A 144,179-nucleotide genomic window follows, 5' to 3' on the forward strand; every position below is an offset into this window, starting at 1 on the left:
TCCTGTGTTGTTTGACCCATCCACCACCCCAACCAACCTCCCTATGCAGATTTTTGGGCTTTCATACTACTCGCTACTGTAGTCGCTCTCACCATCACAAAAAACAAGGAGATAAACGTGTCCGTGTACACAAATCAATAGATTAAATTACGTGAACGTTTCACGAACTGCCGTGAGACTGGGCTGACACTGAAGATGTTCTTTGAGTGAAAATTGCCACCCCCCGCCCACCCGTAGATGACCTATCCTGCCGAACAGGTTGTAACCAGATAAATTCAGCTCAGTGTAGGGAATAGAGTTAAGCAACCATGTCTCAGTGATCACTAAAACTTCAGGGTTATAACTCTCAACCCATACTTTAAGCTGGTCCAGTTTGGGTAATATGCTCCTTGCGGTTTTGCGGTTACAAAAATCAACAAAACATACAGTATGTTATTTGAGGCCGTGCCATCAGCAGGGAAAGCAGCACCAGAAGAGGGGCCAGGATGGACATAAACATTACCAGAAATCACAAGCAGTAATATAATCAAGGCACAACCGAAACAGCTGTGGCACTACAGTATTGTTGTTTTAACAAAACAGTTGTATGCACTTTCTTGCATTCTCATAATAAAACATGTCAGCAGTGCTGGAGTGACAGATAATCTATCAGGCATTATCCCAAAAGTCCTTAATACCATTAAAAAGGCAGAGTCTTATCATGTGAATGGACTTTGTCTGTTTTACTGCTGGGCAAACGAGCAAGGTCGTATTGTTTAATTGCACATGGAGTATCGCAAGGTACTGAGAAAGATGAGAGAAGTGCAGAGAAAATGCAAAATAGTTTGTGGTATCCATGGTTCAGCAGAGAACAGAGAAAGTCAAAAAGTCAGAGAAAGGACCTTTTCCAGATGTGGCTTGCACTTACCGATGCAATGTACTGTCAGGAAGTGGCAGAGCCACCCAGTTGGTGGTTAGCGGGTGACAAGAAAGTGACAAGCGGCAACGTTAGGCCTACTCAGGCAGAGCCACCCAGCTAGCCAGCTAGGCATCCATTTCGGCCCGCGGCTAGCTCCCGTTAGCCTGGGTCCAGGTCGCCAAGCCCGAACCTCGTCGTTCTGTTGATTGCAAGACTGATACATGTACGCTAATGAAAGCGTAGTGCGTGTTCCGCATGCAGTGGGAAAAGTTATCTTACTTTTGTTGTGGCTGCTGGCAGCGCTCCTGGAGAGTTTATCTTGTGGCCTTCTTATTAATAGGTCTCTTAACATTTGTTATGTTTTGTAGGATTCTCGTAGGGTACAGATTTGATCATTGGCAAATTATCAAAGAGGTTTTATCAATATTGCAAGTCAGGGACCAATAATCAAACTGTGGAACAGTCTCATTTCTGTGGTAATCCTTTAAAAAGGAATTAAAGGAAGGGGTGAATCCAAGCATGGACCTGATCGACCAGCAATTATTACAACAAGTACACAAATAATCACAAGCAACTGCTAATTAAGTAGAATAAGATTTATTAACGTCACAATTATCAGTAGCTAATCAATAACCAAAACAAAGCAAAAACAAAGCAGCATGGACACGTCTGTGTCTGTGTGTGTGTGAGTGTGTGTGTGAGAGAAAAAGAGTGAGTGAAAAAGGAGGGGCGGTGTCGAAATGTAGTTCTAACACAAAAACAACTCCAAAAATGGCTACTCCTGTGAGCTGCACAAAACTATTTAGCCTCAAGAGGGCGGTAGTGGTGCTGGGTGCACGGAGAAGGGCCGAAGAAGCCGGGGGGTTGCTAGGCAACGCGCACGCTTAGCTGGTATGGTAGCTAGTTCCAAGGGGGTAAGCTTCGCTTCAGAACGCGCACCTCCGATGCCGCCATTTTGTTGCTACGAAGCCATCACCTCTTGTTAGCATTACACTGACTGCCATTTTTTTTTACGTCCCTTGACTGCGAATAACTTTACATCTGAAGCGTTAAAAGTCTCTATTTGTCCATTGTTTATTTCTAAAGAAACACGACAATGTATAAAAGGCTCCATTACCTTGTACTTCACGTTATAGCTCCGTAGCAGACGTTTTTGTAAAAATAAGCTAACGATTGTGTCATAACCAAGTGACTTACTGTCGCACAGTAGAGGAATTACCGTATAGTACAGGAGAAGCTCGCAGGCAGTTTCGACTTACATTAGCAGTTTAGGTTTAATTACAAATGTTAACTAGTATGTTAGTTAGCAATAATTAGCCTGTGCTTATGTTATCTCCTTACATATACCTACGCTCTCCGTCTGTAAGATTGGTAATTATTGAGATTTCTCTTGACACAGCTACCAGAAGACTTACAACTTTCAGACACGTTGCTCACGTCACATTTACGTTGTCTCTGTCCGTTGGAGGCTGCGCAGTAAAGCAAGAGCTCACGGAAAAGTGCTTCTAATAGCCTTCACTGGTCTCCGTCCAGAGCAACGGGGTCTATTGGTCCATTATATACTGTCTATGGCTAGTTCCTGTGTTAGCTCTGTACGAACGTAAGCCGATTCCACGTGGCTAAACTACAGCGTTAGCTCGGGAGCTACGCGGCTAGCCTGTGTCGTGTGTGTGTGTGTGTGTGTGTGTTAGTAAAAGAAGAAAGAGAAGAAGAGTAAAGAAAAGAGGCACTCTGATCTTAGTTATCGATAATGACCCGCCCCCCTCAGCTACTCAGGTCTGGACCACACGTGTAGTTAGGACAGACTGAGACTTTTGACTTACTGAGGGAAACTTTGGTCATTATAACCACTCCAGTGGCTAACAGCTGATTTTGCGATTCTATCGCAGACAGTAATTAAAACTCTGTGAAAGGAGTGATTAACAGGTAGCGATTACGGTTTACCAAGCTACTTAACACAACAAAAATCGAACAGTATAGTGAACAGTTATACATTCACAGAACAGATTAATAATCACATATGGACCAGTACATGATTAAATCAGATCACATTAATGGCAACAATGGCAGCGAACCCTTTGCTCATTAACAAACACACTACTTATCTCTGCCCAGACGTAAGCCTTCTTACGGTGTGTTCAGTCCGTTTGTTTCTGTCCAGAAATGAAACGGAACGGGTCCCTGGTGCTCGTCAGCAGCCACGGAGAAACTTCCCTCCAAAAGCAGCAAGGGGCAAGTTTAGTCGACTTTGAGAAGAAAACGTTGTTTCCTTCTCACTGCAGATATGAAAACACTGGTGCGTTTTCAAGGATCCACCGAAAATAAAATCCACTTTCTCCAGAAAATGGAAGTTCAGCACTTCAACATAAAGATTGGCATGGGGTACTTTCCATAAAATCATCTCTCAATGCAAATCAAACCAGCTAGGTTAACTGAAATAAAACCATGGCAATCTCTAGGTATGGTGGGTATGCGATGATGTGGGGCTATTTTAATTCCAAAGGCCAAGGGAACTTTATCAGGATGCATAGTATCCTAGTTCCATGAAATAACTGGCCTTTAAAAATAAAAATCTGCCTGCCTCTATGGGAATTTAACATAGGGGTGTACTCACTTTTGTTGCCAGCAGTTTAGACATTAATGGCTGTGTGTTGAGTTATTTTGAGGGGACAGCACATTTACACTGTTATACAAGCTGTACACTTAATACTTTACATTGTAGCAAAGTGTAATTTCTTCAGTGTTGTCCCATTAAAAGATATAATGAAATAGTTCTAAAATGTGAGGGGTGTACTCACTTTAGTGAGATACTGTAAATGTTTTTAGTTTGGGTTGTGGTGGTCAGTTTTAAAATGTAATCCAACATCAGAATAGCATCAGGGTGAAAAAAATTAAAAAAAAAAAATTTGTGAGTGTGTTTCGCATACCAGTGTTTTAGTGTGTCTCTTAAGATCCATGGTGTCACATTGGCTAGCAGAGTTTTACAGTGTTAGTGGATGGATGTACAGTGTCCACATGCTTTTGGCCATTAAAGGGGTCCATGCACAAACCTCTCTCTCTCTCTCTCTCTCTCTCTCTCTCTCTCTCTCTCTCTCTCTCTCTCTCTCTCTCTCTCTCTCTCTCTCTCTCTCTCTCAATGTACCCGTCAGTCCATTGGTTATCATGTCTTGTGACGCATTTCTTTCTAGCCAATCAGGTTTGATTTGTCACCCGGGTGGTGTTGCGGGAACTGCCAGACACTCAAATCAACAAGGAGGAGGATGTTTCAACAAGTGTTCAGTTGAGAGAGCTACCAAAGTCGAGTCTTTCATGTGAGTTCTGTCGATGCAAGAATGATACATGTACGCTAATTAAAGCTTAGTGCGTGTTCCGCATGCAGTGGGATAAGTTAGCTTACTTTTCCAGCCAGCTAACGTTACTAGCTAGCTATTAAGGAGATAAACTACTTAGCTACTGTTAGCTGGGTCAAATTTCGTGAGAAAACTCCGGAAGTAAGGCAATACGTTGTTCAAAATAAAATGGGGCGCTCACGTTACTACCATTAGCCGGTAAAAAAACAAACAAACAAAAAAACAAATAAGACACAGTCTTTTGTGCTGAGTTACCCCATGTAACATGGTCAACTTAATGTGCATTGAGTTTATGTCGAGCCAACTATTGGACGAGCTTGGTTACGATTTTATTTTGACAGTTGTGACCGGAAATTATTATTATTATTACTGTTTCATTCCATCTCGATGATGGCCACTTTACAACGTTTTTCTCTCTTAAATGTATTTGAAAAATCCAATCCCTATGGGTAGATCTGGGAATTGTCTTTCGCTATTAATCGTTAGGTTATTGTAAAAGATTCGGCATAATCTGTTTTAGCAAGCGTCATTTTATTACCGTACAATGTCACCTTTTTTATGGTTTTACGTTACAGTAATCGCTAGCGGCAGAGCATTTTGATTCCAGAACACAGTGGGATGCGATTACTGGAAAACAACTATAGACCTGTAATCAAAGTGCTCCTTGGTGTATTGCCTGTTTGTTAAATAAGGAAATTATAACCTGAAAGATTTCATAACATTGCTTAGCCTGCTCTTTACAACTCAAAAATTCCGTTCACAAGACATAGGTGTCTCTTATCCAATTAAAGCCAATTACATCACTGGTAAACGTCTGTTTTTTTAGAACGTGTTTTTAAGAGATTTGTAAATGTCTTTATTCCTTAAATACACATTCTGATTGATCTGTTTTCCACAACACAAAACCGAAGGGTTGTTTGTTTTCTGTTGACTGGCTTAGAACTGGCAGATATGAACTACATCAAGTCTAAATCTTTTAACAGAGTCCCGCTATACTAGAATTGTGTTGGCAATATTTTGGGGATTGATTTTGGTGTCCTTATACACTAGTAGTGCAGTGCCCATTCAAAACATGCCTGCTTGAACAGGTCGATTGCTTTGCCTGTGGTATTGGGTCCTAAACAGCTAGACATTATTACGTTTAGATATGAAAAATACTGACTTGTGTTACTATTCTAACTACCCCGGAATAACTTAGAATGAATAAGCTCTAAAAAAAATGTTCATGGTTAATATTTTCTGTTTTTAAACTGTGTGTGATAATATGTTTTCATATTTACATGAACATTTATTTATTATTATAATAAAATTGTATTATTTTGCATTTCAGAACAGTTTTTAATATTGACAATGGAAAGCAATTCTTACCAGTGTATCTTGATTGGGAATGAAATGAATGCAAAGAAAGTTACTTTATGAACTTGACTTTAAGATTTGTAATTGTTTAGTATTTACTGTAAACAAAAGAAAAATGTGTGAATCTGTCATTATTGCACAATTCTTCCAAGTAGGCCTACCTAACCTAACTAAGATGTAACACTAACACTCTGCTTGTACAGTACAAACAAAACGGTCCAAAACCAGATGCCACAGCAGTACATTTGTAACCTTTACATTTTTCTAATAAGGGATGTAACGATTCTCCTGGACAGAAAAGGGGGTGGACAATGTCCCAAATGACAAAAAAAGTAAAAAAAAACCCGATACAAACACAGTCCTAAAACCGTATGCTGATATACATAATCAATATAGTGTGTAGTAACTCCTATGTAAATAATTTTGATTACTCACTGACGTCCAGTGATCACCAGTTAATGAGACAGCGTTTGCACTTTGCAGCAGTTCCAGTGTGGCTGCTGTCTCCGTGGAGTACAGGCTGTGTGTGCGTGAAACTACTGTCCCCCTCGACAACTTTTTAAAAGTAAACTTTCCATTCAGAATCTTATTGGCATCCATTTCGGTGTCTTGCGCTCGCCATCCACTCAAAGCGTAACGTTAGCCTGCTACTCTTTAGCCAGCTCACGAGCCCAAACAAGTGTGTGCAGTGTGCCTGTTGTTTTGTTTCCGGTCTAGCTAGATCCGGTGTGGTGTTGTAGTTTTTCTAACGTCACTAGTTGTTGCAACAGCATGTGAAAAAAACTACAAAGTTTGCTAGGCCAAAAAGAACGTTAATCTTGCGATAACATTTTTTTTAATGTGCAAAAGAATGCACATTATATTATTTCATTTGTAAAGAAAAACATAACATGGATTTTCTGCATTTGGCCTGTATTGCTGGAAACGGATATGATGTAGTCGCCATCAGCGGTACCGTATGAACTGACAATAGTTAGTAGTCTGGCTATCACCAGACCAAGCTCAATCTTTTAAGATTGAACATTAGTCTGGGGAGCCTGCTCTGTATTTTCTATTGCACAAGAGGCGTGATCAACGGGCATAGTTCAAATGACTCTGTACGCAATTGGATAGTCCTTCAACCAATCAGTGACGTAGCAGCGACAGCGGCATCAACGGGCTGCTGCGCTTCGGTGGCCGCCATGTTGAATGTAAACAAGAAAATGCTTGGTCGCTTCTCTATTGTCATCATGTTAAACCCGCCAATAGCGTGCCAGTTTGTGATTGGTTCCTGCAAATTTGTAAGGTTACCAGCCTGAGCTGCAAGGCGAAATCAAATCGCCGGCAGATCGGGCTGGGTTTAGCTAGGTGAATCGTTGGTAAAATAAAAAATGAACGCGATGCATATGATTATTTTTTTTCCACCATTAAATGTCACCTATTGCATTTAGGCATCTAATGTTTTAAAATATGCTAGACGTATGCTGTGTAATTTCTTTCCCCAAAATGTTTGTCTTTGTGTCAGTTGTCTGGGTCTCCATTGGCTGATGGAGTGGATGGTATCGCGATGTCTCACAGACTGACCAAGGAGGAGCTGGATGAACAGTTTGAGCAGTTCTTGAAGGAGGTAATGTAACGTTACGTACAGGCTACTCCGGTACTGTTCACAGATTATCATGTTAATTTGGGTCGCATGAATCGCACAGTATGGAAAGAGCGATCTATCTGTAAACATGCTTCATAAGCTCTTTGCAGACATGGAATAAGCCAACCTTGCAGGATTCATCTGTAAGATATGCTTTTGTCCCGATGCGATTATTTCACGATACATTGGTGTGGATTCAATTTGTATTACGATTCGATAGTATTGAGTATTGCGATTTTCTTCTCCTTTTTTAAACAGAAAACAAAAGTTGAATAATACACTTCTAGAGACAATATATCATGAGACATTTCTAAAAACAATTCTTTTTGAAGAAGAATCTATTAAAGAAGAACATAACATGGATTTTCGTCGGTTTTGCTGTAAACGGATATGATGTAGTCGCGGTCAGTGGTACTGTTATAAATAGAAACAATTTGGGTGAATCATTAGTTTAAAAAAAAAAATCACGTTACATACAATTTTCGATGTTTTAATATACAGTCTTATCCTGAAGGAATCTCTCTTGACTAAATCCTTTATTTTCCTGTCAGTCTGTTTCAGACGACTCTGATAACCACCCTGGCTCTAAAAGCAGTCAGAAATCAGCCCAGAAACCCACGGCGTCTTGGTGGCAAGATGGCGAAGACAGCGGTGGAGGAACAGGGGGAGGTAATAATGAGGAGAGGATTCTCCACGATATGACCACCCATCATACTGGACGAGTTAGCCTTTGTTAGCCTGGAGCTTTGGAGCAGAATAAGCTGCTGCAGTTGTGTTTAGGCTCTCCAGTCCAGGGAGGAATTAAGAGAGGATTTGGGTATATGCTGTCGGATTTTGCAACTGCTGGTAGAGGTCACTGGCTCACTGGGGAATATTTTAAGAGCCACGGGCGAGACGATCTGCTGAAGTTCAAACCAAGCATTGGAATGATATCGTGATATGAGACTAGATATCATCTTAGATTTTGGATATCGTAATATCGTGATATGACATAAGTGTTGTCTTTTCCTGGTTTTAAAGGCTGCATTACAGTAAAGGGATGTACTTTTCTGAACTTACCAGACTGTTCTAGCTGTTCTATTATTTGCCTTTTCCCCACTTAGACATTATGTCCACACTACTGATGATTATTTATCTAAAATCTAAGTGTGAAGATATTTTGTTAAAGCAGTGATTGTCAACACTAGAATATCGCCGCAATATCGATATCGAGGTATTTGGTCAAGAATATCGTTATATCTGATTTTCTCCATATCGCCCAGCCCTACACTTTAGGGCCAAATGATCTCTTTATACATTGCTCTGGAACAATTTTGGGCATCACTAAACAAAAAGCTGAGTTTGTTGGGAACATTTTGATATGAAACACGTAGGGATCAGTTCTATGCAAATAGCTTAAAAAGGTAAATTTAAGAAGATATGTAAAAATGCCCTTAGACCTCAGAGGGTTAAGTGACTTTGACTTTCAGAGGGTTAAGTGACTTTGACTTTCAGAGGGTTAAGTGACTTTGAGCGTGGCGTGGTTGTTGGTGCCAGACGGTTCGGTTTGAGCATTTGAGAAACTGCTGATCTACTCGGATGTTCACGTGCAACCAGGGCTACGTGGAAAATATGCAATATGTGATAACGTTGCGGAATATCGTGATGAGGATATTACCTGTGATAAATAAAGTGTACTCAGTTCTGCATTTCTGCTGCTTTCAGTATTCTGCTGAAATACAAGAAATTGCTTGTTGAATCTAAAATAAATGAAAATAAGTAATTTCCAACATTCTTTTATTAAACAAATTGAGTATAAAAGGCAGCACTAAAAAAAGTGACATTTTAAAGTGCAGTTTTCTTTCGCCATATGTTTATTGCGGCGGTTAATATTGCGTTAACGATAAAAAACACAGATATATTGTACAGCCCTATGCACAACCATCTCTCGGGTTTACAGAGAATGGGTCGAAAAAAGAGAAACCATTTATTGAGCGGCAGTTCTCTGGGTGAAAAGGCCTTGCTGATGGCCGAGATCAGAGGACAATGCCCCGACTGGTGTGAGCCGACAGTCACTAAATAACAACACAACTGCATTTAGATTCAAAATAAGTCTTAGGGAAGTGTTGCCATTTGTGCGATATTGTATATAGTCAATATGTATTTACATCCGGTCAACAAATCTCTCTTGCTGCAACTCACTGCAAAAATGTGCAATTCTGCAGGAAACTGGGTGTACATTTCACAGCTTTGTATTTGTCCTTCAATCATTCTCCTGTAAGGCTGTCCCTTTCTGTTTTTTCTTCTTTCCCTAGCAGGGACGACCAAAAGCAGATTTATCAAATCTAAAAAGTCTCAGCCTGAGAACAACAATGGTGAGAGCAAGTTGAGAAAAGTTCCCACTACGTAGATCTTAGAGTTCTTTTAGACTATGTCCACATTAGGCTAGTTGTGAAAACGTCAAGGATCCCCTGTAGCCAGGTTGTTTCTGTAACCCCTGTTTTCCACTGGGGGCGTCTGCGCTGTATCCCAGAAGCGTGCGTGAAGCGGCTCTCTGCTCCACTAAAGATACACGCCAGGTCTATTTTCATGCGAGCAGCGGCGCGTTTGAGCAGCCAGGCAGGAATAGGGTTGGGCATCGTTTGGATATTAGCAATTCTGATTCCAATTCCGATTCATCCTTTCGATTCCGGTTGTTATCGACTCTATTCCGATTCTTTGAGTGGTGGAGTTGAAAAGGGTCACATGCTTATTTCACAAATAACAGGAAAGTTTTATTTTGATTCAAAGGTGGGTTGCAGTTTGACGGGGCTTTTTCAACGTAAAATAAAGCCACACTAGAGCACCGCTTACTGTGCTCCATGGCTGCAACACAACAAGCGCCTGGCCGCTACGGAAACCAAAACTTGCGCATGTTAAATTTGGAACCCATGATCAGATTTGAAACCAAATCCTCCAAACGATTCAGTGTCTATGATATCTGCATCAAATAGTTTTTACATGGGCAACAAGTGAGCTGGCAACAGTAACCTCTTGCTGTTTAGAGGGAAACTGGCACTGAGACTGATTGTTTGTTTGTTTTGGCTAGACTCTCTGTGACACTGCTAAATAATGACTCTTTTTAAAGGTCGACACTCCAACACTCCAAGGGAAGCTAAATCGAGATGTTCCCTTACAAGGTTTTGCTTCCCGATACCTGAGCTTGCGTATCGGCCGATACCGAGTACCTATCCAATACTAATGTGTTATATACAGTATTTTATTATGTTTTAAAGGTCCAATGACATGGTGCTCTTTGGATGCTTTTATACAGGCCTTAGTGGTTCTCTAATACTGTATCTGAAGTCTCTTTTATATAGACCTTAGTGGTCCCCTAATACTGTATCTGAAGTCTCTTTCCCAAAATTCAGCCTTGGTGCAGAATTACAGCCACCAGAGCCAGTCCCATAATGAGCTTTTCCTTAGTATGTGGGGGGCAAGGTGGAGGGGGGGGGGGTGTGGCCTTGACCAACTGCAACTTTGCTCGTTTGAAAGCCATGATGTCTCTCTCTCTCTCATGGGTGGGCCAAATTCTCTGGGCGGGCAAAGCAGAGAAAGGGGAGGTAACCTTGCTCCTTATGACCTCATAAGGAGAAGATTCCAGATCGGCCCATCTGAGCTTTCATTTTCTCAAAGGCAGAGCAGGATACCCAGGGCTCGGTTTACACCTATCACCATTTCTAGCCACTGGGGGACCATAGGCAGGCTGGGGGAACTCTTAATGTTAAAAAACCTCATAAAGTGAAATATTCATGCCATGGGACCTTTAACAGCTGTATACTACTATCCCTTTATGGATGTGATATGATTTCTATCTTTCTTGTACGGCCTGGCTCGGGTTAAACTCTTTGTATAACGTTAACAAACACAAACTATGAACGTCAAAGAACTTTCTTTTATTATCCAGTTTGACAGTCATACCTAACTACTTTGAAGTAGATTTTCCTCAGGGCAAAATTACGTGGTATCGGATCAGTGCAGAAACTCCAGTAATAGGCGGTATCGGAGGCTTTTCCAGTATCGGAAAACATCTGTAATGAACAACAATTGTTATGAATGATGGCCAGTGTGTGAAGATGAATGAAAACCAAAGCCTTTTGTAGTTTATATGTCACGTTCAAATAGCTATTTTCAGATTTACTGTAATTCGATAGTGCACCAAATTATTTACCAAATTTTTCTTCTCACCGTCTGAAGTTGTCAGTGCGGAGCCCCTTTATAAGCCGGTCCCCAAACCGCGCTGCAAAGCTCCTGATAAACCGGTTCAATTGGACACGACCCACAAAGACACCGTTTCGGAGGTTTCCCAAACCGCGGAAAGACACAGAACTCCGTCTGATGACAGTCTGAGCAGTCCCGCTCAGGAAAACCTCCAGTGTGTGTCCGGAGAGCGGAGCCCTGAGGAGACCTACTCTGATGATACTCTACCTGCCAGCACTGAGAGTCATTCCCAGGGGGACAGTGAAGATGGTAACTTCAACTCCAAGCCCTCAAACCCTGTTGGTAGTATTGCATTAGTCCCTCAGCAGTAGAGTGAGAGACATCACTAGCAGCACTCGTTCCCTCACGTTTGTTTGTTGTCTTTATTTTGTATGTTGTGTTATTGTTGTGTCGTTGTTGTAAGTTCTAGTTTTTTTCTGCCTGCCACATAGACCAGAAGACTAATTCAGGGTTTCCGCAGGGCCTTTAGTAGCCTGACAAGCCAGACCCACATCAAGATGTCGGGTCTGGGAACTCACCATTGGCAGGGCTCAATCCGAGGCGCGGGATAAACGGTTGTCTTTCAAATTCTCTCTGCACGCAATAGGATAGTGCTACAACCAGGCAGAGCAACGCTAGTTGATAGACTAAACTTTTGCCGTATCCGGTCGGCAAAACTCCGAACACATCTTCCTTTTTTAAGAATGACTTCAGTGCTTAAATCTAAGTCTTCCAGAGTCGCGGCCAAAGCAGATTCGAATGACCGCTGTTCGCCAGCAGCAGCAGCAGCCATCTTCTTTGACTCTATGCACGACGTGATTGGCCTGACCAGAGTTTGGTTTTTCCAGCTCGCAAGCAAATGTAGAATTACTACACTGACCCTGGCTGCAAATTACATTTGCTGCCGCTAGGGTGCATCTAGATTTCTAGGCTAGGTCTTTAAAAAGTCTAAAATTTCCAAATTTTAAATTTTAGGCTTTAAAAAGTCTTGAATTCGCTGAAGTATTGTGTTCTAGGTCTTAAATAATTTGAAACCAGTCTTAATTTTCCTACGTCCATGAAACGCTGCCTCTAATGCTCTTTGAAATGTTTTTTTTCCTTGGTGTGGGATTGTGTGGTGTTGTAGTTCTTCCTTTCACTCGTACAAATATAATTTGCTGTATGTGTACAGTTTATTATTAATCTGTGTCGCTTTTATTCAATTTGAATACATTTATTTACTTTGCAGGTACGTTGTGACTCTGCATTTCGTTGTACAATTTCATTCATAAAGGTCTTAAAAAGTTTTGAATTTGACTTGGTAAAACCTGTAGAAAGCCTGCTAATACACCTTATCACGGCAGACATATTGACATGTCACAGTAGGAAAAGCACAGGTGTATTCAAAACCATTCATGATTGCTGCATTCCACTTAGGAGAGGCCCTGGTATTGTGACTCACTGAAATAGCTTACTGGGACACTTGATGGAATTAAGCCATTGTTCAATTTCAGCTGTGCTTTTCCTACTATGACAAGTCAAAATGTCTGCTGTGAAATAGGTCTTGTATGTTTGCTTACAGATGTGTTAGATATATCGATTACATAGGAGACACTTGGGTCTGTCATTGTTATCCACTGCCTGATGGAGGGTTTTCCTTAATCATGCTTGCATGAAAACATTCAGATAAACTGGTAATTCCATTTAATTTCCTTTTTAAACTATATTTGTCCGATGTTCCTTCGGAAATCGGTTATTAATGGGATGGCAGCTATGTAACCCAAAACTTCAACAGGTAGCAAATTGTATATTTGTGGGTGAGACATTTTTCAGAAAAGCACTTTAACCTGACATTTAAAGCAAAGCTTTCATTTTAAATATGTTAGCCTGTGTAAACAGGTGTACAAGTTCACTTCTTCAAAAACACAGTAGAAGACTGCATGTATAGCAAACAGACAGTGGGTGGCAGTATTGGGCCAAGAATAGCAGTTCACTGTGTGTCCTGTAAGAGTTTAATTTCTTATTCATCCTAACATAAATATAGACACATACAGAAATTGTGACATTATTGCCATTTAGCCTTTTCTTTTATGAATGAATAGTCTCAAGCCAGAAAGGTGGAGACAAAAGTCAAGTAAGTTATGCCTTAACTGACAGATGTAAAGAAGTGAATACAGAAAGGAGAGGAAAGAGATCCATTCTGGCCCTAACCCTGAGACATGTCCTAATTATTCACACACTGTGTTGGGTTATATAGACCTTTGTCAGGAATCAAGGCTTGAATCAAACCGACTCATCCAGCTTCTGTCAACCAATAATCACAGTTAGTACCCACCAGTGTTTGGTGCCGGTCATGTGTCCTGTAAGGATTAAATTTACTGGTCAAATGTGAAAAGTTGCGGTCAAATATTTTGTAGCTGGTGCCGACCATCTACGGGGGCAGAATTCTTTGCATAGACACAAACGTGAGCACACCTGTAAAATCTAACATTCCAATACAGCCGCTATGAAATACATGCTGCCTTTTTTGGGGTAATGATGATGTGAATATTTAGTTGTGATTGTATCAGATGTTGAATACACTGCACGGTAGTCTTTGTTATGTATTTGTCCTCACTCACATAAGAGTGTAGTACTAGTAGTGTGAATACAAAAAAATGTAATACAAAAAAATGTAAGCTTAATAAATAGATGATCTATTTACAGTTATTATTCATAATCTCAGATCAGTGACTGATGTGGCGTGACCCGCATTCATTAAACTGAGGTCCCCTTGTGCTTTTCTCTGCCATTTTTTCCTCCAGGACTGCTGGGATCTGGGAAGACTTTCAGGAAGTCTTTGAGGAAGTCTATTCGAGAGGAGGATGAAGATCTAGGAGACGCTGGTTTGAAGGAAGACGGGCTGGAAGCAGCTGTTCTCAGCAGAGACAGTATTGAGCTACAGGGTGAGTTTAGGACAAAAGAGAATGATGAGGATAAGACTTATGGGGACAGAATACTTTTATTAAAAGCATACAGTTGCTAGTAATTTGTTGGAATACATTTAGTCTCACAGTGCCAGACCTTTCTCCACAGCACCGCGGAGGAGGGTCTGACTAGTCCACACAGCATTCTGGGATGGGAGAAAAACGTGCTCTGGTTTTTTTTGGAATTTCTTTAAACCAATCACAGTCGTCATGGGCGGAGCCGTGCGCCGGACGGAGCAACGGTGCCTCTGCAAAATTAGCCTCGGCAAGGAACTAGACTATCTGTCCAATCAGAGTGTTCTGTTGCACAAGTAAAACAACCGTTGAACGTACACATGTTCCACCAAAACAAGTTCCTTTCCGAGGCTATTTAGCAAAGGCACCGTGGCTCCGCTCGGCACTTAGCACCTCCAAAGACAATTGTGATTGGTTTAAAGGTGCTGTAGGTAAGATTGTGAAGATCCAGGACTGGCCCTGATTGGTGCATCTAAACAGGGAGCTATGGATTTTTGCAAATCGCACTACAGGCTGTAGGTGGTACCAGAGGAGCTGCTTCATGTAGTCCTGCTGGAACATAGGGTCAGTTTCAGCAAATATGACAGAAAGTTAGTTTTATAAGGCTTACCTACTGCACCTTTAAAGCTATAGTGCGTAGTTTCTGTCGCTCACATTAGGATTTCTAAAGGCCATTTTACAGTTGTGCGGAGGCTCCACGCAGAGCACTCGCTGTAGCCTATGTAAGTGGCCTGATGTTTATACTTGTGCGCTGGTGTGTGCGTCGAGCCGCGTGTGTGTGTGTGGGGAGTGCGTGGTAGAGGGAGAAGTGAGAGAGTGCCGGCGATTAGCTTCGGAGCGAGTAGCGACTCTAGAGTCATAGTGAGAGAAACAAGTCTCTCCCCTGTGTTTTCTGATCATGGTGGGTAATCTGCAGCAGGAAAAGTTAACCCTTTCCTTGATTTCATGTTGTTTATGGAGAAGGAGAACCAGGAAATGAGTCGGGGGAAATGCAACGCTACCAAGCCACGGCCGAGCGACGTGCAGAGGGGTCTGCGTCTACGCCGGACCCTGCGCCGTCGATTCGACGCACAACTATAAAAAGGCCTTAAGTAGTGACAACACCGTCGGCAAATCAACACCACGTCCCCTTTGTGTACTTTTGATAGCTGCAAAAAGATAAATAAAAGATGGAAGTTATTGTTGCATAAACCCCAGGAACAGGGCGGTGCGGTGAATGTCGCGTCATAAACTACATTTAGTTACCTCCAACAAGGACACGCACAAAAGTCCGCCGTTGATGTGGTTTTCAGTGCTGCTTGTTTATCTCTTTGTTGTTTTTTTTTTGTAAGCAGAATAACAGAGGAAATTAGTGGGCCAACTTTTATGGAACTTTGTGGAGGAGTGTAGCATGAGCAAAGTAAGCATTTTGAGTTGTTTTACTAGCTTGTCAGAGAGAGAAAGCAGTTACCTGGGTCGCTAACAGTGCAAGTGCAACAGTGCAACACTCAGCCCCGGAAAGTCAACAGCCCTATTCACAATAAATAACACAGAAAAATATCCCTGTTCCAACACAATAGCATATTATTTAGCTAGCTTGAGTAAGTCAAATAGAAATAAAAACCATTACTAACCTATTCAAGAGCCCTAAGGTCTGACCTTACTCCCTTTTTCTTTTTTCAGATTCTTTTTTTCATATTTTAATGAAAAACAAATAATTCTTTAAAATAAACAGGACTATATAAGGAAATATAAGGTGGGGATTTTAAAATAAAGGTGCATCTTAAAGATGATCGCTATTTTCACTTTGCATTAATGATATTGGATTTTTGATGATTGAATCGAATTTATTCATTCAGATGGATTTATTGTTAACCCACTATGGGTTTCCCATGAGGGTTTGTTCATATAGGGGCCTCTTGTGTTTATGGGCAAGAGCTACATGTCTTGTATTTTGCTACACAGAAATAGTTACAGCTTGGCAGAAGGCTTCTGCATGCTTAATGTCAACTAGTTTGTGCCTCGTGTTCAACCACAATGGAACCACAATGGAAATAAGTCTTTGGGCTTTATTGTGTCCTCCCTGACTATTTATGTATTTTTAATGTATGACGCAGAGTGCTGTTTCATATATGTTTTTATATTTAAGTGGTCAAATAAAATCAATCAATCAATCAACACAACATGGGACAGGGAAGCTGTTTAAACTTTTTTCCATGATTTCCAAGAAAAAAAAACTTGGAAATAAGAATCACTTGGAATGGTTCTTTACCTGTCTAGTTGCTTTGGAACATGGGAAGGGCTGAACTTTTGATGGTTTTTTAATCAAAAATCGCGATTTGTAAGAATGCTATTAGTTAATTGTGAAGACCGCGATTAATCAAATGTGCAATATTTAGTTAAAGCTATAGTATGTAGTTTCTGTCTCCCCCTATGAGGAATTCTAAGTAATGTCAGCGCGTCCACATGATACAAGCCTTCCATGATCGCGCACCACCCCAGCCCCTCCTCCATGCTAGTAGCCAAGGAGGACATTCTTCAGAAGAGGTCATTATCTTCACTCGAGCTTCTGTGCGGGGAACGTCACCGGACGCCACAATCTTCTGAACCTAGTCATACTGAGAAATCCAGAGAGAGTTGTGTGGAGCTGATAGTCTTAATTAGCTTTGTAGCAACTCATTTGGCAATGGTTAGAATGTAACGGACGTTCATTAATATCAAAAAGTTACGCACTAAAGCTTTAAATGTTTGGTGTAACCTTTGGTTAAACATTTTTTATTCCTTTTTTTATAATTATATTTACTGTTTTTTCATAAGATACATGCTGAAATAATGTGACATCTCACAGATAATTTCCAGAAATGTCCTATTTTCAGTGGATTTTTTATTAGTTTATTCAACATGATGGTAGAAGGTGCAGTATGTAGATGCTGCTGTTGAACAGAACATTTACAGCAAAAGTACTGATATTTTTTTATTGGAATTGTTTTTTATTATTACAATTTTAGCTTTTGTGATAAATGTTCTGTTCAGTGTTCCATGCTTATTAAAAGACACGTGTTGTTTGGCAATTCATATTGTTTGTTCTCCTCCCTGCATAAGAATATAGAGCAGTTTTCTTTTTTTGGGGGGGGCATTTTCAGGCTTTATTTTTGACAGGACAGCTGAAGACATGAAAGGGGGGAGAGAGGGGGAATGACATGCAGCAAAGGGCCGCAGAGTCGAACCCTGGCCCGCTGTGTCGAGGAGTAAACCTCTACACAGAGCAGTTTTGATGGTGTCTCGTGTTATAATGCTCCATGACATGTTTTATCTGTTCCACAGTGAATATTGAACTTTAGCTATACTTTAGAAAATAAAAACTAATCACACATTGAATAGTAATCGCAATATCTGGCAGAAAAATCGCAATTAGGTTTTTTCCCCCAAATCGGTCAGCCCCAAGCATGGGTATGCACATTTTTGATTGCTTGTTGTGGGAAGTTATAAAAACGTTCAGATGTGTTACACCATTGTAAAGCAGCTTTTCAGTGTTATCAGGTATTCCAAATAGCATGTCATTTTAAGAACCGCCTTTAGCATTTCAGTCCTATCTGGTGTTCCACATCCAGTCGGAACAAGCGATAAACCGAATACAGGACGTTGCACCTTAGAATTTCACCTTACAAAACTCCTTTATCTTCACACACCTTTTCTTGTTTTTCAGTTTGAAAGTATCACAGTTGTGCTTTCCGTGTGTGCTCTCTTTATGTATGTGTGTGTGCAGACTCAGCGAGGGTACTGGCTGCAAACGCGACCAGTATAGGCTTGGACACGATAGAGGAAGAAGAGGAGAAAGCCAGGTTCTTTGCCCAGCTAGAGGCGGGGGCTTTATCAACTATAGATTACTCAAGGCTGAACAGAGAGCTGGACTCAACTAGTTCTACCATGGGTACTAACCTCAGGTAAACACACATGGTGTAGTATTACACCCACGAAAATGTTGAGGCAAAAGTAGTATTACACCCACGAAAATGTTGAGGCAAAAGTAGTCTGAACAAATCAATCATGAAGGTGTCCCATCATACTCGCTTCTTTTTTAGACAATCAAACCCAATGGAAAATGTTTTGTAAATGTAAACGGACTGAATTTATATAGCGCTTTCCGAGTTTTAACCAGTGGCGGAATGTAACTTAACTACATTTACTCCAGTACTGTACTTAAGTACAAATGTTGTACTTGAGATTGTTCTTTGCATGCCACTTTCTACTCCTACTCCGCTACATTTCAGAGAGAAATATTGTACTTTTTACTCCACTACATTCATCTGACAGCTTTAGTTACTTTACACATCAAGATTTCTGCACACAAAACACATGTAGTTTATCAAATCTGATGTTTTATTATAAATTAAACTAGCCAACAATATAACAGCCTACAAGTCCAGCTGAGATGATTAGACCATTAAACACACAACTGTTTGGATCCGCAAGTAAAGTAAAAATAGTCTTCTATTTCTATTTTTTACGTGAGGTGTGTGGGTCCCTGTTACACAGAAATGGATCGTAACCTGTCTATATTTCTTTTAAATTAAACTACCGATATACAGGAAACAACTTAATGACTTAATGAGCGTATTGGCAGTTTCATTTTAATTTTTTTTATTCCCTGTTTCCCTCACCTGCGTGCTCCGATAACAGCTGGCAGTAGGTTGATGTTTTCACAGCGCTCTGCCGGCTCCAAAAAAATGAAGAAACAACAACAATCCCAAAGCAAAAGCTCTCCGTCTCGCCTGCGACTCACACAATCCTACACTGTGTGTGCGCAGCAGGTGTAGCCGGTTAAAAGATACATACAGGCACATACGCTCCGCTAACGGTCTGCATACATTAAGCGTTCAATGTAGCCAAAGTCACGCAGCGTTGCCCCTATTTTCAACTGTTACTAACTGTTGCTAAATAGTTGTGTGATGTGTAAATCAATGTTTTTTTTTTTATTATTTATTTAAGAAAATGATGTGCACTGAAGCACAATTGTGCTAGTGGTGGTCTTTGGACACCCTCATAAATAGTTGTGTGATGTGTAGATCAAACATCAAATATTGTCTCTCCAGGAAAGCTGAGGAAGCCACGGAGCAGAGTGATGATGATCAAAGGGAGGCCAGAGTCACAGAGGCCGTCGCAGAGTCTCCAGGTAGAGTAATGGACATTTGTTTCTCTGTTTTCTTTCTCTCTCTTGTTTCTGTGTCTCAATCAGGTCTTTTTCTCTCTCAGCCTTTACAGGTTCCCCACATTACAGTGAGGATTTTGAGGAAGAGGAGAATGAAAAAGAGCCGCTGAAAGAGGTTTGTACTGTAGTTGGAATGTACAGTGATTATGCTCAGGAAGTGTTCTTTGAGAAGTTAGGACCTTGATGCATCTGCTTATCTGCAACTGCGCAGATACCAGGTTTAAACAGAATTAATAGACATGCAAAAATAAACCTGCTGTGTAGCATTCAAATGTTGGTTTAGAATTGAAATGTCAATGTTACAATTAAAGCTTTCAAATGGTCGGTACAGCCCTACTGGATGGTTTTGTAATGACATTATCTGTAAGATTTATCTTTGTTCATACTGAAATATCGCAAACGTCAGTTTCAGTAATCCATGCTATTATCTGCTATTATCTTTTCAGAAGTCTAAAATGTCTCCAATTCTTGCAAAAGGTAAGCGATAAAAGACATGATATTTCACTGAGGTCATGGGTGGGTGTTTTGGAGGAATACAATCTTTCAGTCAAAGAGAATGTGGCATGGGGTTTGACAGTCTCGGAAGCCTGAGACGGTCAAAATACTTTGAATGCGTTAACCTATGCTCCACGTTGAATGCATAACATATGTGGATCGTTCTTGGAGCGGATTCTGCAACACTGTGTTGCCACTATAAGAAATGAAACTGGCTACAACGGCCGTGACAGCAGTGCGTACAGGTAAGTGGTGCTATGCGCATACGGAGATCCGCTCTACAAGTGTGAAAATAGGCCAGTCTTCTATTCATATTTTTTACGCAAGGTGTGTGTGTGGCCCTTTTACACAGAACTGGGTCGTATGGTGTCTATATTTTTTTAATTAAACTACAGATATACAGAGAATGACATACTGACTGCTAATGAGCGAATTGTTTTGGGTTTTCTATTATTCATTTATTTAAGTAACCCATATTACACAAACTCTGAAGTTTAACAGCACTGTGCTGGGCCCAAAACTGAAGAAACAGCCCCCACAATCCCTAAACAAATCCTCATTGTCTTGTTTTGTCTGTGACTCCCACGACCCCACGCCGTGTGTGCCCTGCAGGTGTAGCCATGACCAAAGATACGGTCCAAGGCACATTCTTAGATAGAGTTAGACCGGCCACACGCTGCCTGCGTGGCGTTTCTGTTGCGTGTCCGCTGCGTGGATTTTTCTATGTCTTTACACACCAGAAATGTGTCTGACGCGGCACTGCTGCTAGCCTTGTCTGGACACATGTATGTTTCCCACTGAGTTACTGCACTCCAGCAGTAGTATCCTTCATGTTAAACATAAATATATACTGATTTGATTACAGCAAAGACAATGTCGGCACTATTGACGGCAAAATAGGCTACAGAATATTTCGTTCTGTATTGACAGGTGCAATATTAGAAAATCAATAATTATTTATTATTTTTTTAAATTACATTTATATCTGCATTTATATCAAAACCTAGAGACTTGTCATTTATTAATTTAATTAAGTATGACATATTAACATCTTTTCCTATTCTATTTTGCCTGGAAACGCTTCCAACACGCGTTTTCGGCGCGGCTTGAGCCGCACCTGAGACGTGCGTGTCACGCAGGCAGTGTGTAAGCTCTAACCTGTTAACATGGGAGTCCAAATAAAAAACGGACACGCCACGCAGCTGACACACTCACGTGACACAGCCAGTGTGTGGACGGCCTTAGAATGAATCTGTTGGTGATCAGCATTGCAAGAGGCCTCCTTTATACTTGACCAAAGATGTGGGCAGTCACGTCTCTATATTCTGTTCAGCGGTAGGTTATCATAGTGTTGATGCACATTTGTTCTTTGGTCTTTAATTTACGCGTGGGTCTGGCTAATGCTGTGCTTTAAAAACAAACAATTTTCACTTAAATAACTGTCCAAAATCTGAAACTTCAAGTTGGATATGTCAATTTGTTTATTTCAAATACCAACAGAACTAATCAAACAAAATAACAGTTGAAAAACTGTGACCTTGCTGTGCGCAACACCACTGTTGCAATTAGGCCGCATTTGAAGAAACATTTTGCTACCCACAGCATCACATGCTGGTTGTCAATGAAAGGGCTCCAACACATGTTTTTTTTCCCTGTGTAGTAAACAATTTAGAAAGTGGGTGAATGTGCAAAGACACCATATGCTTTGAGAGCTGATCAGAGCTGCAAATAAAGGAAACATAACTAACTAACTAACTAACTAACTCAACTTTTGTCTCAGTTTCTCTCCATGATTCCCTGGATGACACCGGTGGAGAAGACAGAAGGAAGGACACAGCACTGGACAGAGGTAACACAACACACACACAGGGTCATATAAGTGAGACAAGAGTGTTATCCAGTAGCATAAAACAAAACAGCCAAAGTACCAGGCAATATAATGCAATCTTGAAGTAAAAAAAAAAAAAAGATCATTTTGTTACATGAAAGGTTGCGCTCCATTCAGAACAACCCATATTTCAAATGTACAGAGGTCAAGTGAGGAACGTTCTTTCAAGTACTCTTGAAAGACGAGCAACCTCTCAAGAGCATAGAGTGCACTGAGGAATACAAAGTAGGAGAAGAGGTTGTCATAGCAGTATGGCAGCGGGTAGCATACTATTGTAACATTTCCCCATTTTTCTTTAGCTCACAACTAGTTGTGAACCTAAATATTTTATATTCAGGCTGGAAGGGCCGGATTTGACCCGCAGGCCTTGAGTTTGACACGTCTTCTAGATCAATCCAAGATCAATCCTTCGAGGTCATTTACGTTTCATCTTACATTGTTTTTGACACCGATTACGCTAAATATGTTTTCCGTGCAGGCCATTTGTATGTGCAGAGCGGAGGCTCAGACATGGAGGCTCTTCACGAGGCCTACAGACAGATCCATGTTGTGGAAGATTCAGATGAACATAATCCCCATTATTCATCTCTGGAAGGGAGGGGGTTGGTAAACAGACCTGTGTCTCCATCCTCCCCTCTTCAACATGCCAGCCGGTCTCTTCAGCCTGCTTCTACCAATGAGTCAGGTCAGACACCAGCATGTTGTAAACATTATTTATTTTTTTATGTATTACTTTTTTAAACAAATTAATGTTTTGAGTGAATTCCAGGGTAAGGTCTTTTGGTTGTGTAACTGTTCTGTGACCCAGATAATGTAGTAACAAAGTTTATGAAGTAAACCACCCCCCTTTATTATCATACACATTTTTTTTTTTAACTGTATCCCCCCTTGTCAATGTGCCAACAACTAACAATTGACATAATAATAAAAAGATATAGTCCATTTGTGTTTTTAGAGCTGCCCACTGCAGAAGAGTTGATGAGGCTCATCCGGCCAGAGAAGGACCAAATGAGGGGCTTCACCCTCCAGCCTGTCAGGTAAGAACGGCAAAATCCTACTTGGAATCATCAAAAATGAAGAAACGCGTCACAAAACATACACACAACAGACTGTTCATTGTTTGTTAATTATTTTGATTTGTCACCGGTTGGTCTTACGTTCGCATGTACATGTAATGTCTCCGACTAATATGCCTACCTGTGAACAAGAGAAACCGCTTTATGTCTCCTACAGCAAACCTGTGTATTTGTGAGTTACTCAAAATGCAATTAACAAGAATATTCATCTACACGCAGTCCAAAATATTTATTGGATGACACCTGATGACACAGATCTGATTAGTGCTTTTTTTTTTTTACAGCAGTAAAGGCTGATTTATGCCTCTGCGTTAAATCTACGCCGTGGCTACGTACGTAGGTACGTAGAGACATGGACCCTACGCCGTAGCCTGACGTGCAGATCTCAAAACAATTAAACTACACGTCGCTCGGCCGTGGCCTTGGTAGCGTTGCATCTCCCTCTACTCATTTCCTGGTTCTCCTTCTCCATAAACAAGATGAAATCAAGGAGAGGGTTAACTTTTCTTGCTACAGATTTCCCACCGAAAGAACAGGGGAGACACTTTGTTTCTCCCACTATGCCTCTCTAGAGTCCTCACTCTGAAGATAATCACTGTCACTCTCTCACTCGCTCTATCACACACTCCCCCTGACCACACACACACAGACACGCATGCCGGCCCTGCTATTCTCTTAAAGAGATCGACGCACACACCAACCCACAAGTACAAACTTCAGGCCACTTACGTAGGCTGCGGCGTGAGCTCTGCGTGGAGCCTCCGCAGGACCATAAATCAGCCTTAACACTGAATATTTTCTAAAAGGTTTTAGTGGGGTTTTCTCTCTTCATTTTCTGATTACAGTGCTGTAGGACTTAACCAAGAAAAGCCATCCCGCTTCTTGGAAAGGACTTTCCCAGATGTGACTTCTCCAGAGTCACGACTGAAGCCACCAGAAAAGGCTGACACTGTTGAAGGTGTAAAGGGTGCCATGGGATTGTCCAGCTCCCCCGACCCTCCCCACCTGACATGGAGCATCAGACAGGAAGTAGAGAGGCTAATGCAGGACCAGAACAAATCTTCTACGTACGCGTCCTCTCAGGCTGGCAAAGCTAAAAAACAACAGGTGGGAAAAACTTCACATTGTTCTCCATTTCAGCTGTGTTAGGCTTTGTAGTTGTATCAGGCAGAACACCTAGTCTTGCATTGCCAGACCTTCCTCCAAAGCACTGCGGAGGAGGGTCTGTCTAGACCGCACAACATTCCAGGATAGTAGAAAAACGTGATCTGGTTTATTGGCATTTCTTTAAACCAATCACAATCGTCTTGGGCGGTCCTAAGCACCGGACGGAGCCATGCTGCCTTGGCTAAATAGTCTTGGGAATGAACTTGTTTTGGTGGAACATGTGTACGTTCAAAAGTTGTTTTAGTCGTGCAACAGAAAACTCAGATTGGACAGATAGTCTAGCTAGCTGTCTGGATTTAACCTGCAGAGATCTGAGGAGCAGTTAACCATAGTCCTCCACCAGAATTTAGAATTCCAACACAAAGAAAGAGGAAGATGAGGGACATCTGGCGGATCTTCCGGCAGCACCTGAACAATCCCCTAAGTGAATCGTCGTCGATATATAGACTACAGAACACCTAACGCAGCAGTAAGAGGTGGGATCAGATCCAATACAGCACAAGCTAACCTGAACTCATCTGTTGTTACTGAAACAAAGTGTGATGTTTTCTCCTTACTTAAGTGTCAGGACACCCTAATCAAACTTTTGAAACAGTATTGTGATTAGGGCTGTAGTCAAGTCCACCTTTGTCGAGTCCAAGACAAGTCCAAGACAAGGACTAGTAGAGATTGAGTCAAGACCAAGTCCAAAGAGGTTCAAGTCCAAGTCAAGACCAAGTCCAAAAAATGGGATTGTCAAGCAGACAAACTGACCAACACATATATAATAATAGATTGATACTTGCCGTCTGTGTATCCATACAGTATTCCCACGGAAAATATCGCGATACTATGCTGTATTGATTTTTTTCAACCACCCCTAATATATATTTTGTTTTTTTGTTTTTTTTTAATCGCTCAAAATAAAGATTTATTTATTCTTTCATTCATTCATTAAGAGCATAATGTTGTTCCATGTTCTTTTAACACACTATTGTGTAACCATGAGCAATTTTCCCCAGGCCTCCCATGGCTCCACTATTTCTCACTCCTATACATCTTCAGTGAGGAAACCCACTGTGGCTCCCGTGCGAGGCCGGAGAGTGGAGGGGAGAACAGCAGTGACTTCCAGGTCATCAGGGCTGAGTAGAGCTGCTGCTACAGCCAGAACCCAGTCTTCTGTTTCCCGTCCTCTGCAGCATCCACGAGAAACAGCCAAATTCACAAAGAGCCAAGCAAATGACGACAACACAGGTTATATGTTGCACTCGCGTGCAAAATATCAAATAATTAAACTGCTGATCTAAACATTTTAGATAAGGGGGTGTGTCTCTCTGCTGATACTGCTGTAAATTGTACCATGATACAGATGCTACAAAAGGTATATGCATTATTATTCTTTTCTTTTGAATATACACAAAGTTTTCTATCCTCTTCATGTTATCACTTATCTTTTTTAAACTTAAAAGGGTAATTTCGTTGTTTTTTTTCTCAACCTGGACCCCTATTTTCCTATGTTTTTGTGTGTAAGTGACTGATAGGAACAACAATCTCTGAAATTGTTCCAGTATTACGCGTGAACGCTGTAACCAGCAGCCACAGACCGGCCTGCAATGTAACCCTATGGGGCAAATGTGCATCGTACATTTTTTTTGTATTTTTTTTCCACTGACAGGCTCAGATTATTAGTGTGTCTGACAACATTATGGAAAGGATTTCTACATAGCTAGGCCATTCATTTAAACCTCTTTAAGACCTTTCTGTTTAACCAGAAACAGCTCTGAAGTCGCTAGCGCTAAACCTACCAGACTACATTTAAAAAAAAACAATAATTTTAGCGTGTATAGAGCCAACATATTTTCACATGCTAATCTGTAAACTTTGTGTTTATTTCAACCAAAACTAGGGTTGTGATGGTTGGAAAAGTGAAAAAATTACCCATAACGGCTGCTCGTAGTTCTATTTTGTTTCTGTCGACTTTGAATGAAGTTTATTTTACGTTGCTAAAATGTTTTTACATGGAGTCTGGTGGCTTTAGTGAACACAATTTCGCAGATGTTTTTATGTTTAAAAAAGGATCTTACTCTTTAACAGAAAGATCGACCTCCTCATAATTCCTTTCCATAATGTTGTCAGACACTGAGAATATTAATCTGAGCCTGCCGACTGCAGTGATCTCGCTTAATACTGGTTGAAAAAAATGGTAGTTACCCTTTAAGTTTGCCCAATTTCTGAATTCCTTGCAGGAGAATTACTGTATCATGTTTGTAGCTGTGCGTTTGATATAAAGGTACTAAACACCTTGTATGTTTGTTTGAGAAGCAGAGCCGGGTCTGAATGCAAGCAGTGAGCTGGTGGCATCTGTTCAGTCCTTAGTGGCTGTCCTCCAACAGCAGATAGACACCAGCGGTCACCGGGATGCTACAGACACACAGGAAGTCAGAGGTCCTCAAGAAACCAGACAGACACAACATCTTCCATACAACAATGTAGGAAAACACTTAATATCCAGCTGACTTTTTGGTGTTTCGAGTTACAAGTGGTAGACACATGTCCTTAGTACAGGACCAGGGATGTTACCAGGCCCAGCAGATTTACTCATAATAACTCTCATCAGAGTTATCTGCTGTGGATAATGATAATGTCCGGTCCTCTGGAGGCGGGGCCAACTTGATGGGACAGATTGTGGCGTCCGGTGACTTTCCTGCGCAGAAGCTCGAGTGAAGATAACGCACTATAGCTTTAAGACCTTAGCCAACGTTAGCAATTAATTGCGGTTAAACATAGCAACCGTGATTATGTAAAGAAATTGACAATTACACAATTATGTAATAATAGTTACAGGCTGAGTGTCAAGGATTTGTTTCTAAGGGAATGGACAAGTAGCTGTTTGGAGGAGCATTTTAGAAAGGATCAGTTGTCAGTGTTTTCAGATGGGATTCCAGTAAGGGATCATGTCAGTGTTGCAGTGCTAGTTAATGCTACTGGATAAAATATGAGGGAGAAAGTGTAACCTCTGTCCGTGTTAACAGTGTACACTGCTCTTCTTCTATGTCCATTTGTCCTTACAAACTCTATTCTGTTAGGATTGATTCTCCACAGGACATAAAGCATCTGATGTCAGTGTTGATGTGTGATTTGCAGAGGGAGGGGGACCGCTCTGTGGTGGAGGAGCTGAGAGTCCAGCTGGCTCAGAAAGAGAGGGAGCTGCAGGTGATGAAGGAAAGCGCAGAGGAGCTCAACTCCCTCAGACAGCAGAACTACCTACTGCAAAGCAAGGTGCATTTTATGCCATTTTTGTTGCATACATTTACTACTCACATTCACATGGGTGATTGAGGGTGGATCCTTAATCAGATCTGCTAGAATGGTCGACGTAGTTAGGTTTAGGCATGGGGAGTAGGGGTTAGTTATGGTTAGGGTGGGCATACCAGGGTAAGCCAATCAGAGGCAGAATAAGGCGGGCGATGAGGCTCGTCCTTTGACGTCTAGCGGATCCAATCTAGCATCTACCGTGATTGAGAGCTGAGGGGGCTTCATGATGACGTCATCATCACTTTCATGTCCGGCGTGAAGTCTCCACAAGTTGTCACGGAGCGTGGTCGTGCACCTCGAAACTTTTGTACCTCGGCGGGCGCTGTGCTTTTCATTTCCACAACTTCACCACAGGGGAGTCAAATGGCCTTAAATATGTGGTCAGAGAGAGCCACTCTGGGAAAAGAAAAAGGCATCTGGCTTGAGGGTGTGAGAAAACACTAAACCGCGTTGTCAAAGCTTAAAAACAGCCTCACGGAAAGAGTGTTCTTTACATCGAGAGGCAGACGGTAATTTAGACCTGGAGATAAGTGACTTCAATAGTTATAATTAGTGCTGTCAGTTAAACGCGTTATTAACGCCGTTAACGCAAACCCATTTTAACAGCGTACATTTTTTTATCGCAAGATTAGCGTTCTTTTTGGCCTAGCAAACTTTGTAGTTTTTTTCACATGCTGTTGCAACAACTAGTAACGTTAGAAAAACTACAACACCACACCGGATCTAGCTAGACCGGAAACAAAACAACAGGAACGCCGCACACGCTTGTTTGGGCTTGTGAGCCGGCCAAAGAGTAGTAGGCTAACGTTATGTTTTGAGTGGATGGCGAGCGCGAGACGCCGAAATGGATGCCAATAAGATTCTGAATGGAAAGTTTACTTTTAAAAAGTTGCCAAATGGTTCCATTGACGAGACCAAAGTGACCTGTGTGTTTGGTCATTGTGAACTGAGCGATCATCGCAGCACGTCCAATCTGAAATACCACTTGATGGCCAAGCACACAGCTGATGCTAATTCTCCACCCCCTCGTCAAAGCCAGGCGACAAAAACACAAAGCAAGCCGATCCACTTTTCCATGATGATAAGAGCATTAAAATGAGAACAAAATAATGGGACAAAAAGAAATCAAGGGACATTTAGAATAGATAAAAATGTGTGATTAATTGCGAGTTAACTATGACATTAATGCGATTAATCGCGATTAAATATTTTAATCGTTTGACAGCACTAGTTATAATACACAAAGTCAATATTTGGCAGTATGTCGGTGTTTACCATGGATGTGTTTACTACTTTTGCCAGGCGGCCTGCTTTCCTTTACCTCCGCTCTCTACTTCTTCTCTACTACTTCGTGCTTATTCACAGGTTATTTTGTTTGTACGCCCCCTGGCGTTTCGGAGAATACTGCAACAAAACAATTATGGGCCATAAACGTCTCAACAAACAAACACATAGGGGGAAAGCATTTCACCTCCTCCTTCAGTACTTAATAAACTTTTGCAGGTGTTATTAAATTCTAAGAACAGCTCACTCTATTGACTAATACACACAGGTCAGTGTAAGCAGGCATACTAACCAACCAGTAGTAACCCACATTTGAGCAAAGCAGGCACTAAACCTTTTATAAAAAGTAGTAATGTTTCATTACAGGTCTTGTAAACATAAAAAGCCTTTCATTTTCTGCCATTTATTACAAAGGTGAAAGACACCAGCGATATACAGCATACAAATGCTGTGGTCCCAAAACAAATATAATAGTGGAAACTAAAATGCCACTCCTCCGTTTTAGACATTAATTAAATTTGACAAATGATAGCCACATATCAAAGAGAGGGAAAAAATATGAAGACTAGGATACTGCATGACACATGGGCGGTCCTTGGCAGAAACATCAGTAAGTAGAAAAGAAGCGTGTGTTTTTTTTTCTCTCCTCAGCTGCGAACAGCAGAAGAGGCCTGTCAGAAGAAGAGATGGGCCGAGGCCACGGACTCTGCTGCAGACGAAAAGCTCCGACAAATTGATAAAGAAATAAAAGAGCAGGAGACGCTCATAAAAGGTTACCAGCAGGTTTGTTTCCCTGAACACTTATCTCCTAATGTTAAAAGTCATTCTAAAAAATTCTTCTTCTTTTATCAAAACAAAGCTTAAAGTGCCCATATCTTTTTCTGGGATTTGGGGTGTTATTTTGAGTCTCTGGTGCTTCCACATACATACAAACTTGGAAAAAAACAAAACATCCATACTGTTTTGAGTGAGATACGGGTTTCTGAAAGTCTTCTGCCTTCAGTCTCTGGGTGAGCTGGTCAAAATCGGCATGGCTTTCTAAGTCATTGGCCGAAACATTTGGTGTGTGCTAACTACTTTAGCTAATACCACATCAGCTAGCTATTTTTCCAACTTCGGTAAGTACATGGCAGGATTAGCCGGGAGGCTTCTTCTAAACTAGGGCGCACTTCCAACTTTGCGTGGAATACCTGCAGACGAGGGACATGTAAGTAGTTCTATAGTGTTGTAGCAGTGTTTTGCCATTGAGAACGAGGTGGCTAACCGCTAGCAGCGCTAGCTTCTAGCTAGTAGTCCTTACCTAGCTACTGCACATGTGCGACTCCCAACAAAGATGGAATAGAAGTGCGATGTCTCACTCTGTAGCTAAAACAGAGAGCTCAACACACAGGGTGAAAAGAGGAGCTGCAGAAATGTGCAGCACAACAAAAATATGGTGTTTTTTGAAAATTAAACCATGTAAACTTATCAAAATACAATTATGAACCTGAAAATTAGCATAATATGGGCACTTTAATGTCATTAACTTATGACAAGGACTCATTTTAATTCAGGTTCAATTACATTTTATTTATTGTATCAAATCATAACAAGGTATTTCTAGACACTTTACAGATAGAGTAAGTCTAGACCACACTCTATAATTTACAAAGACCCAACAATTTCAGTAATTCCCCCAAGAGCAAGCATTTAGTGGCGAGGAAAAACTTATTTTAGGCAGAAACCTCAGACAGACCCGGGCTCTTGTTGGGCGGGTGTCTGCCGGTGCTGGTTAGGACACAGAGACACAGAGACACTGATACAGATATACAGCTATAGAGAAATATGATTCATGATAATATAGCAGTTGACATGATGAACAATGGCAATTATAAAAACAAAAGATAATGGAACTATGACTAGAAATAATAGTTGTAGTAGTTCAGGGCGTAGCAGGGCTTAGCTTAGCAAGCAGGACATTTCCTACTCTGAGACGCTTAAATCATCTACGATAATTTACCATAAATAAGGGCCCAGACTGAAACAGCACTGCATTGGTGTCAGTGTGATGCTGCATGTTTCGTGGGATGATGAAATAGCAAGTCTGGTTGAAATAATCACAATGACAGCTATTTTCTCCTCCGTCGCAAAGATTGTGAGCTAAACAGTAGGGCTGTGTCCAAAAATCACTAAAAATGGTTTGTACCCTACTGAATCCCATAATGCACTACTCCACATTTTTATAGATGCAAATACTTCAGCAAGGCTGACACAGCAGCTGTCAGTGACAACACAAAATTATGGTTGTATGTACATTTTCTGCTCTCTATAGAGTCATGTATTAAGTGTCTGTTATACTTATAGGAATGTGTGAACGAAGGAGGGATTTCAATCACAGCCTAGAATTACTTTGTGCGCCTGGAGTGTGCACATGCACACAGTCTGCTGGCCAAAGCAGTGAGTTGGCAGACAATGTCACATTCCATTGGGGGTAGAACCTTTTGGCTACCTTTTTTTTTCTTTTCCTGCAGCCCTCTACATCTGCACCGCCATTGTGTCGGCTCAGCAGTCTTAATTAAATACATTTTAATCAGAATCAGAAAAGATTTATTGCCAGGTAAGTAGCACTTATTAGGACTTTGCATTGGTTTGTTGCATACATATAAACATATTTAAACATTCATATGAAATAAACAATAAATACAGAAACAAATAACACAAACCTATAACTAAATAACATTAGGAAATAAAAAAGCGGCTGCATGGATGAATAAAATAAAAATAAATGAGGGGGCTGCCATCACAAAAATCATCACTCGTATCCATTGCATGATGTGTAGTTTTCTTTTTTATTTCCTTCTCCCCTTTTTTTCTTTGTTTTCTTCTTTCTCCTCTTGTGTTTTGAATATATGCGCTATTGAACTGCACTAAAACTAAGGCTATTTTACAGGAGAATGAGAAGCTGTATGTACAGATGAAGGCTCAGCAGGTTAAGAGTAAAGCCAATGAGGAGGCCATGTTCAATGAAAACCAGAGGCTGCTGAGTGAGCTGGCTTTCACAAGGTGGGTTCAGGAAAGGTTTGTCTTAAGACTCTGATACACCAACCCGGTTATCGGCCGTCGGACAGCCTGGCGAGGTCGGTGACCCGAGCCTGTTCGGTGTGTTCCGTGCCGTCATCAGTTGGAGGAGTTATCAGCGTCCATTTTGGCCGATTTGACTTGTTGAATCGGCCAGTGGGCAGTCAGACTCAATGACCAATCTGATTGGTTGAGTGCTAGCCCTGGACTACCGAATCAGTGCACAAGAAAACCGGAGCTGACGACGCCAGTATCTTCTTATTACTAGCCATCGTATTTTCTTCCTTTCAGCGAGTAATGACAACAACGATCCTTCTTGACTACTGTCAACACTCTCTGATGAAAACAATGACTGACGACAGCATGCTCTGTATTTACTAGGTCTTTCGTTTGTGGGGCGACAATACAGATTAGCGCCGCCTGCTGTTATGGAGAACTATTACGTCTTGAGCACGCGCAGAACGCAAGCTCAAGCCTGCATCGCTTCAGTGTGTTCTGAGCCACTTTTTTGACCTCGGGGAGCCGACTGATCAGGCCTTTTCTGCCGGTGGTCGGGTTGGTGTGTCAGAGCCTTTAGGGCGTTTTCTCACCTATAGTTCGTTTGCTTTGGTCCGAATCAGTTGATGAGTTTGTAAACTTGTAGCGATTTCCTCTTACCTGGAAAAATCCAAGCGTACCAAAATACGTCCTTACAAATCACGCAGGAACATTCACTCCTCTTATTGGTCAGATGTGTCTGGGACGGGAGCAAGAAAGTAAATACAGGAAGAAGGTCCTGTGTTCTGGTCTAGTGTATACTTCTTGCATCTCCATGGTCAAACCAGCTCATTTCATTTAAGTAATACAAAACATTGTTTTGCGAGCGACGTTAATACGTCTGCTCTGGTCACCGAGACTTTGCTCTGCTCTGCCCGTGTCTGGTTTGACCACGGAAATGCAAGTGACGGACGCCGAGCTTGACTGCTGTCTATTTCTGTGAGAGAAACACTGCCAGCTGCTACAGTTTGCTGCTCTGCTGCATCACAGATTGCTAAACACACCTGACTACAGGAGACATTAGCGCAGACTTGCAGAGTACACATAGTTGGTGCGGTTCGAGTACGGATCACGTTCTCACCACACACGAACCGCTCCAGAGTTGGATTGAAAGCGTACCGAGACCAGCTCATCAAGCAGGTCTCGGTACGCTCGTTTGGTTCGCTTTTGGTGCTCACACAAGTTTGATTGCTGCGTTCTCACCTGCCCAAACAAAAGAAAGCTGTGACCAATTTGTGAATCCATTTGTGCTTGTTCGTGTCTTCCAAATGTGAATGTCCGTTTAAAATTAATGTTTGCCTACTTATGGAACCTCACATCATTATAGGGCCGCACAATATATTGTTTTTGTGTCCGTATCGCAATATCAACTGGCGCAATAAACACATTGCGATAGGCTGCAAGAATATCGCGAAAGACAGATTTTTTAGTTAGTTATTTAACTGCACTTTAAAATGTAAATGTTCTTTTTTTAGTGTTGCCTTTTATATTCAATTCAGTGCTCAATTTGTTCAATAAAAGAATGTTGGAAATTCATTTCCTTAATTTGTTTTAAATTCATCAAGCATTAGTTGTATTTTAGCTGAATACTGAAATCAGCAGAAATGCAGGACTGAGTACAGTTTAATATCTGTTTTATCGCAAGTAATATCATTATGGCGATATTCAACATCTTTATCGCATATTGCATGTTTTCCTCATATGGTGCAGCCCTACATCATTACCTTTTTGAAAATAATTTTTTTCAGTAATTGTGTTGTTAAATGTTTGTATTCCCTATGGCATTTTTCCATCTTCACCAGGGAGCAGCTGAATAAAAGCTCAAGGACTGTGGGAAATGTCTGCTTAATGGATCACACTCAACGCATTACAGACTTGTTAGCCCAAATAAATACACTTCAGGTAAGTCCCACAATCACTAAAACACTGTTTTCTTAAGTTCGGACTTGAGTTCTGTTTCAGCCCCCTCAGTTATCAAAGATATGTTTCTGTGTGCAGAGGAATGAGGCCAAGCTGTCTGAGGACATTCACACACTGAAGCAAGAAAAGCAGGCTCTTACAGTAGACATGCAGCTAATGAAAAAAGAGAGGGAGCTAGCCAAAGCTCGGGCCATGTCTGCCTCAGGTAAAACGGAATTCAGAACAGTGCTAGTGGGGGAATTTAAATAATTTCTTTTGCAACTCTTTTATACTATATATGCATAATACGTGTGTGTGTGTGTGTGTGTGTGTGTGTGTGTGTGTGTGTGTGTGTGTGTGTGTGTTCGAAAATTCCATTCCACTCCTTTGTAGACATAATACCAGCTGAGATCAGTTGCATTGTTTCTTTTAACCAGGACAGCAGATTACATTATGTGCTTACATAATTGTAATAATACTCCAATGTTTTCTCAGTTAGCCTTTTAAAATGATATCAGATCAGTAAACAGAATGTGCCTTTGGAACATTGGATGAATGGTTGCTGATAATGGGCAATGTAGATGTTGCATTAAAGATCAGCCACCCACTCAGACCAGCTTGTATTCTGTCTGTCCACAACAGTCAAGAACCCTTTTACAATTATGTAAGCACTTAAAGTCATCTGAAAACTGCTGCCCTGGTTAAAAAATCAATGCAGCTGATCTCAGCTGGTATTCTGTCTATAATGGAGTGGAATGGAAATTTCTAAGTGATCCCAACCTTTTGACCGGTAGTGTATACTGTATATATACAATATATATATATATTTATATATACGTTTATTTATTTAATAGTGGACTACAAAGCTGTTCACATTCTCAGGGATCATGTAGCCCACTGCACTGCACTGTGTGTGTGTGTGTGTGTGTGTGTGTGTGTGTGTGTGTGTGTGTGTGTGTGTGTGTGTGTGTGTGTGTGTGTGTGTGTGTGTGTGTGTGTGTGTAAGTGCTCTGTGTGTGTGTGCGCACAAATGTGTATCTGTGGGAGTGTATAGTAGTGTATAGTGAGGGTGTTTAAAAATGCTCCTCGTGTGTGTGTGCGCACATATGGAGTATTAATAGTTTTTCATATTTACATCAGTATTTATGATTGTATCTTTATGACTGTTTTGTGTATCTGTACCTTGATCACCCGGATTTCCCTGTTTTGGGATAATAATGTTCACCTTGACCTTGATAAGTGATCTTGGGTTTCTCTGATAATGTGTATCCACTCTGAATGTGTCAGGTGACAAGACTTTTGAGATGCGTGTATTGGAGGACAAGCACAGAGAAGAAGTGGACGCCCTGAAGAAGAAGCTGCAGTGGTTTGCTGAGAACCAGGAGCTGCTGGACAGAGATGCTGGCAGACTGAAGGCTGCTACAGCTGAGATACACCAACTCAAAGAGCAGGTAAGGCTCATTTCCCTTCAGTATCTACATATAGTAATCTACACAAAGTCCTCCTCGCCTTGTGTTTTTTTTCCTTGCAGTAACACATTCATTATAGCATTTGTATACTTCATAACACCACTTCATTTAGGAGACATACCGTATGTGTAAATGTAGGCTGGACTTCTTTGGCTCTAAGAAGGGAGCAACACTGCATTTAATATATTTACAAAACCTTGCTTAAAAACGTGCCCGTATATTTAACAAGCTTGCTGAATTTTAAATTCTATTACTATGGCACTTGCACTAGTGATTCCTTGGTCCTTAATATTCCATTTATTAGGACAGAATATGGTAAAACTGCATTTGAGTATTATGCTCCATATGGAATAATCTGCCGATTCTACTAAAATTGAACAGCCTGATTCCATTTAATCACTTTAAATGTCTTCTTTATGAGTCCATGTATTCTGAATGAATATGTGCAATTTGAGTTGTTTAACATTCTGTTATTGGTTTATGTGTGTACTGTGTATTGCACCGGTATATTATATATTAATTACAATGTAATCTTTTTATATGTATTGTAATTTTATATGGCACGTTATCAGGGCGTTATTGGAAATGGGAGCTTGCTCTCAATTGGCCCTCCCTGAATAAATAAAGGTGATATATAATGCTGGATAGTTTAAGGGGCCTAAGTTGACCCCCACCAGGCCTAAGCCACTGGGAATTATTTTTTAATGTACTTTTAAGATGTTTTCTAAACTACATGTAACGTTACAGTGGGGCGGTTCGGTTGGAAATACAGACGTAGTCATGTTTTCAAATCTCCAGTTAGCTTTTAGCATTGACCTAATTTAGGATAATGTATGTGGAATCTGTCTTATAGTTTTTTTTAAATTCTCAATTACACGATTCCGTCCATTATTCTGTTATCACAGAAACTTTTGGGCTCTACATTAATGATGCCATCATGTGGGACTGGCTCCTGCGTGAAAAAAGACACTTGCCACTGGGCTAAACAACTTTTCGTGGGGAAACACCGTCTCCTGGATATATAAGAAGGCTTTTTGTGAAATTTGAACACTAATACAATTTAGTGTGCCTGTCGTGTGTGTGAACTGAGTTCTTGCTGTATCAGCTGTGACGAGGGACGGAAAATGTGCTGAAAGCCAGTTACAGTTGAACAGTTGTGTGTTGCTTACGGTGTTGGAAATGACCGCTTGTCTCCATTTCAGGTAGAAAAACTGAAAGTGGATGTGGGCAAAAGAAGCACTGAGCAGCAGAGAAAGACCAAGGAGAAAACAGTGGACACTAAGAGGATGCAGGACCTTCAACGACAGGTTTCTCACACAACTCAAAAAGCCAACTAATCAAAATTGTTACACTACTTCCCACATCTCTTCATTGTTCATTAAGAGTCTTTCTCTCTTTACCAGGTGAAGGAGCTGGAGCAGATACTGAGACGTAGAAACCCAAACTCCCTGCCGGCTCTGATCTACGCTGCAGCCGCGACTGGCGATCAGGGTGATGTGGCCGCCAATACGCCCCCCCCCAGCAGGATCAACATCCTGCTGGAGCGCAGGATTCAGCGTCTGGAGGCGGAGCTGGAGAGTCACGATGAGGAGGCCAAGCGGAGCCTGCGGGCCATGGAACAACAGTTCCACAGGATCAAGGTACAAGTCAAAACATACTGTAATAACTCCTGTGTGGTGTCGTAGCCTCTCAGTGTCAACAATTAAAATTACAGTCAAATATATTGTTATTATTTTTCTACTAAAACTGCCCAAGTAACATGTAGCAACACAGAGTTATAATTTAATAACCAGGCCTGTATTTGTTAAACTGATACTTAAGAATGCCCCAAAGAGCCAACTTAGGAGTAACAAAAGTCTTCACTTAGCATGAGCGATGTGATACATTTACTAAGAAATTTACTCCTATAGACCTTTTTCACGGCAGACATGTTGACATGTTATAGTAGGAAAAGCACAGGTGTATTCAAAACCATTAATGATGGCTGCATTCCACTTAGGAGAGGTCCTGGTATTGAGCATGCTGACTCACTGAAATACCTTACTGGGACACTTGATGGAATTGAGCCAATTTATCAGATCTCTATTTCAGCTGTGCTTTTCCTACTATGACAAGTCAAAATATCTGCCATATCTGCTATATCTGGGCCATTGAGAGTAGGGAAGTCCTGATCCCGATCGCAAGTGTCAGATCAATCAATGAGATCAAAATCAAAGATTGACTGTTAAGTGCAAGAGGCGTCACTAAGTATAGTTTTCGTCCAGCGGGGAACTTGAGACTATTCTTTGGTTGGAGTGGGGGGGGAGGTTTGCTGGGATCATAAAGAGAACTGTTTTGGTGTTGAGAGAAAAGACTTATTTTCTGCACGGGATCGGGATTCTGTATCGGCAGATATTCAGTATTGGTGAAATGTGGAAGAAACAGTATGGAACAGCACATGATTAACCATGTCTGCTCAGAGGCGTAATATCCAAGTGATGTCATAGTGGTGTGATATGTCTGTGTTGTTTCCGCTGCCCCAAGAGGATAGAAAAATCAGTTATGCAGATTGAAATATAACCAGTTTCACATGTGAAATTAATATGTATAATATATACTGTACATTACATACCCAGGGTTTTTACTGGCTCAGAATGGGCCTTTTGGGGGGGTGCAGTAAGCATTACCTGTCTGCGTACAGTAAAGGCAATGAGTCTGTGTTACCTTATTTGACAGAAATCTATCAATTTTCCTTTTATTTCTGACAATTTGATCAACAAAAATGTTACTATGCTTGAGTTAATAAAACCCCAGTTAACAAAACTGGGTTAAAGAAATGATAATATTTAAATAAATCACCGGGAGAGTCCGGTAGAGCCTGACTCTGGAGATAAAACTGAGATGAGCTCTCATATTCAAGTTTATGTTCTGCTTGATCAACGGCTGTTTGGTTAATTGCTCTTAAACAGAGAGGATTTGAATTGCTATTTTATTATTCTTACCAGTTTGGTGCTGGTGATTTTCCTTTGGGGCTGGCTAAAACCTCTTTGGGGGGTGCCAAAAGATTCTTCTATGCAGGAAAAACCCTGATACCTACCAGCCCCACTGTCTTTCAAACCATCTGGCATGTCAGGTTAGAAAAGGGTTCCGTTAAAGGTGCAATATGTAATATTGTATGTAATACTGGCAGCTAGCGGTTAAAATAGTTACTGCACTACCAATTCAAAATACTGGACAGTCGTTTCCCCCGCCCCCTCCTGCCCAGACTCGGAGTTCACAGCAGGCACGGCGCCAGGATTCCAGTTTTGGATGGGCCAGACGAATTGTGGGTGGGCCTTAAATTAAAAACGTTATCAAATCCCTGTTTAACCTAATACAAATTACTGGCTAATATACTGTTATATTATATGTGCTTACATAATACAGATTGTAATAGCCTGATGCTATTTATATGTTGTTGCATTGTAAAAAGTTTCGGTGCAAAGAACGGACCTATCCGCGATCGCTCTCCTTGGTTCTGCCCAAAAGAAGAGCGCTTTGGAATCTCCATTACGCACCATACCTGGCTGTGCTATAGCGCATCTCTCCTAACCTAAGGCCTATAGACTGTAAAAGTGGTCAGGAATCTAATATTTCCCCAAAACAGTTTAGTTCTGCTCGTGTAACATTAGGCCGAATATTTCACAATTCTTTTCAATTGTTTTAAGTTTTCAACAATATACAAATCACAAACACTGCTCGACAGTTTCAATCAATACTCGGCCACAGAACTTGTTCATTGACGTCATCTGTCATGTAAAACAAGACTCAAGTTATTTCCTTACTTTAGTGTGATGATTCATGTTATAAACATGTTTAACAAAAATAAATAAATTGCATTAACAAGCCCTAAAGCATCATTGACCATAACAAGAAAAAACCATGAGGCTGTGGCTTGTTACTGACAACAGTAACAAGCTGTTATAGAAATAGAACTGCGCCTGCAGCTCTGTAGCGGGTTATGAATTGATTATTTTAATCCATATATCTCATAACGACATAATACAATACAGGCAGAGTAGCCTTCACATACCTTACTGTTATCCTCTGGCGGTCCTACACAATTAAACTCCCTAAAGCAGAAGAAGTGACTTTAGCACTGGTTGAGTTGCGGGCTATATACATAGGGGCTATATCATCCACTCGCGATGCAAAGGCACTAGCACCGGTGCTGGCCGCGCTGGTCGCGCTAGCATCCTGTGGTGGCCGAGACAAAGATGTGCTCGGCGTTGTGGATCTCAGCTCTCCTTCATCTTCTGGTTGCAGCGATGACTCTGAGACCGCTCGTGCACGTTTAAGGTACCTAAACAACGACTGTTGCAACCTTGTCCTTTACTGGAAATGATTTTCACACTCTCAGATCACTGGGAGCTAGCCTAGCATACCTACAAGCTACATCCGATCCGAACCACTGTCTGCTGAACTTGTGCAGAAACATAAAAATAGACATGACCCGTTTTTATAATTTTCTTCACCAAATTATAATATATTAATTAATTAATGTTTTTTGAGGAAATGTTTTGGGTGGGCCTTTTGAAAAGTGGGTGGGCCTAGGCCCGTCAGGCCCACCCATAACGCTGTGCCTGGTTCACGGGGGTTGCCAGGCTGAGACCGCAGCATTCATAACAATGTTGCTAGATGCTTTTCTCACATAGCCAGACATTACTTCACAAAACAGCAGAGTAGCTAACGTTAGATGCTAGTCTCACATAGCCAGACATTACTCCACAGCACAGCAGAGTAGCTAACGTTAGATGCTAGTCTCATATAGCCAGACATTACTCCACAGCACAGCGGAGTAGCTAACGTTAGATGCTAGTCTCACATAGCCAGACATTACTCCACAGCACAGCGGAGTAGCTAACGTTAGATGCTAGTCTCACATAGCCCGACATTACTTCACAGCACAGCAGAGTAGCTAACGTTAGATGCTAGTCAGACATTACTCCAAAGCACAGCGGAGTAGCTAACGTTAGATGCTGGCTATATTGACAGTCATAAAAGCCCGTGCTCACGCGGAACTCTGTAACCAACTGACAGACACACTTTTTCGGCTTAAAATTACAGTATGAACCGCTAAAAACACCACAACCTCACCATCCTCTCCACACGCCAGTCAGGCACACTTCCTCGGCTTAGAATTACAATACAAAATGCTAAAAATAACACTAGCTTGCCGACGGAACACACTTCATTGGCTTAGAATTACGGCAACAATCGCTAAACACACTGCAAACTCACAGACCTCTCTTTCCGATTTACAGCCCCCCTCTTGTGGCTTAACTACACGTTGTAAACAGCCATGGGCTGCTAGCCTGGTCCTCCCGGTAACGTTAGCAGTTAACAGGGTTAGCATGGCGGCGTTAGCCAGGACCAGTCGGGATCACTTTACTGGCTATGTCTCAATTGTTTTTGCTAGTCATCAAAAGTGTTATCTGTCAACAATAACTAATACTTTCCAAACTATTAAAAAAATTAAACAAAGACCTAAAATTCACAGTGTTGTTTGCTGCTTTGCGTCCAAGCTTACCAACCTATGCATTGCATTCTGTCTCATTGAATTACTTGATTTGATCTTTTTAGCTCTGTTATAGTAATAAGGACCTGGATAAGAAAACAACAACAAATTGAAAATGATTTTTACACCTTGATTTGCTGAAGAAGTGTAAATGAACACAAGCAGTGTTCACATAAATGTATGGAAAAAAATGTTTTCTCCTGACTTGAGTGAAACTGTTAAAAGAGATGAGAGTAAATTCAGACTGTACGCTAGTGTGTCAAAAATGCATTTGTCTTTGGCTTTAACAAACAATTGTTAAAGTTGTTCACAAGTGCCTGAATATATATTTGGTTGTAGAAGAAGATTTGATTAAAAGATTTTGTTATCAGATTAAAGTACAGCAAGAACAAACACACATTGTGATTAACTGGATCGAAATGTTAATGCAAAAATACCAATTATTTTATGAAATGAACAAGCAGAAATGCTTGAAAAAAAAAAAAAAAAAAAAATGTGAAATTTCAACATGTGTGTCTGTGTGCACCGTTTAGCTCCGCTATGAGCAGCAGATCTCCGAGCTGGAGACGCAACTGGAACAGAAACAGCAGCTGGAAGCGGCACACTTAGCAGCTGGGACCGAGCGGCCACGGGTGTCACAGGGTCCAACCCTGGAGGAAGAGCTGCAGCGTATGAAGGAAAGCCATCAGGAGAAAGAAAAGTCCCTCCAGGACCAGATTGAGTCCTTCCAGAACCAGGTTGAGTCCCTCCAGGAGCAGCTCAAACACAAGGCTAGCACCGGAGCTACCCAGGTCATTAACATGCAAAAACACCTGTCTTAAACATGCGGTATAGTCGCTGCAGCCGACCTCTTGCACGCAAATGTGATGTCATGGGAGCGCCGTAACTTTGCTACTCGCGCGTGGTGGTCGCAGCGCTAGTTGTAGTCTTCTCCTGAACAGAGGTGTCGCTACGGACTAGAAGAAGAAGAAAAAGGTAAACAATGGCAGAACTGGCAGCAGCATTGAGGTCAATGCTTCGATTTGATTCTATGACCTACTTTGTTGGATCAAGCCTTTCATTAACCATAAAAGAACTCATCTTAACCCAGCAAGGTTACAAAAAATACGCACAATGCGCACTTAAAATCCTGGCGCGCCAGTGAGATCTATGTCATTTTGACGTCACGTTGGCGCACTACAGGCCGGCTGCGGCGACTGTAAAAAAGGCCCTTAGCTTTAGCCTCACTAGCTATGTTTCCATCCGCTTGTCAATCAAATTATCCGAAGTTCGCTAAAAACATTTATGCAAACAAAGCCGGTGAAAGTATGTTTCCATCCAATGGCTTTAAATCGAATAAAAACCTGTTCGTAAAGACGTCACATGCTGTTTTGTGGTCAAATTGGCATATTGAATAGATTTGAGACATTTTAGGGTCTTTCCATTCATTTTCTTACTGAATCGCCCAACATTCAAGCAAACATTTGCGAACAAAGTTTTGCTTGCCAAAATGGATGGCCCATTTATAACGCTACAAAATAAAACAGGAAACTAAGGCATCAAATACATAAACAAGGATAGAACCGGGAAACCAAAACAGAACACGGAATAAAAGAACCCTGAACAAGGAATGAGAATACAGCAGGAAACCGTTAACAAACAGGGAATGAATTAAACAAAATAAAACAGGAAAAACCTGAAAATCACAGCCCTAACACGTACCCCTTCATCAATTCCCAATGTATGTTCTAAATCTATAACACTATTCATCATATACGAGTGGATATTATGTTAATTATTTCATACAATTGAACTGTCAATATTAAGGTTGGTTTGGTCAGCAATCATGAGTGAAGCTGAATGTGTCAACCCTATATCCATTAAGGTTACTTTAAGCCAGGGATGTCAAACTCAATTTCACTAGGGGCCACATTGGTAAATGAGAATCGCATCAAGTGCCAGACATGTAAAGTTTACTGACATGCTTTTATTTTATCGCAAAAAAGTAAAATATCTTAGACTGTGTTATTGCATGTCTCACAGAGTTTTTTCACTTACAGTTTGGTCGACATCAAGCCCCAAAAAGTCAGCAAAACGTTCCTTAGCCGTTGTAGAGTTTAGTAAATCAATTAAAACAAAGATTACATTTTTACAACAACCTGTTTCACAGCCTGAATATTAAAACTCTCGGGTTTTGTGGGAATTTCTCAAAGAGTCTCAAAGTCGGCAAATCTGCCAAATTCTCCTCTGAGTTTCACTTAATTACAGTTTGATAAACAGTTTCCAGTCTTTCTGGTTTCAGTGCTCTGGTTTATTGCCATTTCTTTAAACCAATCACAATCATCAACGGCGCCTCTGCAAAATAGCCTCGGGAAGGAATTTGTTTTGTTGGAACGCGTGCACGTTGTTTTAGTCGTGCAACAGAAAACTCAGATTGGACAGATAGTCTAGCTAGCGGTCTGGATTTACCCTGCGGAGATCTGAGGAGCAGTTAACCATAGTCCTCAGAAATCCACCGCAGTTTAGCAGCACCTGAACAATCCCGGAAAGGAAACGTCGTCGATATAGACTAGCGGAAATGTGCCACACAACTTACAGAAATGTGAGAGCCTTTGCTCTGGACATTGGAAAACCCTGATTTAAGATATTGGTCTATATGTGATTAGGCAAAAACAATGATCTTACTTGCTTTTACAGGCCCAGCCAAGTCCAGGTCGACACCAGCGTCAGGCCGAGGCAGCGTTTGGCGCCCGGATAGAGCGGCTGAACAAAGACCTTGCCTCCAAGACAAAGACTATTCAGGAGCTGTGCAGCACTGTGGAGAGACTGAAGAAGGAGAGGAAGAGCACGCTGTCTGTCCCCAACCCACGCACAGAAACCCGTTTTGCAGAGACGAAGCGACAACCAGGCTCAGCCAAAGCACTCAATCCCGCTGCTGCCGGAGAGACACATGGAGGGGAAGAAACCTTTCCCGCTGCTCATTATGAGAAGACCTACCAGCCCACTGTCTTTACAGGTATGGAGGTGGATGTTCTGTTCTGGGTGACTTTCCTCTGTGTGCGTAGATGAATATTGGAGTATGTTGAATACGCCATAACAGCTTTTATTGCTCTCAACAGCTGGGTCTTTTCTGATCTTAAAACTCTATGCTCTATGCGGTTTTACCTTGTAACATGTTCTGCTTTGTACTTTCTTCTTAAAGTGCCCATATTATGCTCATTTTCAGGTTCATAATTGTATTTTGAGGTTGTACCAGAATAGGTTTACATGGTTTAATTTAAAAAAAAAAAAACACCATATTTTTGTTGTACTGCACATTGCTGCAGCTCCTCTTTTCACCCTGTGTGTTAAGCTCTCTGTTTTAGCTACAGAGTGAGGCATCACACTTCTATCCCATCTTTGTTGGGAGGCGCACATGCGCAGTAGCTAGGTAAGGACTACTAGCTAGAAGCTAGCACTGCCAGCGGTTAGCCACCTCATTCTCAATGGCAAAACACTCCTACAACACTATAGAACTACTTACATGTCCCTCGTCTGCAGGTATTCCACGCAAAGTTCGAAGTGCGCCCTCGTTTAGAAGAAGTCTCACGGCTAATCCTGCCTAGTACTTACCGAAGTTGGAGAAACAGCTAGCTGATGTGGTATTAGCTAAAGTAGTTAGCACGCACCAAATGTTTCGGCCAATGACTTAGAAAGCCCTGCCGATTTTGAACACCTCACCCGGAGACTGAAGGCAGAAGACTTTCAGAAACCCGTATCTACCTTAAAACAGCATGGATGTTTTGTTTTTTTCCAAGTTTTTATGTATGTGGAAGCACCAGAGACACCAAATAACACCCCAAATCCCTGAAAAAGTGATTTTATTTTTTTCATAATATGGGCACTTTAAATGAAATGTCTGTTCAAAATCTAGAAATGTTTGGTGCTGTCGACCGGTGTGGCAGTTTACGGAGGCGTCGCGTCGCTCGCTGTGGTCGAGCCAACCCCTTTTATTGCCTTCCCCTCAGCAAACCCCCGGCCCTTATGCCCTCTTCTGCCGTACGGACGAACGCTAGTTGCCCGTCAGCGGGGCGGATGTTTTGACCTATACTAAAAAGGAGTTGCTTTTGATGCTTCCCTGATTAATTAGTTTATAGAGACACACACGCCCTCCGTTTAAGGAGAAACCCTCGCCCGGATCAGGGAACCCGAAGGCGAGGCAAGAGGTTAGATACACACTACACCTGATGTCCCCAAAAACACGGGCTGTTATCCCCCTGTATATGACAAGCACTGCCCGAGGGGATCTTTAAAACCAATGATTTTTCTTTAGTACCCACAGTCTCTGCTGTCCTCCCAGGGTCACCGGAGGTCCCTTCCTTCTCAAGGACGCCCGCCTTGCCCTCCTTGGTCGCCGGACTGAGAGAGGGGGATGCTCAGAGGCTCTGACCAGGCCGTGCGGATAGGGAAATGCACTCCCACTGGGAGATAACAGGAGGTCTGCGTGTCCAAGTTGATCCCCGCGGGCCGCAACTGGCCACCGGCGGTTAAAGAGGAGTCTCTAACCCCCATAAGGGTGAACCCTCCCCACTTGGCAGTGGGTAAAACGATCCCAGAGAAAATAAAGAACTGGCAAAAGTTGGGTCCCCTAGTCCAAAGTTGGACTCAGGTGGTTTTTATTATTTTGTGACAAAAGCAGAAATTAAAAGCAAGTGGTCCTTTACAAAATAGAAATAAAAATGAAGATAAAGCCTCCGCTCTAACCTCTCTGAGGTATTTAGGGCCGCTTCTCTTTTCCTCCTATCTCTCCCACACTCATATGAGTGCAGGTAATCTCCTCTCCGGTGTCAAAGAGGCAAATAAATCTTTCCCCAGCAACAAAAGGCGTCTGGGCAAAATAAGAGAGAAGAGCATTTTTTGGCCTCTGTTTAACAAGGTATTCAAAGCCGCTTCTCAGAGATAGTATTTTTTTGGGTTTTTGTTTTTTCCTCCCTTACACTCAGCGAGTACAAGGGAACCCCTCTACAGCTGAGAGGGGCCTAATAAAGCTTTCCCAATTCAACACAGTGCAAGGGTAGATGGAGAAGGCTTCATGGCATCCCGATGCCACGTAAAGCGCTCGGGTAAAAGAGCCCGAAGGGAGCCCGCTACTTGGCAAAAACACTCGAAAAACATTTTACTCCTCCCAAAGTTATCCAAAGGGACATACTTTTATGTACTTCCTTGTCCTTGTAAGGTAATGTAGGAAACACATCACAAACAAAGTACAGTAGTAATGAACTTCATGAACTCTACAGCTCGTGTGCTGTGTATGGCCACACATGCGCCTTCAAGATGCACACACACACAGTTGCATGCACCCGTCAAGGCCGCAGCTTCTGCCTGTGCTCTTCTTATCTGTCCAGGTGCTTTCCTACACTCTTCACAGTTTCTCAATAAAAGCTCTTTCTGTCATAAAATGCAAAAACAGATCAGTATAAGCAAAAAACTGATTAATATATAAGCAAAAACAGATTAATATGTAAGCAAGATATGTTATTTTTTGGGGTTTTCAACACACACACTCTATGCAATGATATAGTTTGCTTTTCAAAACACATCTATCTAATATTGATTGATTACATAGTTATCCTGTTAATACTGACAATGCTATCTATGTTGTAAAGCATGGAATAAGGAAATTATTCTGCTATTTCTTTGTTTTGGGGTTTTCATCTGACCCAGCGGTCAACAGTGTGCTGATTATGACACAATGGAGTGGTTGTTTCAATTGAATGTAAATACAGTAAGCTGCCGACCTTTGTCTCTAAAGCGTGGGAAAAACGACAAAAAGGTTTATTTGTTTAATATATGTAATTTTTGTTGCTATTCTTGTAACTGGTCCCTTGCTGTAAATAATGGTGTCTTCTAAGCCTATGTGGGCTGGGCATATTTTCTTCCATGCATGACACAATGATAAAATATGAATTCGTATCCATTCGCTAGATTTTATAATTGTTGCGTGTTTTTGACAGGCAGCCATATCTCCGAGGTTCTGCAGGAGAACGAGGCTCTGAAGCAGCGTCTGGAGCTGCTGGAGCTGCGGAGTGAGCAGCAGAGGGAGGCGCTGAAAGTTGATGCTGAACGTGCCACGGAGGAGCTGTGCAGGTCTGTGTAGCTGTGCGAACACATTAACTAGAGCTGTTACAATTCCAACATTTTGCTGTACAATTAATTGCCTCAGAAATGATTGCAATTAACAATATAACTGTCTCTCTCTGTCAAATAAAAAAAAAATACTTTTTTAAACAAAATTAAAATTACCGTAAAAGAAATTGTCACTGTGATGTGACCCAGAGAATGCGCTAGTAACACAGGTACACAGCCTATGAAGTAAACCACACCTCTTATTATAATAAAAAAAAATGTAACTATTTTTTTTATTGGTTTATTTGATAGGGACCATGCATATTTATGAACATTGTTGTATAAAAACACCATGTAAATATGCCAGAATTAGTAAAAATAACTACTTTTCATCTGCACTCCCTACGCAGGTAACCTAGGACTAACATAGAGACAGCAGTCATACAGCACTCATTCACTATACATTAAAAATGTACACATAATGGTGACATATACATTGACAAAACAAACAAACAAGACAAAACTAAAATACATGATGACGAAGAAATTATTCATCCACCTCTATACTGCACTCAGTTTAACAGTTAGTTAGTTTATCGTTATGAACGTGTATAGGGTCAAGTGCCACCAACTAGCATAGCTTTAGCTCAACAGTCCGACCAATAATCACTTATGTAAAAGAAATTGACAATTATGTAATCATTGTTACAGGCCTATCATTAGCTGACATTTTCTGCAGATCATCGATGTGCTGAATTTCATGTGATGTGTTATTAGGCTAAGGGAGCACTCTGCAGAGCAGCTGTCCTCCATGAAAGCAGAGCACCTCAGGGTGTTAGACCAGCTGCGGGCCACCCATGCCCTGGAACACTCGTCCTCAAAGGTTGCTGAGCTGGCCAATAAGCTCAACACTCAGGAGGTATTGGCTCACTAAACCAGTTTTTTCCCTAGGTTTGTGGAAGACTTAGGTGCACATATTTAGTGGGGGGGTTTAGGGGTGCTCCCTCCAGAAAATGTGAAATGTTTCAATGCAAAACATATGCAATTTCACATTATTTTGGACATTTATTATGACCATATCTGTGTGTAAAATGTTGGAAAACGTTGATCATAAATAAATAAACACCACTCCAAGAGCTTGGAGACAAAACTTGTAAAAGAAGACTACTGGGGACCAACTACAATTATTAGATCTGACAAGAGTTGTTAAGTTATTTTTGATGCTAAATTGATTTTACATTCAAGTGGCTTAGTTGGTGCCCAAAACGGCTTGGGTGCTGCGCCTAAGCCTTATAAAGGTAGGGAAAACCCTGCTAACCAAACAGTGTCATGTCAACAGGAAGTCCTGAAGTGATCGTGTTGCTTTAACCTTCACATTTGCCTGCAGATAATGACGAAACATTTACAAGACCAGCTGAAAGATTTCAAGCGAGCTAAAGATGCACTGGCAATATCCAGGACCCGAGAGGACGCTCTGCAGAAGCAGGTGGGGATTCATGGGGGGGGGCATTTTTTGCCTTTTTTATTTGACGGACAAAAGCGGTCCCACAGCCATTCAGCTACCGAGGCGCTCCCGAAACTTTTATCCAAAGAGTTTAAGGGTAACTACCGCTTTTTTCAACCTGGAACTTTTTTTCCTATGTTTTTTTTTTTTTTTTTTTTGACAATCTGATAAACAAAAATGTATATTAAGCTTGAGTAAGTTAAACCCCATTCAACAAAACTGCCTAAATAAAAAACACCGGGAGAGGCCGACTTCTAGACGGTAAATCTGAGATGAGTGCTCCTATTCAAGTTTATGTTCTGCTTGTTCAACCGTTGTTTGGTAAATTGCTCTTAACACATTCATAGAAGATTTGAAGTGCTATTTTTTTCCTCTCAGTTCTTCATCATTTTGGCACTGGGGATTTTCCTTTTGTGCTGGCTAAAACCTCTTTGGGGGGGCGCCAAAAACTCCTCTATGCAGGAAAAACCCTGTTATACTGTATGATTTCAGGCATGATAACTTTTAGATCCATAAGCTGTTCTGAGCATACATTGCTGATCGTCTGTGTGACATCATCTGTCTCTCTCTCCTCTCTCTCCTTCACTCGCTGTCTGTCAGCTGCTCATATTGTTCGCCTTCTTCTCAAATATTAGAAACACTAAAGCAGAACCAGAAAACCCAAGACGTTATAAATATGGCGCTGCTCCATTATTTCTGAGACCAGAAATATTGTTGATTTTCAGTCAGATATTCTGTCCAATAAACAAGCAACCGTCTCAATCGCGTGACGTGTGTTTACAGTGTTTGGTGCGTTTGACAAAGTGCAGTGTGAAAGCAAATCCAACCAAATGAAAAAATGCAACAATGTTACAACTTCACACCCCGAATCGCACCAAGTCCACCAAACTGTAGGTCATTTAAATCATTTTTGATCATTAGATGAAAAATGACACACGTTTCAGAAACATTACAAAGTTACATACAGTAACTGCTTTCACTGCTTTTGTGTTTAGCTGACCAGACTGCTGACGGAGCTGAAGGAAGCCAAAGAAGCTCAGAGCCCAGAGGTGAAACTCCTGTGTGGCTTGGAGAGGAAGATCCTCAACATGGAGCTCAGACACCAGCAAAGAGAGAGAGAGCTGCAGCAGGTACAAATCATGGCACAATATAGTGTTTATTAGGGCTGTTGAAATGAATCACTGCATCGATGCATCCCGATGCAGACAAGGAGGATTCTGCATCGATGCAGAGACAGACCATAACCGATTATTGCCTCCTGATGTTACTTGTTGATTTTTACAGTTGCTGCTTTTTTTGGTTTTTGCCTTTTGTCTGCTGTGTTCAGACTCCGCTACATTCAGGAAGTGTCTTTTTTAAGAGCAGATACAATAAAAAGGGGAGTTTATATACACTACCGGTCAAAAGTTTGGGGTCATTTTAGAAATTTCCATTATAGAGAGAATACCAGCTGAGATCAGTTGCATTGTTTTTTTAACCAGGGCAGCAGTTTTCAGATTACATTATGTGCTTACATAATTTCAAAAGGGTTCTCGACTGTAGAAAGAAGTGGCTGATCTTTAATGCTATATCTACATTGCCCATTATCAGCAACCATTCATCCAATGTTCCAAAGGCACATTCTGTTTACTAATCTGATATCACATAAACTGCTGCCCTGGTTAAAAAAACTATGCAACTGATCTCAGCTGGTATTTTCTCTGGAATGGAGTGGAATGGAAATTTCTAAATGACCCCAAACTTTTGACCGGTAGTGTATATACTGCTTGAATTTGTTGATGAAAACCATGTGTAGCAATATATAATAACATTTATATGGAATCGATTCAAATTGTTGACCGGGTAATCCTAATCGAATTGAATCGTGAGACTAGTGAAGATTCACCCCCCACTGTTTATATAATGTTTTAATGACCCCGAGCCCCCAACCGTTAATGTTTAACCCTGTGATTTGTGGCTGCTTTATGGAAAATGGGGTCGTTTTGAGACGCTTAACCTGGAGCTGTGGTGACACTTATACGCCAGTATCATTAAAGGTTTAATTTCACTTTGAGGTTTTTTAACATTAATGTGCGTTCCCCTAGCCTGCCTATGATCCCCCTGTGGCTAGAAATGGTGATAGGTGTAAACCGAGCCCTGGGTATCCTGCTCTGCCTTTGAGAAAATGAAAGCTCAGATGGACCAATCAGGAATCTTCTCCGTATGAGGTCATAAGGAGCAAGGTTACCTCCCCTTTCTCTGCTTTGCCCGCCCAGAGAATTTGGCCCACCCATGAAAGAGAGACATCATGGCTTTCAAACGAGCAAAGTGGCAGTTGGTCAAGGCCACACCCCTACCCTCCACCTTGTCCCCCCCCCTCTCTCCTCCTCAATAGCTACAGACACAGAAATGGCACATCCTAAGGAAAGTTCATTGTGGGACTGGCTCTAGTGGCTGTAATTCTGCATCAACGCGGATTTTTGGGAAAGAGACTTCAGATACAGTATTAGGGGACCACTAAGGCCTATATAAAAGGATCCAAAGAGCACCATGTCCTGGGACCTTTAAAGTAAAAGAAGCTCCACCCATTGTAGGTTTTCGACATAATGGAGTTAAACAAGGGTTCACAAGACCGTTTCCAGAAACTGGGAAAATGCAGAAAATCATTTTTGAGGGTTTTTTTCCCCCTCAAGAGAATATAAAATCTAGCGATGCAGAGTGTGGTTGCACTACAGGCTACTGTCCTAGACTTGGATTCAGTACCACCTCCTGAGCAGAACTACATTTTAGGTTTCAGGAACTCTGTTCAGAAGGGGAAGCGCAGTGAAAACAAAAGTTCCTGTAGTGGAACGGCCTAGCAGCTATTTTAATGCATCACTGGTGACATAGGATCTAGATAGTGTATTTATAGTGTCAAATCACAACAGGAATGATCTCAGGACACTTTACAGATAGAGTAGGTCTAGACCACACTCTATACAAAGACCCAACAATTTCCCTACCCCCCCAAGAGCAAACATTTGGTGCGACAGTGGCGAGGAAGAACTTCCTTTTTACAGGCAGGAACCTCAGACAGACCCATGCTCTTGGTGGGCGGCCATCTGCCGGTGCCTGTTAGGACACAGAGACACTGATACAGATGTACAGATATGGAGAAATATGATTCATAACAATTAAAGCAGTTGCTATGATGACAGTAGCAATTATACAGTAGATGACAGTTGCAGTATTTATCAGACATGTCCGATGTATCGTGAGGTGGCTTATGATTTACACCCCAACTAGACAACACATTTGAAGAGAATATACTAAACATAGATAGTAGTCTATATCGACAGCTATTCACTTCTGAGATTTTTAAGGTGTCGCTGGAAAGTCCACCAGATGTCACCGTGGCTCTGTGCGGAGCTTAGGACGATTGTGATTGGTTTAAAGAAATGCCAATAAACCAGAGCACGTTTTTCTCCCATCCCAGAATGCTGTGTGGACTAGCCAGACCCTCCTCTGCAGCTCTATGGAGGAAGGTCTGGCAATTCGAGACTACATAGATAGTAACTCCCCGTCCTCCCGTCCCTCCCCCTGCAGGTGATTGGTGGGTCGTGGCAGACGTTAGAGGCTGATCAGCAGTCAGAGGCGGAGAGCTGGAAACGTCTGGCTCAGGACAAGAGCAGAGAGTTGGAGGCTTTCCGTCTGGAGCTGGACTCCATCCTGGACATCCTAAGACATCTCCAGAGACAGGGAGTGGTCCTCCCTGCTCCGGACCCCCTCACCCAGAGGAGTTAAAGCACATGCACAGTTTGACTGATGCCTGTTAGTGAAAGCTAATGCTTTGGCTTTGGCTACATTGAACGCGTAACGTATGCGGAGCGTTCGCTGAGCGGATGTGCAGCGTTATGTATCTTTTAAGCGGCTACACCTGCAGCGCACACAGGGAGTAGGATTTTGTGAGTCACAGGAGATAAGGTGAGCTTTCCCTCTGGGATTGTTGTTGTTTCTTCAGTTTTTGGAGCCGGCACAGCGCTGTGAAATGTCCAGAATGTCAGCTGCTAACAAAGGACACAGCCCGGACCCTATTTTCCTATGTTTTTGTGTCTAAGTGACTGATGGGAACAACAATCTTTGACATTGGTCCAGTATTAAGCGAGATCGCTGCAGTCGGCAGTCAGCGAAACAAGCTACAATGGAAGTTAACAGGGCAATTGTGCAGTTTGTATTAACCTTCACAAAAGTGGTCGTTTTGCCATTGACAGGCTCAGATTAATATTCTAAGTGTCTGACAACATTAGGGAAAGGATTTCTAAGGAGGTCGAACTTTCTGTTAAACCTAAAAACATCTGTGAAATTGCATTTGCTAAACCAACCAGACTCCATGTAAATGAACAGTAATTTTTGCATCTTAATACACTTCATTCAAAGTCGACGGAAACCAAATAAAACTATGAAAAGCCATTTTGGGTCGTCTTTCCACTTTTCCAACCATCACAACTCTAGTTTGGGTTGAAATAAACACATAGTTTACTGATTTACATGTGAAAATATGTTGAAAATATGTTGGCTCTATACACGCTAAAACGTCTGGTGGGTTTAGCGCTAGTGACCTCAGAGCTGTTTCTGGTTAAACAGAAAGGTCTCAAAGAGGTTTTAAAGGTCTATCTCTGTAGGGATAATTTCCATAATGTTGTCAGACACTTAAAATATTAATCTGAGCCTGTCAGTGGAAAAATAAAGCACTTTTAGTTGACCAAACTGACGATGCACATTTGCCACATAGGGTTACATTGCAGCCCAGTTGAGAGAAAAAAATAAAAAATAATTCCCCTTTTAAGTTGGTTCCTGTATATAGGTAGATTAATTTAATAGAAGTATAGACACTTTATGATCCTTTTCTGTGTGAAAGGGCCACACCCGCCCTTGCGTAAAAAATATAAATAGAAGACACAACACACAACACTTACACGCTGCTCTTGTGTCCAGTGTAGACAGTTTACAGATTATAGTGGTAGCGTAGTGTTGGAACATCCGCTCCGCATACGGTACGCGTGCAATGTAGCCAGCCCGTAATGCTTTGTAACGAAGCCAGAGATAAGAGATAATCAGTGCCTCAACGTTAGAAAGAGTTCAGGTGATGGGCATCCCATTGACAACCAGTATAATATGAGTTAATACCCCACATCTCAGAGATAGACCATGCTTCCTGGTCCACATCAGCCGCTACCTTAATATCAGCAATACTTCATGTCAGCACAGAAACAAAGCTTCAAATACTCAAAGAGGTTTTGTTGGGATTCAGAGACAGAAACCTTTATGTTAAAAAAAAGTCTTCATACATGTTTCTTATTTGTGTATGTATATTTTGTAGCTAGTTTCTATGTTTAATTAAATATTTTGTAACTTATTTCAGATGTAGTAAAAATAAATGTTTGTTTTTTTTGTCTTAACTGTGATCAATTGTATTCAGTTATTCCTTTCATGCACTCTACACTGGAACCCCAGACCTGGCAGTGTCAACTTTTAAAGTAACCCAATCCACCTCATCCTAATCTTCTCGGCCGATGTCCGTCGTCTGGTGGATTTCTGAGGACTATGGTTAGCTGCTCCTCAGATCTCTGCAGGGTAAATCCAGACAGCTAGCTAGACTATCTGTCCAATCTGAGTTTTCTGTTGCACGACTAAAACAGCCTTTGAACGTACACGTTCCACCAAAAAAGTTCCTTCCCGAGGCTATTTTGCAGAGGCACCGTGGCTCCGGGACGATTGTGATTGGTTTAAAGAAATGCCAATAAACCAGAGCAGGTTTTTCTCCCAGCCCGGAATGCTGTGTGGACTAGCCAGACCTTCCTCCGCAGCGCTGTGGAGGAAGGTCTGGCAATGCAGGACTACATAAAGACATAGATAAGTGGCCAAATCAGTCTCCAATCTCTCTGAAAATTTCTAATATCAGATGCTTATTTAGACTAATTAGGAGATAATTCTGTGATGTTTCTTCATTCAATACAGGTGTACGGGAGGTTCACTTCTTCACTTTGTCCTGAGCAAGAGCATCTGTGGTTGAAAGAACATATCAGTTATGTCCCCATGACATGAAAATGGTTCACTGATTCTTGGTGAGTCCAAGTCCTTCTCTGCTCAGTAGCTGCTGCTTAAAAGACACCAGTGTTCCATCGTAAGTGCAGAATTTATTTTGGGCACATATAACTAGAGCTGTCCTCGACTAAAGAAATTCTTAGTCGACTAACACTTATACGATTTTGTCAACTAATTGATTAGTTGATTTAATTGACAGAGCTGTGCGCTTTGAGAGGTGGTTAAGACTAAAAAAGCACAATATAAATGTAGTTAACCATCTGTAAAACTGAGTTTCTCCACAATTAATCCTGTAAAAGCACCACTTTAAAAAATGACTAATCGACTAAAGAAATCTTAGTCGACTAAGACCAAAACGACCGATTAGTCGACTAATCGACTAAGAGGTGGCAGCCCTACATATAACTAGGGTTGGGTACCGAAACTCGGTGCCAATAGGGAACCGGTGCCGACGTAAACGGTAGTAACGAGACCGAATAAGAACGAAAGTTTCGGTGCCTCATTTCGGTGCTCAACTTTACACTACACCTGACAGCATGTAATGTTAGCCTACCTTTAGCTAGCAGCTGGATTAATCACGGTTAAAATGCTGACAGCTAACGTTAAACAGTGTAAAGTGTGACTGTATTTCACTGTGGAGGACTTCAACAGCGGGATGTAACAGTCTGCTCTGCAGCGCAGCAGCTGCCGTTGTCGCAGTTCATAGATATACAGTATGTTTATATGGTCGGAATTAAACAACACAGACGGTGTGTTCACTTGCAGCTGCCGTTGTCGGAATTAAACAACACAAACGGTGCGTTCACTCGCAGCAGCCGTTGTCGGAATTAAACAACACAGACGGTGCGTTCGCTCGCAGCAGCCGTTGTCGGAATTAAACAACACAGACGGTGCGTTCACTCGCAGCTGCCGTTGTCGAAATTAAACAACACAGACGGTGCGTTCACTTGCAGCTGCCATTGTCGGAATTAAACAACACAGATTCACTTAAAACAGGTAGCCTCGTGGTGCATTCACAGTAATTGTAAAATACCCTTTTCCCATCTGGGGTTCAACAGCAATTTACTGGTGAAATAAGTTATTGTTATAGTTATTACATTATTATTAAATCTTCACTGTCACTGACTGTTGTTTACTACCCTTATTTTTTTTCTTCTTCTTTTTTAACTTTATTGAAAAGTACCGGTTCAGGCACCGGCACTGTTTTAAAAGTATCGATTTAGCACCGGAATCGAAAAAAAACCAAACGATACCCAACCCTACATATAACCCTGTGCTGGGTTTAGTATTTTCTCCAGTGACTTTTGCACAGTCCTTGAGGGAGAATTACTCATAGGTTTAACACAGCCACACGTGGGTCCACGGCAGCAGCAGCAGCAACAGCATATTCAAGAGGAGCTTGAATGATATAACTGGTCTCCATTGAGAAGTTGAGCACTTACAGCAAAACCAAATACAAGCAGCAAACTAAATCAATCCTACAGTAACTGTAGGATTCTGTCAACACAATTTCTCTCAAGGGGAAACATGCAATTACAATAAATACATTGCAGTTGACTTTTTTGGGTCATTTGTTGTAGAAACTAAAAGCAGCCTTAAAGTGAAAAATAAAAGTAAAAATTCTCCAATTATACTTAAGAATAACAGCTTTGTGCCCCCCCACGACTCGACCACCGATGACGATGAATGGGTGGAGTGAGTGAATGAGGAAACTGGTAATTCTCATTCCTGCTGCTCTGATCCCTCCCCAGTGATTGGAAGCTCTGGCTCCCCCAGGAGCATGTCGTCCTCCCCTACAGCTGAGCTCTGCTCAGAGTCCACACAGTTAGGAAGGTTGAAGTGGGCCAGCACTGCCAACTCCTGCAGGACTGTACCGTCCCCCAGCTCCAGACTGCTGCTGGGCCTCCTGAGGCAGCCACCCACACTACCTGCTCTGGAGTTCAGCTGACCCTCGTTGGACACAAAGCACTGAAAGAGAGAGCCGGACGAGTCCAGAGCACTAGGGCGAGGAGAAAGGGCTCCAGTGTCGAGGTTGGTGTCCATGTAGCCAATCACATGGGGCCGCTTCTCACATGGCTGTCGACTGTTGCTTACATCAGGAGAGAGAGAGATAACCAGGATTTTAGCAATACAGGTTATTTCCCTGATCTAAATATCTGCATTTTCACAAGTTTGGAGAGCTACTATTGCATTACAGTAGCTTCAAATGTGAGACTTAACCACAAACAAAATAAAAAAAGTCACATACACACAGTACATTGTATTTCTGCATTCTTAACCCATCCCAGTATTAGAAGCAGTGGACAGCTTCCGGGGAGCAACTTGAGGTTCAGTGTCTTGCTCAGGGACACTTTAGGTACATCTCAGTTTCCTAATTTGATAGCGTCCCACTGGAACCGGAAGTTGTTCTGTCCCTCCTTCGTGAAGACCGTCTCAAAACCCTTACTGTATTTGTGCCCCGAGGAGCGATCGCAGAGGAGCTGTGAGCGAGGGTACACCAGAGCTGCCTTCCCGGAAGCCGTGCAGCTAACCGGGTTGCTAACTCCGCCCAAACAGCTGACAAATTCATGTGACGCTTGAGACAAAAGGACGTCTCATCTTTAAAACACATTTGCTTGTTTCCTCTCTCCTCCCATGATTTCCTCTGTCTCTCCCATGCTTCCTTAGTGGGACGGACTAAGACACGAGACTAGACGCGAGGAAGGGAGGCAAGTGGAGCAGCCGGGGATGCAATTTAAGGAGTGCCATTAAACCGGGTGACTATTTTTCTGTGTGCATCATGCACAAGTTGAAGGAGCTGAGGGGATTACATATTCCTGGAATCGTAACTCGTACGATTCCCTGATACGTTGCCAGGGATTCAATTTAAGGACCTGGGCCAGAGGAGCATGGGGTTGAACTGCCAACCTGTCCCTCCGAGCCACAAGGCACCACAAGTCGACACTATACCCCAAAACCACTGCGTTGACCAAAGATCATATTAGTCATGACAAGACAATCCACTTCACCCCCCTACTCGCTCACCCACCACCCACAAGCAATGACGGTGATGATGCACAGACAGACAAACAAGTCATATCTTGACTTTGTTTACTTTAGGCAGTTAAATTGCTTCTTTTTTGGGGGGAGGGGGTCCGGACCTCTGTGTCCTCAATGGTTTATACGGCCATGGAGAGAGGATACAGTTTACACTCACTTAAGAATTCATTGTGCCAATGTTTTACATTTACATTAACAATGTAACATTGTGAAAGGGTTCGCTCGTAGTGACGAGTCGACAGAGAAGTTTGAGCTCATTGTTTAGCTGTCCGGCCCACAACTTTACTTTTGGTTCCCTCTCACCACTGCTCTCATAGTACTATTTTCAGTCACAGCAGGCAGCTGTTTTCAGAGAAAATACTTACTGCACACTACCGGCTCAGCAGCAAACAACAGATATAACGTACTGTACATAACCCTAATACATAGTTAGCATACATAGTTAGCATACATAGTTAGCATACATAGTTAGCGACTAGCTGGTTAACATTTTTTTTTCTCAGGAACAGGGTTTTTCCTGGCTCAGTTATGACAATTGTTCCTCACTGTAGAATTTTACTGAGCCCCTAAGGGTACATGAGCAAAAAAAATCTAAAGTTTGGTTTCATGTGCTCACACGAAACTTTCATGTGCTCACGCAAAACCTTTTTATGTGCACACATGAAAGTTTCACGTGAGCACATGAAAGTTTTGTGTGAGCACGCAAAACTAGTGTGGGCACATGAAAGCGTTAGCCTGGGCCATACTGGAGACAACTAGAGAATGACCACAGTACAGTTAATTAGCTGCACTATATTTTAATCTAGGTCTTCATTATTATAAGGACATTGCTGCTTTGCTTGCAAGTCGTCACCATTATATTGTTTTGATACGACATTTAAAACAGATTTTAAAGTCTTGTAATCTGTTCTGGGGATACAACGATTTGGATCGGGCAATTACTTTAATTTATGAACAGTTAAAAACATCTGGCAAACTCACAGATATAGGTGGATGTATACAAAATGCAAGGAGAATGGATTTAACAAAGGAAAGAGAATGTTTGATTAATTATACGAGAACTGAACGGGATCATTCTAAAACGCTTAACGTGAAAACGCTTAACGTGAAAAAGCTTAACGTTTCTCTCTTATATTGCTCCTCATAACCACTCAAAACTGTCAAAAAAATCTAACCCAAAGTCCTATTATTATGGACATTATCTGACATTAAGCGTTTCTGCTTCACATTTTCAGCAGCAGCGGAGCGGCTGTGGGTTGACTCCCAACGGTTCTCATTATAAGTCCTAAGGTGAAAAAGCTCAACGTGGTTTAATGTACTTAAACAAACTTAACAGTGTTCTTAAATCCATTGCACACTGAACAATTGCTTGTTTCTGCTGCATTCAATCAGTCCAATTCATAAAGTCTGAGGAAATCGGGCCAAAAAAGAAACGTATGTTGATGCTAGTCTGCACTTGAATTCTTTGATAGTTTTTGCCTGAGGTTCCATGTCTTTGTGAAGACATTCTTTTAGTTTAAATTTTTGTTCACTATTTTTGGACTTTACTGTATTTAGATGTTACAGTATCTCTTTAATCTTAACAGTGGTGATAGTTGCAGTGACTCACTCAGGATGTGGAGCTCCGGTCTTGGTCAGAAGCGTGAGAAGGAAAAACATAAAGACGACAAAGACAGCCAGGCCGACCCAGAAGCCGATCACTATAGAGTCTACAAAATTGTAAGAAAAAGAAATGAGATACAGGATAGGATAAGTGGTGATATATCCACTCAGTATTCTGACAACACAACCTCTTTACAAAACTTACAGTCCTGGTAATCATAATACTATGGTTTGAGAGGGATGATAAACATATTAAATGAAATTGCGTTATCAGCAGGATTACAGTCATATATTGAAAGGTTAGGGTTAGGGTTACCACACAGTTGCACCACAGGCGCAAATAATCACAAACTCACTATTAAATTATAATTATTACTTAGGCAGGTAATACATGGGAAGGTACTTTCTCGTCACATACATGTAGCAAAATTCATTCTCTGCATTTGACCCCATCCCTCAAGGGAGCAGTGGGCAGCCATTTACAGCGCCCAGGGTCCAACTGCAGAACGGATCCAGTGCCTTGATCAAGGGCACTGACTATTATTTTTTCTATTATATATTTGAAGTAAAAAAAAGAAATTCTACAAAGGGAGGGAGAAAGATTGATAAAGAAGTCTGGCTTGGTTCTGTTACGAAGGACTGGATGCTTAGGGCCAGGCCAGCGCTGCTGCACATAAGGAGAGAGCGGAGGGGGGGGCACAGAACAGAAGAGAGAGGGGATTGTTTTGGCGGCCACAAGAAGAAAAAAATCTAGACTGAGAAGATTAGGTGGAAGGAGAGAGAAAAGAGATGGAAGGAGAGATAGAAGACGAGGTGGAGAAGGGCCACAGAAACGTAACCAGGCGACCAGGGACAGGAGGAGGTGGGAGAACACCATAGTGGTGAAAATATGGAGGGAGAGCATCACTAAGATGAGGAGGGAGAAAGCGAGAGACAAGATAACGTGCAGGGATCAAACAGTGAAAGGGAAAGGAGAGTGCCTGGGCCATCACCAATGATCTCCAGTCGAGCTGGTCCACATGGTATGGAAACTGTTGCTGCGTAGTATACTAACTTACATATGAATAAGAACAACAAATGACAAAGACAGACATTTTGCTATAAAATTTAAGAGACCTTGCTTAGACTTCAAATAAATTAATGTTTGCTTAAGTATGAATAATTAGGGAAAGTTGTCAGTGTGATGAGATGGGGAGATGAGTTTTTATATTTTGTGTAGAATGTATTTTAGATCTATTGTTCAGATTAAATACAAAAATTAAACAAATTAACCTAAAAAATACTCTCCCAGGCTAAAATGTTAGTGTGTGTTAACGCAGTCTGATGGTTATAACTAATCAATGACCGTTCCTAATTGATTATGTTTTTACTAGTTGTAATTTTCTGGTTTCTAGACGTATCCAAGTCCAGGTGTGAGGTGCCAGTGCAGCCAGTGGGCGAGAGTTTCCCTAAGACCCTCCAGGGAGGAGCCAGGAGAAGCTTCCGCAGCGACTGGTACAAATCTCATCCCTGGTTAGAGTACTCCCAATCGAAAGATGCAGCTTACTGTTTTGCTTGTAGGCATTTTTCCCTCCCCGATGCTCCAAGGACTTGTTTTCACCTCATTCGAGGGTTATCGTAACTGGAAAAAGGCTACAGTGAAAGACAGTGGTTTCTGTTCTAATGCCAGATCTGAAGGCCACGTAAATGCAATGTTCGCATGGACAGAGAACATGAAAATTATGGATAAAAATACCTCAATGTTTGGACTAATGGATGAGCAAGTAAAAGAAGCAGGTGGCTGAAAATCAATACCACATTAAAACATTAGCTAAAATTTTAGTTCTAACAGCCACAGAAAACATAGCTCAGCGGGGTCACAGGGAGTCTCTCGACTCAGGAAAAAAAAGGTGTTTTTCTGTCTATGTTAGACCTGCTGGGTAACCATAACCCCATCATAAAAAAAAACTTGAACAACAAGCTAAAAATGCAAGTAAAACGATACAGAATGAAATACTTGAGTGCTTTGCTGCAATGGTCAAAGAAGAAATCTTCCAGGAAGTTAAAACAAGCAAGCAGTTTTCAGTTAATGTTGATGGAACTAAATAGAGATATTCCCTAAGACCCTCCGGGGAAGAGCCAGGAGAGCACGGTGGCTCAGTGGTTAGCACTTCTACCTCACTGCAAGAAGGTTCTGGGTTCAAACCCAGGTCGTTTCAGGACTTTCTGTGTGGATTTTGCATGTTCTCCCTGTGCTTGCGTGGGTTTCCTTAGGGTGCTCCGGTTTCTTTCCACCATAAAGACATGCATGCTAGGCAACTAGGACTACAGTTGAAAATTAGCCGACTAGCTAACACTGGCGCATTTACAGAAATATAAAATAAATAAATAAATAAAAATGTAACAAGCTTTCTGGAGTTTGAAGTGGCAGAACACCTGGATGCTGCCACCTTAAGTGACAAGATTATATTGTTCCTTGAGAAAAACCTTGTAGGGCTACGATGGCGCAGCAGTGATGCGCGCAGGTGTTCAAGCAAAAATAAAAGTAGCCAAACATGCCTTCTATGTTGACTGTAGTGCACACTGCTTGAACTTAGTTATCGTAGACGCTGTAAAAAGTGTGGCAGATGCAGGAAACTTCTTCTCATTATTGGAACGACTGTATGTATTCATGTCTGGGTCTTATGTACATAACAAATGGCTCAAAGTGCAGCGGGAGATGTTTGATGGTGCACCAAGGGAACTCCAACAGCTAAGTGATACACGTTGGGCCTGTAGGCACATAGCATGTCGCAATGTTATGGACAGGTTGCCTGCAACAGTACAGATGCTTGAAGAGATCGCATCTGAGAACAATCGCCAAAGAGCTGTAGAAGCAAGAGGGATATTGGCTCAAATTGATCTGAATTTTGCTGGATCTCTTGTTCTGTTCAGAAAGGTCCTGAGTGACTCCAATTTTTTATCAGACGTGTTCCAGTCTAAAACAGTGGACTATACTAAGGCTGTTGAACTTATTGAAGCACTTAAAGAGACACTGGTCCAGTACCGTAGTCAAGCCTCTTTTGAGGAAATGTGGAGTCAAACGCTTGATTTATGTCAACGAAGTATCATTGGTTTTCGCTGAGTTGTAGCAAAGGTGCTTCAGGATACTGTCATCCACTCCACCTTGGGACAGCATGTAGTTCCAGATAACAGACACACTTTTCTTGTCTCTGTGTACTATCCAGTTCTGGATAACATGATTGGAGAAATAGGAAGAAGATTTTCTAACACAAATTGTAACATTATGCAGGGTGTCCAGGCACTAAATCCATCAAGTCCAACTTTTTTGAGAGAGGAGGCTGTTCAGTTATTGGCTGGAGCTTATGATTGATTGATGATGATGAGGATCTCAAAAATGAGTTACATCAGACGAGGCGAGCACTAGACAGACAAAAGGGGGAAAAGGAGAGTCCTACCACTCTAATGGAGTTCACTCAGTTTTTGGACCCATACCAGGATGTGTTTAATGAGTTGTTCAGGTTGTGTAAAATAGCCTAGCGGTTGTTTTACCTGTGAGCAGTGCATCCTGTGAACAAAGTTTTTCATCTCTCAGGCTCATAAAGACTTATTTGCGGTCAACTATGACAGAAAAGACACTATCGAGTTTGGCTGTACTCAAATCTCAATCAAAACGCACAAGGGCATTAGATCTAGATACATTTGTGAAGCGTTTTGCTGAGCAACATGGAAATCGCCGCATTCAGCTGTTCTAGGCATGACAACTTCATGTTATGCTCACTGATGAGCCTTTACAAAGCTGTTAAAATGATGACCTTAACAGAATCTGTACTTTAAATTTCTGTTTATATCTTTGTTTTGGCAACTGAGAACCTTTACTAAAACCAAAAGTGTGAGAAACAAAGTTTAAAATGTGACACTGGTGTAAATGTAAATCCTGCTGAACATGAAGCAGCGTTGTTATTGTTGTTGTTTAATCTTTCTTCTCTTGTATATACAGTATAAAATTGTCCAGAAACGGCATGTATGAACCTACTCACAAAAATGTTTTGTACTTATTCAGACTGGGAGCAAAATGTATTTTGATGTGACTTTTATTCAGGTTTGTGGAGATTTTGATGTAACATACCCTTTGTAACTCTGTGAGCCTTTTTGTTGATTTTTTTGATACAGCAGCTCATATTTACATGCATGAAATGTCCCTTTCATGTCTAATTAACTGCAGTGAATATTTTATATACTTTACTGTATTCCTCATCACTTAAACAAAAAATTGTTCACGTTACTGATGAGGGACAAATGGGGAGAATGTGTGTTCTGAGTAAACAATATAAGTGATGTCCAGTACCTTGTTTGAGTGCCGTGACCCATTTATTTCCACAGTGTATTAATGCTCACTCAGTACAGCTCAGTCCATAAAGATCTTCATAGGTACGTTTTTCTTTGTATAGTTTCTTCTTATACTGCAACGCAGTCAAAAACTGTTTGCTTCCCCTCTCACACATCTGCCACTCAGCACCTGTGTCTTACCTTAATGCCTTTCCTGTGATAATGCCCCATACTTCTATCTCCTATTAAGTGAGATCACATTGTACGGTCACTTATTCTTAATATGAACTGCTTCACACAAAACCTTAAATGCAGGACACTGATCGCATGAGATGAAGTTTGTCTGTATGAGTTTGTAAATGGCAGCCTGTGCCCTTTTGTAGTGTGTACATACTATTTCTCATCAAACTGTGATTAAATCCAGTATATATACACGTTTGACATAATTTGCCACCCCTCAAAAATTCCTGCCCCCCTCTCGCCACCCCATAAATATTTTTCTAGAGCCGCCCCTGGTTAGCAGGTATAAAGCATAGACTGTATATTAACAGTCTACGGTATAAAGTAACTTATTGTAGCTTGTTGGTTAGCTAGCTTGCTAATTCCACCCACCGTGCTTTCATGCTACACACCGGTTTTAGAAAATGAGCCAAACAAAGTCCCACTCCTCTGGCAAAAGCGTTGTGCTTTTCTAAGCTGTGACAAGAGTGTGTGAATAAAAACATTTAGCTGTTACATTTGACTAATTAAGTGGCCGCAGGCTGGCTAGTTAGTTAGTTAGTTAGTTAGCTTGCTTGTTAGGAGGCTCAGTTCTCAGTTCAGTAGCATCTGTTTGAAAACCAAAAAAAAGTCACTTTATCCGATGTTTAAAGTGAATAAAACAGCTCTGGCATTACCCCCCCACACACACACACACACACACACACACACACACGCACACACACAATCTACACCCGACCCTGTTTATTTCTTATAATAAACATATATATTATTTTTTTAAGTGAGGAAACATACAGCTGAAATCCCAGAGAAGATGTAGCAGCCTATCAGATGACTCGGATCATTTCACAGTGAGGTACATTTAAACAGACGGCGATATACTCACAGTGGTGCGCCTTGAGTCCTTCAAAAGACACCGGCTCCTCGTCGTCATAGTATTCATATCTCCATTCATAGTCCGGGGCTGGAGACGCCCCGGTGCCGTTTGGACCGTCAGCACCGCCCATCTCAAAAAGCTCCGAACCAGCCTGAGCTACAGTACCGGACAGTCTCCTCCGAGGCTCTGGTACTCCTCATCTGGCACGAGCTCAGTGCGTAATGGCACACATTCGCCTGGAGCCTGGAGTCTCTCTCTCCCTCTCTCTGACTCAAATTCAAAGAGGCTTTATTGGCATGTTTTATTAGCATCTCTCACTCTCTCTCCCTCCCTCTCTCTCTCCCTCCCTCCCTCCCTCTCTCTCTCTCTCTCCTTCCCTCTCTCTCCCTCCCTCTGTCTCTCTCTCTCCCTCCCTCTCTCTCCCTCCCTCTCTCTCTCTCTCTCCCTCCCTCTTTCTCTCACTCTGTCTCCCTCCCTCTCTCTCTCTCCCTCCCTCTCTCCCCCTCCCTCTCTCTCTCTCTTCCCTCCCTCCCTTCCTCCCTCTTTCTCTCTCTCCCTCCCTCCCTCCCTCTCTCTCTCTCAATTCAATTCAATTTGCTTTATTGGCATGAATGTCAGAAATAACAATATTGCCAAAGCATCACGGATAATAATGAAGAAATACATAATAAAGAAAAGAAAGAATAAAGAAATACAGGGGAGGGGGGCTTGTCTTATGTATATAAACTGTTACAGGTTAATAGGGCTGCTTGATGATTAATTGCTATGTCATCTTTTACTTATTAGTTGTGTTATGGTCCATAATTGTTGTGTGTGTGTATGAATGAATGAATGAATGAATGAATGTGTGTGCAAAAGCAGTGATTGACACGCAGTTAGACACCCCCCCCCTGGCCCTGATTGGTGCATCTGAACAGGGAGCGGTGGACTTTTGCAAATCCCACTCCAGGCTGTAGGTGGTGCCAGAGGAGCTGGATTTATTTTATTTATTTTAATTACCTGCTTCATGTAGTTCTACTCCAACATAGGGTCAGTTTCAGAAAATATAACAGAAAGTTAGTTTTATAAGGCACCTTTAACGACTACTCAAAGCACTTTTACATATTCAAGGAACCATTCACACACTGTGGCCTTCACCGAGGAGGGACATAACGACTTCCGTGTCAGCCGAGGAGCTATCAAATAAGAGATGTTGTGTTTTGAGTAGCGATGCTGTGGTGATGTGTAAACTTATAGGGCCAGATACCACAGAGACATGATATATACCAATAGAGGGGGCCGGAGTTGTGACCTTTTGATTTTGATCTGGCCCTCATATCAATTAACCCTTTGACAGGTTTTTTTGTGCTTTTTTTTTATGTTTTTGCCACTTTTTCCTGACTTTTTGGGGACTTTATGTGGACCAAACTGTAAGTGAGAAGACTTCATAAGACACAATAATATAGTCTAAGATACAGGGTTCGTACGGGTGCTTGAAATCCTTGAAAATGCTTGAATTTTGATGTTGTGTTTTCAAGGTTTGAAAAGGGCTTGAATTTTGGATAAAATGCTTGAAAATGCTAACTGTATTTCTTTCACAACCAATGCCTAACTTACTGAATAGTTCGTATATTAAATGGAGAAATAAAATGTTGGAGAGCCTACAATTAAACCTGCTCGCATGTGTGACTGCGATCTGCCACCACGCCAAGACCCGCCCTAGGAAGCAGCTCGATTGGTTGAGGCAAGACATTTCACCTCGAGTGGTTAAGGTTAGGATAGCCGATTGGTCACGGTTACGCTACCTTGCGTAACCATCATGGACACCTGGCCAATAAATGGTATTGAAGGGCGGGTCTTGGCACGGCCATAGTGGGATTCGTAATATCGCTGCCGGCAGGTTGTCGTTTCAATGAACGTTGGCTGGAAGATGAAAGATACAAATTATGGATTAAACGAGGACAAACCCTACGAGTTGCCTCTTGTAAAGTCTGCAAAAAAGATGTGCAGCTTTCCAAAATGGGCGAGTCTGAGCTCTCGAGTCACATGAAGTAAGTTTCAAGTAAGCCAACTGAAATAGTTGGCTACACGTTAGCGCCAGTTAGCGCCTATTTGTTTATGCTAGTAACTTCTAGCTAGGAATTCGCAGGCTAAGTGACTGACAGTACTTGGTGTGATAATGTAATGTTAGTATTGCATGTCCGTTATGGCACGTTCATTTGGGGAATATGCAGTGAACATAGCCAAAGTTACATCACAGTCACTGTAACGTTACTACCCGCAAATTAAAACCTGCAAACGTTATCCCGGTGCTTAACAACAATCGTTGTTGCTCAACAGAAATGGTGTCAGATGGAGTGTCATACAAGCAGCCTACTGTAAGGTTGAGGATGGCCTTATGCAATATTTACACTGCTCTATTCCAGTAGATAAATGTATATGTCTTGGCAATGAAGTAAACATTTTTTTTTCAATTAATATAGGCTATTTATCAGGCAGGTGCCTGTGCACTGTCAGTCTTCTGTGTTAAAATGGAATTACAGGTTGTTGTTGCACTGTCTCAGATTTTGTTCAAACATTGTCTATATCAAGAATGTGTCCCAAAACCAAGGCCTGTAAAATATTTCTGTTCAAATCCTATGTTTTCATATTTTTAACCCTTGAAATTACTTCAGTTTTACAGCCTGAAAATCTGGGAAGCAATATTTGGACATTAATTCATAGGCAGCCCAAACTTTGTAGGTTGGAAGAAAAACCTGTCAATATGACTGAACCATTACAAGTTTGTACGGCATGCCCTAGATTTGGAAAAAAATTGTGAAAGGGCATTAAGGGTAGCTTAAACTTTGAGCAAAATCTAAGCGGGTGCACCACTTTTTTTCCTTGATTTTGACACTATGACCCAGCTGAATGTCATTTGGCTCAGATCTTCCCACTCAGTGCTCCTCTCCATACAGGGCTCCACACTAACTTTTTGCCTTGGTTGCACTGGTCCACCTAACTTTTTTTATTTAGGTGCACCAGCACAAAATTTAGGTGCACCCAACTTTTTCCTTGCGTCGCCATTAGCGCTGAATGGCGATACACGATATATAGCCCTGTATTTTTTTACAAAGTGGGCTAAATGTTCAGTTTTAAGTCAAAGCCACTTTTCACAAGCTAGGGCTAGACACCCTTTGCTTTTTTTATTAATAAGGGAAAAAAATTCCACTAATGAACCCTGACAAGGCACACCTGTGAAGTGAAAACCATTTCAGGTGACTACCTCATGAAGCTCATTGAGAGAACACCAAGGGTTTGCAGAGTTATCAAAAAAGCAAAGGGTGGCTACTTTGAGGAATCTAAAATATAAGACATGTTTTCAGTTATTTCACACTTTTTTGTTAAGTACATAATTCCATATGTGTTCATTTATAGTTGTGATGCCTTCAGTGAGAATCTACAATGTAAATAGTCATGAAAAGAAAGAAACATTGAATGAGAAGGTGTGTCCAAACTTTTGGCCTGTACTATATATATCTCTGAGAAAGCTCCTTCACTTGTTTAACAACAATAACAGACTGATTAAAAGAGAAAGAGGACGCCCGGATAGCTCAGTTGGTAAATACAGAGGTTTGATTCCGACCTGCGGCCCTTTCCTGCATGTCATTCCCCCCGCCCTCTCTCTCCCCTTTCATGTCTTCAGCTTTCCTATCAAAATAAAGGCTGAAATCTTAAAAAAAAAAAACAGACCGAAAGACATATGGAAACAGAGGAAGAGAGGGGGAGTGCGATGGACTGAAGCGTATTCTACTCATAGAGTGACCGGCGTTGACTCGTTATGAATGGGTCCAGCACGGGTCGAATGCGCTTTGGCGGGTCAGCGGTGTTACACCCGTCTTGTGTAGGCTACGAAACGTCTGTATTGTCACTGCGCTGCATTTTTATGAACTATGATCCAGCAGGCTCCGTCTTAAACGCTATTACTCAACGAACTGAAGTTAGTTGGATTTAATAACTTCTAATGTGTTTTTCGCCGTGGCGGCCGCAATAACAGAGTTACCAGCGGAAACACTGGTAGGCTACTGTTGACCGCTGGGTCAGATGAAAACCCCAAAACATAGAAATAGCTGAATAATTTCCTTATTCCATGCTTTACAACATATATAGCGTTGTCAGTATTAACAGGATAACTATGTAATCACTTAGATGTGTTTTTGAAAAGCAAACTATATCATTGCTAAGTGTGTGTGTGTGTGTGTGTGTGTTTGAAAGCCCCCCAAAAATAACAATATCTTGCTTGCATATTAATCTGTTTTTGCTTATATATTAATCTGTTTTTTGCTTATACTGATCTGTTTTTGCATTTTATGATAGAAAGAGCTTTTATTGAGAAACTCTGAAGAGTGTAGGAAAGCACCTGGACAGATAAGAAGAGCACAGGCAGAAGGTGTGTGTGTGTGTGTGTGTGTGTGTGTGTGTGTGTGTGTGTGTGTGTGTGTGTGTGTGTGTGTGTGTGTGTGTGTGTGTGTGTGTGTGTGTGTGTGTGTGTGTGTGTGTGTGTGTGTGTGTGTGTGTGTGTGTGTGTGTGTGTGTGTGTGTGTGTGTGTCTTGAAGGCGCATGCGTGGCCATACACAGCACACGAGCTGTAGAGTTCATGAAGTTCATTACTGTACGTTGTTTGTGAAGTGTTTCCTACATTACGTTACAAGGTACAAGTGTTTTTGCCAAGTAGCGGGCTCCCTTCGGGCTCTTTTACCCGAGCGCTTTACGTGGCATCGGGATGCCATGAAGCCTTCTCCATCTACCCTTGCACTTTCTGTTGCATTGGGAAAGCTTTATTAGGCCCCTCTCAGCTGTAGAGGGGTTCCCTTGTACTCGCTGAGTGTAAGGGAGGAAAAGAAGAAAAAAAAAAAAAAAAAAAAAAAAATACTATCTCTGAGAAGCGGCTTCGAATACCTCTGTTAAACAGGGGCCAAAAAATGCTCTTCTCTCATAATTTTGCCCAGACGCCTTTTGTTGCTGGGGAAAGATTTATTTGCCTTTTTGACACCGGAGAGGAGATTACCTGCGCTCATATGAGTGTGGGAGAGATAGGAGGAAAAGAGAAGTGGCCCTAAATACCTCAGAGAGGTTAGAGCGGAGGCTTTATCTTCATTTTTATTTCTATTTTGTAAAGGATCAATTGCTTTTAATTTCTGCTTTTGTCACAAAATAATAAAAACCACCTGAGTCCGACTTTGGACTAGGGGACCCAACTTTTGCCAGTTCTTTATTTTCTCTGGGATCGTTTTACCCGCTGCCAAGCGGGGAGGGTTCACCCTTATGGGGGTTAGAGACTCCTCTTTAACCGCCGGTGGCCAGTTGCGGCCCGCGGGGATTGACTTGGAAACGCAGACCTCCTGTTATCTCCCAGTGGGAGTGCATTTCCCTATCCGCACGGCCTGGTCAGAGCCTCTGAGCATCCCCCTCTCTCAGTCCGGCGACCAAGGAGGGCAAGGAGGACGTCCTTGAGAAGGAAGGGACCTCCGGTGACCCTGGGAGGACGGCAGAGACCGTAGGTAGGCCTACTAAAGAAAAATCATTGGTTTTAAAGATCCCCTTGGGCAGTGCTTGTCATACAGGGGGATAACAGCCCGTGTTTTTGGGGACATCTGGTGTAGTGTGTATCTAACCTCTTGCCTCGCCTTCGGGTTCCCTGATCCAGGTGAGGGTCTCTCCTTAAACGGAGGGCGTGTGTGTCTCTATAAACTAATAAATCAGGGAAGCGTCAAAAGCAACTCCTTTTTAGTATAGGTCAAAACATCCGCCCCGCTGACGGGCAACTGACGTTTGTCCGTACGGCAGAAGAGGGCATAAGGGCCGGGGGTTTGCTGAGGGGAAGGCAATAAAAGGGGTTGGCTCGACCACAGCGAGCGACGCCTCAGTAAACTGCCACACCGGTCTACAGTACCAATACAGGTTTCCCTCTCATACTTAACAATATACAGCTGTGTTAATAACAATTAAAACTGTAGACAAATGTCAGCAGTCTGGACCAGCGGCGCTGTGTCTCTCCATGTTGCAGGGGAGCCGTGAGTGAATGGAGGAGAGATCCAAACGCAGGCACGGCTTTACAGAAGGGTCACGTAACGCAACATTAAACCATATCCATATAAACAACATTAGCTAAGTTTCCATCCACTTGTCAATCGAATTATCTGAAGTTTTGCTAGAGAAAAGTAGTTGTTGTTAATATTAGAAGCTGAGGACGCTGCGATGGGACTTTGGCCGAGGATCTGATCCAGCTCATCAAAAAGGTGGAACTTGCCTTTTATTTTCCCTCCGGCGCCGCTGCGAGACAACTCTCTTTTTTTGAGACATGTATCGCTATTTGAGCGCCATCCATTTACTCCGAAGGACGTCCCACGGCTTGTCGTAACCTTTGTTGGTCATTTCCTTCGCGAGTTCCTGATAAATTATGGCATTTCTTAGATTTTGGCTATCTAAAATAGCAGTTATATTTTGCTCGTAAATTAAATTCAAAAAGTCTCTCGTCTCCTCGCTCGTCTGCTTACATCGGTCATTGTTGACACCTGTCATGTGTGCAACAGAGCAGAAATACTGGGGGGAAATGAACTAAAACTTCTGCTTCTTCGTTTTGTGGCGGGTTGCAACCATAAAATGACCTAAAACTTAATCGCAATTCATTAATTTATTCGGCAAATAACGTTTCCATCAGCGTTTATCGCATAAGCCATATCTATCTATCTATCTATCTATCTATCGATCGATCAAGAGAAAATCCGATGAGACTGAACGTATTTCATTTGAGTCGATATTCATGAAATTCTATCGAATTTTACTGTTTCCATAAGGCATTTTTCATTCGATATCACGTAATTTGGATAAAAACGTGTGGATGGAAACATAGCTTTTGCTTCGTTCGTGGAGAGGCAGTGAATGCGAGGATGTTAGGTACACCGGTGCAACCTAGGAAAAATGGTAGTCGCACCCTTACAAATTTTGGTCACATTTGCGACCAAATTGGTCGCACTTAATAGAGCCCTGCCATAGCTGTCTTACTGTATGTTATGTTATGAACCATGAAGAGCTTAAACATTTTAAAGGTGATAATTCAGGGTTAGTGAAGTGAACCTGTCGAGTGATTTTGTTTGGGGGTAATTGTTTTTACATTGACTCAGGCAGGTTAGATAGCACAGTCTACTTGGACAGTGATACATTTTGAAAAATAAAACTTGTGTTTTGCTTAAATATCTGATCCTTCTGCTATTACGAGACACAATGTTGGCTGTTTATAGTATTATGTCTTTTAATGTGACAAAAACACTGAGTAATAATTTTGTATGTATTGGCATATATTTTACGGTGGTGTAAGGTGCTGGAAAAAGCTTTAAAATGGACCTTGAAGGTGCTTAAAAAGTGCTTGAAAGTGAAGGTGCTTAAAAAGTGTGGGCGGGGATGTTGGTTTTTGCAGACGGAATCTGCGGCGAAGTGGGACACTGGAAACTTTAGTAGACCACCGGCTCTCGGTGGTCGGGGGAGAGATGAATGTTTGGAAATAAGAGGTTGCTGTTCGGTTGCTGCGGCCCGCCGTACAGCTTAGTTTGACCAGCAGGCAGCAGCGGCGGCCGGAGCGGGCAGCAGCCGCGACGGGCAGCAGCCGCGATCATGGGGGGACATTCTCAGCGGTGAAACGCAAACGGGGGCTGGAGTATAGCTAACCTAGCTAGGTGGAAAGCTAACGCTAGCCAGCCACCTGTTCCATCAATCCTGGTTGCAAGTGTCTGCTCATTAGACAACAAACTGGAGTACATCAAACTTAAACGAAAATCCCATCACGAGTTCAGAGACTGCTGTGTTTTTCTTGTTGTGGAAACATGTCGCCGGGTAAGAGTGGAGATTTTGTTAACACGGACTTGTGCAGAAATTAGCTGCTTGTATCCAACTAAATGCTAACTGCTGGGGAAGTTTGTGACTAGTAAATGCCGACCGTTCTACATTTCACGCAAATTTACAACTGTGTTTTATAATCTGCTACATTTAGCTATTACACACACACACGTAAAGTTCAGCTAATGCATACTAGCATTAGCGCTTGGTTGACTGTAAACACCTGTTTCGTATGTCGTTTTTATATATTTTAAATGTGTAACCATTACAGCCACGGTGAAATGTTGTTTCGTGTATATGGTTGAAATGACAATAAAACACATTTGGGTTGAGTTGAATGCTGCGTCACTGTCGGTCTGTAAGTGGATGTGGCTTGGGAGTAGAGTCTAAGCAGCGAAGCAAGTGCATTCTGGGATTTGGTGTCTTTCATCCATATGAGCAAAAAACACATTTTCTGGCTTATCTCGGCCTAGAAGGCACCAATTTCTATAATTTCAAGGGTTAGGCCTAACCTTTAAGTACTTGGCAGTTACTGTACTTCCAGTTCAGACTGCAAAAGCCAGTGTCTGTTCAGTCCAGTTTGTTCTGGCTCCATTTTCACATTTTACCTCTTTCAATACTTTTGGCTTTGGCCATTTAAGGCCTACTACTGTACTTTAAAGTTTTGAACTGTTGTACAATGTTCACAGAATACGTGAAAAAGTGAGTTAGATGTTTATTGTGAATACTCAGGGTTGGCTTATTCATAGTGTGAATTCAGGACATTCAGTGATTTCTGAAAATAAATCACAAAAGTAAAAAAAATGCCTTTTGGAAAATAGTTCCTTATTTGATTATCATAAAAAAATGTGTTCTTTGCAGAGATATCGGTTATCGGTATCGGCCACAATTTTCACATCGGTGCATCACTAGGAAGGGGCAAAAATCCTGGTTAGCTGATTGGATAAACCATCTGTCTATCACCACCTATGTTGGTGATAGACGGGCCAAATCAACCAATCCGATCAAACTCTTGCCGAAACCAGTCGGGAGAAGAGCAAAAACATATTTTCCTCCGAGAAAAGCCTCCAGTGCCGTTTTTTGCTCTTCTTTCAATGTAGGAATACTTTGTAATTCGGATAAAGCTAGCGCGATAGCTACGCTCATCTCATCCGTGGAAGCAGCCATGTTGTTTAGACTGAACAGTCGCTTCTTGTTGCGTCACACCTAAACCCGCCTCAAAACTAACGCTGATTGGTCGGTCATTTAGCGAACGGCTCCAAATTTTCTCTATCTGAAGACGTCAGACTGATCTGAGAAAACTGGAGCTCGCGAGATCAGGACGGTCTCACGAGGCTAATGTAACATTGGTTGGGCTGAAAATGGTCCGGTTGCTGTTCTATGCGCCCTAATACAACCCTGTGAAATAGCCCTAGAATGAAGCGAGTTTTTATATATATATATATATATATATATATATATATATATATATATATATATATATATATATATATATATATATATATATATATATATATATATATATATATATATATATACACACACACACACACACACACACACACACACACACACACACACACACGAGGAAAAGTGATCCGTTTCATCCTGAAAAGTCAGCTTTTTCAAAAACCAACATGGCTCAGTTCAAAATTTTGTTTCAAAACAAAACTCATCTCTCGTCATGATTCGACATGGGATGATTTACGACCACTATACTGCAGCCTAGTGGTGAATCTGCAGACAGATGCTTAACAGTGTGCTCCTCAGCAGTAAGCTCCCCCTGCTGCTCATAAGGTGCCTCTGCACCCCTTTGGTTTCAGACCCTCCCACCAGCCTTTGGGCCACGCCTCCTCATTTACATTGACATGTGTCAAGTCCAAATGAAAAGGCAATGTTAAATGGAAATTCAAAAGCCAAATATTAAATGAAAATTAAAATCCAATGTTAAATTGAAATTCAAAAGCCAAATGAAAATTAAAATCCAATGTTAAATTGAAATTCAAAAGCCAAATATTAAATGAAAATTAAAAGCCAATGATAAATTGAAATTCATAAGCCAAATATTAAATTCAAAAACCAAAGCCAAATGGAAAATTTAAAAAATATTTTTAATTTGATCTCGCTTTGTTTTCCCTTTGGACTTTCAATTTCTCTTTGGACCTTCAATTTGAATTATGAATAAATATTTCCTCCATAGCTGCATACTACAATAATGTTTCCATAATCACGGACTTTAACCATCACTCCTCAGTGAACTGCCTCCTAGTCTGAGATCTTTTTCTAGTTAAAGAGCCAGTTATCATTAGGGAGTTTCCATGTTTTTTAGGAGTTTGCTCAAACTAATACATGTAAAAAAAAAATAAAAAAAATAGCATTAATTCAGTAAGAAAGTGAAAAAGAATAGGCGTATTAGGTATAAATTAATTTTCTTTTATTTGAAAGTCCGGCCGCCAGAGTGCTTAGAAAAATTCTGAAAAAATGTAGTTGATGATCCCAGCTGTAGACTCTCTGTCCAGTCAGAGACATATATTGTGTAATTGATGTTTTCAGTTCAATTAATTAAATCCAAGTAAATGGAACCCTCACAAGATGTCACCAAAATCACTCGGTCCCCTTTAAATCTTTCAAAAAATTATTTAAGTGTATTGAATTATACCGAATCGTATCGTTGGCTGAATATCGTGATATATATATCGTATCGTGAGCTGAATATCGTGTATCGTATCGTGAGATTGGTGTATCGCTACAGCCCTAAACGCGGAGTAAAAAGTGAGAACGCAACGCCACTTTTGCGTTTTCTCTTCAGATCGTTTCCGTCTAAACAGAACGGAGCTTAACTGCTGCACTTCGAATTCACCTCAAATGGAACAAATAGCGACGTGGAAGACTCAACAGGGTTTTCCATAGTAACAAGGGTCTCATTTATCTACATGAATACGTTTGTCTGTTACATTAAGGCATCGCGGAAATTGTTTAATGCGTCCTTTATTATTGTGGATTAATCGACAGTGTTTTCCAGAGTTCCATATTGACATGCACCTTATAGCTACATAGGCCGACTGATTGGCCTGACTATGTGAGTCATGCAGGTTTATGAAAAAAAATTTTTGCTAACCCGTCCCTCCCTGCCCTCTGACGTGATTTCTGTTTTAATTTAATTTAGTTTAACGTGGCTTTTCGGTTAACCGCTTTGTTCACCTGTCTACCATATGAGTTACAGTGTATCCCCCTCCCCTAACATGCAAAGGGTCTGTCCTGTCCTCATGCGTGTTATTTTCAGTGTTTACCAGGTCACATTGAACAACCTGAGATAACATGGAGATGTCTGCTGATACACATTATATCAGGCATTTCACCTGCTATAATGTGTATCCCTGTATTAAACTGTATTAAGGCATGTCTTGCACATATAGAAAAGGAATGAACTCTAGAAAGAGCTACAGTATGTCCCATATCTCAATCCGACAGCGAGACCTCTGGATCATTTTTCCCATTGTTTCACGAAGGCAATATAATTGGGGGCATAGTTAGAAAATTAGAGAACCTTTTGCGCACAAAGTCTCTGATTTGTGAATAACTGCACAGGAGCAACATGGACTGTCCTGAGGTGTGTCTTGTAGGCATTCAGAATTATTGCATTTTAGTTTGATATTTTTTGCATTCACTCAAAGATTTAAAAAAAAAAAAAAAAGAGCGTTGCGTTCTCTCCAGGTTACATGCTCAGAGTCAGTCTTGGTTTGCCTGGTCCTACCAGACTCTGGTACATTAGCCTGGTCCTACCAGACTCTGGTACATTAGCCTGGTCCTACCAGACTCAACTTCCTGTTGAAGTTTAAAACTATTTGATCTGTCCAGAGCCACTCTGGATCTGCCATAACCAATCGCTAACGTTTGGTCGTGACGTATGTCATGCGCATGTGCAACAAGAGGGGAGACCGACAACAACTATCGGCTTATATTTAGCATTAGCATCGCTAGCATTAGCCTTAGCCAACTCATTCACCACTAACTGAGCGAGCTGGAAAATCTAACTTTTCCCGAACCGCGTGGGGAGGAGGGCCACAACGTCACGGCCACCAACACAACTCAGCAAAGACTGTTCTTGCTCGGGCTTTAACTTCTGGATATTCGGACCATATCTTTCTCCGCCGCCATTGCGGTACTACAACTCAAACTACCGCACATCATAACCTCAACGTCATCATTCTCAGCAAATCCCTCCGTTCGCTGATTGGACCGCCGCATATTTAATATATACCGGAAACCCAGACGGAGTACTGAAAGAAAATGAAAATTGAGCAGAAATATGTAGGAAGGCGGAGCCAGGCTAAGTCTTGGTCTCTTTTAAAAAGGCAAAATAAATCAACTCTCTTTATAAAGGTCAACTTGACGACTCAAGATGAAATGTGGGTGAGTCAAGCCTCCAATCAGAAGTAATAGTGAAAATTGCCCCAGTCTTAATGAATAGGAGACTAACCTTTACAAACGTTACCATAATGCATTTTATTTCACTGGTTTCAATGGTTATAACTCTCCTGCAAAATCATCCATCCATGTAACTGGAACATTAAGATCCATAAATATCTCCAGAAGATCCTCTGCTTCACACTCCAAAGCTCATGTTAATTCTGTTTTTATATTGCATATAATCCATCAGTTTACATCATCTCATGATTTTCTCTGTGTCTCAGTATATTTTACTGCTTTTATTTTACACACCTTTTCAATGTTTCAACTTATAGTTTCATGAACATTATTAACTTTATTCCAGACACGGACCCAAACGAGCCAGAATCATACGAATCTTACTGAATTGATTTTTGGGATTGTCTTTACAGCCCATCAAAGCCTGGGTCGTGTTGCCTGCTGTCGGCATCTTCAGCGTCCTTGGTGCATAGAAATACAACGTTCCATTCATCTCCCAAAAACACAGGTTTATAAATTAAAATGGACTCTCTGTGTCGCTCACAGGCACACAGTCTTTGCAGGGTGGGGTTGGGGTCGAGGAAGAGCTCATCAGCCCTGGAAGGTGTGGAGCTCCTCTTCACTGAAGCCCTGCTGCTTTAGCAACCTGAAAGACAGACAAACCGGATAAGGAGGACGAGGAAAGAAACTGCTGCGTTCAAAGAAAAAGTGAGTGCAAGAGTGAGTACAAGACAAAGTTGATACATTCTAGGCAAGATCTGAGTGTCACTGCACTCTGAGGTCTGCAGTAGGGCTGCACAATTAATCGCAATATTTGTTAAAGGTCCCATGGCATGGAAATTTCACTTTGAGGTTTTTTAACATTAATGTGAGTTCCCCCAGCCTGCCTATGGTCCCCCAGTGGCTAGAAATGGTGATAGGTGTAAACCGAGCCCTGGGTATCCTGCTCTGCCTTTGAGAAAATGAAAGCTCAGATGGGCCGATCTGGAATCTTCTCCTTATGAGGTCATAAGGAGCAAGGTTACCTCCCCTTTCTCTGCTTTGCCCACCCAGAGAATTTGGCCCACCCATGAGAGAAAGAGAGACATCATGGCTTTCAAAGGAGCAAAGTGGCAGTTGGTCAAGGCTACACCCCCACCCTCCACCTCGCCCCCCCCCCTCTCTCCTTCTCAACAGCTACAGACACAGAAATGGCACATCCTAAGGAAAGCTCATTGTGGGACTGTCTCTAGTGGCTGTAATTTAGCACAAAGGCTGAATTTCGGGAAAGAGACTTCAGATACAGTATTAGGGGACCACTAAGGTCTATATAAAAGAGACTTCAGATACAGTATTAGGGGACCACTGAGGCCTATATAAAAGGATCCAAAAAGTCATAGGTCATATAAAAATGTCATGGGACCTTTTTAAAGGCAAAATATGTGTCAAACCATTCTAAATTAAGTATTGTGGTGCTGCAGAGACGTCGAAATTAGGGGTAATTTGGACAATTAAAAAAAAAAAAAACCAATAATTCACCTAAATATTTTCTGCTGATACGGTACCGCTGATGGCGACTACATCATATCGGTTTCCAGCAAAAGAGAACGACAGCAGAAAATCCATGTTATGTTCTTCTTTACAAATGAAATGTGCACTAGGACAGTAAGTTGAAGTTTATATAACAACGGTTATATTACATACCCTATTGTTAGCTCTGTAAAGGCATCGGGGCCGCACACACACACATAGCGTTTGGACCCGTCGGGCCTTTTGAGGAAATCCTTGAGCATGGACTCATCCACCCGCCCCGTCCTGCCAGTCCAGCTTTCACAGGGATCGGAGACAACGTACTCCACCTGAAACCTGACACACACAGACATGTGTTCTGAAGATGTAGAAAGACGCAGAGGTCCAGATGTAGCAGAAGAATTTGTAAAGCTGAAAATCATCTTCATTTCACAGTTCTGCCTCAATACAAATGTGGCTATGTCGAGCCTTAAAGCCCAGTGTGAATTCACACTTCAACTCAGTGTGTCCCTCAGTTGCTCACATTTCACCCCTTTACCCCAAACGCTGAAAAATTTAGCCAGCGTGGACGTGCCAAAAACGGCAGTTCCTCGAATGACCACTTGAGGCTGGCTCCAAAAGGGAGTCAATGCACTTTTCTTTTTTTTTTTTTTTTTTTCCCTCTTCTCCTTTTTAGCTTAACTTAACATCCTTCAACATTGCCTATTCTGGTGGACTGCATACTAAACAGAAGTTGTGTAATGAAGCTTTGCAGAAGTTCCACAGTCAATGGAGTGAACTTCTGCTATTTCTTCCCATTGTTAGCTCATACATCACAAGTCTGTTTTTTCCACGCTGTCAAAGTCTCCACATTCACAATTCTGAAGTCACCATATCTGACCAATGATCCTACTGCCCACTTTCCTTGAGCTCATCAGTCCCGGCATGCTGTTCTTTAATTATTTGCAATTGTGTCGCTCTGGTTTTAATACTGTGCAACCCACCTCCTCCCCATCACCCTGAGCTCTATGAAGTTAAGGAAGATTCGACTAAGGTTATACTCCTCTACTACCAGCATCTAGGTAATGGATCTTCATATGGGCATACGCTTCACATGGAACAAAAAATCTTATTTTCTCAGCCATTTGTTTAATTACTACATTCTCACTTGTAGGTCTTCCTCGTTTTCTATTCATAAAGTAAAATACTTTGGGTTAACGTGTCATTAAAGGTGCTATACAAATTAAATTGACACTGAGATCGATGGAATCTTTCTCTGCTGCTCACCTCCATAACTGTTTTACACTTCCAACGTATCTCTCCTTATTGAGGTAATGTTGTACCATGTACCACTCAGCATGTGTTTCTGAACCAGGAAGCACATCCTTGATTGTAAAGCGCCAACCAAATTTGCCAAAGACTGCAGCTGCGAAATCTGACCTTCTTAATATGATGCTGCAATTGTGGCAAGTTAACACAAAGAGCTTTGCGAGATGTAAAACAAATGGACTTAAGTTATCGTTTATTCCAACGTCTATCAAGCAGCTGAACTCAAACCGTAAATCTTAGCACAACAGAGCAAAGGCGCAATAAATATGCCAGCCCTTTTTGCACTTTAAATATTACAGTTACTATTTAAGATGTCATATTGTCAGTAATATGTGTCCTTCGTTTATGTCCTAAGATGCTTTGCTGATCTTATGTTTGTTTTTATGATGATTTAGAATGGTTTTCCTGTTACATGTGGATGACTTTTGTAGGGCTGCAACTAACGATTATTTTAATAATCAATTAATCTGTCGATTATTTTTTCGATGAATCGGATAAAAAAAAGTAGGGCTGTCAATTGATTAAAAATAATTAACTAATTAATTGCACAATTTGCTGTAATTAATCGCGATTAATCACTTTTTTTAAATTGAGACTAAGCTTATAATAATGGATATTTAAATGCTAAATCACTTAACTTTGCAAATATGAAGAAAAAAACAAACAAGGAAAGGTTCTGCTTAGTTCAGAATGTTTAATATCTTTCAGAACAACAGCAGCAACAATTTGGCTTATTTAGTCCTGCTGAAGGCTGCTGGAAACTGCTACAAACTGGGACTCACCCGGAAATGGCGAGCAGGATGAGGTGACTAGAGTCTCTCAAAATCTGACAAATCTTCTAAACTGACCTTTGTTGAGCTGAAATGAAGACAGATTCCGCAACTGCACGGCCTATTTCTCGCTTAAAATGTTTTCAGAAACATGTATCGGTGAACTATTTTAGTACAATATGAGATCGTATTCTGAACGGCCGCAATGACAGTCTGGCTTTGGATTTCCGGAGAAAACAAACCATGTGACGCGTTCGTCCAATCAGCTGCCGGTTTTCATTACTTGGGCAACAATACCGAGTAGCGCCGCCTGCTGTTATGAAGGCGTATTACGTTTCTCAGCCGCCACATGAAGTAAACAAACACAGCTGCGTTAATTTCGTTAATTTTTTTTAACGAGTTAAATATTAAAAAATTAACGCAAAAATTAACGCGTTACTTTTGACAGCCCTAAAAAAAAGCATTAATTTACATCAACTAAATACATACATACTTGTTGTTTTAGTTAATAGTTGTGTAAAGGTAAGTAACCCAAATAGCAGATACAGACAGACAGACACACACACACACACACACACACACACACACACACACACACACACACACACACTTATTCATTAAATTATTACCATCATTGTAGTAAGTGCAAGTTAAGTTCATTTGTACATCACACACTAATATATTTGTAAACGATAACTGATATGGGACAAAGCACATAATATATACATGACAACAGATTGAAAAATGAATGGGCCAAAAAAGGCGAGTGAATAAAAGTGTCTTTATTCTTGCAAATTATACCACCCCTGCTTTATTACTGTTAACGAGCTAACGCTAGCTTGTCATGCTAGTCAGCTGGATAACGAGTAAACAGCAGCACCAGAAGAGCTACTGGAGGGACGGTACGTTCCTCACTTCAGAACAGAACAGAAGTAGGATAGTGTAGTGACTTTACCCTGCTGTTGAACTCCCTTCCTCCTCATCAAGGACTCCAACATGTTTACGTTTTAGGTGCTGACTCATCACCGTGGTGCGCCCGTGCCATGCCGTGTCGCTTTTGCTTATCTTACAATTAACACGTTTTTGATTTATTTAGTGTGAAATGCTCCCACACCTTGGATGACTTGGGTCGTACTAATTTCTCTGCCTCCGCCGAGTGTTTCAGAACAACGTTACGGGTCTCTCTCCGTATTTCCTCTAACCCCGCTCTGCTCTTTTTTTTTCTTTCGCTCCGCTCCGTGCAGCTCCGCCCCGTGCTGTTCCTCTCTGCGCTCAACTCAATTTTTTTTTTATCTCCGGGGCTAGGTGGCGTAATAGTTGCGCGACACAACGAATCGATAATTAGTTGCCAACTTTTTTAGTAATCAAATTTTATCGATTCGTTGTTGCAGCCCTAGACTTTTGTTTTATCTGTTATACTCTTATTTTAAATCGATTGAATAAAGATTTTATTATAAAGAAAAACTAAAACACAAGCAACAGACTGTAGCACTATGCCCAAGACAAATTTCCCCTAGGGGACAATAAAGTGTATTCTATTCTATAGTGGATGTACACTACTGGTCAAAGGTTTGGGGTCCACTTTCCATTCCACTCCATTACAGACATAATACCAGCTGAGATGAGTTGCATTGTTTTTTTTTTTAACCAGGGCAGCAGTTTTCAGATTACATTATGTGCTTACATAATTGCAAAAGGGTTCTCGACTGTTGTAGACAGAAGTGGCTGATCTTTAATGCAATATCTACATTGCCCATTATCAGCAACCATTTATCCAATGTTCCAAAGGCACATTCTGTTTACTAATCTGATATCATTTTAAAAGGCTAACTGAGAAAACAGAATGCTGAGACACACTTTTGCAATTGTGTAAGCACATAATGTAATCTGAAAACTGCTGCCCTGGTTAAAAAAAACAATGCAACTGATCTCAGCTGGTATTCGGTCTGGAATGGAGTGGAATGGAAATGTCTAAGTGACCCCAAACGTGTGTGTGTGTGTGTGTGTGTGTGTGTGTGTGTGTGTGTGTGTGTGTGTGTGTGTGTGTGTGTGTGTGTGTGTGTGTGTGTGTGTGTGTGTGTGTGTGTGTGTGTGTGTGTGTGTGTGTGTGTGTGTGTGTGTGTGTGTGTGTGTGTGTGAATATATGTGTAAATATAACTGAAAAAGGATACAGGTCCAGATCCTATCTCTTTCTGGTTTTATTTTTCTACAATTCAAAACGGAACCACAGTGCGCTATCCTCACAGCACTCCCTTACACACTCCAGTTTATTTTTATTTATATTATATATATATATATATATATATATATATATATATATATATATATATATATATATATATATATATATATATATATATATATATATATATATAATTAATAACATTTGCATGCCGGGTTGTGACAGGGACACAGTATGAGGCTTGGTACACACAGCAGCAGTACCTGTCCGTATTAGCAGCCAGTTCATCCAGTTCACAGCGCCACAGAATGTCCTCCTCTCGTCGGTTCAAAAAGAGCAGCTTGGTTTTTCTGAGGACGCACAAACATGTTGTGGATTATCAGGCAAGGCCTTGGGTTCATAATGAAGTGATACAAACAGTAAAATAGAACACACTGTGTCTGTTTCCTCAGCGCAGTACTGTGGATTAGAGGTCGACCGATTAATCGGCCGATTCTTTTTTGGCATTTTTTACATCATCGGCCAATATCAAGCCGATTAATAGGCAGGCGCATCTGCGGGCAGCCTGGTGTTGTTGTTGTTGTGGAACACCTGTTCGACGCACGCTGCCCCTAGAGTCAATTACCAGCAGAGTGAGCAGACCTCACCCAGTGCCTAAGGAAGGAGCTGTTCCTCGGAGAAAACGGTAAGGATTAAATTCTTAAAGTCCTATATATTTAATGGAAAAACATATCACGTTATTGCCAACTTCGAGAAAAAAACATGAATAGGCGACATGATATTCGGCTACTTTGGATATTAATAGCTGTCATGTCATGCTGTCATCTCACAGTAATTAAGCTAGAATTTTGCAATCACAGACAGTGGATCTGAGACTTCTTTATTATTTGTTCTGTTTGTGTGTCTATATTTGAGAGGGTTGTCAACTCAATGCAGAGAAAGAAGTTGTAGTTAAAAGAGACCACCGCACCATAGGCTAGTGAAGGACTGGCTTTGCTTTGCTAGCGTTGTTGCTAGGGTTGGTACAGAGTAGACCTGCTGCTAATACGGCACCTGTGCCTTAACGACCCGTACCTACCGGACCGAATAGCAACGCAGATTTCTGAGTCATTTCGGCGCCACTGATATGCCTGCGTTGCTCTCTGATGCTCGAAAACGAATGTTAGAATAACAGAAACATCGCAGCATGTGAAGCTAGTTAACATTACACTCGTCAGCAGCTAATGTTAGCCTACCGTTAGCTAGCAGATGGATTAAACACAATTAAAATGCTGACAGCTAAACGGTGTAAAGTGTGATTTATTTCACTGTATATGCTCCAACAGCAGCATGTTAAGCAGTGTGCAGCTGGCGTTGTCTACTTGTCTGAAGAACAACACAGACGGTGCGTCGCGGTTCATTCAAAGTTGTTGTAAAATACCCTTTTGCCATGGTGGTTGTTTTTGTCGTTCAACAGCAATTTACTAGTGAAATACATTATTGTTATAAGTTATAGTTATTACATTATTATTAAATCATTTAATTTTGACCATATGGCCTAAAGTTGTTTTCAGCCCTTTTGCGATAATTAGGTTTTGTCCATTTGGCTTTGTCTGTCAACAAACAAAACAAAACAAAAATACATGTTTCAGGACAGTTTTTGGGAAGATGATAGAAACGTTTTTAGCCTTGTATCACTTACAATGCACTGAATTATTAGCTGATTTTATAAAACAAATGTTAGATTTTATATCTATACCTATCTATAAAATGACTTTAAGAAGATACTATACAAAAATACTAACTTAACCTTGTATTTTCCCCCTTTTTTAGTCATTAAGTCTGATGGCTGAAAAGAAAAATTAGAAATTCTGTGTATCTTAAGTACTTATTAGTGTTAAAATTTTATCTTTCAAATAAAGGTTAAAAACAAGCAACAAAATATCGGCCAAAAATAATCTGCAGCATACTGTATATCGGCCATCGGCCGACCCTGATTTCAAAAGATTGGCATCGGCCTGAGAAAACCCATATCGGTCGACCTCTACTGTGGATGGGAAAGGTTGATGATGTCGAGGAGGACAAGGAGTCTCTCTTTTTATGTGTCGGAGGTACGGCCGTCACTACACGCTGTCAACCATCTTTAAATGTCACTATTTCAACAGAAATGCTTCATCTCACGGTCCTACAACACTTAATTCTAAAACATCTAAGTTATACCTAGAGTTAGGGCTGAACGATTTTTGAAAATAATCTAATTGCGATTTTCTTCCCCAAATATTGAGATTTCGATTGGATATTCGATTTTTTTAAGCTCTTTGTCTTCTGTATTATTCAACAAAGACAAACAATAAATCATTGTGTGTATATATATATATATATATATATATATATATATATATATATATATATATATATATATATATATATATATATATACACACACACACACACACACATTTTTTTTTTACAGTGCACAGAGAGGAGCTGCCTCCAGCCCCTCCCCCTCGTGAAGTTGCATGCCGACACCGTCAACGCTGCACTAGCTCAGAGCGGCTATTGTTACGTTAGCTGCTGCTGGTCTTGCCGTGGGATTAACTGTACTAATAAAACCGTTGAAACACCACGGCCACGCTGCTGTGAAAGCTCCCCGAACCGTCATTTATCAGTCTGATTGTTACCCCTCTCAGTGGCAGCTCCTCCACCCATATCTTTATAACGTAGCTAACCGCTAACTGGAGCTAACCGCTAATCAGAGCTAGCTCGTTGTCAACCGAGCCTTCAGTTCTGCGTGCCTGTATCCATTAACTGCATGTATGGACTCGAGCCCGAACAAAACCCTTCATTTTATTAAAATGGCTGTAAAAGTTTTAAACTTCAACTCAGAATTGTTTGAATGACAGAGATCAGCTCAAGGTACAGTGTAGCGTGATGCTTTCTCTGCGTAGTGCAGACTGATTTGCTCTTGCGAGTCATCAAATCGAGACCAAATCGCAGCCTTTGCGATTAGGAAATCGCGTTTTAACATATCGCGATATTATCGCAAATGCAATTAATCGTTCAGCCCTACCTAGAGTCATAATACTAACATTTTAAATAATTAAATAATAATAATTGTCTGCAAAACGTGAACGCCGTCGGCATCATGTTGTGGTGACACAAGTTCGCTCTCAAACCTCTGAACGTCACAGATACAGAGAAGATGCAGTTGAAAAAAGATGCCTGTGGAAACCCAGCGTAAGATGACCGAGAGCTGGTTTGAAATCAGCAAAGTCTCCCTTTAACCCTCCTGTTGCCCTGGGCTCAAATTTTACCCATTTTCAAAAACTTTCTATATCAGAAATTTGGGTTTCTTTCAAACAATTTGTCAAAAAAAAAAAAACAGGATGGCTCCATACAACGCTGTTCACAAGTAAAATAAATTATCAATTCACTACTTTCACTGAATTTGGGTATTTTTATTAAATTTTCTAGCATTTGAAACAAAAAAAAGATTAAAGAATGTTAAAGAAACGTGACAAATGTTGGAAAAAGCTTCAAAAAACAACAAAAAAGTGTTGGAAAAAAAATGGTCAAAAACATTTGAAAAAAGTTACAATTTTAAATTCTGACCCAGAAAAAAACAAAGTTGCATGGTCGACAGGAAGACAACCCAAGGGTTAGTAGTAAGGATAGAGTAGACATAATGAAAGAATAATAAACAATGAATACACAACATTTTAAAAGTCCCACCTGATGGTGTCAATGTCCTGTAGGGCCAGTTGGATGAGGCGAGCCATGGGCGTGAACCCTGTGCCTGCTGCTATTAAGTAGAGGTATGTGACATCACGAAGGGGGCGGAGACTGAAGGTACCCTCTGGACCACTAATGGATATACAGTCACCTAGAAGAGTAACAACAAAAAAGTGAACAAAAAACACATAATTCATACAATGGATCACACCGTTCTGCCACAGTAAAAACTCCTAAGTAACAGTGCAAACATCAAATAACGTTCAAGGGACAATGTAGAGTTTGGGACAGGCAACATTTTGTTGATGATATTCAGTTTTTACTTTTTTTTTATTGATCAATGTCAAACATTGTTACAAAGCGTGATTCAATGATGTTAATATGAATAAATAAACGCAAGCATTAGAACATCCAAAAGAGCGTGAACACTTGTATAGGCCCATACAGGGTCAATCATTGTTATTACAGCAGATCAGAAATGAACCCATAACCACACAGAGAAAAGTGTGTTTCCACTTGACCCCAAAAACTAGTCCACAATAGCTCCTGGTGGAGAGCGTATGAAGGTACAGCAGGAGATTAGTATTGGTAACCTCTGCAGGAGAGCGGTAATGGAAAATGAATGTAATTATTAGAGCTCATACAATGCTGTTATTTGAAAAACTCAAGGGCAGCAGAGCAGTAGGTATGTTTATGACTCTTTGAATAGAAACTCAGGCATATTTTAGAGTAATTGGTAAGTGATTGATCCAAGAGTGCGGTTTCTTTTTGCTGCCCTTCTGCATGAAGGAAGAAGTAAAGAAAACAAAGACGAGGGTGGACCCAGGGACAATTAAGCCAGCTGGATGAACGTCTTGGAAGATAAAGAAAAGGTAAAAAAAAAATAATAATTGTATTATTAAAATTGGTGGATTGTTGTTTATTAATGTATGTGCAATACACTCTGCACTTGATCGATTTTTATTCTTTCATTTTGTCGTTCTTTATCGTACTTCATCTCAAATATTTTTCTTGTTGTATACTTTTAGATCTCACACTTTCCATCGTGCTCCCTCTGTCACTGATGACTATGAATGTATTTCGGTGGACAGGAGAAACTGAATTGCCCTTCGGGGATAAATAAAGATATCTGTATACAGCACTGCTGCAGTATAGTATCAAATGATCAAATAGTTTCTCATTTTGAAGTAGACATTTGAAGCTAACAAGCTGAATTTAGTAGTTATAGATTTAACATCTAACAATAAATCGAGGACCGAGGATTTTTTGTTTTGGGAAGTTACAATAGTTTTTATTTTATTTATTTATTTATTTAACGAGGAAGAACTCTTGAGATGTATCATCTCATTTTTGAGAGGGTCCTCGATAGGACTGGACAGTACAAAGGACAAGACATTACAGTACAACATACACATTCACTCACATACTAACCTCCCCAACCCCACACCTCTGCCCCGACATCACCAAAATAATCATTACAAAATGTATGAATTGTAATTAAAGACAAGAATATAGAAAATTAAAAATCTGATAACCAAAAAACAATTACACCAAAAAGCAATCAAGTTTTAAGTAAAGCATTTACAACAATTGCTTGTTTGCAAATAAATGAACAAAGATGTCTTGAAATATCTCAAAGATGTGATTAATCTTAGTGACACAGCATATTAGTTCGACACCGCATACCCTAATACGATGGCAGAAAGGTATGGTGGTGGGGGGGATGGGGATTTCTCAAACTATTCAACTATCCGATCACAAGAAGCATACTGGCAGCTTCACACTACTGCCCTTAGTGTGTAGTTATATGTGACAATGTTAACACCGCAGTGGCTTTAAAAAAAAATAAAAAATCTGGAGCAGATGACCAATCATAGCAGGCCGGCTTAGAGTTGCGTAACACCTAGCCGAAAGTAGAAAAAACTGTTGAAAACGGAGTGTTCAGAACAGTTGGAAATGTGAACGTTTTAGCTCACAGGGATTTGTCTAAAATACGTTTACCTAATTTTTGAAAGTTTTGGCCACGTTCAACATGAAAATCCAACATTATAACAATGTAGATATGACAGAAAATACGGAAAAGCATAGCCTAATATGTCCACTTACAGCTGGATGTCCCTCCCTTCCTGCTATTTATGCTATCTATTTGCAACGGAATAATTGCTGCATCCGGGACTTAGTGCTGCCCAAGATGGTTGTGATTGGTTTTAAGAAATCCAAACAAGCTAGAGTTTTTTTTTTTTCTCCTATCCCAGAATAGATAAGCGGTATAGCCAGACCATACTCCAGCTCTGGCACAACACCGTGGAGCATTATGCTGCATTACTAATTACAGATTGTGCTAACCTGCGCTTTTATGTACAAACGTCTGACTGTAGTTTAGTTTATTTGAACATGTTAAAAATAAAAAGATAAAAAAATAAGAAAGAAGAACATTTCACCACAAGCAAGAAAAAACTAACAAAATACTATCTTTGAAAATTATTGTAAATGATTCAAATAAGGATTCAAAAAAAGAGTAGGAAGAAGTTAAAAAAACGTTTCTGGTACTACCCCCTTTTTCTACTTTTGCACTTGTATACAAACAATTTAATTCATCACTTGTTTTATATGTATACATGCATGTATAAATATATCTTACACGCACATATAGACACACATACCCATCCACACATGCACAATATATTGCTTTTTTTAACCTCATTGCAATATCAACTGGCATCACTGGCTGATTTTTTTTTTGTTAGTTGAAAGAAAATGAGTAGAAAACTACACATTAAAATGTAACTGTCATTTTTATGTGATGCATTTTATATTCAATTCAATGTTCAATTTGTTCAATAAAAGAATGGTGTAAATGATTTCCCTTCATTTGTTTTAAACTCAACAATACATTGTGAATACATATTTCTAAAATCTTTAGTACGTTTTTATTAGACAATACTTTTTCTGACCTTTTTGAATCTTGCCCCTGACAAATAACCCATATTACAAAAAAGACTAAAACTAATAAACTAAACTAAAACTAAGCATTTTCAAAAAATAAACTAAACTAGCAAACCTGCTTTAAAAACTAAGTAAAACTAAACTAAATTTGCAAAACAAACAAAGTCAAAACGTAATAAAAACTAGTGAAAATTGCAAAACTATAGTAACCTTGATCCAAACTAGACATAATATATAGCCCCAAGCAATACAGTCAGAACACTATACAATCACCTCGAGTCCTTCTCGTACCCGCTCAATACATTCTTTTTTAAAAAGTCTCTTGAAATTGCTCATTATTGTACTTGATTTCATCCCCTCACGTGACTCACACACTGTGACACATGGGCTGTGGCTTACCGATGCACAGGCTGTTGAGATGTGGGGTGAACACTCCATCAGGGTAAACTTTGATCATGAGGTAGAGGTCGGATTCCTGCGAGGAGCGGAGAGAGGCTGCTTCCAGGTTCTGATCTACTGGGGTGTACGGCCTCACTACCTCTGTGTCTGGATATGGACAAAAATAACAATTTACTAAGACTTGTTCTAATCATATGAAGTATCTAGTTAAGTTCACTCTGTTTCTTCAGAGCAGCTGCCGTCCTCCTCTGTCAATGCAAAAATAAGGCTTTGAGGGTGCCTTAATAAAGAGATCCCCCTATGCATCTGTACTGATGTGGTATACCTACAGTACTCTCTCTTCATGACATTAAAGGCTTGGGTTGCGTCTGAAATCGCATGCTCTGCACTACATACTCAATATAAAACCTGTTTGGCAATGGCAGAGAAGATTTGGCAAAGTTTTCATGGGCGCAACCCACATACTCAGCGCTGCTGCTCATCCCACTAATGCATGTAATGCTAAACAGGCTTTCCAACGGTATAAGATTTATTGCCAAAAAGCATTGTTACCACAGAGAAATCTACAAAACACAAATATTTTTACTTTTTGTGCTAAGTTTATAAACTTTCGATTAGTGTCCATTCTAATATTATATTAGTGTCCACTGCTAACTATAGTAGCTACATGCTAACGGCAGTAAAAGATGTCACCTTGGCTGCCAATGTTGTTAAATTCTCCCTAATTTTGGGTCGCATTACTGCTGAAACATGTCCGATGGGGTAGTATTTGGTTCAAAATTTAAATACTTTCTACCGATTTTTGACTGTAGAAAGTGCTGCTTCCTTCCATTACAATCTAACGTTAGCATAATGCTAACTATTAAGTAGCTGCATGCTAACGCCAGATAGCTATAAACTTGTCAGCCAATGCTGGTCATTTCTCCCTACATTTTGGGTCACTTTACTGCTGGGACACGTCCGGTTGTGTAGTATTTAGTTTAGACACCTTTTATTTGTGATATTTAGTTGCAGTAACTCCAGCTTCAACTAGTGAAACAAAACTGGAGCACAGCGGAGATTCCAGAAAACGCACTGACCAATCAGAGCAGACTGGGCTTTTTCGGGAGGGAGGCTTAAAAGAGACAGGCGCTCCTACAGAGCTAGAGTCTCATAGAGGGTGAATACCGGTGCAGCAGCCATGGGCAGTATGAGGAAGTATGTTTTTTTTTTTTACATTAAAGCATGTAAACATCTTCTAGTACGAACACAAAATATAAGTAGGTTCAAAGTATGAACGCGAAAATGTTATGTAATAGTTCCCCTTTAATAAAAAAAGCAGACTGTGGACAGAAGCAGCCTTGGGAACTACTGTACTTCAGTGGTTTTGGATGATGAGTAAACATGCTCACTGACGCACAATATAGCCTTGGTAGAGCCTAACAATTCCCATTTTTTACAGACACAGTGTACCACACTGACGCTCTGGCTCTAAGTACTGCTCCCTCACCACTAATGGCAGCAGCATACATGTTTTCCTTACTTGTCTATATGGATACATTTATTTCAATGGGTTAAGTGAACAATGTTTGGACATTCACTGTATTCAGCACAGTGTAATCCATCTGCTCGGCTCCCTACCTTGAATGAGGGCTTTGAGGTAGACGTGTTTTCCAACAGGCACATGCATGACAGTCCCACGTGGGAATTGCAATCTGAACACGTGGGTGTTATGGTTCACCTGAGTCTTAGACACCAACACACAATCCCGATAATAGAGAGCTGCAAAAAAGGAAATTAATGAATGTAGACTTATTATTAACATAGACATCGTTAACATTTTCATGGGTTCCTAATAAGAAAGCAAATATCCAATGTTATCTGATGAAAGATTTTTAAATAAGATGTGGAGGAAGAAGTGGCTCTGGTTGACGCACTGGTGGTTCTTAAAACATTGCATTCCTGGTGTAGTTGCGTTTGTTAAGACCAGAGTAGGGGTGCACAATATATCGACTCAATATCGTTATCGCGATATCACGTTGTGCGATATTATACCGGAAGTCTCGCAATAATTACGCGATATTTTGTTTACGTTGCATCCCGCCCGACATGTAACCAAAGAGTATAGAAGCAACAAGAGGAGAAACTCAATAGAACATTGTGTTGCATTCAGTCCAAGATGGCGGAGCTGCACTCAAACTCTTCCTTTGCAAGCTGCAGCACAACGTTCTTTTGAGTTTAGCCTCTTGTTACGTCTACACTCTTTGATGCACCTCTCGAAAAATACACGTAGCTTGGTAGCGTTGCAATTCCCTGACTCATTTCCTGGTTCTCCTTCTCCATAAACAACATGAAATAAAGGAGAGGGTTAACTTCTCTTGCTCCAGATTTCCCACCGTGTTCAGAAAGAACAGGGGAGACGCGTTGGTTCTCTCACTATAACGTTAGAGTCGCTACTCACTCCGAAGAAAAACGCCTTCAAAAATTAGGTTAAAATGCTGACAGCTAAACGGTGAAGAGTAGCTGCCGTTGTCTGAAAAACAGCACAGACTGAGCCTCGCCAGCCTCGTGCTGCATTCAAAGAAATTGTAAAATACGCTTTCCCATACAGTGTTTGGCCCATTGACATATATTTATAAATGGACCAATAGACCCCGTTGCTCTGGACGGAGACCAGTGAAGGCTATTAGAAGCACTTTTCCGGTGATCTCTTGCTTTACTGCGCAGCCTCCAACTGACAGAGACAACGTAAATGTGACGTGAGCAACATGTCTGAAAGTTGTAAGTCTTCTGGTAGCTGTGTCAAGAGAAATCTCAATCATTCCCAATCTTATAGAGACGGAGAGCGTAGGTATATGTAAGGAGATAACATAAGCACAGGCTAATTATTGCTAACTAACATGCTAGTTAACATTAGTAATTAAACCTAAACAGCTAATGTAAGTCTAAACTGCCTGTGAGCTTCTCCTGTACTATACGGTAATTCCTCTACTGTGCGACAGTAAGTCACTTGGTTATGACACAATCGTTAGCCTATTTTTACAAAATCGTCTGCTACGGAGCCATAACATGAGGTACAAGGTAATGGAGCCTTTTATACATTGTTGTGTTTCTTTAGAAATAAACAACGGACAAATAGAGTCTTTAAACGCTTCAGATGTAAAGTTATTCACAGTCAAGTGACGTAAAAAAAAAATGGCGGTCAGTGGAATGCTATCAAGAGGTGATCGCTTTGTAGCAACAAAATGGCGCCATCGTAGGTTCGCGTTCTGAAGCGAAGCTTACCCCCTTGATATATATAAGGTTTGGCCTCGCCAGCCTTGTGCTGCATTCAAAGTAATTGTAAAATACCCTTTTCCCAGCTAGTGTTTTTTTTTTTTTTTTGTGTCGTTAACAGGAATTTACTGGTGAAATAAAATATTGTTATATGTTATTAGGGCCCGAGCGCCGACATCGGCGAAGGCCCTATTGAAACTGAAGGAATTATTATTTTTCTTTCTTTCTTTCTATTATTTTCCCGTCAAATGAATTGGCTTTTTGAGGGGCTTAACATATTCAAAAACTCACCAAATTTGGCGGCCGCATCAAGTCTGGTGAAAATTTACGTATTTTAAGGGTTTCGAGAGTAGGCGCACAAAAATGGCTTGCTAGCGCCCCCTAGAAAGTTAAGAAAATTGAGCCCCTGCAGTGGGTTTAACGTAGACTCACGAAACTTGGTACACATATGTAACATGTCAAGATGTACAAAAAACTTCATTAGAGCCATACTCTAAACCCAACAGGAAGTCCGCCATTTTGAATTAAATGTTCAAAATTAGTGCGATTTTGGCCATTTCCACATGTCGTACTTTAACAAACTCCTCCTAGAGATTTCATCCGATCAACTTCAAACTCGGTCTGTGCCATCTTAAGATGTTAAAGATGAAAAGTTGTTAAAAGAAAAACTTTTCGTCATAGGGCGTGGCCATGGCAGGCGGCCATTTTGTGCGTTTCGGCGCCGAAACAGGAAGTGGGTGTAACTCGAGTGTACGTTGTCCGATTACCTCGAAACTTTTCAGTTCCATAACATTTGAACTGTTTAAGGTAGAGTCTTGTGTGAGGGGTCATTGAACTCAGCAGAGAGTTCCTTCTTTATTGGTGATGGTTTGGCCCGCCCCCTATGTTTAAGCCACGCCCCCTTTCATACATGCTGACCCATCTAAGGTAGAGTCTTGTGTGAGGTATCATTCATCTCAGCAGAGGCTTCATTTTTAATTGGTGATGGTTGGACCCGCCCCCTATGCTTTAGCCACGCCCCCTTTCACAGCTAATGAACGTATGACGTAGAGTTTTGTGTGACGTATCGTTGAACTCGGCGGGGAGTTCCCTTTTCATTGGTGACGGTTTGTGGCGTCTGAGTGCCGCACAAATGCACGGTCGCAAGGAGCGGCGTCCGCTGGTAACCCGACGCGCGCAGAGGCGCGAGGACCCGTCCATCACTGCTCGCAGCTTTAATTGTTATTACATTTTTAATAAATCATTACATTTTAAATATATATATAATTCTTTCAGTTCAGGCAACATTTTAAATGTATCGTTTTAGCACTGGGAAATATGAAATCTATTTTTTATGCGTTTGTTAATTTTACATATGTTTAAAAATATCTAAATTAATATCGATATCGAAATATTAATTATCGATATCGCAATATCACATTTTTTTCAATATCGTGCACCCCTAGACCAGAGGTGTCAAAAGTATTCACATTCATTACTCAAGTAGAAGTACAGATACTAGGGTTTGAAAAGACTTCTGTAGAAGTTGAAGTATCAACTCAAGCTTTTTACTCAAGTAAAAGTGTAAAAGTACTGGTTTCAAAACTACTTAAAGTATAAAAGTATTGTAAGGGGGGAAAAATGCAATTAAGGACAAAAGCTTAGCCCGCCCCACAGGGGCCTAATAGTGTACTACCCCACTTCCACAAAAAACATTTTTCTAAAGGCCATAAGGACTATAATAATGTTATATTAAAACCATACCTGCTATCTCAGAAGGGCTGAAAAAGGTGACACATCTCTTCTGTGTTTTTCAGACAACGGTAGCTACAGTCTGGTGTTAGAATCCTCGCCAGTGAAATACAGACACACTTTTACACCGTTTAGCTGTCAGCATTTTAACCGTTTACTCCAGCTGCTAGCTAACGGTAGGTTAACGTTAGCTGCTGCCAACTGTAGTGTTAACTAGCGTCCCGTGCGGCGATGTTTCAGTTCTCTAACGTCCGTTTTCGGAGCATCAGAGAGAAGCGCAGTCATTTAAGTGGCACCTAAATAAAGCACCGAAATCCACGTTGCTATTCAGTCCAGTAGATAACTGTCGTTAAGGCACCGGTGGCGTGTTAGCACCGGGTCTGTGCAGGTGCGATGGATCGCGTACAAACCAACAGGATGTCGGAATGGTATATGTTTATACTTCTCATCCAACCACAATCAAATTCACTCTCCCCGGATGGCGCGATTTATCTGGATAGGTTGTTTTTTTTGTGTGTTTTTTTTTAACAATGACAAGCCGGAATGAAAACAAGCCGAACTGAAATAGGAGTAACGAGGCTATTTTTTAAATGTAAGGAGTAGAAAGCACAGATAATTGCGTGAAAATGTAAGGAGTAGAAGTAAAAAGTATGCTGTAAAATAATTACTGCAGTAAAGTATAGATACCCAAAATTTCTACTTAAGTAAGGTAACAAAGTATTTGCTAAACTCAACTGCCTCCCTCTATTCCAAGCAGGACCCCTGGAAGGTCTGAGCATGATATAAGTCTAAGTGTGTCAAACTCAAGGCACTCGGGAAGTACCCGGCCCCTTGCAGATTTTGTTTCGGCCTCATTTCAATTTAGTTTCACAATACATTTTGGCAATCCTAGTTTTGCGCCAAACCAAAAGAAGGGGAACTTGTTTTAAACTGCAATTATGCGACACTAAAAGCAGAATTTGGCAGATTTGCCAACTTTGAGACTCAAAAATTCACCCACAGCACGACAGTTTGCATATTCAGGCTGTGAAACCGGTTGTTGTAAAAAATGTTATCATTGTTTTGCTTGATTTGCTAAATTCTATGATTGCTATGGAAAAAAGGGGAACCACTGCTCACGGCCTTTGTGCCCATGTTGTATGCGTACCGGTATGTTGCAATGTGTGTAGTTAAACACAGGTTAAGAGGCTTAGTCTTTTATGAGTAGCAGTGATTGTGTAGCATCCAGCTCTGGTGAAATCTTGCTAGGTTTGGCATGCATCCCCCTCCTTTGTTGCGTCCTACGAGCCAGTTGTAACAGATGAGCCTACAGAATCTCTTGCAAACTTTCCAACAAAATTTTATTCACTTTAAATGCAGATTAAAACCACTGTATGTTTTTTAATTAAATTTTGACGTTTAATTTCCTGCACCTCTAGGTGACTAATTGATGTGTCACAAGGTATGTCAGTAACATTCAAATTATAGGCAAAGAATTTGTGTAAAGGAGTAAAAGATCCAAAGTCGAATGATTTCGTTGATCTTGGATCTTACCTCTGTCTTTTTTTCGTAGAAATGTATTGTGAAATTCCAGTGGTTGACCAAGTCTTGTCCATTTTTCTTTAGCCTGTTTGCGTATGCTGATCTGGATCTTTCCCACTGAAAAGGCAGTGTGGACTGTTGAAGAAATGACAGTTAAGAATAAGAACGCATGACAGTAACACAGACTTTGTAGATATTATCTACTTTTTTTTTTAATCTAATCAAGATGTATTCTTACCAGCAACAGTTCCTTCAACTTCATCAGCAAGACCTGAAAAGCATGAAAATGAGACTAATTTGACATCCAAAATCACGTGTAAGTCAGCATGGCATTGTGAACAGTGTGACCCTATCTAATCAAATGCTTGCATAAATCATGGTTGGTGCTATGGTGTCAGCAACTTGTCTAATAGCATACTTTGTAAGCAGGGCTTTAAAAGGTCCAGTGTGTAACCTGTTTAGTTGTTCATTATCAAAATCTGTGTTGCCCGTTCACAAACTTGTGCTTTTTCATGAATATTTACCAGCACCATCAATTCCAAGTGTTCCCTTTGGCTTGAAATTTTACATTTGCATTTGCATGAACTGGGGTAGACGCTCCATATTCATGCCCCATCTTGAAATACGTTAGCCGGTGAGGGACATACAGGACATACTGCTCCGCCTTTCACGTTTTCGCTGTCCTATGGTAAACTCACAGGTGCTCCTAATGCTGCTAATGGGTATCGTCGCTTCCCAGCCCCGGCAAGTTTGAAGAAGGAAACATGGAGGACTACACATATTCAAAATCCAAATTTCAGGAACAGGAGTCTTCTTCTTCGCCCAGAAAAAGATAAAGGATATTGAAAAGAGCAAGAGACCGGCTTTTTGAAGCGTGAAGCCTACCGTAGCTGTACGTACTTTTAACTGCGTGGTGCGAGAGAGTTGATAAGTAGTAGTTAAGTTAGTTAGGGGGAAAAAATGTAGAGATATTTTTCAAGCGTAAAGTAAATGTAAATGTTTATATTTGAAGGTATATCTGCCAGCAATCAACCGAAACACATATTTTTTTTAAGAAACATGGATGCTTAAATGTATTCCGTGGCACTCATAATCTGTTTTATTTTCCCTGGGAAAAAAATGGGCTAGTGGAAAATCTGATTGGTTGGTAATTAAAAAAAATCTACTAGCATTGTTGGCTGGTTAATTGAAACCCCTGTTGTAGGCAAATGCAACATTCAGATGAACTTTAGCTTTTCTCTGGGTACAACCGCCATTCTTCAGTAAAACAACCAGTGAAACAAAGTCCTCATCCCTTAGATATATGGAGCAGGCCAAAATTAGAACCATCTTGCAATATAAAGCAGTCAAATACAACACTACAAAATACAGTCTCAAAATGTACAACAGACTGTTATCTACACCTCTGCGGCAGTGTAAATAATTCAAAATCATGTTTCGCAATGGTTAAGTGTTTCTTACGGGACTCCTAATTTTCTGGGGTTTCATTTATAAACGTGGCGTACGCAAAAAACGGGTTGAAAACATGCGTACGCCACTTCCCATGGTTGTGATTTATAAAAAACAAACTTGACGGGAGACTGTGCGGTCCTCCACGCAAACTCTGACCCATGCGTACGCACATTTTGGAGACAAAATAGGAATTGGCGACGCAGATGGTGAGGTGGTGAACTGAAGTCAGACTGCAGAAAGAAAATGGGAATAAGATTACTCGTAATATTTTCAAGTATTGATGCCTCACGCACATTTTTACACTCCATATCATCCACGTTATCATGAGGATTAAATCCAGCAGTGTTATTTGCGCTTGTACTGAGTGATACTTGTTCCATAAACACCTCCAACTCAAATCTTTTTTATTCTTAATTTTTAATCGGCGCTGTCTCGCCATCACATTGTCCGCTATGGAGCGCAGGAGGAGGAGATGGCCCGACTGCATGGAATACAGGATAGCATCAAATACCCTAGCATTAGATAACTGTAGAACAGAGTGTAAATAACTGAATATCTGTCTTTAATACTGTGCATACATCATCAAATGTCAAAGTCTGAAAATAATCGTTACGCTCTATGTTCTCGTTATCGGTCCGAACTTTAATACTGTTCATATCATGTATCACATCTATGTACTGAATTGGGTCCAGTAACGAGGGAAAGGCGCCGGAACCGTGCCATCCCGGTCCAAATACAGGTACTCGCCACTCTGTGGGCAACCGGCTGTTTGGCTTGTTTGGATATAATATATAGTTCTGTTAAATCTTATTATATACCTCTGGTATATCGAAGCTGTCCTTGAGTGCCATAATGCCTGCCATTTTGGACGTATTATTAATACAGTACATGTAGTTAGAGATCAGGGTTCCCTACACTGTGCAAGAACAGGCCGAAATTATAATTCAATTTGCAGCAATTCCTCAACGTCTGAGAAATGTTTTGCTTTTTCTCCGCCAGTCATGATGATTCGGTGTAACAACTACCAGTGTCATTCACACACAAGGTGCTTTGCATTGACTATTTGTGGTTAAAAATGGGCGTGTACAGGGCGGGATAAGAGGCTGATCCACATACGCACACTTGTAGGTAATCTGATTTATAAACGGAACATTGTTTACAGGTGTGCGTACACACGGTTTTATAAATCTGACTTTTTCTTGGCGTACGCCATTTTGGGCTTAGGGGCGTACGTACACAGTGACGGATTTGTTGATTTTCACATTTGTTGACCAAATCACATTATGTTTGTAGCAACCAAAGTTAGTTCTCTGTTACAATTAAAAATGAGTGTATTATCATTTAACGCACACATGTCAAACTCAAGGCCCCTTGCAGATTTTGATTCGGCCCACGTATAAATTTAGGATCATAATTTTTTTGGGGGGCTTTTTCTCAAGTTTTTGAATGCTTTTGGCGCTTTTATCGTCGTTCTTGCTACTTTTTTCGGCACCTTTTCCAAAGTTTTTTTTTTATATATATTTTTCTTGCTTTTGTCGACCTTTTAGCAGCACTTTTTGTCTTTTTTTGCAGACTTTTTTTTAGGGCTTTAGGTCGACCAAACTAAGTCAGAAGACTATATGAGACATGCAATAATACAGTCAAAGATATTTGACTTTTTTGAAATAAAACCATGTCAATAAACTATACAGTAAACTAGCCCTTGATGTGATCCACATTTTCCAGTGTGGCACTTAGTGAAATTGAATTTGACACCCCTGATTTAACTGTTTTAAAGACGTAAAGACCACACACGACTGATGCAGCACATTTTTAGATGTGGAGCCAGGCCTGATGGGGGTTCCTGAGGGAGTTCACTTAGGAGAGCAGACACATAACTCTGCAATGATCTTTATATGGAGTTGTGTGACATAATTCCATGCACATGGAGTACTTGTCCTACTGTCTGCAGATGGCTATGGACCTTTTTCACAGCAGACATTTTGACTTGTCATAGTAGGAAAATCACAGCTGAAAGTGATAACCTTAACGAGGGCTCCATTCCATCAAGTGTCCCAGTAAGCTATATCAGTGAGTCAGCACGCACAATACCAGGGCCTCTCCTAAGTGGAATACAGCCATCGTTAATGGTTTTGAATACACCTTTGCTTTTCCTACTATGACATGTCAACATGTCTGCCGTGAAAAAGGTCTATAGGAATTTAATTGTACCTTATTAATCCCATATTATTAGATGGCCACCCTCTAAACCAGTAGGTAATCCTGGCACTGACAAGCAAGCAAGCAAACTTAACCTACACGGTACTGTGTGGCTAGGCATGGGCCCGTTACCGGTTTCAAGGTATACCGCGGTTTGAAAAAGTCACGGTTTTAAAACATTTTTAGAGACAAAAGTCTTCAAGGACAGAAATATAATCCTAAATATAAATCCTTCTTCCTGCCAGTGTGCAGTGCGTTTAATAATTAAATACATTGTGTTCAATTCTTTTTTTTACCCAAAAATAAAACATTTTAAAGCTGTAATTTCAATACCGCAATACCGTGATATTTTTGCTGAAGGTTATCATCCTGTCAGTATCTCAAACCGGCCCATGCCTGTATGTAGCACTTTTCACAAACAGAAGTTACAAAAGGACTTTACAGGAGAAAGAAAAGAGGAAGAAGAAGAAAACAATATGTGCTGCACATCAGCGTGTCTCACTTTTGTTTTGCAGAAGAAAGCACTTTAAATGTAGGAAGCCATAGCTCTACTCACGTAAATGTATCATGTAGGACATTTGCCCCAGCAGCACTTCCAGCCGTAGAACCCCGGCCTCAAGATCAACAGTGGTGCAGCCCGAGCTGGGGATCTGACAGAAAAAAAAACAATATCAGGGATTTTTTCCTGCATAGAGAACGTTTTAGCGCCCCCAAGAGGTTTTTAGCCAGCGCCAAAGGAAAATCGCAAGTGCCACTGTATATTTAACATCACTGACAAATTATTCATCAATAGAATGTATTTTAAAATAAAAAACATTACAGATCATAATGTTTTGTATTCATAATACTACTGTATTATGTAAGTCAGTGATTTTCAACCACTGTGCCGCGGCACACTAGTGTGCCGTGAGAGATTGTCCTGTGTGCTGTGGGAAATTATCCGATTTTACTTAATTGGTCCAACATATTTTTTTATTGAGTTACTGCAAATAATTTTCCATTGTTGCGCATCTGTGCCTCAATATGATGACTGGCAGAGAAGTTAAATACTATTCTGTGTCAGTAGGTGTCAGTATAGCCTAATAATGACCTTGTTGATTTAAGACCATAGAATTACTGCCCGCAGCAAGTTTGCGACCAAAATTTGAGAGTGTGCGACTGAATTTTACATCTAGTCGCACATGTGCGACCAGTAAATTTGCCCCCTTTTTTTACACGTTAAACGTTGACATTTCGGTACCTGAGAGCGCGTAAGCGCAAGCTTATCTGTCCTCTCTGAGAACTGACAGAGAGCAGAGCTCTGACACACACTCGCACACACGCAGAGCTGCAGACGATGCAAACTACGTCGGCTCTGCAGTTTTGTGGAAGGGAGTCACGGAAATGCCGATAAAGTGGTTTCAAGTGTGGTTACAGTTTTTCATAACTTCAAGCAGACAGCGTTTGCTGCGATATGATATTAATGGCGAGCCGAAAGCGGTCGCGGAGCTGTTGACGTTACACTTCACAATTTTCATTTGGGGGCCACTATGCTCCTAATGAAAAAAGTTAGTCTGGAGCCCTGCTGCCACCTTTCCCGCGCATCCCGCAGTGACAGGATGTAAGCAGTAGGGCCGAGATCATCGATGTAAGCCTGCAAAAGCGATGGATACATTTAAAAAAAAAAGGAAAAATGCAGATTCTGATTATTAGGCTACAATGTGTCATTTTTGGTTGGTGGTGTGCCGCGGGATTTTTTTGAATGTAAAAACTGTGCCGTGGCTCAAAAAAAGATGAAAACCACTGATGTAAGTCACTCAAAATGTGCTCCTTTCCGTTAAGTCCTGTTCATCGAATGAACTGAACTTTATGGTCAAGTGTAGTAGGATGCCAAAGCCCCCTTCCCTCACTGCATTATACTTTGTTTTAGTTTTTTTTATTGTTACCTGCCACCAGAATTTGCCTTGATTACATTTTTACCATAAATTTGACAGTGCAGGAAGTCTTTTGGCGCTTACCCACTGCTAGTACCAGCTCTACTCAGCTTGGCTCAACCGCGTTGCCCCGTCCTCCTTTTTCCATTGCAGATTTAGTACCGCTTCATGCGTGTGGCGAGCGTGGCTGGTCGTCATAGCGCCACCGCAGGAAACGGTCGTGACCTAACGCGACACACACACAGAACGTCGAAGGTGTGTTGTTGTTGCCACAGCCAGAAGACAAATTTTGTTTCAAAAGAAGCTGGAGGCAGCAAAAAAAACAAAAAAATGCCGCTGACTAAACTATTTAAAAACGGCGGGTTTGTTCAGGACACCCCCGTCTGTCGCTGGCAATGATGACGCAGTGATTAGACGATTCTCTCCAACCAATCAGAAGTCTGCAGGTTTTCACGTTACCTTTTGGTATCTCCTCAGCTCACTTGGAACCTCGACGGAGGTGATACTAAAAAAAGTACCTGTTGGCAGGTACCAGCGACTTTTTTTCATAATGGAAAACCAAAAAAGGCGAGTCGAGGCGAGCAGGTACCATGTAATGGAAAAACGCCATTTGACACTCAAAAATTCTTGAGGGAGTACCCCCCAGACACCCCGCTTCATATGTGTCCCCATAAATGCCCATTCTGAGCCAGGACAAACCCTCAATATGCATAAATTACAGCTTACAATCAATTACAATGATATGTTCAATTAATTGCACATTTATTTTCGGTTCTAAATGAACTTTGAAAGGAAAACATTTTCAAGTTTTTAAGGCTTAAGTGGTATTTAAGTGGTAAGCCGCGACAGCTTGCGGAGCCTTCGTGCTGGAAACAACAGCCGTGGCGACGTCATTTTTTGGCGCGCGCACCTCCTGACTGGAACACCGCGGCTACCGTAAACCTAGCTTTACGCCGTCCCAACCCTCACGTGGTTGGGGGGACAAAGGTGAAGATCAAGAGGGATCCTGGTGTCTAGCCTGCAGATAGAGGGTGCAGCAGAGAACACACACATTAGCAGTGATTTCTGGGTTCTTTTGTTGTGCTTGGGCTCAGTCTTGAAGCAAAAATTAAAAACACGCACTTGTGACACAAGTAGGGCTGTGCAATTAATCGAAATTTAATTGTGATTATGATGTTGACTCCCAATGATCACAAAAACTGAATAATCGAGAACTTATTTAGCTCATTACGTTTTGCAAGTAAACTCTTATATTCTTGTATTCTGAATGAAAATATTAAATTTAATAATAAGTATTGAGCAAATTTCACAGTTGTATGTATTTTTTTTTTCTGTTGATTTAGTTAACTTTTTCCACTGTTTTTTAAGTTCAATAATTGCAACATCATTCCAGAAGCCAACGAGTAATTGTGTTAAATTATTGCAATTTCAATATTCCATCCATCTTCGTCCGCTTATCCAGTATCGGGTCGCGGGGGGAGCAGCTCCAGCAGGGGACCCCAAACTTCCCTTTCCCGAGCAACATTAACCAGCTCCGACTGGGGGATCCCGAGGCCTTTCCAGGCCAGGTTGGAGATATAATCCCTCCACCTAGTCCTGGGTCTTCCCCGAGGCCTCCTCCCAGCTGGCCGTGCCTGGAACACCTCCCTAGGGAGGCGCCCAGGGGGCATCCTTACCAGATGCCCGAACCACCTCAACTGGCTCCTTTCGACGCAAAGGAGCAGCGGCTCTACTCCGAGCTCCTCACAGATGACTGAGCTTCTCACCCTATCTCTAAGGGAGACGCCAGCCACCCTCCTGAGGAAACCCATTTCGGCCGCTTGTACCCTGGATCTCGTTCTTTCGGTCATGACCCAGCCTTCATGACCATAGGTGAGGGTAGGAATGAAAACTGACCGGTAGATTGAGAGCTTTGCCTTCTGGCTCAGCTCTCTTTTTGTCACAACGGTGCGATAAATTGAATGTAATACTGCACCCTCTGCACCGATTCTCCGACCAATCTCCCGCTCCATTGTCCCCTCACTCGCGAACAAAACCCCAAGGTACTTAAACTCCTTCACTTGGGGTAAGGACTCATTCCCTACCTGGAGTAGGCACTCCATCGGTTTCCTGCTGAGAACCATGGCAATTTCAATATTGACCGCAATAATCGTGATTATATTTTGTTCCATAATTGAGCAGCCCTAGACACAACCCTCATTGTGCATGCCCCTCCCTTCATCAGCCTGGTGGGTGGAGTCGGATCATCAGGGAGATTCAGCTCACCAGCTCAGCCAGTCTCTTTCTATACCCTTGGCTTCCACCCTGTTTGCTTTGGTTGTATTAGTTTGTCTTTACGGCAAATACCCTTTTAGTTATGTAAAATAAACTTATTTTTAGTTACAACTAAGCCTGGTCTCCCTTCCTTGGTCCTGCATTGGGCCAGGCTATGACACACTCTATAGCTCATTAACAACCCACTGGCATTTTTAACTGTATGCCAACAGAGTTCAGTAGCTCATTTGATGCCTCAGGAATGTGGGTGTGGTCGATGAGGGATTACCTTCCGTTTAGCATAAAGGACCAGATGAACAGTCACATCAGTTTGGAACCAGTCATACCTACACAAACAACAGATAGCAGATAATAATAATGTCATTGTGTAGGAGTTTAACTTTGACGTGTCTGTATTATATTTGTTTTTAGATGTCCTTTCATACCGAGGCCGGGAGTCTTTGTCTTGGAGAGGAGCCACTGACATAGGTGGGGCGAGGCCAGTCGGTGGCGTAGGAGGGGTGACAGCTGACAAGAAAAACAGAAATGAACGCCAACCACTACTGAGGCATACCATAATTCTTTAGATAGATTTTCAGGCAGCCACTGTTTACCCTTATTCTAATACTGACACTTGCACTTCCTTCTTCCTTCTAAATCTCTTTTTTAGTCTTTTATTAGTCACATTTTTGAGAGCTTAGCGCAGGAAATCAACTTGTTAAAAGTTCTCAAGAGTGACGGACTGGTACTACTTTTAGAACTAAGAGTAAAAGCATTCAATCAACATTGTCATCCCCAAGGAATTTACTCATTTCGTTTCTGATATTAAGGACAGCTGTAGGTAACCTGAAGGGATCAGGCAGAAACATTATGTGGTATAACAATGTGCTTAAACCATTTTTGTGACTAGCTTTGTGCAGGATCCATCAACAGGGTCCTTACACTTTTTGACAATAGTGAAAACGCAGCTTTGTGACCGTCATGATCTACCACAACCAACAATATTTGTATATATTTATTTTTCACGCCAAGCTATGTATAAATTACAGTCGGACTGATACTGGGTGTAGATGCCAATATGTATATTAGAGTTTGATTTTTTTTAAATGAACACATGACGTAAATTTTTTTTCTTACATAGATCTCTTTGGTTATTTAAATGCCTGTGATCAAGGCACACTATTGATCAGCCTCTAATATTTTTTAATGTATAGAAAACCTTAGTTACTTGTAATATTTTGCTATACAGCTGCATTTAAAATGTTTCCATTGTCTAATACCTCCAACTGCAATGAAAAAAAACTAGAATAAGTCTTAATCATAATTTCTACTTTGTGACTTAAAGGGTCGTATACAGTGATGTTACACTCTCTCCTAGGAGCCATCTTTCTCTTCATGAAATTTTCTTGGAGGTGGAAAAACATAACAGGCATCACAGATCTTTTTTATAAAGATACCGCCAAAAAATAGAAGACATGGAGTTTAACCGTAGGAGTGCCTGAAGTGGAACGTAGATACTAGCTTAATAAACATGTGAGTGTTCCGTAAAGTACTTGTAGAGACAATATAAACTGTGAGTCGGGCAGGCGAGACGCTCCCGTGTGTGTGTGTGTGTGTGTGTGTGTGTGTGTGTGTGTGTGTGTGTGTGTGTACACGTGTGTGTGTACACGTGTGTGTGTGTACACGTGTGTGTGTGTACACGTGTGTGTGTGTGTACGTGTGTGTGTGTACGTGTGTACGTGTGTACCTTTATTGGCTGTGGGGACCTTGGTGGCCATCCTGCCCACCAGGCACTCTTTTAACATGGACTCATAGTTCACCCAACGATGGACCTATGCAAAAAACACACGCATTTCACTATAGCAACACATGTAAACCCTATCAAGTCACCGATAAACAGATTAAAGAGCTAATAGAACTACATTAAACCGTGCAGCACTCACAAGGCAGCCCATTAACTTACATTGTATCTTATTTCGCCGCTGCCGACTGCAGCGATCTCGCTTAATACTGGACCAATGTCAAAGATTGTTGTTCCCATCAGTCACTTAGACACAAAAACATAGGAAAATAAAAAACATAGGTCCAGGTTGAAGAAAAAAAACGGTAGTTGGCCTTTAAAGTGTATTTATTTACTGTGCCGTTTTCTAATGTTTAGTATCTTGTATTTCAGCTGCTGGCTCAGTGTGACGGGCGTACCTGGTTTTCATTTGTGTTGTTTAATGTTTCTGTGTTTGTTGCCGTTGTAGTGCTGTCAATATAATATGTTTGTCATGGTCCTTGATGTGATTTCAGGGTTTCTGCAGGTATCACTAAGTCAAATTTAAGACTTTTTAATACCATTATGAAGGAAATTTAAGAACTTTATCACAACATCAACTTTGCCTTTTTTTCAAGCCAAGTATCGCTAAACTTGCACGTCCCCACAGTTGAAGAATGAAATCTGTTTTATGTCCGTGGTACAATCTGAAAGAGACTCGCACCAATCACACGAAAGCTGATTGGCTGCAATATAAGTTGCATTTTGGTCTCATTTGTAGTCGTAATACAGCAAAGTTATATTTGGACTACAAAAGAAAGAACTACACCACCATGGAATTAAAAAAAAGAGCATTAGAGGTAGCGTTGCATGGATGTAAGAAAATGAAGACCTGTTTAAAATTAAGACCAAGAACACAATACTTCAGCGAATTTAAGACTTTTTAAGGCCTATGACATGCTGCTTTTTGGATGCTTTTATATAGACCTCAGTGGTCCCCTAATACTGTATCTGAAGTCTCTTTTATATAGACCTTAGTGGTCCCCTAATACTGTATCTGAAGTCTCTTTCCTGAAATTCAGCCTTGGTGCAGAATTACAGCCACTAGAGCCAGTCCCACAATGAGCTTTCCTTAAAGCTGTTATATACTAGACGCGTCCAAGGTGGCGCGCAACATCGTGACGTCAAAATGATGTAATATCCAGCCGGCGCGTCTGATTTATGGCGCGCGAGCCGAGGTCGCGCACGGCTCTTTTTTTTTTTTCTTAGCAACGTCGGTAACCTTAGCTCATTAGCGCCACCGCTGTTCAGGAGAAGACTGCAGCTAGTGTCGCAAACACCAGCGCAGGTATAAATAGTCACAGCGATTTCATGACGTCGCATATAAAAGCGCCAGCTCAGCTGCTGTTACTGTAAAACACGCTTTAGGAATCGCCATTTATGTGTCTGTAGCTTTAAATGCTATTGAGGAGGAGAGAGGGGGGGCAAGGTGGAGGGTGGGGGTGTGGCCATGCTTCACTCGTTTGCAAGCCATGATGTCTCTCTCTTTCTCATGGGTGGGTCAAATTCTCTGGGCAGGCAAAGCAGATAAAGGGGGAGATAACCTTTCCCCTAATGACGTCATAAAGGGAAGATTCCAGATCGGCCCATCTGAGCTTTCATTTTCTCAAAGGCAGAGCAGGATACCCAGGGCTCGGTTTACACCTATCGCCATTTCTAGCCACTGGGGGACCATAGGCAGGCTGGGGGAACTACTGGATTTGATGCCTCCTGCAGATCAAACTTCCTCTGGGATAATAAAAGTTGAAGTTGGAAAATAATTGCACCTTTTAACATTTGTACCTTTAGGTTTATAAAGTACCATGAAAATGACAGTGCTCTTTCTCCATCCCCTTCCATACCTGGTCAAATAGCTCAGTGCCATCTATCCCAGCGGCCTTCATCAGCTCCGCTTCCCCACCAGGGTGGTAGTCCATGTAGGGGGTCACGTTGTAAACCATACCTGAAAACATCCAGAAGGAAAAAGAGCTTTGTGTATATCACGTTCCACTGTCTGTTGTTCTGCTGACAGAAATGATAACAGCACACACACTTACTGTATGTCAAATGATGGCATTATGTTTAATGCCAGCAGTAGCTTGTCAGCTAGCCACTGCTGACAATGACCCTAATGAAGATTACATACAAAAGATACAATGCATATTGCAACTGTAAAATAAAGGCTTTTTTTCCACATACTCTACAGTGTGGCTTGGATTATTTTTTAAGGAGACTTTGACTGAGATAGGTGAGATCAAGTATCATTAAGCTGACATCAAGTATTCTCCAACCTGCTAAACACTACAGCTACTAGGGGTTGGGGAAAAAATATCTAAAATTGTATACATTGTGATTTTCTTTTTTGTGACGACTTTTAAAATGTTTCCCTAAAATTGATCGACAATCAACAAAAGCCTATCGTTCCAGCCCTAACAGCTACCATGCAGGTTAACTTATTCCCCGGTTTCCTTTAAAGGCCCAGACATGGCCGGCCCCGCGGCAGTAAAGGCAGTCGGACTGATCAGTCTCACGAGTTGGTCAAAAAAGTGCCTCCTGAACACACCAAAGTGACGAGACGTAACACGTCTCCATAACAGCAGGTGGCGCTAATCTGTATTGCCGCCCAAAAATGAAAACCAGCAGCTGATTGGACGCATCACATGGGTCTGGTTTCTCCGGAAATTCAAAGACAGACTGTCATGGCGGCTTGTTCAGAATACAATCTCATATTGTACTAAAATAGTTCACCAAAACGTGTTTCTGAAAACATTTTAAGTGAGAAATAGGCCGTGAAGTTGCTGAATCTGTCTTCAGATCGACAAAGGTCAGTTTAAAAGATTTTCGTCAGATTTTGAGAGACTCTAGTCCCGCTCATTCCGCTCCCCGTTTCCGGGTTACCACTCTACCAATCAGATGGGTCATTTGAGTCTGACTGCCGGCAGTGCCCGCCCCACCGATTATACGTGTCAGATCGGCCAAAATGAAAGCCGACAGATGACGGCACGGAACACAACAAACAGACTCAAGTTACTGACCAGACCGTCCGACGGCCAATTATCGGCTTAGTGTGTCTCGGGCTCAAGTGTGAAGTAGCCCCTGTCCCATGTCAGACTATCATGCAGGCTCACCTCGTATGCAGGTCCAGCAGTCATCCCTTGTGTTGTGTTTCTGCAGCTCTTCCTGGGTAACTTCAATCAGGCGCCCTCTAAGCCCAGTCAGGTCTTTTCCACTCTTGGAAAATCGAATCCAGTCCATTAGACTGTGGCCAGGCTTCAACGCCACCTAGCGTTAAATAGGCAAGGGCAGAGTCAAGTAAAAGAAGATAGCCTTGTATTATTCTCTTCTCGAGATATGTGAAGGCATGTTAAGACCAAATTTAAGACACAGCATCGTCACGTTGAGCCCGTGCGTCACCAACAGACTCAACAAACTGATCCGCAAGGCCAGTGATGTTGTTGGGGTGGAGCTGGACTCCTTAAAGGCAGTGGCTGCATCTCATGTCTCTAATTTGATAGCTCCTCGCTCCTCGGCTGACCCTGAAATGGTTCCGTCTCTCCTCCGTAAAGGCCGTCTCAAAGCTCTTATGTCTACCATGAGGAGTGAGCATCGAGGAGGGATCTCCGAGGAGCTACGAGCGAGGATTCCCAGAAGCTGTGCAGCTGAAAGGGTTGCTACTCTAACACCGCCCATACAGCTGACGAATTAATGTGATACATCAGAGTAAAGGACGTCTCATCTTTAAAACACATTTGCTCGCTTCCTCTCTCCTCCCATGATTTCCTCGCGTCTCTCCTATACTTCCTCTGTGGAACGGACTAAGACGCAAGGAAGGGAGGCAAGCGGAGAAGCCGGGGATGCAATTTAAGAGAACTGAGATTCAGCCAGTGTCAGAGAGGAGGATGCTGTCCAAAATACATTCCATCCTGGACAACTCCTCCCACAGGGTTTCCCCCAGAAAAGTTGTTAGGCCTGGTGGCAAGTTTCTTTTTTTCGACAAGGACTTGGCTGGGGCCAGTCATAGACTGACGGCAGCATTAATGCAAAGCCCAATAGTTTCTGTGATAACAGATAAAAGGTTTGAAATTGAGAATTTAAAAAAGCTATAAGACAGATTCCAGGTCAGTGCTAAAAGCTAACTGAAGATTTGAAAATATGACTATGTCTAAGTTTCCAACCGAGCCGCCCCACCGTAACTGTAGTTTAAACACGTCTTAAAAAATACATTACAAAATAATTGATTACATTACATGTCATTTAGCTGACGCTTATCCAAAGTGACATACAATTGCTATATATGTCAGAGGTTGCACGCCTCTGGAACAACTATGGGTTATGTGCCTTGCTCAGGGATACATTGGCTGATGTATTGCAGTGGGAATCAAACCCAGATCTCCCACATCAACGGCATGTGTCATATCCACTGCACCACCCCCATAATCTACATAATTCTCAGTGATTTAGGCCTGGTGGGGGGACATACTTGTACAATCATTTGTACAATCCATTGTTATAGAAACATAATCTTTTTAACCTAATCTCACTTTACTTAACGTTTTTATTTCTAACTGTAGGTATGTTACTTTATACAACTGACAAGCTCTTTTCTTACTCTTATTTCACATTTAATTTCACTGTGAGCAACTGCAACTAAACAAAATTAGCACGTGTCACTGTTGACTATATGTAGGCTATGTCGAAATTAAGACAGCTCTGAAGGATTTAACGTTAGCTAGTTCCTAGATGTGGTGTTCACTATTATTATAGGGTAGTAGGCTACTTTTGTCACTCAGAGAAAACTTTACACTCTCAGGGTTTAGAAAAGGTTTTATGTATACTTTCTATAGACAGAAGAAGTGAGTTTCATCTGTTGTGGTGTTACCTTGTTCCTTCCGGACTGGCCGGACGGAGCGACCCGCTGCTGGGAACACGGCGCAGGGAACGACTGGCTGGGAACGTTCAACATGTTGGGAACGCTTCGGAGGCAGCCCCAGTTTCGAAGAAACCCTATTTAACCAACGGTAGTTCACCACATAACACACATGCACGACAGTTTTGTAACTCAGTCACACCGGCTGCTAAATGTAAAAGGTACAAGTCCCCTCCCTTGTTGTGACCTTAACAGTCATTGGTTGTGACACATTTCTCTTGAAAAACTGTGTTGAGCAATGCTGCTTAGCTAGAAAGGCTAAACTAAGCTAGGCTAAGAAGACATTACGTGCTAACTAATAACAGCACATTATATATCGTCACATTACATTTCGATTAAAGTTAATATTTGCCGTGTTAAATAAATAATTAAGAAGCAAATTCATAAGTTGCTCGCTATCTAGCTAAGTAATTGGTTCCGCCACCATGTAAAGACTACACTCGCTAATGTTAATTGTCGCACAATTTGACGACGACGTCAACAAATGGTGTCATCAAGTTGCGACGGTCCTCTGTTGCCCTCTACTGTTCGTTCGTATATATATAGTGTCTATGGTAGGCTTATCCATATATGTATTTATAAAAGCGCCTATAATGCAATGCAGATTAAGCCTGAATTTACAAGGCATCTCAAGACAAGAAAGTAATGTAAGTTCCTTTAATAACTCAGAAATAACATGTTTTTACAAATAACACTTGGAATGATAAAGGTAGTGATAAATAAAATGACCATGGTCTTTCATTTTTTCTTTCTTGATTTCAATCAACTTTTTTTTCTACAAAAATAAACCAAAACACTGACAACGAGGAAGATCTTGGGTAGATAATGATAATACATATGAAACCAAATTTAAGTCATACCCTTTAAACTAAAAATAAATCAGGTTTGAATTTGAATCAAACAAAATAAGTTTGTTATGCTGTTACGCTAAGATACGCTGATTTACAGAGGAAACCATAAAGTGCATATTAGGATGGATGGATTCCCCCTCTATCTTTTTTTTATTAAGCAGATATTTTTGAAATGCTATAGCAGGAGTAGCACAAGTGTAATAGCATTAACAATGGCTGCATTACGTTCAGGTTTGCCACTCCACAGGATCCTGTAGAATATTGTGCATGCTGGCTTTTAACATTGGTTGAGAGACTTACATGGAGCACAGTCATTATTAACAATATTAATAACTCCGATGCTTTCAATTCAAACTGACATGAAAAATGAAAATAACCCACCTGAAATCAAACTATTGAATACATTGGTGAAAAATGAACCATTTTTGCCTCTGCTTGAGCCACTCTCGCTGTCATCATCATCGTCATCCTCTTCTGAATCTCTCTGATTTTCGTCTGACATTGTGAAAACATGGTATCTCACAGAGTTTTGATGTTGTATCTATTAACAGTGTCATACAATTTAGGCCTACCTCAGACTTTCATCAGGGCAACTGAAGGGTTTGCTTTTGAAAGGTTAATCTGCTAAGAGGATTTAAGGACACACATTCTCCGACTTCAAAATAAAGGTCCATGTGCACCTACACTCTAAGACATGTGTTAAACCAAAGGCCAGCGGGCCAAATCCGATCCCACGCAGACTGGCCTGCGTCTCAATTTCGGATCCCAATAAATTTCGCTTTTTTTGAAAAAATGTTGGCCCTTCTTCTCATGTTTTTGTCTCGTTGTTCAACCTTTTTTGGGGCTTTTTTCTATGATGGCTAAGGGACGTTTTTGACTTTATAAGGCGTACAATAATACAGTTATTTGACTTTTCTCTTAAATAAAAGCATGTTAATAAACTAAACATGTCTGGATCTGGATGTGATTCTTATTTTCCAGTGAAATTGAGTTAGACACCCCTGCCCGAAGAAATATCTGTGTATTAACAGTTATATGACTGTATATTTTAACAGAAAGAGTCCATAGAACGTAATTCACAGTTGTATTTCTGTTTGTTTACATTTCCAATTGCATTATGGGACATTTATCTGTGCTACGACAGCTAACGTAGTCATTAACGTAGTTATTAAAGTAGTTATTAACGTAGTTACCGTAGTGAGCTATTCACAACGCCATTATCATATATTATTAAAAAGCACTTGCATCAGCGAGAGTCAAAAGCGCCAAACGAAGTGTTTAAAGCGTTGAAAAAAGTGTTGAAAAGCATTAAAAAAGAACATAGTTAATTTCAGAAGTTTACTAACTGAGCAGGTTTGTGTGAGAGAATTTTGAATAACAGAAAATGTTCTGTATTTGTAGTTTTTAATTGCGGGACAAAGTCCGGGTAACGAGCCGACAGAACTTTTTCTGATTTATTTCTTAGAGTGCATCGCAAAAGTATTGAATCTTGAATCTTAAAAAAAAACTCCATTCCTGAGGTAGGCAGCTGTTTGGAGACTAGGTTGGCAATACCTGTAACAACTAGGGTTGTTCTATATCTATGGGTTGGGCATCGTTTGGATTTTAACAATTCTGATTCCAATTCTGATTCTTCCTTTCGATTCCGGTTCTTCTCGATTCTTGATTCCGATTCTTTGAGGGGTGGAGTTGAAACGGGTCACATGCCTATTTTCACAAATAAGAGGAATGTTTTATTTTGATTCAGTGGCGGTTTGCAGTTTTAACGGGCTTTCTTCAACGTAAAATAAAGCCACACTAGAGCGCCGCTTACTGTGCTCCATGGCTGCAACACAACAAGCGCCTGGCCGCTTCAGAAACCAAAACTTGCGCATATTAAATTGGGAAGCAATGATCGGATTTGAAACCAAATCCTCCAAATGATTCCAAACGATTCCAATAAAGAAACAATTCTATTGGAATTGTAATTTTTGAAACGATTCCAAGTAGGAATGGGTTCTCGATTCCCAATCCTAGTTGCAACCAGAGAATCCTGTGGAGGATGCCAGAGGTGGAGAAACTGCCATGCTGAAGAGGAAGGCCTTTTGGTTTGTGCAAACATGGAATTTAACTAGTCAGTTATAAACTAGTCAGAGGGACTGCAGCCTCTGTGCTTTACATAGACAAAGGCTTTCAAAAACGGATTATACTTTAGTACCCTGACCCTTGTAAACCATAAATTATGCAGAAAGTTGTATTCCTTCATTCTTCCTTGGCAGAATGACATTTTAAAGACAGCAGAACAGCTTCAGATATTCTCATTTCAACACACATGTAATATGTCTATTTGTTCAAAGTGTCAGCAGTAATGTCTGTTGGTCTATAACGCTGTGTCTCAAAAACAGTTTAAATTATTTAGTCAGAAAAACAGCATTGTTGGCCAGCATGACTGGAATGTGTGGTTTCACAGGGTTTTATGGGATCAACTTGTATAGGAGTTTATTAGTTCAGCAAGAACTGTATTGTTCACTATATCATGTTTTGTTTTTCTCTAAAACGTACTGATATATTGTTTTATTGTTTATTTTAGAAACTATTCTATTCTATAGTAGCCTATTCTAGTCTATTCATTTTCGTTCATTGTATTTGTCAATTGCTTTCTGGAGCTCTGGCACGAAACAAAAGACATACACTGTGTATGATTGTGTATGGGACAAATAAATGTGCCTTGGTTTGAATTCACTCCTGTGGGAACTCCTAACCACCTTTGTTTTTGCCTCTTTCTTAATTATTCTTACTTTCTACGGATTTTATTGTTCATTTTATCTATCTTTGTGCTGCTATTGAGCTTGTTTTCTGCTGTGCAGAAAGTACTGTTCCAATCACCCAACATCAAGAGGGTTTACATGCAACAACCACAACATGCAGTGCAACATGTTCTTCTGTGCAGCTTCCTGAAGATGGCAGCAAAGATCAGCACTGATTCAATAGCCGGCAACACTTTAATGGTTTGGTTGCTCTTGATGGATGTTTTCTTATATTCCATAACAAGGCAACATGAGCACAGATGAGCCAACTCTGAGTTTGAATTGCTAACACATAGAGGGCTATATTTTAAAGTAAGTCTTACACATTGGAGCTAAATGCTTTGCCAGTGATGTCACTAGTGCATTTAAAAGTGTCATGTTGATTGTTTGCTACACTGTAAACAGTGCTTATTTGTATCAACTTAAAAAATTTAGTGCACTAGTTGCGTGAATTATTTTGAGTTTTAACTACTCTTTCTGGATTGTGCTGCCAACATAACGATAGTAGTTGAGGGTACAAAAATAATTTGTCCCTCCAACTAATTCCCAATTTTTTATAAAAACTAAAGACTAAAGACTAGTGGCAACTTGCAATTGTAATAGCCAGAACAACGCAATGTTTCCAGTTCATACAAATATATGTTTTGTTGTTGACACAACATGAAATGGCATGTATTACTGACAAAAAATGAAAAACCTTTTTTACAGTGTATGCTTACCACTATCCTCCTTATGCCATCACTTGCCTACTCTTGTATTCTACCTCTTTTTCTCCCTCTCTTTTGTCACTCTACCCATCTCTTCCTCTCTTTGTGTAGATGCAGCACAGGGGCAGATAACTATTATTTCAAAACCATTTGCCAGATCATTACGAGCTAATCCCGTGTTTGGTCTGATGAGTCACGCGCCACATTTGCCACGGTGTGGGGCGGCTTGGGGCCCTTTCACAAACACTGGCCAAGGACCACCGGCCTTCCCTGTGGGGCCCCCAGACAGCGGGGGGTTGGGGGTGGGAAAAAGGGTATTCCACTGGGACAAGCAGGAATCAGCAGAGACCCAGCAGAGTGGAAATTAGAGGACAGAGTGTTAAGTGTGAATCTACTCAAGATTCTTTTATCATTTAGACCTGAAAACTATATTTGCTAATTGTCATCATTATCTTGTCTAAAGTGTTCTTAAGCAGTCCTGCAGTAGTGATGAAAGCTCTTTCATTCTTTCCCCCCTTGCAAGCCCTATCTTCAAATAAACCATCAGTTTACACTATTTACCAGATGAACACTATAAAATTGCCAGTTTTCCCTTCACTCTATCCCTGTTGAGTAATAAAAAGGGGACGTATAGAGTAGCAAAGTGTACTGCAGTCTGTGCTACATTGAAAAACGTATTTGTCCTCATCTATTATTAATTTACCTAAAAACTAATTAAAAGAAATAAACCAATGAGCATCATTTTTAGAAAACATGGGTCAAGGTACACGACCCAGAAAGAACGATGTGTGTGAAGTGTGCCAAAGTAGAACAATGTGTTATTCATGGTAGTTTTATAATCCATCAAAAGATCAATTTGATGTAGCTATTTATACTTTTAGAATGAAATCATCTAAAAAGACATCTTAAAAGCTGGTCCAACCAACTGCTGTGGGTCACCCTCCAGCTCCTTTACCGGCCTTTCTTCCTTCAATGGCCACCAACAACGTCAACATGATTCTAGTTCCACATTTTGTATCTGCTCCCTACCTTTGCCTTATACTAAAGATTTATGGTTCTGTGGAGGCTCCACACAGAGCTTTCGCCTATGTAAGTGGCCTGAAGTTTATACACGTGCGTTGGTGTGTGCTTCGATCTCTTTAAGAGAATAGCAGGGCTGGCATGTGTGTGTGCTGGGGAGCGTGTGGTAGAGCGAGTGAGAGATTGAAGGTGATTATCTTAGGAGCGAGTGCAGACTCTAGAGTCATAGTGAGAGAAACAAAGTGTCTCCCCTGTGCTTTCTGATCACGGTGGGAAATCTGTAGCAGGAAAAGTTACCCCTCTCCTTGATTTCATGTCGTTTATGGAGAAGAAGAACCAGGAAATGAGTCGGAGGGGAAATGCAACGCTACCAAGTCACGGCCCGAGTGACGTGCGTCACCGCGACATGTAGTTACATTTTCCGAGATGTGCATGTCAACCTACGGCGTAGGGTCCGTGTCTCAACCTACCTCCTGAAATATGATTGCCTCCCCCCATAGTGACACCCCCCCAATATATTGGGCTAGTGCAGTCAATGTGACAATTATGATTTCCATCGGATCAGAGTACTGTCACTTGGCTGACTGTTTTGCCAACTTTCCCAGCCCTTGTCACATGACCAATTAATTTTTCCATGACAACTATTACAATATGAAGTATAAGCTCATCTAGGCTCAGCTTTCACATTTATTACAGCTATTTATTAAGTTGCTACAAATGTTTTAATATTACAGCCAGTTGGATTATTGTATGCAAGTACAATAAGTCATAGGCGTAATTTACAGACCCCCCAATAATCAAAACTGACCAGTGCAACCCACCCCAAAAAACCTATTATAATTTCCTTTACATAATTAAAGACATTTGCAGCGCAAATTGATACATAAAAGGCACAAATTGTTGAAAAAACATTCACTAGAATGTTTGACGTTCAAAATTTCAATTTTGCTCAAAAGTGGAGATCTCAACCCCCCCCAATGTTAAACCCAAAGTTACGCCCTTGTTACAGTACATTATACATGTGGATTAAAGCTGCATTACTTTATGCAAAACACATAAGTTCAGTGTTTTTTCCTGATTTCCATTTCCAATCAAAATCGCGTTCAGCATATTTTTTGTAGAGTATTCCCTGTAAATTACCAATGGTTTCCTCTGACTTTCTGCTGGACTCTCCATCTGGGCCAGGATGTTACATTGTAGCTGAAAACAGACAGCATGAGAAACAGTCGGGTTTTACCAAAAGCCCCCCATTACACCTTCATGTCCATCTGTTTTCTCCTCTCTGTGTTCAAGTCTTATTGCCAGTGTCTTCTCAAAATCATTCACAGTCAATGCACTGTTTGCTGTTGTTGTTGACAGTGGCACACTGGGTTTCAATGCAGACGCTGCCATATGGTATATGGCAGCGTGTGCATTGAATGTATGTGTGGCGCACCGGCCTGTGTTTTCCTTCGTTGGGTCAGTTGACCAGACAGCTCGTGATACCACAGCACACAGAGTTTCCATGGCAACGCATGAGGCTGAGGAGGATGGATCAACAAATGGCTTTGGCAACCATTTTATTCAATGTGCTGCACACTCGCCGCCGTCACTCCAACACTGTGAATATTATTTGCCAAACACATCAGTTCTTTGTTTGTGCATATGCACCAAAAGAGTTCGGAGTATTTGGCCTTCTTGGAGACCTTAACTGGAGTCCTGCATGGGGCTCCAGTGGGGGACTCCATTGTTCTGCTGGGGGACTTCAACGCGCACGTGGGCAATGATGGAGACACATGGAGAGGCGTGATTGGGAGGAACGGCCTCCCTGATCTAAACCAGAGTGGTTGTTTGTTGTTGGACTTCTGTGCTAGTCATGGATTGTCTATAACAAACACCATGTTCGAACATAGGGATGCTCATAAGTGTACGTGGTACCAGAGCACCCTAGGCCAAAGGTCAATGATCGATTTTATAATCGTTTCATCTGATCTGAGTCCGTATGTTTTGGACACTCGGGTGAAGAGAGGGGCGGAGCTGTCAACTGATCACCATCTGGTGGTGAGTTGGGTCAGGGGGTGGGGGAAGACTCTGGACAGACCTGGTAAGCCCAAACGGGTAGTGTGGGTAAATTGGGAACGTCTGAAGGAGGCCCCTGTCCGACAGACTTTCAACTCACACCTCCGGCGGAGCTTTTCGTGCATCCCTGTGGAGGCTGGGGGCATTGAACCCGAGTGGACAATGTTCAAAGTTTCCCTTGCTGAAGCTGCGGCGAGGAGCTGTGGTCTTAGGGTCTTAGGTGCCTCAAGGGGCGGTAACCCACGAACACCGTGGTGGACACCGGTGGTCAGGGAAGCCGTCCGACTGAAGAAGGAGTCTTTCCGGGATATGTTATCCCAGAGGACTCGGAGGCGGTTGCAGGGTACCGGCGGGGCCCGAAGGGCTGCAGCCTCTGCCGTGAAAGAGGCAAAGCAGCGGGTGTGGGAGAAGTTTGGAGAAGACATGGACGAGGACTTTCGGTCGGCACCAAGGTGCTTCTGGAAAACTGTTCGCCACCTCAGGAGGGGGAAGCGGGGAACCATCCAAGCTGTGTACAGTAAGGATGGGACACTGTTGACCTCAACTGAGGAGGTAATAGGGCGGTGGAAGGAGCACTTTGAGGAACTCCTGAATCCGACTAATACGCCCTCTATGTTAGAGGCAGAGCTGGAGGATGATGGGGGATCATTGTCAATTTCCCAGGTGGAAGTCACTGATGTAGTCAAACAACTCAACAGTGGCAAAGCCCCTGGGATTGATGAGATCCGTCCAGAAATGCTCAAGGCTCTAGGTGTGGAGGGGCTGTCCTGGTTGACACGCCTCTTCAACATTGCGTGGAAGTCTGGGACGGTGCCAAAGGAGTGGCAGACCGGGGGGGTGTGTGCCAATTACAGTGCCAGAGGGTGTGTGCCAATTACAGGGGTATCACACTTCTCAGCCTCCCTGGTAAAGTCTACTCCAAGGTGCTGGAAAGGAGGGTTCGGCCGATAGTCAAACCTCGGGTTGAAGAGGAACAATGCGGATTCCGTCCTGGTCGTGGAACAACGGACCAGCTCTTCCCTCTCGCAAGGATCCTGGAGGGAGCCTGGGAGTATGCCCAACCGGTCTACTCGGCAGTAAGTCGGACTCGTTTCAGGTGAGGGTTGGCCTCCGCCAGGGCTGCGCTTTGTCACCAATCCTGTTTGTAACATTTATGAACAGGATATCGAGGCGTAGTCGGGGTGGGGAGGGGTTGCGGTTTGGTGGGCTGGGGATCTCATCGCTGCTCTTTGCAGATGATGTGGTCCTGATGGCATCATCGGCCTGCGACCTTCAGCACTCACTGGATCGGTTCGCAGTCGAGAGTGAAGCAGTTGGGATGAGGATCAGCACCTCTAAATCTGAGGCCATGGTTCTCAGCAGGAAACCGATGGAGTGCCTACTCCAGGTAGGGAATGAGTCCTTACCCCAAGTGAAGGAGTTCAAGTACCTTGGGGTTTTGTTTGCGAGTGAGGGGACAATGGAGCGGGAGATTTGTCGGAGAATCGGTGCAGCGGGTGCGGTATTACATTCAATCTATTGCACCGTTGTGACAAAAAGAGAGCTGAGCCAGAAGGCAAAGCTCTCGATCTACCGATCAGTTTTCGTTCCTACCCTCACCTATGGTCATGAAGGCTGGGTCATGACCGAAAGAACGAGATCCAGGTTACAAGCGGCTGAAATGGGTTTCCTCAGGAGGGTGGCTGGCGTCTCCCTTAGAGATAGGGTGAGAAGCTCAGTCATCCGTGAGGAGCTCGGAGTAGAGCCGCTGCTCTTTCTTTCTTTCTTTCTTTCTTTATTTTTTAATTTCAAACAAAAAATTATAAAATAACATATAAAAACACAATAAGTGTGTAACAACACACCAATAGGAAAAAATATCTATAAAGTGTATAAAATGTTCAATATGTCCGAAAAGAAGCGTGACGAAGCCGAAGCTTATTTTTTCCACCCCTCACTTCCTGTATTATATATTTTGTATATGCATTTATTATATATTTATAGCAAGATAACAAAAATACATAATATATACATCATTTTAAACACCTACCAAACATGTTTTACATTTTGCACCAAACAACCCATTACCCCAATTGCCCACCAATAAAGTGTTTTTATACAACTTTTTAAACTTTATAATGTTTGTACAGTGTTTAAGCATCTGCTCCAAACCAGTCCACAAACTCCCCCCACAGATCGAGATGCACATTCTTTGTTGTTATTGTTTGTTTCAGGTGTTTAAAATTCATCCGTCATATCAAAATCTTGATTACTGCACAAGCCAAGATAGTTTCATATATATATACACACACACACACACATATATATATATATATATATATATATATATATATATATATATATATATAGTCTGGACTGATGTACTGTATCAGGTTCTAAATAAACTGGGATGAAAATAATAATGGGTTGAAAAATGCTTCAAATATCATGTAATATGTATACGTGAAGGTTTGGGTTTGAGATATTTGATATAGAGTCATTTCAGTTTTAAAAGGCATCTTTATGAAAGCATCAATAATATTTTTATTAAGCAAATATAAAAGAATTACAACTTAATTTGGGACCTTTGATAAATACAAAAAAAAGTACAGTTTGCAAATATGAACCCTGATGCAGCTTGGTGTGATTGTGTGTCTACTGGGAACATTTAATGTCTGTGGGCCTCACTTAGATATCTAACCTTTGACCCTTGTGCACTGTATTTTTCTTTTTACAGCTGCATTAATTGATTTTTTTATGTGTCCACTTGGGGGCAGCTGAACAAGCTGAAAACCCAACACTGGACATCTTATCTCCTTATAATATTAATACGGCCTATTTACACATCCAGCAAACACAGAGCATCATTGGCATTTATTTGGAGTTAGCTTTGTTTTGCTCTCCTCCACCTCTGGAGAAAAAATATTGTAGCTAATATCTGTAGCTTGCAAGCAGTTAAATGTGCCTGTATGTTTACCAGTTAGTTACTAATTCTGTCTCTCTGATGATTAGTGCTGCATGGGTAGCATGCAGTAGGTTTATTGTTTATTTTATTTTTTTAAGATTGTTTTTATTAATGTTTTTTGACAACATATGAAAAAAATATAACACACACACACAACACACACAAACACAAGGGGTATGCCAAGCCAAAGAAACCCAAACCCAAAGATGTCCAGTAGTATGCATACAAAAACCAAACAAAGACCAGCATAGACAAAATCAGTGCATAAGTACATGCATTAATGAAAGAAGAATGAAATTGGGTCCAGATATTCCAAAAAGGGGCCCCAGGAAGAATCCCGTTTATGCAAATATTTTTAATACTTAGTCTGCAGTTTCTCCAGACGGATCACTGAAATAAGTTAATGTAGCCCGTTTCTTCAGTAGGTTTATATTATAGCAAAATTGCAGGCCAGAAATCTAAAACTATTAGCTGTAGAGCTGTATAGTTGACTGATAAATCTCTGTGGGTCTATTACTATAAGTCACCCCTTTCATATTACACATAGTAATTTGCACCATTGTTTATATACAAAACACATACAAAAAGGATATACCCGCACTCTGCTCTTGCTTATTTTATATTTAAGTAGGTTGTAAATTTTTATTTGCCACCTGTTTATATACATTTGTACCTTCTTTCCTGTGTATTTTTATCTTTATTTTTGAATAGTTGTTCTTGTATTCGATCCGGTTTATTATTTTTTGTATATTCTTTATGTGTGCTGTGTGTCTGATATTTTGCTGCTGGAGCAATTACATTTCCCAATTTGAGATCAACAAATTCAATCAAAACTAATCAAATTTGATAGCATCATCATTTATTAAAGAAAACTAACGTTTCGGTCCCTCTGGACCTTCATCAAGAGAATTTTCAACAATAAACACAACTTTGGTCTTAAATGCATTCTGCTCCTCCCATTCTGTGTCCCCAGGTGTGGGACAATTGACAATCATTTATCAATGGGCGTTCTCTCAACAAACACACGTGTCATGTATGCAAAATTTAATCATACACATTTAAGTAATACATATCTTTATTCAATGGCAATACTACATACAGTACAGGCCAAAAGTTTGGAGACACTTTCTCATTCAATGCGTTCATGACTATTTACATTGTAGATTCTCACTGAAGGCATCACAACTATGAATGAATACATATGGAATTATGTACTTAACAAAAAAGTGTGAAATAACTGAAAACATGTCTTATATTTTAGATTCTTCAAAGTAGCCATCATTTGCTTTTTTATTAATAAGGGAAAAAAATCCCACTAATTAACGCTGACAACGCACACCTGTGAAGTGAAAACCATTTCAGGTGACTACCTCATGAAGCTCATTGAGAGAACACCAAGGGTTTACAGCGCTATCAAAAAAAGCAAAGGGTGGCTACTTTGAAGAATCTAAAATATAAGACATGTTTTCAGTTATTTCACACTTTTTGTTAAGTACATAATTCCATATGTGTTCATTCATAGTTGTGATGCCTTCAGTGAGAATCTACAATGTAAATAGTCATGAAAATAAAGAAACACATTGAATGAGAAGGTGTGTCCAAACTTTTGGCCTGTACTGTATATCAATTTAATTTCCATTTTAGGAATACATAGTGGCTCCACATTCTAAACTTGTTGCCACTAAGCCTATACAAATATTTATATTCACAACGTTTCCTACAAATACATATATTCATTCCGTATCCATTACAACAGTGGTTCCCAACCTTTTTTCCTTGGCGCCCCTTCTACTCATGTCTAAGAAATGCTGAGCCCCCTCGAAACTGAAGTTGAGGTAACTCTCGAGATAGAGCCTTGTTTTCTTTTTTGATACAGATGAGTTATCAGCACTGTTACATTTCTCCACCATGTTTCATTCATTAATACTTATCCCGTGCGAATAGGGCTTAAGTGTAGACTGATCCGTAAAACCTCTGTTTTAATAATTTTGAGTTGCAGGTACATTTGATGCATCCACACTCTATTTTATTTAGGCAATTTTGCCAGGAAATTATGCTATTAGGGTGATGAGGAATATACAGCTGGGTGTCAACATAACAGTTATTGGACACCTGTTTTTGTTGTGACCCAATGGAAGCATGTAAAGTGAAAAAAGGACTGGACCCAGAACAGATCCTTGTAGCACATATACTATTTGTAATCTTGACACTCTAGTATGAATGTGTGTATGTAGTAAAATTATGGATGCGATTTGATAGATAGTTTTCATGTCCCGTGATGTTCTAAATTCTCTTGATGTACATTTTTGTGAGAGGTGAGCTCGCTGAACCAGCACTGATCCCAGCTTCTCCCTGGCTGTCTTGCTCACCCTTTACCTCTGACCCCAGCTCAGGGACTCACTCGTCATTGAACCAATCGATTCTACCCCAAATGTTTGAAGTGACCATGCTCAACCCAATTGGCTGTGTCTAACGCTGATCCATGTTCACAGCAGGTCAGCAACCCATAAATCACCCAGACAACTCAGATTATCCTATTCCATTCACTTTGAAATGTGATTTATCAAATTCATTATTTGCTGAATGTTTTATAGCCTGGAATATTCCAAAATTAAATACAAAACAATGTTTTGCAGTGTACCTTTAATCAGACCCAGAATTGACTTTATTGTCATAGTAAGAACATTTTTAAAAGTTCTACTCTATGGTGCGAACATAAAACACGGATCAGAGAATGTGAAGATGGTAAAAAGATTTAAACTAGAGTAAATAGTAAAATATTGAAATAATACTAAAATAATTTACTCGCATTACACATCATTATGTAAAGGGAAGTTATGTAAAGTAATGATTTAAGGCTGATCTTGCTACGTGTTGCTTTACCCATTCAGCCTCTTTTTCTTCTTCTTATGCAACAGTTATTTTGTATGTAAACACTGTAAAAATAGTTTTTCATTTTTTGTCAGCAATACATGTTCATTCTTGTTGTGTTAAACAATAATTTTGTCCAGAGGGATTTGAAACATAGCGTTGTTCTGACTATTATAATTGCAAGTTGCCAGTTAATATTAGTTGTTATAAAAACGTAGTAATTAGTTGTAATTTAGCATAGTTGTTAGAAAAACTTGGTGTTAGTTGTTGTAAAAACTTGGGAATAAGTTGGAGGGACAAATTATTTTGTACCCTCAACCATTATCGTAATGTTGGCAGCACAATCCAGAAAAAGTTGGTAAAACTCAAAGTGATCCATGCAACTAGTCCATTAACTCGTTATTTTAAGTTCATACAACTAAGCAATTTTTACAGTGTATATTTCTTTCTGTATTTTTTACTCATTTCATATGATTTTTTGAGATGTTTGTTTGTTTATGTATGCACCATTCACCAAGGCACATTCCACATAAGTGTAACTTATTGTGGCAATAAACCCTTTTCTGATTCTGATTCTGATTGTGAAGCTGTAAAATCCACATAATTTCAGTCATCGCTGCAGTTTAGCTCGTAGTTTATTAATGACATGTATCTCTGGCTTCATCAGTCAAACTGCATCTAGAGGCCAAGAATGTGTCTCCTGAGACTCAGAGATGTCAATGCAACCTAACTGCTGTGACAATCCCCTGTTCACCATGGTGGGTGAAGGGGAGGAAACGCAGGAATGGCCCTGTCAGTGTGAGCGCTATATGAGCGATCCTGTGGAGAAACTCTCAGCAGGATAAAAATAACTGAGAGCCCATTAGACCTGTGGGAGTCGGAGCCTGCCTGTCAAAGCAGGCTTCTGTTTCAAAAAAATGTCCCCCAGGGTGAGAAGTGCAGTGCAGCCTGACACTGTAAAAAATATCCAGAGGGGAAAGTGTTGGACAGCATCTGGCACAGAACCATTCGCCGGATGTCAGGCTTTATCCTGGAAATGTCCTTCTGTTGCGCCAGACTAGGTTTTTAATTCATCAAAGTGGACTGTGTGCTAGAGACGTCAATATTTTTGCATCAGATCTTGAAATATGCTCAGAAACCTTGTTTTACTGCAACCAATGGTTAATACCTGGTACTATCCACAACTTTGTCTCTTACTTTATAGTAAAATAGAAGCATTAGTGTCTGCATCCTCCTGTTTCTCTCTGCCATCTGTTGTGAACTCTTCTCACACACTTTGTGCCTATTGTACTTTCAAAGTTCTTTAATCTAGATGTGTCAAAACATGGTGCTTGGACCCTACTTTCTGTCGCTTTCGGCTATATCTGACCTTTTTTACCACAGGTGCCCTGTTTTCGTCAGGTCTTTATAAAAGTAGTTTAATATCGGTCTTTGTCCTGTCAGGTTTTATTCGTTTTGAGCACCAACACTACGCAGAAGACAATGGAGCTGGCACTTCTTACTGTCCTCCGTAATGAGTCTGACCTTTGATGGCTTCCTAAATGTTCTGCACTTGTGGTAATTAATGGAAGTGGCATGCTCGTACTAATTGCTCCGTGCCTTGTCGCTGACAGTCCTAATAAAGTAGAACAGGGTTTATTAATTACAGCTTAGTTGGGTGCTAATGATATCACAAGCAGCCCTGGGAGGTCGGGTCAGATAGATTAATCACCGGCAAGTAAAGGTCTGCTCTTGGTAGAGTCGACTCTCACATGGAACAACTCTATTTTGGTGAAGTATAGCCAAAGTTTTAGGAAAAAATAAAGGTTTTCATGAGGAGTTTGTGAGCTTTTTTTTCATAATTTTCCCATAACAGATCAACTTACTTGTTTACCTTCATCACATTTTTATACACCCAAAAGGTTTGTTAAAATCACACAGTAACAATTTCCTTATGCAAACTCTAATTTAAAGCTACTCCAATAAAATTGGCTGATGCAGACATACACAACTCCTGTTAAATTGAATAAATACAACAGTAATATACCTGAACTTTGTTTTAAATGCAATGAGGCTAAAGGAACATTTATGCACTGTGTCTGGGAGTGTGACAAAAAATTAAAACATTCTGGAGGGAGGTGATCAATAAAACTATGTTCATCTTGTCTGTGAACATTCCACTTCACCCTAAGATGATTTTGCTGCACCTGTATCCAACAAATATGAATTGGAAACTCCAAGAATATAAATGTATTGATTTTGCTGTACAAAAAGGACTATAGTTCTCATTTGGAAGAAAACAGAGGCACCTACAATTGCTGCTTGGATCAAAACTATGGCGTAATGTATTTCCATGGAGAGACTGACATATTTATATATATTGAGAGGCAAATCTGGAGGAGTATGAGAAAATCTAGAGGCCATTTGACCGGTTTGTAAAAGAAGAAGACAGGGACAAGGGAGCTGCTACTGATACTCATATAATTAACATTAACAATATAATTAGCTTTTTGTTGTTTGATTGTGGTAGTACGGCAGAGGTTGAGAGAGAAATTCTGTTGTGGGTCGGGAAATTATACTGCAATCATATAGGAATTGTGGCGAGAGGAATGGCTCTGCTGAAATAATACCGACTACAGTGTTTCCCCTTGGAGGTGGGTTGGAGGGGGGAACCTTTAATATTTCTTAAAATATGTATCGGTTAATTTTCTAAATCCACATGAACCATTCTTTCCAATGGCATGAATTGGATTCACTGCACTTAAAAAGAAAAGATGTCACTTTTAAAGCTGGTTCGCCTGTAATTCCCTATTTCCTTACAATCAATGTAGCATTTAAAAGGCTATTTTTTAAACAGAGTCTGGCGCATTGCTCACTCCATAGAAAACTTTACATTACATCACTTTCAGCACTCTTCACAGGGAACAATGGGGGCAAAACAGCATCACCGATCTGTTTTAAGTGAATATTATAAGACAGGCCTGCTTGTTTTTTTTTGGGAAGGATTGTAAAGATTTACAAAGAATATGTTTACTGCATTTCCTCTCTAACTGGGACGTTATGGGACCTATTGGTGGGATTGCTGTGGTCAAAGTACACACTGCGATACACTGGTAAAAGCAAATGACATTTAACAATGTATCCAGCTAATTTAAATAGCCCACATTACTGTATTGTGGGAACAGTTAATATATTTATATTTTATATCTTATGTGGCATTTTCTTTTGCACCAAAACAAGGTCCTTCGCTGCGTCCGGAGCATAGCCCAAGACGATTGTGATTGGTTTAAAGAAATGCAAACAACCCAGAGCGTTATTTTTTTCTCTAATCCTGGAAAGTATGTGTGGTGTAGTCAGAACTTACTATGCAGCACTGTGGAGATAGGTCTGGCAATCCGATACTAGACATGAACTAACCACAGACGGTTGCCTTGTTAATGGCCTCACGGCGGTGCTTCGCTGCAGAATGAACATATAGGGGAAACACAATGAATATTTGACTTTTGACTATTTCTCCAGATGTAGCACACTTGTTTATGTATTTCATTCTTGTTAAGAGAGGCCTCCAACACATTCTCACTTGCTTCGCTTAAAATACGGACGCTTGGGCATGTGCCTTTGGCGCTTGGTCAGGACCGTCACTTTTTTACGTTCTGGGTCGGGACGTACGTTTAACTGACATGCGGCACAAGAACGGGACAGTTAGCTTTAGGAAAAGATGGAGGGTGGGGTTACAGATGTACATTTCAGTGACACGTGGTACAAGAACAGGACACAAACCCTGATCTCCTGGGTGAAAGTCCTGTGTTGTTTGAACCATCCACCACCCCAGCCATCCTCCCTACACGGCATTTCAGGCTTTCATACTACTCGCTACCGTTGTCGCTCTTAATAATAGGTCATCTTAAAGCGCCGCAGAGCTGCTCCTCTGCCCAGTGCGTTCCATACAGACGCTGAAGGGTGATTTTTGCTTCTTATCCGACGCTGACAGTTACTGACCAAGCGTCCGTATTTGACGAGTTGGGAGTGTGAACGGGTTGATGCCTCATACCACAATTTTTGAGAGTAATAAATTCTATTTGGCTTTGAATACAGCGAGGCCCATGTTTACCAACAAGTGACGGTGAAATTTCTCACCTCTCAAAAAGGTAAATATGTACTCTCCCACACTTCACTATCGCAGAGTGAGATAAAGAGGGGCAAAGAGAGACTGATAATGACTTAGACAGAGAGAAAGAGAGAGGCCAGATTAGGGGTGTAAACAGTGGTTGAATAAGCTGACAGTGTGAGCACAGCTGATAGTGTTTAAGTCACACTGTCTCCCTTCGTAGGTTCTGCATTGTTCTCTGCTGCCTCTGGCTGTGTTTTACAGCATAATTAGAGCTTATTTCACTTGAAAACACCCACGTGCTCAACATTCCCATCTGCTTGGCACTCACTTCCTCCCTTATCCACAAACTAGAAGAGATGTGGTTAGTTTTTATGTCATTGTATTTCCATGATACCATAAATAAGTAGATCTACATGTTCATATTCTGTAAAGAACTGTCTGCCTGTAAGTCAATAGGACTGATCACACACGCATAGTGCTGTTTTTTTTTTTTAAGCTATTGCTGTTTCAAGAAAAAGTGTGTGTGTGTGTGTGTGCAGTTCTAAACATCTAGTAGCTGTTTGAAGGAAAACGCCCTCTAGCACACACATTCAATTTACACATCTGGTTTGTCTGGAACAAATAGAAGTGGGTGGTTAGCGTGACAAGTGATCCAAGGGAAGTGTAGGGCACAAACATCACTGCAAAGGCTGCAATGGGGTCATCATTTTCTTTTTTCAATAGATTGTCTCCCGTGGCACCAAACATTTTAGGAAAATATATCCAAAAGATCTTCAATGCATGCATAAATACAAATCTTTTCATCTAGCACCATCATCAGGTCAAACTTTCACTTAGTTTATTATTTTGGTTTATGACCCAATAACAAAACTAATGACTAATGACATTCCCATCAGCCTCAGCTGTATGTTGTGTTAACTGCTAATTAGACAGCGGAAACAGCTGATCACTTACTGTATTTAGCAAAGTTTTATCGCATTTTGCAGTTTCCATTAATCTTTTCTAATGCAATACTTCAGAATGCGAAAATATGAATGGAAACCTGGCTTATATTTATTTCGTTGAAGTTCGGAAATGATAGTGGTCACTGTTAAAGGAAATAAACATTGACTGTTGTTGACGTGAACCGCTGTCTCTGGTGTCAAAATCACACACATTGAAAGCCCAACTAACCACTTTGAACCTTAGTGGTATACAACAATTCTAAATTTAAAAATAGTTTGTTTGTCATCCTCCCAAAAGAACAATATGATTAATATGACCATTTCTTTATCTGCCAACACAATGCTCAGGGTTTGGATGGGTTTAGGCACCTTAAACTTCTTGGTTAGGGTTAGGGAATGATCACATTCATGGGTAAAAGAAGCCATGTTGACTGTTGATAAATTAACAGTGTTCAAGTCACACACTTTTAGACTGATTCTTAACACCTACTCAAAGTGTTTTTACATAATACAATAATCATTCACTATTCATACACTGTGGCCAATGCTGCCATTTAAGGTGCCACATGCTTATCAGCTAAACCATTACACACACGTACACTCTGATGGCAGAGAATCGGGACACTTTAACACAGAACTGCAGGGTCAGGGATTGAACCACCAACCTTCCAATTGGTAGGCGACTGCTCTACCACCTGAACCACAGACACCCTTGTTAATCATGTCCATCCACCCTGAACTTTTTCATACAGAAGAACTAAAAAAAATTTGTATGCATTTGTTCACGATAAATGAGAAAACTAAATCTTTTAGGAAAGTCTCATAAGAACAGCATCCACCCTAACTTAGAGAAAACAGTCATTGTTTGTCAAACTACTAAAGGACACTTACAAGGAAGATGCAAATGTGAATCGTTGGATGGGCATTAGCTGCCGAGTGAATGTATCTGCCCTGTGTGAGTTTTCCTCCAGCACGCTGTTGGGAGTCTCATAATCACAATACAAACATGGCCTAAGAGGTCAGCAAATTGGATGACGTGACTTAAAGCAACGTTTCAGCCAGGCAAATGAGACCAGCCTGTCCTTGTGGAAGTGCATATGCTGGATGAGTTGAGACTATTATCACTTGATAAAAGTGTGTACACAAAACGTTAAAATATCGTCACATCGGAGTTCCACAGCCTTCCTGGATGGATGGAATGAGAAGGTATTTACTAAACATAAAGACCACCTGAAACTATATTTTTAAGACCTCTTGGAAAACAAAAATTAAAGAGCAAGGCTTGCGTGACCAGCATGTTTCTAATTAAACATAGCTGCACATATAGCAATACAGCCCATGGTTGTTGGTTGTTGATCATAATCTTATCTGTGTCTCTTTTTGCATTTACCCGACACATTTTGGATCCAGGGATTAAAAAAGTAATTTTAATGTGAGTCATATAGATATTCTTCATCCTCAACAATAAGTCACTCCTCATTGTGACAGCTTAAATACCAAGAAAGAAGATGGGCTATTGTGATAGGTTGATTTGATAAACAATTTTGAAATTGGCGAGTCAAAGACCAAAGACAGAGTATAAAGGTGAATCCATCCATCCATCTTCATCCGCTTATCCGGTGTCGGGTCGCGGGGGGAGCAGCTCCAGCAGGGGGCCCCAAACTTCCCTTTCCCGAGCAACATTAACCAGCTCCGACTGGGGGATCCCGAGGCGTTCCCAGGCCAGGTTGGAGATATAATCCCTCCACCTAGTCCTGGGTCTTCCCCGAGGCCTCCTCCCAGCTGGACGTGCCTGGAACATCTCCCTAGGGAGGCGCCCAGGGGGCATCCTTACCAGATGTCCGAACCACCTCAACTGGCTCCTTTCAACGCGAAGGAGCAGCGGCTCTACTCCGAGCTCCTCACGGATGACTGAGCTTCTCACCCTATCTCTAAGGGAGACGCCAGCCACCCTCCTGAGGAAACCCATTTCAGCCGCTTGTACCCTGGATCTCGTTCTTTCGGTCATGACCCAGCCTTCATGACCATAGGTGAGGGTAGGAACGAAAACTGACCGGTAGATCGAGAGCTTTGCCTTCTGGCTCAGCTCTCTTTTTGTCACAACGGTGCGATAAATTGAATGTAATACCGCACCCGATGCACCGATTCTCCGACAAATCTCCCGCTCAATTGTCCCCTCACTCGCGAACAAAACCCCAAGGTACTTGAACTCCTTCACTTGGGGTAAGGACTCATTCCCTACCTGGAGTAGGCACTCCATCCGTTTCCTGCTGAGAACCATGGCCTCAGATTTAGAGGTGCTGATTTAGAGGTGCTGATCCTCATCCCAACGGCAAAAAAAAGTAGCATCTTTACACTGTCAAACCTGACTTTAGTGGTTGTTTGGATGGATATACAGATTAAGCATGGTCCATGACAAAGCTGTTTTGGAACAGATTTCCTTCAGACAAATGCCAATTTAGACCAGGAGTAGGTTTTACGTGTGTTTGGAAAGCCAGCCTTTGGTGTCACAAGCCTAAAGCCAGAAAAGAACATCAATATTGATTGATTCTGCAAACAGGAAATTTCTTTCTTGTGAGCAAAGGAGGAAACAGTTATATATCGTATGTTATAGAGCCACAAAGAGGAAGGAGGTCAGGGTGGCTGGATGTGACACTGCTGTTCTTTCTCTTGGGTTTCCTACCCACAGTCAACATTGGTTTCTTGGTTAAGGTCCTGGTGCATAACCAAATCTTGTTGTACTTAAACATAACCAAACGTTAACATTAGAGGTGTCTGATCAGTTTGCAGCAGAGATTTGTAATGATTTTGGAAGGCACCGACAAATTAGGTCGTCCTTTTGATATCGGTGTCAAATCAGAAACGTGTGTCGTTCTGGAGCACAACTATAAAACAGTTATAGTTTTTTTTATTTTATTCAGGGAGCTAATCTGATCAAATGTGGTGAAGCACATCAAGACAACGTAAATGTGCAGACTTATTATTAATTTGTACACTTAAATTAATAATTTCTGTGCAAAAATGTTGCGTGTGCATCCTATGCAACCTGCTGGTTTAAAGTATTGGCACCTTTTTTCATTCCAATTCAAGCACCGGATTGGAAAATGTTGAAATTTAAAAAACCTACCGCCAGTTTCAATCCCTAATTTATCTTCTTGGGAATGGCATTAATGCCATACTAGTTAATGCCCAGTTGATCAGCACCTGTATCTGAGTATTTAAGGTTGATCTGGAAACAGTGCTCTGATGTGGCAGAGTGCCAACGTGCCAAACGAACCATCTGGCATCTTTCAGAGAAAGACTTAATCTTCATCATCCAACATCCCCCTGGCTCCATCGTATTCCTTTTCTCCATTATCTTCAATGCTGTAAATGTCAATATCAAGGAGGGTTGACAGATGATTTCAGTCCCCCCCCACCCCCACCCACACACACACACACACACACACACACACACACACACACACACACACACAACAAATACACATCAATAGTAAACCCATGCTTTACTAATCAGCTTAGCATTCTCTCGCTCTGTCTCTCACCCCACTTGTAGTGTAGGATTGATATCTGATTATGTTGTGTCACTCATCCAGATGGACCCATGTTCAGACACACACCCGCCCCACCCTACACCACACCTGACCTCTGACCTGCTGTAGTGTTGCCTTGGAAACCTGTTCTGTGGAGATGAGGAGGGCCAGGATGGAGAGGTGGGGAGATCCCATGAGGAGGAGGAGGAGGTAGGGGGAGGTATCTGTGTTTGGTATTCTGGGCCAATCTCACGGCTGGTTAAGATCCATGAATAGAGAGTGAGCTGGCCATGAACGTCTCGAACACCCCCCCCCCCCTCATTCCTCACTGTCTCTTCTCTGTGTCTTTTCTTGGGTACTCCACCTCTTTCATACTCCGCTGTCTGTTCTCTTTCTCTCCTGCTTTTCTCTGCTCTGGTGCCAGACAGATGGTTCAGAAAGCAAACATTTGTCTGAAGTTTGGAGAGCATCCCTTACCACCTTAATAAATAAACTGGAGGAAGCGAGAGATTTCGTAAATACAACATGTTCTTTTTGAATACAGATGCACTGATCCATTGCATGTATACATAATGAGACCGGCCCCTTGCCAGTTTTTAGACTGGCACACTCTCACACTCTTAACAAAAAGGCCACTTGCATAGCATTATTGAACATGTTGAGGATGTTGGAACAACAGCAACTTGGAGAACGCTCACGACCATGTCCTCTGGGGAGTCCTGTGGGGGTTACTGTGGGGAATTGGGGTACCGGGGTCGTTGCAATGATCCATCCCGTCCTTGTAACCAAAGTCAGAGCTGTGTCCGTATACTCAGCACAAAGTCAAGCACCTGTTTGCCAGGTTTTTCCCTTGTCAGCGATTGTATTTGTGATTTTCATGGACAAGATCTCAAGGTGCAGCTGGGGGGAGGAGAGCTTCCGGCTTGGGGGATCTTAAAATCGTGTCTCTCTCTTTGTAGATGATGTGGTTCAGTTGGTTTCATGAGACTGTGACCTCCAGCACAGGCTGTTTGAAGCCACGTGCAAAACATTTGGGATGAGAGTCTGTACCTCTAAATCTGAGGCTATGGTTCCTCGCTGGAAAATAGTGAATTGCTGCCTCCGGGTTGGGAGTTACTGCCCCAAGCCAAAGAGTTCATGTATCTTGGTGTCTTATTCACGAGTCAGGGTAAAATGGAGCAGGTGATAGACGGGCGGTATGGTGCGGCATCAGCAGTGATGCAGGTGTTGTGCCAGATCGTTGTGGCGAAGAAAGAACTGAGTCAGAAACCAAAGCTTGCAGCAATTTACCAGTCCATCTATGTTCAGACCCTAACCTATGGTCCTACATTTGGGTAGTGACCGAAAGAATGAGATTGCGGATAAAAGCAGCCAAAATGAGTTTCCTCCGTAGATGGCTGGGCTCAGTTTTTGAGATAGGGTGAAGATCTCAGACATCCGGAGGGATTTCGGAGCAGAGCCGTAGATCCTTTGCATCGATAGGGACCAGTTGAGGTGGTTCAGACATCTGATCAGGATGCCTCCTGGGTGCCTCCCGTTAGAGGTTTTACATGGACGTCTAACTGGTCATCCCAGAACACGCTGGAGAGATTATATGTCTCGTCTGGCCCAGGAACGCCTCTGGGTTTCCCAAAAAGAGCTGGAAAACATTGCTGGGTAAAGGAATGTCTGGAATACTTTGCTTAGACTGTTGCCCCTGTGATGAGGCACTGTATAATCTGAATACAATGGATATATGGATGGAGCAACAGTAAAAAACATTTTTGTACTTTAGTGTCATTTTTGTAGTTTTCTTTTGGTTATAGTGCACTCACCAAAGTAATTGCTCAGATCTGGGAAAATGTCAATATCCAACTTAGTCTGATGGGGCAAAACACATGAGCTATCCAACAAGCCAAGACAAGCTAGATACAAAGTCATTAGGATTAATTCTCTGGGCACCAAGAATATAGTGTATGTATCAAATGTCTTGGCAATCTATCCAGTAATTGATTGGAAACTTTAACAAAAGCCAAAAGTGGTGCTAGAGGTATGTCAGACCAAAAATGGAGAGATCAACTGAACTAAACTACTATATTTGGAGGTACATCCAAAAGGGTGCACTCTAAAAATATCAGTAATAATCCTTCATGTAGATTTTAACTTTGTATCTGAGAAATCATGTTTTACCATCCCGTTTACATTGCCCTAAATACTACAATAACTATTAAAGAGATATTTACTTATTACAATCCAGCTCTGTGTCATGGCAGTGTGGGCAGCGAGCCTTCGATCTGTGATGCATTTGGACGGAGTGCAGAACAGACTGTGGTCTACTGGATGGCGCAAAACGTTTCAGATGACCCAGAGTGGAAAAACAAAGTATTCCTTAACTTTGATCACCAATGCTAGAGTGAAGAAGCCAGTCAAAGGCGCAAAATAAAATTCTTCGTTGTTACAATTGGAAACAACACATTAAAGCGCCCATATTATGCTCATTTTCAGGTTCATAATTGTATTTTAAGGTTGTACCAGAATAGGTTTACATGGTTTAATTTTCCAAAAACACCATATTTTTGCTGTACTGCACAGCTCTCTCCCACTGCTGCAGATCCTCTTTTCACCTGGTCTCTGTTCTAGCTACAGAGTGAGACCTCTTTTCTTCTTATTCTTCTGTACTATCTTTGATGGCACTCGCACATGCGCACTTGTCAGAGGACATCACAGAATTGTAAGCTTGTTGATCTGATGTTTCCTATCGAAATACACATTGGAAATCCTAGGTTACATCTTTTCTTATGTTCTTATTGTACTTTTGTATTGTTATGAACTTACCCGATGTTGTCTGGCATAGATAGTAAGTGCTAACTGTTGCTAGGTGCTGTCCATCCAAGCTTCGTAGTGCTCCATGCACAAAATAAGTGTGACTCTAGTAGTAGTAGTATATATATATATACATACATAAAATTAAAATGACAGATAAATAAGGACATCTATTTCTCAGCACAATCTACCAAAATTATTGTAAGTAATTCAAATAAGAAGATCCAATGTTCAAAAAGGAGTAGGAAGAAGTTCATAAACAAATTTTCTTGTCCTGCCCCCTTTCTCTATTTTTATCTTTTAGTTAAATACAAACAATTCAACACAATTCTTCTTTACATACACGTACACCATATATCTACCTACCTACAGCTCACATATACCCATGCATACACAGACACAGATGCATACACACACATTTACACTTTTTTCTTTCTTTTCCATCTATCTTCTTTGTTTCCGTCTATCTATAGTAAATTAAATAATATCATCCATCATCATCCATACTAGACTTAGTATATAGGTCCAGGAACCATATAGTCAGTATACAATACTATCACCTCGAGACCTTTTTGTATCCATTCAATATATTCATTTTAAATAGTCTCTTAAAATTGGTCATTGTTGTACATGATTTCATCTCTTCACTGCAGCTGTTCCATAAATTAACTCCTTTGTGATACAAAAAAAACCGTATTTGTTCTCTTGAAGTAATATGTTTTTTTTCCTTTTCTTCTCTGAGAACCATGAACGCATGAATTAACTCTATTACTGATAGGAATGATGGCTAAAACTACTAATACAAGACAAAAGTTGTATGAAATCAAAATTTCCCTTTTAAGAGCCAACAAAAGTTGTCTGTAGCACCATGCAGAACTGGTTTGACATGTGGTCATGTAAAGAATCCTTTTAAAATCCTATAATTAGGAGTATTAATATATTTAGAGAACTACAATGGCTCCTTTTTTGTGATTTCCCTGTGTTGTTTTGTTGTATGTTAACATGCCACTCTACTATCCAAGGTACCCTTGAAGAAGCCTCCTCCCTCTGTGTGTAATCTATGTAGAAAAATGATTACTTTCAGATGTGTGGGTGATCTTTTCCAAAACTCCTTGAAACTAATGGGGGAACTGACAAATCATGTTGCACTCCTATGGGGCATAGAAACACAGTCTTAAGTATTAAAGGCCAGTAACCGCTCTTCATATGTAATCAATTACACCCACACCCCCACACACACACACACACACACACACACACACACACACACACACACACACACACACACACACACACACACACACACACACACACAGTTACAAATTACCACTTTACCAACATGTGGTGTCATAGCTACAGAATAAAGTATTTGTAAAGATTAAAAGTCTTAAATGCATAACATCAATTACATGTAAGATGAAAACAAAACTATATTTCACAAACACAACACAAAGGAAATCAGCCTTTAAAAATGTATCCAGAAACATTGCACATACAGAATTTCAAGCCAAAAACCTACCCAGATAGATCTTCTATTTTGTCCCATTCAATGCACACACACACACATGGAGGCTAACAGTAACAGAGTTCAACCGTGTTGACAGCAGCCTCCTCTGCAAATATTTAGCCGAGAAGGCTCAGTCTAATCTCCCAGCATGCACTGGGCTGATGCTCAGTTATCCAGATGGACAGCTTTGCTGGGAGTTATTTGGTAAACAGCTCTCATATGTTCCGCTATGTTGCAATCCAGACAAATACATGAATAACTTAGCCAACAAGTGGAGCCAACAGCTTCCTTTTTCTAAAGTCCTGTGAAAATGATCTTGGTTCAGTTTATTTTTAATACAGTTTTTGCCGATTGCTTACACACTGAAATCAAAAGTATTACACAATTATCAAAACTTTACACTCAAGGAGCAAAACAATGGCCCAGATGTGCACCACTATAAGCACAATGTCAGCTTCACACTTTTTGCAAAACAATACACACAGTGATATGCAAAACACTAAACACACTTGTATACATGAGACACAAGAAGTATATCATGATGTCACTTCCTTGCAATTCCAAAGCACTGACTGTCAAATGACCACACCTATGAGCCAATCTGTGAAACACAGCCATCAGGTGCGTAAACACTTGATTGCTTAATTGGAGACACAGCATTCAGGTTTAAAATGCAGCAGGTAAGTCTAGTATTTTTTTACTTATTTATTTTTTTTTACTGTAATTGTAACCTGTACTGGATACAGTATTTTATATTTGTCTGTTGTTTGCTGAGCTAACAGTGTTATGCACACTACTATAGTAGCATGAAAACATGTTTTGTTGTGATTCTCCGTGTTGACTGATTTGGGTATATATTTTCCTCAGTCTGCAGCATTGGTCTTGTGTAGTGTTTGGTGAACTTATTGTATATTTTCACTTTCTCTGTGTACTTACAGTTTTTCTTGATTGCTTTGACCTGCTTAAGGAAACTGGGATCCACTCGGCTTTCATCATCACTGTCTCAGCAGAGCCGAAGACACCTCTTGCAAATGTGTTAACCCTTTCTCATGGGATTGACACATTTTCCCCACCCTTTAACAGAACAGTTAACACAGATGTCATTCATGCTACGTTTACACGTGGCCGGCTATTTTCATAAACAGACATTTCAACCTCTCCGTTTTCAAAAATAAAATTGTGCACCCTTGTCAGTTTTCAGAAAAGTGTTACACGTACCCGTGTGGGTGTATATATATATATATATATATGCCTAAACCTCAGTTTGTCTCAGTTTACATGCAAACATGCAAACGTGCAAACGAAGATTTAAAAAATCTCCACTCTGGCCAGAGTTTTTAGAAAGACTCGGTTTCAAAGGCGAATTCTCCGTTTGCATATAAACGAAGGGAATGAAGGGAAATGTCTCCGTTTTGTAAAAAAATAACCAGGTACGTGTAAACAGGGTCTCAAGCAGTCCAAACTCCATTGTTTTAGCTATAGTAACCAAACAGAAAGCATCTGTTCTTAACTATTAGAAACTACCTACATCAGTATGAAATCACTGAAGCACCTGTTTGGTACTCCTTCTCACAAATCTTCAATTAGCAATCAGTCTGCAGGCCTTAAAGGTGCAGTGTCTGTGTTGTTCTTTGTGAACATGGAATGGAAGAGGTCTAAGACAGAAGAGACTGCGTATCAATAGCGGCTATTTCCAGCCCGGTCTCATGGCAGTTTGTGATATGGTCACGTTATTGAATCTATTGAGTCGTGGACAGGACACGATAAAGCTGTTGTCGGTGTGTCCCGCGTGTGACGGTTCCTTTCCCCGTTCTACTTTTCCTAACCACAACCGTCCCACTATTGTGGCGTTTCATTTCCCCATTGTTGTGGCGATTTATTTCCCCGTTGTTGTGGCGTTTCATTTCCCCGTTGTGTGCCCCTGTGCCCGGAGATCACGTCCCGCGAGTGGTGGCCCGTCCCGTTGTTGTGGGCGGCGTGTGGCGTTTCGTTTCCCCGTTGTTGTGTGCCCCTGCGCCTGGGGATGCGCCCGGGGATCGCGTACCACATGTGGCGGTCTGTTGTTGTGGCCGGCGTGTGGTGCCTCATTTCCCCCGTTGTTGCGTCCCCCAGAGCAGGTTTGAAAATCGTGACCTGTACACGTTCAAAATTCGTGACATGTACACAAAATAAACGTCAAAATCGTGACCTGTAAACGAATCAATAAATCAAAATAACGTGACTATTTCATGACCTGGAGTGAGACCGGGTTACTGTTTCTTATACTCTACAGTAATAGAGGTTTATACTTTACTGTATTAGATTTTATTTTTATTTTCTTAACTTCTTATACTCTAATAGATTTTATTTTGTTTTACATGTATTTTGTGTTTGTGTTTTGACAACAAATGGCACTAGCATGAAAGCTATGTACAGTAATAGGCTGCAATGACAAGCAATGGTGTACTGATTTGCACTGAGTGCTGTATTTTGTTGTCCACTGTGTAATGGTTGATTGGAAGAGCTCATACACTTGTTTGCAAGTTGTGTTGTTTGAAGGCAAAATTTGCTTTTGTTGCATATTTTAAATGTTTTGGCACGGTTAGAGCCCTTTGCAAACAAAATGTGTCATTTTGACCACGAGTGCCACTGTTTCGGCCTGTGTGTTAACTGTTTTGAAAATTGTGGTGTTTGAGTTGACTGCTGCGTCAAAGCAATCAAGAAAAACTGTAATTTACAGTACTCTAATCACTGAGAAGTAGAATTGCTAAAAGGGTTTTGGGTTAGCAACAGCAGTGTGTAACTGGTTCAAACAGAACTTTTGAGCATTTAAATGTGTTATTGTGAATTTGAAAAACTAAGTATTATTACCTAAAGTTATATTTGCGTAACCTCTTTTGCTTACACCCTTTCAGTCTTCAGCTTTTCCAAAAATTGTCTGGAAAGAAAACAATGTTTTTTTGATTTCTACTAATTCTTTAAAAGTAACTTGAGGAAAGAGATGTTAACCGGGTGAGTAAAATAAGAAGTGCAAGGAGTATTCTGTATCCATCCATCCATCCATCCATCTTCGTCCGCTTATCCGGTGTCGGGTCGCGGGGGGAGCAGCTCCAGCAGGGGACCCCAAACTTCCCTTTCCCGAGCAACATTAACCAGCTCCGACTGGGGGATCCCGAGGCGTTCCCAGGCCAGGTTGGAGATATAATCCCTCCACCTAGTCCTTGGTCTTCCCCGAGGCCTCCTCCCAGCTGGACGTGCCTGGAACATCTCCCTAGGGAGGCGCCCAGGGGGCATCCTTACCAGATGCCCGAACCACCTCAACTGGCTCCTTTCGACGCAAAGGAGCAGCGGCTCTACTCCGAGCTCCTCACGGATGACTGAGCTCCTCACCCTATCTCTAAGGGAGACGCCAGCCACCCTCCTGAGGAAACCCATTTCAGCCGCTTGTACCCTGGATCTCGTTCTTTCGGTCATGACCCAGCCTTCATGACCATAGGTGAGGGTAGGAACGAAAACTGACCGGTAGATCGAGAGCTTTGCCTTCTGGCTAAGCTCTCTTTTCGTCACAACGGTGCGACGGTGCGATAGATTGAATGCAATACCGCACCCGCTGCGCCGATTCTCCGACCAATCTCCCGCTCCATTGTCCCCTCACTCGCGAACAAAACCTTCTGTATGAAGCTCTGAAAATCAAGTATCATTACCTTATATTTGTGTAACCACTTTTGCTCACACAGCTTTTCAGTCTTCAGCTTTTTTGAACATTGTCCGAGGAAAAAAAACAGAATGTTTTTTTTATTACTACTAATTCTTTAAAAGTAACTTCAAAAAGAAGATGGAAAAAGAAGATGGTAGAGCAACAACATTCTGGATTGTCTTTCACTAGACTTCACTACTGCTTCATTCCCTGCCAAGGTTGAAATTTCCATTGCTAATATAAACTTTGCCTAAGTGCTTATAATGGTAGCGTTGATTCAGCCTGGTTATTGTTTTTCCACTAAAGTAAAGCAAAGCTGAGAAAATTCCTGGGTAAATATAAACTTTGCTTAAGTACTTATATGGCTGTTTTCTCTCTCCCATATGGCTACCAAAGGCACAAAGCCTTTGGGGGAATACCAAGCAGCTCAGCTAAGCCCCCCCCGCCAGTCCCCATCCACTAGACAAAGAGGCAGCTCTTCAAAGCAGCGCTGGGCCCTTTAAACAGTTAGCAGCAGCGAGGGCTTTTTAAACGTGACAGTGTTTGAGAATACTTTGCAGAACTAAACCCTTGAAGATCTCCCACACTGCTCACTAGTTGTCAAAAGGGAAAATTGACAAGATGAAGTGATGGCTATTAGGCTTAGTAGTGCTGTCACAATTCTGAATTTTACTGAACAATTCATTGTCTTAGAAATAATTGCGATTAACAATATAAGTGTCTCTTTCAGTCAAATTTAAAAGTATTTATTTATGTAGTTATTTTTTCGAAACAGATACAGTTTTGAATGAATTCCAGGATACATCTAATGGTTTCATCACTGTCATGTGGCCCAGATAATGTAGTAACTCAAAAACACAGCCTATGAAGTAAACCATGTCTTTATTATCATAAGACACTGTCTTTTCTTCTTAAATGAACATAAAATTGACAAAACCATCAACAGTCCTTAGCTAATGTTAGCAATGTATACTGAGTATACTGCAGGGGGGGCCACCAAATTATTGTTTATTTTTTGAAAGTTTCTAAGAAGAGTTACCATGAATCCAACATATAATTAAAAATGTAAATCAGCCTTTTTGTGAAAAAAACCCATTGATGATAAGCATACTGGCCTACAGGTAAGGTAGTCACTAAGGTAGCCATCCACAGATAGGCCTACAGTTCCACCTTAAAGGGTAAATAACATTTTTTTAAACCCTATTTTCCTATGTTTTTGTGTCTAAGTGACTGATGGGAACAACAATACTTTTAGCGTGTATGCCAACATATTTGCACATGTAAATCGGTAAACTTTGTGTTCCTAAGGAGGTCAATCTTTCTTTTAAAGAGTACGATTTCTTTACACATAAAAACAGCCCCGAAATTGCATTCGCTAAACCAACCAGACTCCATGTAAATATGCAGTAATTTTAGCATCTTAAAATACTCTTCATTCAAAGTCCTATTAAAAGCCGTTTTGGGTCATCTTTCCACTTTTCCAACCATCACAACTCTAGTTTTGGATAACATTTACATCTGACAATATGTTGGCTCTATACACGATACAAGTATTGTTTTTTTTCAATGGAGTCTGGTGGGTTTAGCGCTAGCGACTTCAAAGCTGTTTCTGGTTAAACAGAAAGGTCTTAAAGAAATCTCTGTAGGGATCCTTTCCATAATGTTGTCAGACACTTAGAATATTAATCAGAGCCTGTTAGTGGCAAAATAAAGCACTTTTAGTGGACCAAACTGACGATGCACATTTGCCCCATAGGGTTACATTGCAGCCAGGTCTCTGGCTGCCAGTTACAGTGTTCACGCTTAATACTGGACCAATTTCAAAGATTGTTGTTCCCATCAGTCACTTACACACAAAAACATGGGAAAATAGTGTCCAGGTTGAAAAGCTATAAAAGCTTAGTATTCTATGCAACAACAAAAAAAAGTATGTATAAAGACTTTATGCTGCCCTACATGTTATTGTCGGCCCAGTTTAACATGCAACTAAATTTTTATACAATTTAATAAAATTTTTGCGATGTAGTAGGGGTTCCTTCTCTCTTTCAATATGAAAAAGTGCATTTGTAATTTGAATATTGTAAAAAGTTGATTGTAATGTTCTGCTCTGTATGGTTATATGTACACTGCCGTTCAAAAGTTTGGAATCTCCTGCCAAAAAAGCTTGATTAGGTTCAGTCAGCTGGCTCTGAGGGTCTATATTTTGCATTGTAGAAAGTGCTCTTTACAAAATAGATGTTATTTTGTACATGGAGAGCAGAGCGCTGTGCAATGGTTCAACCAGATTAACAATTGAGAGGGCAGAAGGAGAAAAAGATCCATCTGAGCAACAGTTCAAAGGAAAGAAGAGAATAAATCAGGTATCATTGGTAAAAGAAGCTGGAAGCTTAGCATAGAAATGTGGGCGGATTTAAATGGGAACAGGTTCCTGTTGCAGGGTCAAGTGCACAATAATACAGCCTATAACAAGCTGGAGTTAACAGACGTGTTGGTTCAGCAAAGCTCTTCTTCAAACTTCACAATAGAAACAGGTTAGTCCAGGGTTGGCACTATTGGAATATCAGCTGCATAGTATGGACTGACAAATCACATTTTAAATCTCTTCAACGTAACCAGGGTCACTTACACTTTTCTTGACTGGAAAACTAATTCAAAATCCAAGTTCCAACAGCATTCTCTGCTGTCATGCAACACTGTGGGGACAGCAACTAAAAAGAAGTTTGAATCGTTTCATTCTTCTTCTTCTGGGCACCAAACTATACATTTTGTGTCTGAATTATACTGTTGTATTTTTTATCTCCGTTAAATAGTTATTATTGAAGTAAAGAAAACAAAAACAAATATATACATACCTGTATATACTGTATTTTTCTTTACTTTTCTATAAACTAGGGACAATGGGCCTCATTCACCAACTTTTCTTACGAAGAAATGTGTTCTTAAACCCTTCTTACGCACTTTTTTACGAAGATTCTGGCATTTACTAATGTTTTCTTAACTTGGATTTGTTCTTAGCTAAGAACAAAATCTACAAACACTGAAAAGCACTCTTACGCACATTTGAGTGATGATAATTTGCTCCAAATGATTGCTTACTGCATTTTAATTCTACAGTCGTTTGCAATGATAGTATTGTACTGTAATGTATTTCTGATCATTTGTTGATAAAAAATCATATTATTCAAAAAAGACGCTAACACTGCAATTTACATCAGCAATTAAACTGATTAAATCCTGCATTATTTGGTGATTGATCGCTATTTATAGGGCCAAAATGCAGTGGTAGACTGTAACAAAGTACAAATTCTTCGTAACTGTACTTAAGTACATTTTTCACGTATCTGTACTTTACTTAAGTAGACTCAATAGTGCATAGCCTACTTTTGACTTTTACTTTGTTACATTTTGCAGCAATTATCTATACTTTCTACTCCACTACATTTCTACAATGTTCCGTTACATTTTCTGATCAGTTTCCCCCCTGCCAAAACCTCTTCCTGACCGTCACACGTTTGTCTCACCAGTGAAGTTTGGTGGCCGTACATACTGTATATGGGGCAGCGCTGATCCAAGCCGGCTCCGGTGCTGCAGAGCCCGGGCGCAGCGCCGCTGACCCTCGCTAATACAGCCTCCGGTAAAAGTGAAAATGAAAACGTTTGTTTTTTTATTATTCTCGTTTTTAAATCAAAGTTGCTATATCTATTTCTCTCCACAGCGTCGTTTACTCCTCCGCCAGGCTGTGTAA

General features: G+C 41.0%; 3 protein-coding genes and 1 long non-coding RNA gene across 5 annotated transcripts; 2 read left to right on the forward strand and 2 right to left on the reverse strand.

The window, feature by feature from the left end:
• Positions 1-4,118: 4,118 nt before the first annotated feature.
• cep162 (centrosomal protein 162) lies at positions 4,119-52,830 on the forward strand. 2 transcript variants are annotated; one of them, XM_028581193.1, is made up of 29 exons: positions 4,119-4,209; positions 7,109-7,210; positions 7,780-7,897; positions 14,230-14,370; positions 18,152-18,329; positions 19,479-19,558; positions 19,639-19,709; positions 20,041-20,071; positions 21,870-21,938; positions 22,456-22,662; positions 22,933-23,014; positions 23,899-24,160; positions 25,222-25,453; positions 26,522-26,688; positions 27,344-27,478; positions 29,450-29,581; positions 31,728-31,840; positions 33,694-33,793; positions 33,890-34,016; positions 35,078-35,241; positions 36,462-36,566; positions 36,663-36,899; positions 41,329-41,586; positions 43,472-43,790; positions 46,768-46,900; positions 47,657-47,798; positions 48,267-48,365; positions 49,379-49,513; positions 51,948-52,830. In XM_028581193.1, exons 2-29 carry the CDS (start codon positions 7,151-7,153, stop codon positions 52,143-52,145), a joined length of 4,095 nt encoding a protein of 1,364 aa, XP_028436994.1. In that variant the 5' UTR covers positions 4,119-4,209; positions 7,109-7,150; the 3' UTR covers positions 52,146-52,830. The 2 variants fall into 2 exon arrangements, with proteins under 2 accessions (XP_028436994.1, XP_028436995.1); XM_028581194.1 differs by having other exon boundaries at positions 26,525-26,688.
• A 3,338-nt stretch (positions 52,831-56,168) lies between these two features.
• Positions 56,169-64,720, reverse strand: mrap2a (melanocortin 2 receptor accessory protein 2a). Its single transcript, XM_028581333.1, has 3 exons — positions 64,501-64,720; positions 59,095-59,194; positions 56,169-56,535 (listed from the first exon to the last, which is right to left on the reverse strand). Exons 1-3 carry the CDS (start codon positions 64,619-64,621, stop codon positions 56,169-56,171), a joined length of 588 nt encoding a protein of 195 aa, XP_028437134.1. The 5' UTR covers positions 64,622-64,720.
• Positions 64,721-66,348: 1,628 nt separating this feature from the next.
• On the forward strand, positions 66,349-107,852 carry LOC114557845 (uncharacterized). Its single transcript, XR_003692850.1, has 3 exons — positions 66,349-66,521; positions 77,318-77,479; positions 107,593-107,852. It is a non-coding gene; the product is annotated as an uncharacterized LOC114557845 (long non-coding RNA).
• cyb5r4 (cytochrome b5 reductase 4) lies at positions 76,831-111,142 on the reverse strand. The gene is made up of 15 exons (XM_028581525.1): positions 110,598-111,142; positions 108,847-109,000; positions 107,581-107,681; positions 105,668-105,752; positions 104,367-104,448; positions 104,210-104,267; positions 100,311-100,404; positions 96,342-96,374; positions 96,116-96,238; positions 91,217-91,357; positions 89,597-89,743; positions 86,252-86,402; positions 82,804-82,890; positions 78,455-78,616; positions 76,831-77,417 (listed from the first exon to the last, which is right to left on the reverse strand). Exons 1-15 carry the CDS (start codon positions 110,679-110,681, stop codon positions 77,363-77,365), a joined length of 1,557 nt encoding a protein of 518 aa, XP_028437326.1. The 5' UTR covers positions 110,682-111,142; the 3' UTR covers positions 76,831-77,362.
• Between the last annotated feature and the right edge of the window lie 33,037 nt (positions 111,143-144,179).

This window comes from Perca flavescens, chromosome 6 (assembly GCF_004354835.1).
Source record: "Perca flavescens isolate YP-PL-M2 chromosome 6, PFLA_1.0, whole genome shotgun sequence".
Classification (NCBI taxonomy): Eukaryota; Metazoa; Chordata; class Actinopteri; order Perciformes; family Percidae; genus Perca; species Perca flavescens.

What these genes read in the sequence shown, in the direction of transcription:
- cep162 (XM_028581193.1), top strand. Translation starts at nt 7,151, where the DNA reads ATGTCTCACAGACTGACCAAGGAGGAGCTGGATGAACAGTTTGAGCAG. An exon ending in ACCATGGGTACTAACCTCAG is followed by an intron (nt 18,330 to 19,478) that starts GTAAACACACAT and finishes TTGTCTCTCCAG; the next exon opens with GAAAGCTGAGGAAGCCACGG. An exon ending in AACATCTTCCATACAACAAT is followed by an intron (nt 26,689 to 27,343) that starts GTAGGAAAACAC and finishes TGTGATTTGCAG; the next exon opens with AGGGAGGGGGACCGCTCTGT.
- mrap2a (XM_028581333.1), bottom strand. Translation starts at nt 64,621, where the DNA reads ATGGGCGGTGCTGACGGTCCAAACGGCACCGGGGCGTCTCCAGCCCCG. An exon ending in AGGACTCAAGGCGCACCACT is followed by an intron (nt 59,195 to 64,500) that starts GTGAGTATATCG and finishes ACAATTTTGTAG; the next exon opens with ACTCTATAGTGATCGGCTTC. An exon ending in ACCGGAGCTCCACATCCTGA is followed by an intron (nt 56,536 to 59,094) that starts GTGAGTCACTGC and finishes TCCTGATGTAAG; the next exon opens with CAACAGTCGACAGCCATGTG.
- cyb5r4 (XM_028581525.1), bottom strand. Translation starts at nt 110,681, where the DNA reads ATGTTGAACGTTCCCAGCCAGTCGTTCCCTGCGCCGTGTTCCCAGCAG. An exon ending in GACAAAGACTCCCGGCCTCG is followed by an intron (nt 104,268 to 104,366) that starts GTATGAAAGGAC and finishes TTGTTTGTGTAG; the next exon opens with GTATGACTGGTTCCAAACTG. An exon ending in TTTACAGAGCTAACAATAGG is followed by an intron (nt 77,418 to 78,454) that starts GTATGTAATATA and finishes TCTGTCTTTCAG; the next exon opens with GTTGCTAAAGCAGCAGGGCT.